We start from the raw sequence: 139,887 nt of genomic DNA on the forward strand, positions 1-139,887 counted from the left end.
CAGTGCAGTCATTGGTTAAAAAACAGAACTCAACTCTATTTCGCAAAGGTAGTAAAGTAAATTATTCCAAAATGGATAATCTCACAGTGCAGAAACAGTAGAAAATATCTTGAATCACACCCTCTGCTCACAGTTTTCACCATCTTCCAACATTACTGCACATGCATGTTTTAGCACTTTTATCCATTTTTGGCCAACCAGAATTAAGCTGGAATTTTTCTAAATAGCTGCTGATTGCAAGTGCACCCACTTTTCCATACGGGCTGTAGCTGAGTACTGAGAAATTCAGGCCTTTATAATCACTAGCTTTTTCTGAAAGTGTCTCCCATGAGGTATCTATCCAGTGCACTGGGCTTTGTCTTTAGAGTTCTCACAACAGGGAGGGAGCAAGAGCACCATTTTTCTCCTGATGTCAATATCTGTAATGAGCATTGCAGCTGGTTTTAAACTAAACAAGGGTAAGTTTAGAACGTAGCATTCTGCGGCTGGGGAGATCTGGATCCTCTTTGCACCACTATAAAAGAAGCAAATATGATGTATCACCATTTAGTAGGGTAGGGCCCTAAATGGTAGGCAGCAACTAGAGTGGTAAAGAGCAGAGCTTGTTCACACAGAAAGAGCAAAAGCCCCTGTTGAAACCCAGCAGTCCTGCCCTTTGAAGGGTGGGCTGGCCGGGCACTCTCCTCTGGCAGCCAGAGGGATGCTTCCAGCCAGACGCCGCCTTCAGGGCAACGCTTCCCAGCAAATCACAGGGCTCTGGGAGAATCTCTTTGCTCATCAAATGCCTGGGGTTTTCTGCATGGTTTCCCCAAAAGATACCAGTTGTAATTTTAGTGGGTCCCCAGTTCAACTTACCTCATTTAACAATAACGGTAAGTTTAAAAAAACTTTTAACATAATCGTGGACATGAATTTAGTGGTGCACAAATTAGAAATTACCCCGCATGAGAGCTGATTTGATGGCCTCTGGGACCAACGCAAATTTTTGCAGCAATCCAGCGACGAGGACAGATATCTGGGAGACTTTGGTTCAAGCCAAAAAATTCTACATCTGCTAAATGTTACTCACAAGGTGCCAAATATTGTGCTGGTATTATGAGGGCTGGATCATTATGCACGGCACAGGAAGGGTCCACTCTTTCGAGGTTAGTGTTTGACCACTAACATGGTCCAACATGATGGCAATAGAGAAGTAGACTACACAAGAGCATTTGCACCAAGTGACTGGCATGGTTGTTGGTGCAGAGACCACTGACTGATATGAAATGAAATGAAATGAAATGAAATGAAATGAAATGAAATGATATGAAATGATAAAATAAAATAAAATAAAATAAAATAAAATAAAATAAAATAAAATAAAACAATGGCATAGTATAGCATAAAGCCACGTTACACAAATAATGAAATCCCTCGCGTGTTGCGAGGGTTTCCCATCCGGCAGGAAACCATTTCTCCAACAGGAGGAGCTCTTTGCTTTGGTGAGACGATGTCAAAGGAGTGGCCACAGTTTTACTCCAAACCCCCCTCCTCCTCCTTCCCCTCCCGCCCCTGTTTTATACGAGAGCGGCAGCTTAATTGATTTGATAACAAAATAAACAGCAGCCGAGGGCTGCCCGCGGGAGACGGCAGAGGAAGGTGATGGATGCCCGCCGCACGGCTCTCCCCGGCCGCCGCTCTCCGGACCCGGCGGGGAGCGAGATGCGAGCTGTCCCTGCGCATCCCGGTACCCCCGTCCGGCACTCCGCAGGGGCGCAGCTTGCTCCGGGCTCCGCGCGGTTCGCAGCTCTCCCGGCGAGCCGTGGCTGCGCGCAGCCGGGAGCAAGGCTTTCCCTGCCGTTCCCCGAAGGAGCAGCGGGGGGGTGCCGTGCAAAGGGGATGGCAGACGCGGCATCAAGTCCTGCCCTGGGGGCTTCTGAGCGGAGCGAAGGGTCAGCGCCTGGGCTTTCTCCCGGCGCCAGTGCGGGTGATGTTTTATTGTGCTGGATCCCCTCGCTGCGCCGAAACTTCGGGGGTGGGGGGGACGGCCCGTACGTCTGATTAGTCTGGGGGTGGATGTCCGGCCTGGGTTTGTAGGGTAACTCTTGTCTTCAGGACAGACGCTGCCGTCGCCTTAAACGTCCCAAACTCACTACGGAGAGAAGCTGCCTCCTACTCGCGGGTCGCCCCGCTAAGTCATCCTTCTAACCGCGGGCAATGTAGGGGCTCGCCGCCGGCCTGGCATCTCCCACCTCACTTCCCACCCGTGCAAAAACCCCCCGCAGCCGCCCCAAGCGATAGTGGCTGACATGGCAGCACAAATTAACCTGCTGTCCGTAAAGACGCTTCACTATAATTCTGGGAACGAGCGGGCCGAGAGCCCGCGCAAAGGTTGCCACGGAGGGAAACCGCCGTGAGGGCTGAGCTTGCCCGCAGGGTATGTTTGTGACGGGGCGGGGGGGGAAGTGGTTCCCGAGCAGCCGCAGCAGCAGAAGGAAAAGCTGCCGAAATAGCTGCGCTAAGCGGCGCTCGGCCACAGCCGTGCCCTCCCCAGGGGGCTGCCCGCGACCCTCGTCTCCCGCGGGCTGCGCTCGCCCACCCGGGAATATCCCCACATTGACCCTCGGGTCCCGTCCCTGCCTCAGGGGAGTCACTGCGCCTCCACACCCTCCGGTGTCCCTTGGGCAGCTGCAGAGGAGCTCGGAGCCCAGCGATCTCGGGCGGGGGCTGCGGGATCCCCCGCAGCTGCCCACGCGTGTGCGGGCGGCCGGGCGCGGAAGCAGAGGGCAGGGCAGTGGGCAAGGGTTCCATCTGCTCGCGCCTTCCGGGATTAGCGCAGCCACGAGCAGCAGCAGCATGGAGTTTCCAGCGCCTTGTCCGCAGTTTCAGCTTGTTTTTCTTCCTAATTATTTTTTAAAGACTCGATGACTTCTCTGTGTGGGTTGTGCCTTTTTTTTTTTTTTTTTTTTTTTTTTGGGGTGATTTTTTTCTGGTTGGTTGGTTGTTGGGTTTTTTCCCTCTGGTTTTGTCTGCTCTGCGCTGCATTGGGGATTTTGAGCTGTAGAACCCGAAACCGGGAACCGTGACTAATTTAGGGGTGTATTTCTTCAGTGCATTCATTTTAAGACAGTAAACCTTAAAAGATGGAGTGGAGAGGCTGTGAAAGGGAGAGAGAGGCGGAACGCACTGCTGTGGCTCTGCGTGAAGTTTGATACACCCTGACACGTACAGGGCGGTCGGTGTGCGGGGCTGGGGCTCGAGGGGTGGACAGGCAGCCAGTAACGAGCAGATTGCCGTATGATTTAGAGCGATGATGAGGTTTATCATTGAACACTGATGAATTCAGGGAACATGAGAGCTGCAATTGACATTCCTAAAAACAATTAAATCGGTGGGGAGTACTGCTGGAAAATCGATACGGCCCAATGTAATACGGTTTGACTATAAACAGATTCCTCCCGTAGTAATAAACCATGAAGTGAGTGTGAAGCACCGCGATTCCCTGGCTAAAAAGAGGTCTTCTCCCTTCAGCATCTTAAAACACATCCCCCCTCGCCCTCGGCAATGCTCCCCGGCTCCCGCGGTGCGTCCTGGTGAGCCGGGGCGACGGTACCAAATATCTTTGTGAAATTCTCCAGCAGCACACGTTCATAACCCCGAGGGGAGGTCAGGAGAGGTATTTAAATAGCTTCCCGAATAAGTAGCGAGCGCCTTTGGTCTTGGACGAAAATAAACTGGGAGTTAAGCTTTAAATATCCAGGCTTGATTTAAGAGCAAGATGCACTCGGCTGAGTGCGCTCTCGGGCCGGCCCTCCGAGAGGAGGCCAGAGAAAGGATAGGGGAAAGGGAACTGTGAGGGAAGGGAGGGAAAAGGGGAAGAATGAGGAATGGAAGGGAAAGAAGGCCCCCGGGCCCCGCTCGGGCTGTGCCGCCCCCGCTGCTCGCCGCTGAGCGCGGAGGCGACGTTTCCTGCGTCCCCTCGGTCGGAGTTGGGGGGGTGTGGGGGACCTCGCCGCCGCCACGGCCCCGCACCGCGTGGAGGCTTCCAACAGAGGGCGAGGGAAGCCCGGCTGGGCTCCGAGTCCGCGCGGGGACCGGGATCGACACGGTGGCCCAGGGACAGCTCGGCTTCCCGGGACCCCCCCCCCCCCCACGCCGCTGGCGGCTCCCACTAGATAAAGGCTGAGGGGAGGAAAAGGGGAAACCGGCGCCAGGCAAACCCCGGGGGCGTTTGCGGAGCTGGCTTTTATTTCGGCTTTGGCTGGCGAGCGGAGCGCTCGGGGCCGCCGAGCCCCGCTGTGCCCGCGGCTTGGCACGGGCAGGCAGCGCCGGCTGCCAGCGCCGCGCCGCCCTCCGCGGGCTGCGACCGTGCGGTTTGCAAAGCAGCGGCTGCACGCCGGGGGCCCCCGCCCGCGGGCGGGAGCCGGGCGGCGGCCAAGCCCCGCCGGGGACGCCTGGCAGGGCCCGGGGGCAGCCGCCGTGCGCCGGGCGGGGGCGGAAAGCGCCCGCTTCCCGCGGGACCGCCGCTCTCCGCCAGCTGCGAGGGAAACAGGATCCCGCTGCCGTGCGCTGCACGGGAGCCTGTTCCTGGCAGCCGCCGGCTTCCCGGTGCCTCCAAGGAAGAGGATACAATATTGAATATTGTTTGCGCGGCCGGGACAAAATATCCAGGGCTGACGGGGATGGGGGAGGGGGGAGGTTCGTCCGCCCATGATGAATAATCCGGGCCGGCCTCCCGGCTGTGGCGGCCAAATCGCTCTTGAATCTGCCAAGAGATCAGCCGCTACCTCTGCCCGCTCCTCGGGCGCCGTTGGCCTTTCCCCGGCTGGCTCTGGCAGCACGCACATCGCAGCCGCCGAGCGCACGGCGCTGCCTCCGCCGGGGCCACCCGCCCGGGGCCCGGGCCGCAGGCTCAGCATCAGCCTGGGACGGGGAACGGGGATATAAAAGCGTGGCGGCGAAGTTTGGAGAGAAGTGGGGGTTTCCCCGGGCTGGGGATGCCCGGCGGCAGGTGGAGGCTGCGCCGCCGCCCCGCTCAGCCCGGGGCTGGGGCCACTGAGGGGAGCGGAGCCCCGAGCTGCGCGGCGCGGGACCTGCTGACCCTTCCTCCCCCCGCCCGCCCGGCCGTCTGGTGGGAACAAACACAAGCTGTTCCGGACCGAGGCCGCGCAGCTGGCCCGGCGGTGGCGGCGGAGCTCTGCCAAAGAGGCCGCAGGGAAGGTCCTCGGGTTTCCCGCAAGCGCACACATGCTGCCGCCCGGGCGCGGCGCTGGGACCGCTCCCAGCGGTCGTGAGCGGCGGGGGCCTCGTGTGTGTGTGCGGGGGTGGGGAGGCGGGGGGGGCTTGTGCGGATGGTGACGTGCCCGGAGAGCAGCCGGGGACGACGGGCGGCTCCGTGTGTGTGGAAGTCTGAGGCAGCGAGTGCCTGCGAGACGATGTGCGTGGGGAGCGGGAGCGTGCTGCGAGGGAGGCGGTGCGCGTGTGCCTGCGTGGGAAACCCTGCGCTTGTGCGATCGCGTGTGCGGGTCAGCATGAGTGTGTGTGGCTGTGTGACACAGCCCGGGTGTGAGAAAGGGAACCGTGAGAGGTCCTCGGCGTGTGTCCCAGCTGAGAGAAGCAGCTAATGTGTGAGAGCTGCCGTGCTTCCCCGGAGGATGCAGTGCCCGTGCGAGAGGGCCATCGAGTGTGCGTGGGAATAAATGTGCGTGTGACACGGAACGTGAGTGTGACACGGAACGTGTGCGTGACACGGCACAATCGAGAAGCGGCAGTGTGTGTGCCACACGGAGCGTATGCGTGACAAGGTGTACGAGAGGCGGCGTGCCCGTGTGACTCAGCGTGCGACCGTGTGAGTGCACGCGTGGGCGAGAGCTGCCGAGCCGCGCAGGGGGCGGACGCGCGGCGGGGCCGAGGAAGCTGGGCAGAAACTGTGCCCCGCTGCCGCGCTGGCGCCCTGCCCGGGCGGCCCCCACTGCCGGGACCGCCCTCGGAGGCTGTTTGCCACCGGCGGTCCCGTCCCTTCGCCGGACTGAGCCCCCGGGCCCATCCGCCTCCGCGCAGCGCGGCCAGCGCCCGCCGGAGGAGGGAGCTCCCGGGGCAGGCGAGAGCCGTGGCTGGGCGGGCAGCGGGCCATGGAGGAGGGACCCCACGCCCTTCCCCTCCCGCTCAGCGCCGAGGGCCGTTCTGCCCGTCCCCACCTTGTTTATGTGCGGCAGGAACTGGGATTTTCCATCTGCCTGCTCCGCTGGTCGTGACCTCCGCGCAGAGCTCGCAGGCACCGGCTCTCGTGAGCGGGGCCGGAATGCAGGGGCAGCGGGAGCTGCTGCCGCCTCCCCGGAGCAGGACGCTAATCCTCACACGGGCTCCCGGTGTGAAAAGGGGACGATGTCAACAGCGGGGGGAAGGGATGGAACTGGCGGTGGGAGGCCCTGGAGACCTGCCCTTCCCGGGGAACCCTGCCAGTCCTGTCCTGCCTCTGCACGTCCAACCACTTCGGCACAAGTTTGCGTTTTCCTGCCTCGGCCCGATCCCTCCTGCCAGGGACAACATAGGCCCTTAGAGGGGTTTTGGGGGGAGGGAATCCCCAGCTTACTTACACCACAGGAAGCAGGCAACCCCGCTGTGGCTGTTGAAGCGCTGCCGGGAGCAAGGCCCTCAGTTCGGCGCGAGAATCTGCTCCTGCTCCTCTGGATCCCGGAAACACGAGCAGCTGCATGGGAAAGATGCTGCGCTGGTACGGGCGCCTGTTCCCACTTGCGGCTGTGTGACTCTAGCCCGAAAGGGTTGGCGGGAGGGTGGGACACCGACACGGGTCCTGCTTGCTCTGGCAGGGGGGTAGAGGGAACGCCGAGGAGCCGCGCAGCCCCGGCCATGTCCGGTTCTCGGATCCGCTCGTCCTCGCCCGCTCCCGGACACGGGCTAGCGAGCGCTGCCTGGCCGCTGGGCTCACCCCCGGAGGGGCGGGGGGTGCCGGCGGGCTCTGCATGGAGGCGGCAGGAAAGCAGCGCTGCGAGGGAGCAATGGCTCTCCTCCTCCTGCGCTATAGAGCAGAGGCTGGCTCTGTCTGAGCAGCCAGCAGTGATAAGAGCTGATTTACAGGTAGGGGTGAAACGTGCTCTGAAAATCTCGTGACACTTTCCTCCGGTGGATTCAAATAATATATAAAGACCGTGAGGTGGCGATCTCCCGGGTAGCTCCTAGGATGCGTGGCGTTGTTGTTAACACATGTTTCAATTTTGGATTGAGACTGTCAATTACCCGCTGAGCTGCGACTCTTAGCCTCAGGCGGGCTGGGAAGAGGGGACGGGTGTATTTATTAACCTCTCAAGCCTGGCGAAGATGCGCTTCCAGCCTCTCTCTCGGCCTTTCTCGCACCTTCCCTCTGACTCTGCAGGTGCCACCCGGGTTGCCCTGGCGGCTTCCGCTGCCCTTGTCAGCCGTACTTTGCCTCCTCCGGCCCCTTCAGAGGCTCTCAGTCCTCACATCGGCACAGCTCCGCGATGAGCCCCACAGCTGCGGGAAGAGGAGGCGGCTCGCCCCGGCCGAGCTGGAGGTGGCTGTCTTGGCCAAAACGACCCCGGATGGAGCAGGGAAATGCACGGGCAGCGTTTCCGCTTGCTTCCCAAATACACTTTCTTTCTCGGTCGGAAAAACAGTCCAGCTCTCCTTGGCATAGCCGATTTGGTTTAGGGTTTTTTTCCCGGAGCGGAAGAGACCCCTATCTCCCCGGGGGCATAAGCAAACAGCTCCGAGAGCCCGCTCCAAAGGCTGAAGCGGAAGGGCTGACAACATTTCCTCTGGTAGCAGAGATCTGCAGGCAGATCGCTCGGGAAGCGCATCGCCCCCTCCCGCGGCGTGCCCTCGCCGCATCGCACGGTGCCTGCTAAGCACTCTGCGCCGTTTGCAGAGGAGACTTCTTTCTGGAAGAGCCCGCCCGCTGCCCCGGACCCTGCCTCGCACCTCCTCGGGGACGCCCCGCTAGAGCAGCCCGGGGAGGCCCCCAGCACCGCGGTTTGCCCTATTTGCGTCTCCACCGTTCCCCTGCAGTCCCCTGAAAACAAGCCACCCTAAGTCGCTCAGCGCAGCGCCTCTGCCGCTTGCCTTTCCTTTCCCTTTCCTTCTCCCTCCCCGCCCTGACCTCCCAAACTTCTCTGGTCGGGGCCGAGTCGAGCCCGGCGACCCCCGCAGGGCCCCGTACGCCTCTCAGTGCTGGGAGCCGCGAGTGCGTCTCTCCGCACCAAGCCTCCGTGACGAGAAAGGCATCGTAGGCAGCCTATAAATAATTTCCATTATGTTCAGCTGACAGCGCGAGGCGATTAATTTTAATAGCTGTATATTTGCCTGTTTCTCCTAATGCTCTGTAATGAGATGAGAAGCCATCCAACCCCAGATGGCTCCAGCCGCCTCGTTATTTATTTATTTTGTGTGTGCGTGTGTGCAAAAGAGGGGCGAAGGGGAGGGGGGGTGGCTGTTCCTGCGGGACCGGCAGGCCCCCCCCGGAGCTGCCCCTGTCCCCGCCGCTCCCGGTATCGCCCCCGGTACTGCCCGCGGGCCGTAGGAGCCATCATGACACTGCACATTCAGCCGCCGGGGCTCGGCCACTCGTGCGCGGGGCCGAGGCAGGCAGGACTGGGGGCGGCCACCGGCTGGGTGTTTCGGGAATATTTATTTATTCTCTCCGGTCGCGCAGAGAGTGACTGCGGGAGCGCTGGGGGCCGATCGGTGCGGGAGTAAATGCAGCGGATCGATGTCGTTCGGGGTGAGGGGCGGGCGAAGGGGACCACGGATCAAAGCCCATCCTATTAACCTAAATTTCGGTTCTGCGTGGCCTGCGGTCCGGGGGCCGGCGGGAGGGGAGCGCTTTGTGGGAGCCGGGAAAGAGAACACGCCGCCCGCCGCCGGCACCAGCCAGCGACGTGGTGGTGGTGGTGTGTGTGTGGCGGTGTGACAAAGCCTCGCCGCGCTGAGCAAGCTGTCCCTCAGCCCAGGCGGCGGGCGGGGGAAGGGGAGGGTGAAGGGAGGTTTCGACATGTAGGAACGGCGGAGCGAGTCCCAGATTTGGGGACTCCAAAGCGGGGGAGGGGGAGAAGGGGGCATTCTCTGGTAGGACGAGGCTGTTTAACCAGGTGGAACAGCACCGAGGCGAGCACCTGTGTCTTTTTCTAAAAGGCGTGTACTGATAATTACGAGAGTTAATTGCATTGCTTTGAAGGTCATTTGAAGTTACGGGGCTGTGTTTTCTTTTCAGGCTAGCAGACAATGCCCGTGCACTGTTTTAAATGTAAATCAGAGGGTATCCGCATAAACCTGTATTGTAGGATCGAGGCGTAATGGATTCACTCCGGCTGTGCCTGAGCTCGCCACAATACAGCTGAGCAGCCGAGCTGGGAGCGCGCCGGGGTTTCTCTGCGGAAACGCAGTTGCCGAAGAACATGAAAAGCATTAAATCGTGACGGGAAGGGGGCGGCGGCGGCGGGGGGAATGCGTTTACGCTCGGGGGGGGGGGAATCTCGGGACCGAAAGATGCGTTGCTGCGGCGCAGCCACCCGTCGCTAGCAGCCAGGAAGTTTCTCACCCCGAGGAGACATGGGGCTGGCGTGTCACGCACCGTGGTACCGGCGGGGACGGCCTTGGCATCGCTCCTCCCGCGGGCGTGGAGAGGCATCGTCCCTTGTTCGCTGCCATGCCCCAGCTCGGGCTCGGCCATTCCCAAAGGCTGCTCGCTCCTGCGGACGGCCGGGGAAGAAGGGCTGGTCTCCCCCAGGCTCGGAGGACCTTGTTCTTGCCGCCCCCTCCCCACTGTGGGGCAAGTTCCGGCCCGGCCCGATCCAGAGGAATGTGGCATAAGGGGGACCAGCCCTTAGCCCATCCCCACTGCCTCTGAGCCTTCATTAATCGCACCGCCCGGGGCCGCGGCGTACCGCCGAGCTGGCCTGCCATGCGATTAGCCCGACGCCCCGGGGTACGGCTCTTCCCGGCGGCGCTGACAGCCCGGCCCCCGTTGCCCCCGCTCCGGCACCTGCGAACAGCCCCGCCGGCGGCGAGGACGTGCGGAGGAGTCCGCAGAGAGCCTTTCTTCTCTCCCCCTTTCCCCACTAATAACAGGGCACCGCTCGCAAGACGGTCGCGCCGCACGGAACAAACGTTCATTGATTTCCATCCCCGGGCTGCGGAGGAACGTGGGGCGCCTGGGGAACGGGCAGCCGTGCCGTGCCGCGCTCCCCGCCCCGCAACAGCGGGGGCGAGGGGGCACGAACCGGGGAGGCACCCGATCGCAATCCCAGAGGGGAGGGTGTGCGCACATCCGCGGGGCCGCCTGTAAGGGAAGACGTTCCTCTCCCCAAGGATGTGCCAGCGGTTCGGGGCTGCCTCCCGGACGAGCAGAGGAGCCGCGAGGCGAGCGGCGGCCGCGGGAGATGCGGTCTGTCCCTTCCCGCGATGCCGGGCCACCCTCATGCAGATCGCGCCGTGTCACCTCCCTGATGGCAACCACCACCCGCCTCTCCAGAAAAGTCGTCAGCCCGGTACCGCCGCTTCCCCCGTTGTCCACGGCAACCGGCGTATCTGATTGAACCTCGTTGTAGGCAGTGACACCCGCGTAATGGATCATCCTGTCAGTGCTTTTTTATCACAGGCATTTATTTTGGTCACGGCTGGTGATAACTTTGGTGTTTATCCCTTGTGTCGTTACGGGCCCTGCCGCGATCTCCCTTCCGCCCTCCCTGCCCGGAGGGAGTGCTGGGTGGACAGGCTAGTCCGGGACGGCGGCTCCCCCCGCCCGTCCGGGGACCGCTGCGAGGGGCGCCCCGATAACCCCCACTCCCGCCCTGGGCTCCCGTGGCCCCGGCTGGGGACAGATCGATCGGTTTGGTTTGGTTTGGTTAAGCGCCCTCCCCTGATCGCCCCGGCCTCCCCGGGGCCGGGTTATCTTGGGTCATGCTGGCGCGGAGCGCCGGGTGCGGTAGGAGGCTCCGGCGGAGCCCTGGTGCAGGAGGGAGCCAGGGGAAGAAGAAAGTGCCGTTCGCAGTTCTCCATCAATCCAGACACTTCAAAAGTAAATAAAGCAGCGCAGGGAAGGGCCTCCAGGGAGGGGAGAGAAGAGGCCTCTGACAGCCGATTGTCCAGGGCGGAGCCAGGGCTATTTCCAGCCCGGGAATAACAACACTTGGACTGCGGTGGCTCCGACCCGCGTGTCCAGGAAAGACCGGATCGGGGTGTTTGTTTTGCTTTTAATTATTATTTTGACGGCAGGCTGACGCAGCGCAGGCAAACAATAACCCCAAGCTGTCCGAGAGGGGCACCGGGGAGCAGCGCCGCCCCAGCCCGGGGGGAAAGAGCCCAGCGAGGGGGCGGGCGCGGGGCCAGGTTTGCTGCCTCCCGCGGAGGTCGGGGCCGGAGCCACGGGGCCTGGAGGAACCCGCTGGGGCTGAGGCGGCTGGCCGGGGGCGGCCCCGCGGCCCCGCAGGGAGGCAGCGCGGCGGGCAGGGAGGGCCGGTGAGAAGCAGGACCGGGGGCCCCGGCGCGCTTGCGGGCGGGGGTGTGGGGGGAGGCCGCCGCTCTTATCTGGGTCACTGGGGTTAGAGGGAGCAGCTGATAGAAACAGAGGAGCTGAGCTCCCGCTGCTGCAGAGATAGAGCCGCGATATGGGCCAGGCAGGCACCGAGCTGGAGGAAGGGCGGGAGGGAGGGAAAGAGGGAGGAGGAGGCGGCGGCTCGTTCCGGCTCCCGAGCCGAGCCCAGGTGCGCTGTGGTTTCCCTGCGCTTAGCGCTGTGCTCGGCGGCGCCCCTTCCCTCGCTCCCCATCCCCCGTCCTCCTCCCCGTCTCCCTCCAACGTTTAACCCTTTCCCACCTCCGCGGGGCTGGAGGCTGAGGCGTGCGTTGGCCCGGCCGCGTCCCCTGCGGTTCCCCACTCCCTCCGTGGCAGAGACTGATCACGGTAGGGGAGAAACGGGGGGGGGGGGGGGGGGGCGGGGGGGTTGGCCTTGTGCTGCCGAGCACCGCCCTCCCGGGACCCGGCTTTGTACACACACACTCACGCACACACACACCCAGCTGCGCTGAGCCGAGCCAGCCCCGGGGCCAGCCCCCGCCTGCCGCCGCCGCTGCCCGTGCGGCCGATCTCGGTTACAGCCAGCTGCCCAGCGGGGTTGGCTGCTGCAGCCGCCGCCTTCCTCCTCCTCCCCGGTCCCCGCCGCCCTTTTCCTTCCTGCTCGGGTTGAGCTGCCCCGGAGCTCCCCTGGCTCGCCGGCGGCGGCCAGTCCCCGCTCCCGGGCCGCTGCCAGCGGGGAGGCGGATGCGGAGCGACCGGGGAGGGGAAGGGCTCTCGGAGCGCCCCCATCGCGCGCCCAGCCCTTTAATCAATTTCACCCTATTAATTATTAATTTTACGCCAGTCAAGCTTGCCCAGGAGGAGCGAGGAGGGGGAGGGGAGGCTGATGTCAGTCGGAGGCGGCGGCGGGGCCGAGTGCCAGGCTCCCTGCTCAGCCCCGGCCCAGCAACTTTCGGCTCCGCTGGCTTGGGCAGCTCCGTTCGCCGAGAACCGGGGGAGGCGGCGATTCCCATTCCGGTGAATGATGTGGTCCCCCCCTCGCACACACTTCCACACACGCTCTCCCTCTCTCTTTTCCGCTCCCTCCCCTTCTCTCCCCGCCCGCCCCCCGTGTAGACACATCCATACAAGGGCCCATTGCATCGTAGCGATGATGGATCGTGCCTAGCGGGGGTGATTTGGTGTTGATCGCATATTATCACGGGCAGGTTGGACTGGTTGCTGATGGACGGCTTTCTAGCAAGCCGCTCCTTCCGACGCTCGGGGAAGCAGCTCGATCGAAAAAGCAGCTTGCTTTTAACTCCTTCTCTCACCAGAACGCGTAGGGCAAAGCTTAGCATCTGTCACAACAGCTCTCCGGATAGCACTTTTCCCTCCTCCCACTCCATTTTCGCCGCGGCAGCCCCGCCGCCGCCTGGTTCTCCCCGGCACCGGGCGAGCACCGGGCAGGATTGGGGGGGCTGGCGACGAGGGCTACCCCGACTCTTCCGCGGGCGAGCTGCCTGCCGGGCGGCGCAGTGCCCTGGCGGAGAGAGATGTACGTGAGGGTACCCACACCCGCCCGGGGAGAGCCCCCGGCCCACCGCCCGGACTCGGTCCCCGCCTGGAGAGAGCTGCTCTCTCTCCCTCGCCTCCTTCTCGCCTATTTTTTATGTAAGTTCCTGCAGATACAAAGGCGGTTTCGTAATGCCTCCCGTCTGCGAGGACCGGGGACCTTGGCTAACCTTTCGAAAAACTGATTGCAAGTGCCTGGTAGCGGCCCGCACTGACCGCACACGGCACCAGGGGAGGGTCAGCGTGTCGGTGGCAAGCACCGAGGTAGCCATGGATCCGCTGCGAAAGGCCTGCTCGCAGCCTGCCTCCCCAGAAACGCTTCGTGCGAGCGCTTATTCTCTGGCGAGAGAGGAGGGCGGTGGAGAGGAGGCTTAACCCTTTCGCTCCGCGCCGCCAGCCGCCTCCCAGCCGCCCGCCCGCTCCGAGCCGCGCCGTGCCGGCCAGCCTGAGGCTCGGGGCACCTCCGCCGGGGCCAGGTCGGGCGCTGCCCGGGGATAAACTACTGCCACTTCTCCTCGTGATGGTGCAGGACAGGGAGCCACGAACTGTATTTTTATTTGTTTATTATTTATTTTAATTTCATTTTTCTTTATTTATTTTAATTTTCTTTTCTTTCTCCTTCTTTTTTTTTTTTTTTTTTTTTTTTTTTTTTTAACACAGGACTCGAAAGCGATGGTGCAGCGAGCTGCCTCCTTATCTCGCTCTTCGCTGCTAGTTTAACTCCTTCCGCCAGGCCCAGCACAGGTTTCTCGGGCCGGGGATTGTTTTCTGTTTGGAAACCGGAGAAGGGGGAGGCTATCGGCAGGAAAGCAATAGCTCGCTCTCTCTGGAGAGCTGCTCTCCAACAGGCAGCGCCTTGAAATCTATTTAAAGAGAGGGAAAGGCGGGGGGGGGGGGGGAAGAACAAAGGGGGAGGAGGAGGAGGAGGAGGGGGCCGAACCAGAGCCAGCCAGAAAGGGAGAAAGCGATGGATCAGCCGGTTTGCAGCGTACATCAAGCTATCACATCTGTATATGCTCCGATCGATGAAAAGGATGGATAATATTTGTCAGCTGCAGACCTTTTTCTTCTCACTTCCCAAGGAAAGGACGGGGGCTGGGGAAAGAGAGGTAATAGGGACTTTCAAGGCCAGAGGCACTTCCTGGTACAGCCAAATAGAAAAGAAAGGCTAGGGATTATTATTAATTATTTTTATTATTCTGCAGCCGTCAAAAGGACGATCAAGGGACCGTGCAGCCCTCTCTGTCCGCTTCTTCACGCTCTCACTCCTTTCTCCCCGCCTTTTTCTTTCTTTTTTTTTTTTTTTTTTAACTCTTGCTCCTTGCAGGGCTCCAAAGATTAACCCTTTGCTTGAGGCTTGAGGTGGGTGAGGCACAAAAGCAGATCGTGAAAGCCTTGGACTGGAAAAAAAACCCCAAACCCCTACACAAGCCCAGAGAGAAGTCAGTAAAATGCACTGTTACACACAGAGCGACGTGGTTTGGCTTTAGGGAAGACAAGAGGGGAGAAAGCGTGAGAGAGACGTAGCCTCTCTCTCTCCACCGCCCCCCGATTCTGCCAGCCCCTCGCCTGGTGCCTGCAGTTGCACTCTGAGTAAATAGTTCCCACACATGGTCCGCATTTTGCACAGCAGCAGCGTGTTTCCTCTCGGTCTCTCATTGCTGCTCTCCGAGCAAAGGAAATAAAAGAGAGAGAGAGAGGTTTAGAGGAAGTTAAAAATCAGACGAGCTGAGAAAAGACTCTGTGTTACACACATCCTGAATGAAAGCGAAAGCCCAGCATTTCTGCCCTCTGAGCGCCAAGCTCTCACCTCCTTAGTAATGTCACTAGCATATATGTTGGACATACCTCAGTAATTACTTACACCCGGCGAGATGGGCGCTCACAATAGCCGGGCTGGCTGCGGAGCCCTCCAGAAGAGGCCGGCTGCCCGCTCGCCTCCTGCTCGCTGCCGGCGCGGCTGCCGGGCCGCAGCTGCACGCAGGAAGCGCCCCGGGGGAGCCGGGCTCCTTCCTCACCACCGGGGGATTCCTCTTCCCTGGAGATGGGGGTGCCCGGCAGCTAAGCCGTGTGTGCAGAAATGGCGATGTCTACGCCCGCTCGGCGTTTACTTTCCCAGGGCATCAAGCATCCCTGGAGGGGCGGCGGGACGGGTGGAGTGGGGATGTGCTGGGTGGGCTCCTGGGAAGGTCACCACCGTTCCCTGCACTGGGGTCCACCCCGGGCCCGCGAACCGCTGCTGTCCCCGTGCTTGGGGAGCTGGAAGACAGGATGCCGGAACGGTGTGTGCTGCTTGGAAACCATTATCCGGCGTCCTCCTTTTCTTCTCCCTCCAGGCCCCGGCTCCGTCCCCGCCCGCCCCTGAGCCGGGATCAGCCAGATGATCCTCCGGCCGTCGGCTGAGTGGCAGCCGCTTCGTGGGTAGCATTAGGGCTTGGCCACTCCGCGCTCCCGTGACCCCGCCGTGTCTCTCTCCCTCCATCGCAGCCTCTCCGAAGCCCAGTGCCCCATCAGCTCTCGCTGTGTGATATTTAAAAGAAGGGTTGCATTCTCCCCAATAGAAGCCCACTCGTTTCCTTGTTGCCAGGAACAAAGCGTACATTCAGAGGGGTGGCTGTTGACGGCTCCCTCTGTATAGCACTGGAAAGCGGGTGGCCTTTGGTTACTGGCAAGGAAAATTCTAATCAGGGTGCTTGTAAGCGGGGCTTTATAGAAGCTTAGTTACAAAAGGCTTACACCAGAGTAATGCAATAACTATAATAACAGCCAGGGAGCCCTAAAGAGGGTGGAATGTGCTTGTGTCTGGATGATTTTCCCCGCTCGCACAGAGAGGGACTGTTTACCGCGAGTGCCATTAAGTATCGCTGGAAACTCACCAACCGCAGACTTATTTCAATATACTTTATTGTTGTATCTGCTCTAAAAGCAACTTGCTTCGGACGACTTCTAGATCGTCCTAGAGGAGAAGGGGAGAGAGGCCACCCTCGGGTATTGGAGGAGGCTCGGAGAACAGGGGTAGTGCCAAGGGTGAGGGAGCTGCGAGCCGGGGCGGCCGGAGCGCGTTCCGGCGGGCAGCGCCGCCGGACAAAGCGGCGAGGCGAAAAGGCCCCCTGCACCCGGCGGCACTAAGCCGTCGGGCTCCTGCCCCCCGGAGCTGGGTACGCAGCAACGACCCCTCCGCGGCCCTCCTCGGCTGTCTCGGCCAGTAAGGGCGTGGGGACCCCGAGGGACAGCGGGGGAACGAGGGGAGGAACCGAGCATCGCCCTCCCGCCACTCCGGCCAGCGCCCCGGGGCGCCCCTGGCAGCGGTGACCCCGCTGTTCCGGCTCAGCCGCTCCGGCTTGACGAGGCTAATGGGATCAGCCGCTGCCCTCCGCCACCGCTGCCGCGTGTTGATTTTTCCAACCTCTCCGCCCTGCCCCGATGCCCGCCGTCCCCCAGCCAGACCCAGCTACTGCTTGGCTGCCGGCGAGGGGCCGCGGCTCCGGAGGGCAGGAAATGGCTTGGCCGGGGAGCCGGGGCGGTCACCCCGCCCCGCCGCGATCCCGGCGTACGGCGGCGGCCGGCGCGGGCTGCGCCGGGAGCCGCCCCGGAGACCGCGGCGGCCCCGGGCGGGACGCACGAAGCGGGCAGAGCTCCACCGCCACCCCCACTACCAGCCTCCCTCGGCACCCCCGAACAGACTTTGCAGCCCTTTATTTTAGCGGAACAACAGAGCGCGGCGAGCAAACTGCTGCTCCGCACAGGGCAAGAAAAATGGGTTTTTAATAGGCAAGGTCGGCGTGCTTGGCAGCCGGCCACCGCGGCCGGGGAAATAAACAAACAGAGGAGCTGCAACTTCAGGACGGAGCAGAAGTTGCGCTCCCGGCGAGATGAGCCCGCGGCACGGTCCGCGGGGCGAACGTGCAGCCGCGTACGGAGCGGCCGCGGAGAGCATCTCCGGCCCCCTGACCCCTCACCTCGCCTCGGGGGCGCGCCGGCTTCCCGCGGCCCCGGGACAGGAGCGGGGCCGGGGCAAGCAACCCCCCTGCGCTGCCGGGCGCGGTGCCGGCGGGCTGGCAGCGGGCGGAGGGCAGATGGCCACCCTTGTTTATCGCGTTCCGGCGGTGCTGCACGCCCAACCGCTGCTGTGCGGCACGGCCGGCCCCGGGGAGGCAGGAAGGGAGAGGTGGAGGGAGCGGGAGCGGAGCCTCCCGATCGCGAAGCGGCAAGACGGCGTCTGCCGGAGGGTTTGCAGCCATGCCCGGGGGTTCCCGCTCCGCCGCCGGGGCTCGGCCGTGTCGGCCCCTCTGGCCGCACCGCGGGGGCGCCGCGCTCCCGCTCTCGCGGCGCGTTCCGGGCTCGGTGCCGAGCACTCTCGGCTGCCGCGCATCAGCCTCCCCGCTGCCTCCCGCAGCCGCCTCGCTCACTCCCGGATGTGCAGGCGGCAGGGCAGAGCTGATCCCGCAGCCTCCCCAGTGGCACTGCCCCCCCGGCCTTTACGTCTTGCTCGAGGAACCAGCCCGGAAAGGGCTGAGGGGGGGGGGGGGATCCGCTCCTCCGATCGCCCTTCACAAGCGTCTCTGCAGCGTCGGCCGCCGCAGGCCCACACGGGAGGAGAGGCGGCCCCCGCCTGAGCAGGGTTTGTGCAGCCCCTCTGCTCATGGGTGTCTCGGAGGGGACATCACTTTAGCATCCAGTTCCTAACAGGGCCAGAAAAGCACCAACCCTCCCGGGCTGAGGAAGGGACTCTGCATGCCCTCAGCAGAGGAGGACGAAAGGAGCCTGTGTCAGGAGAGCCGGGAGCAAAGTCCAAGCCTAGGGAAGCTGGACGAGAGCTCGAGAAGAGGCCGGCAACACTCGCCCCGGCGGTCACAGACCTTTCTTTCCCGGCGCAGCTGTGGCAGGAGAGGACTTCTTGCTGCTGCCATGGTTCCGGCATGATTCCGGAGCACGGCCCGAGCTGGGGCCCCGGTACGCCGGGACGAAGCACCGGGAGCGAGACGCGCCCCTCGAGTTTCCACGGAGCCGCGGCCTGGGCTCCCAACCATCATCTCTCGGACACATCGCGGCAGAGGGGAGAATCCCCCCCGGTCCCGTCAACCCACGCCACTCCCCGCAGCTGGAGACAACGGGGGCTGCGACCGGGACGGGCGCCGAGCAGGGCAGCGGCCGCTGTCAGCGGCGCTCCCTCTCCTCACCGCCCGGACAGCTGCCAGCTTTTTGGCAGATCGCTCTGCAGTCGGCTCCCAAGGACTCCTGCAAGGGCTGAGACGGGTCACGGGGAATAGCTGAATAGTGCGATAGGCCGGCTAAAGCACGGCAGAGTAGAGCCAGGGAGAGCTGGGACCGGCCAGGGCGGAGAAAAGGGAGAGGTGCAAAGAGCCCGGGGGGGCGGCAGGCAAAGCCACCAGCCTGCAAAACGCTGAGTTGGCAGCATGCCGAGAAGCTGGGGAGCACTGCAGTCCCGACAGCCTGGGAAGGGGCCATGAAGAAGCAGCCAGAATGGGGCAAAGACTTTCTTACAGACCTGGTGTGACCCATCGTTTAAAAAATCTGGCTTCCCCTTCTAGTGCCAGGGTGTACCTGCAGGGTAGTCTCTGCCTTTCTGTCTCTCGTCCCATTATTCCACTACAGTCGAATCCTTCTGTTGTGACCTACAGCAGCGCTCTGATTTATTTTTAATGCGTTCCGATTCCTGTTCCGTTGTCAAGAGATGCATTGAGATTCATTTTCCATTCCCTGCTTTTCATACTTCTGTTCTGCTGGAGGGACCCGCCAATAGAGTTTAATTCGATTTGATATGATTTAATGAACACCTTTATCTTTTGTTTTTAGCAGAAGGATAAATAATACAACTGCATTCAGCTTTTGCTAAATCAGACATGTTTCCCACCGAAATCCTATCTGGTGACACACACTCACTGTAACATTTCATTAACAACCCCCTTGATTTATTGATTTTTAATATTTGTATTAAATGTTGTGTAAAATTGAACTCAGGCGTTAGAAGAGATTGTGCAAGTCACAAGACATGACTCCTACTTAATTGTTATTTTTTTTCGGTCCTGGAACAACAGTTGGAAAGAGGCCAGCAGGAGGGAAAAAAATTAAAAATAAATTCTCCAGGGGGAAGGCGAGGGGAATAAAGGGCAGTGCCCGGGAGAGTGCGGGGGAGATGGAGAGAAAGTGCAGCCCTGAGGGAGAGAGGGAGGGAGGGCAGCAGGGCCTGGCCGACGCTCCGCCGAGCCCCCCAGCCTCCACAGGCCCCTCGGGGACCGCTCCCGCCTGCCCCAGCGCCCCGGGCCGGGGCGGCCACCCGGCTTCCCACTGCTTCCCCTGCTCTCCCGGCTCGCTCGCTCCGTGTCGCCTCCCTCCCTCCTGCTCCATATGGTTTCTCCCCTCCTCCTCCTCCTCCTCCTCCTTCTCCTCTTCTCCCCCCTCCATGTTGTCTCCGTGACTCTCCCCACTCGATGCTACTTCTCCGTTCCCCTGGGGAGCGTTTCCCCGCCGCGGCGTGGAGAGGCCCCGCAGAGCGGCCCGGCTCGGCCCGGCCCGGCCATAATGTCTGAGGGGCTCAGTGGGGCCAGCATGCAGAGTGGAGGGGCAAGCGGGAACAGCAGGGGAAGACTGTGGGTCAGGAGAGGGCCGTGAGGAGGGGTGACAGCCAAAACTCCCGGCCAAAGTATCTCCCGGCTGTGCGGTACAAGAGCTTGAAGAAGTTCATCTCCCCCACACTCCCCCTCTTCTTGTTTTCTTTTTCTCTCCTTCCCTTCTTCCCCCCCCCCCCCCCCAGCCCCCGCCCCGTGGCCGCCACCAGGAATACGAGGCATTCAGAGATCAACATAATTCACCTGCATCAAAAAAAAACTCGCGAGCTATAAACTAGCGGCTGATCCTCTGCTTAGACTAGTGTTTAGCCGTTCATGCATCATGAGTGTCAAATAAATGCCTGATTGAGGCCCTCAGCGGAGGAATTAGCTTTCCTTGTGCTGGAAATGCATAATAGAGAAAGTGCTGAGGCATCCTCCCCGGAGTTAGCTCGGGCTCCGTTCCCTGCTCTCCTCATCTCGGGAGTTTTCCCTGCCTTATTCCGACTCTGTCCCCCTCCCCACCCTCCACCCCCCCCCCCTTATCAGCATGCCCAGCTGGCCAGGGGCGAGGGAAGTTCTCCGGCGTGTCCCGGACCGAAGGGGGCCGGCTGAGGGCGAAAGGAGCAGCCGAGCATCGCTCCCGTTGCCCGGGTCCCCGGCGCTGCCCCGCGGGCGCTGCGCGGGCACCGCGGGGAGCGCTGCCTCGTCCGCCCGAGGGCGGAGACGTAGGCGGAGGGAGCGGGGAGCGGCGGGGGGACCCCTCTCAGCGAGCTCCTTGTCGCTTGGCCGCCCTTCCGCGCCGGGGGCCTCATCCTGCCGGCGGGTACGACCCAGCCCCGACGTTTGCTGGCGAAGGGGGTGGGGGGAAGGCTGGTGCAGCGCTCGGCTCCGCCGCCCCGGCCGCCCTCCGCAGCTCCGCGCTGGGCTCGCTGCCCGAACGGGTCCGAAGTCCCTCCGGGCAGGGGACGCCGGCGGAGCTGGGCAGGCGGCCGAGGCACACAGGGGTTAACCGCGCCGCGGCCGGGAGGAGCAGTTAAAGTGCACGGGCTGCAGATGCTTTTCAGGCCTCGATGTCTACCGTTTTAAATTAAAAAAATGCACCCGGCCCGACCATGCACCAGTGACCTGCAATTTCCCCTTCTTTTCAAACTGAAATATGGCCAAACTATCTTCAAGTTAACTTAGGGGCTGGGGACGGGGGCGGGGGAGGTGGGGAGGGGGGGGGGAAGGAGGAAATCGCTCTGGGTTGAGATCTCTGTGTCAAGTTTCATCCCCTCCTGACATGTCTGGCTCCGTGCCAAAGTCCTGAAAATGGAAAATTGGGGAAGGGCGGGCTGTGGGGGGTGGGTGGAGGAGCGGGGGGGGGGGGGGGGGGAGCGGGCCAGAGCTCTCGGCGGAGCGGCAGTAGCGAGAGGCTCTGGCCAAGAGGGATGCATGAACGAGCCCGTGTGAGCGGAGCGCGGCGGCATCTTCCGCCATCCATTCCGCCGCCCAAGCGCGTGGAAAGCCGCCGGCCGCTGCCATTGTTACCGGCGGGCGATGCGGGGACCGGAGCCGCCGCTCCGGCGAGAGATAAATAGCCCCTGACAGCGCCTCTTCGCACCCACAACTCGGCAGATTGGATTCGGTGGACGGCCGCAGGTCTGTGTCGCTCCCTTTCGCGGGAGTTCCTTTAAATCACTGCTCCACTCCCCCCTCACCTCTCCCGGGGGATGTTCCCGACCGTCCCCCACACAGCAGCCCTGCCGCCCTCCCCTGCCCGCTCCCCCTCCCGCAGTCGGCTGCGGCCCCGCTGCCACGGCTCGGCACGGCTCGGCGCCCCCTGCCCGGCGCGGAGCTCCGCCGGGGGAGGGGGAAAACTCTCTGGTGAAATACTTTCGGCACGCTGCGACTTTGCCAGGAGGGGCCTTAGCGTCGGATCTTTTGTCTTGGGGCCTTCGGCTTCGTGCCCCGGAGCGGCTGGCGGCTCTCCCGGGAAGAGCCTCTGGGCAAAGTGCCGGGGAGTCCCGGGTTGCCGCCGCGGGCAGCAGCGCCCCGGCCCCCCCGCTGCCAGCGCCCGGCCGGCACTTCTGCAGGCTCGCTCGCCTCTCGCTTCCCCTTTACCGCCGCAGGAACCGAGGGGCTGAGGCTGGGACCTGCCCTCCGGAGCCCCGTCCTTCCCGCGACGCCCATGGGTGGTGAGCGTGACAGTGCCCCATGGGGAGCTGGGGGGGCGGGTGTCCCTCGCCAGCCGCGGTGCCCCCCTCCACCGCCCATCCCGAAAAGAGGAGCAGGGGACAACTCTGGTAGCCACGGCGCTACTTTCGAGCTACTCCCCGCCCCTGTGCCCAGTGGCCGGGTGCGTGCGCTCCGGAGCCCCCGGCACCGCTCGGGGCTGCCGTCCCCGGGGACACCGGGGAGTGCCACATCATTCGCGGGCGCCTGCAAGCGGCTTGGCGTGAGGCGAGCCCGCACTTTATTTTTTTCCATCATCACTTTCCTCGCCCCCTGCCCCAGCCGGAGCCGGTGTGCGTGTGTGCAAGGCGAGGTTATCGCCAGCTCGAGTCATTATTTCCAGGCCGGCTGCCGCGGGAGTCTCTCCCAGGTGGAGCCGGTGCGGGCGGCCGGTACCCGGGGAGACAAAGGCGGGAGCTCGGGGTGCGACCGAAGCCCTGCTGCGCCGACAAGTGCGGGCTCGGCCGGTCCCGGTGCGGCCCCCCCGCCAGTGCCGGGGCTCTGCCGGGACCGCGGGGTGCTGCCGCCGCCCCGGGGAGCCCGGGCTAGGTTTTCCGAGTTACATTGGTTACATTTCCGAGTTATATTTTCAGTTATACGGAATCTACTTTTAGGCGATTGTTTTCCCTTTCCACTTGTTTGTCTCCTGCTAGCCTCGTAAACTGCCTCATGATTTATTACCTAGGCTAAGTGCTTAATTTGTGAATATGAAACAGATTAAAAGGAGATCGCCGTATTTTAGCAGGCAGGCCAGAGCAAAGCCCGGCAGCTGTTTCGAGTTTGTAGGCATCTCCAACCTCGTGTAAGCAGCCCAGTCTGCAAGTGATCAAGGGGGTATCCCCGGGCTCTCTCCGAGAGGCCCACCGCCGCTGGCTCCCCGTGCGTGCTGCTGGAGCGGAGACCGCCACGGGATGGCCGCTGTGGGCTTTTTGGGGGGGTACAAACACACGACTGATGCCGTCCGTCAAAGCGACACCCGTGGCTCTGGGATTCAGGACCGGCTGCGTCCCCGCCACAGCCGGGCTCTGCCGGCGGAGGGCCCAGCAGGCACGCAGGGGGTTAACGACGACTCTGCCCTCTCCTTCAAAGGACTCACTCGAGATAGAGTAAATACGGTCGGGGCGGGGGGGATGTGTGTGTGTGCCGCTCGGGCCACATGATGCAAAAGTAAGACAAGCACACTCCAGAGAACAAAGGCTTCCTACCCTCTTCCTCCCCCTCCCCCCCCCCCCCCAAATCTGTCTTAATTCTGCAAGTAAACTTGAGCAGCTATAAAACAAAGGCGAACGATGAAAGTTATAGCCAAGGGACAATCAAAATAAATACCTTTGATGCAGTCCAAGCACGCACTTGGTATTTTCTGGAGTTCCCTGCTACCCCCAGGAAGCCAGGGCATCGCAGGCTCTTCCCAGGACAGAGGTGACGTGCACGGCCGGGGTTTTGGCTCGGGCTGATATAGGCCCCGTTCCTCAGCCCGGAAAGCACTGCCCGAGGCCAGCATCACCTCGTAGCCCTGGGCGAGGCAAGCAGGGCCGGACCGGGCCGTGCCGCCGGGGCTGAGGCCGGGGACGGCAGCAGCGGGACAGGGCTTCTCCGGGTGTCCGCCGGGGCTAAGCTAGCCCGGAGGACTGCGGGGCCGAGAGACGTCCCGGTGAGACGTGCCCGGGTCCCCGTGGAGGATGTGCAGCACGGCGGGGGGCTGGGAGCGGTGTCTGAGCTGTGCCCCTGCCCCCCGGGAGCCCGACGGGAGACAGCCAGGGTGGTTTGCCCCCCGACCCGGTAATGGCCTCAGCCCCAGGTCATGCAAGTGACACCTCCCAGCCCGCGCCCCCCTGCTCCCGACTGCCTTACTCTTGCAGAGCCGACCAGCTGCTTTCATGCTTGTCACCAGCACCCTGGAGTAATTCCCATTCCCAGTGTCCCATAGAGCTCTGCCTTCTCCCTCTGCTCCCCTCCACCCCCTTGGCCTTTGGAGGAAGTTTTAACGCATCAGGGACGGCAGAGAAAGCGAAGGGGCACAGCAGCAAGCCAGCTGCCTGTGCAGCCCTGCAAACAGTGAGGCCTGACAAGCACAAGGTACTGCTGCTGAGCCCAAAAGTCAGAGAGGCAAAACTCTATAACCCGCCCTGTACCTCTGAGTGCCGCTTAAGAAGCAGGAGCAAGAGCACCGTGCCACTCCTGCTGCAGAGCAGGCTGCCTAGGAGATAAAGGATTCACGTGCCCTTCTTGCACCAGAGCAATTGCTCTGGTCCTCCAGATGTGGCTGGTGTGGGCGCAGTGGAAGGTGCAGGAAGTGGGGATGGACTCTGGGCAGACCATGGGGACGAGGTGTGGTGTGGCACATACCTGGGCAGGCTGAGCCCTGGTCTGCCTGGGAGCAGGAGAGCAAAGATGATACACATGGCATTCAGAAAGATCCCTCTGCGTGTGTGTGTGTGTGGGGGGGATGTCAGAGTAACTCTTGTCTGGGGAAAACTGAATATAAACTGTGATTGGGTAGCAGTCCTGTAGGCACATATGAATGAGGGCTTGGGGATACCCCCTCCCATGGCAAGGAAGCACCTGAAAGAAGAGTGCAAGAATGAGACAACAGCAGATATATGTGTGTCAATACAACTCTTTCAGGTTTGCTTGAGACAAGGTCCTTCTTCCGTATTTGGGGCAAGGTTTGTGGCAAACCAACACTACAACTCATTTCCCAGGGGCCTGATGGGGTTTGGGTGTTGTTGATTGGTCCCTGCCTTGTGAGGGGAGAGATACTGCATAGGGATATAATACCACCACTGTTCCTAGCCCCGAGCCTTGTTGTTCACTGTCTGAAGGCAGGAGTGAAACTTTTGAGCAACCTGAAGAGCAGTAGGCAAAAGTGGCCCCAGGGTCTCCACACCTCCCTGTAGGTTCTGCACGGAGCTGCACTCTAAGTAGGTACACCCAGCATTTCAGAAAGGATAGGAACACACAGGATTGTGTCGTGATGATACATCAGTTTTCAAGCAGTATGCATTAATGAGAAGCTGGAAAACCAGACAGTAGCAATGAAAAAGGAAAACAATCCTTTCCAACTTGTTGGCTTGGCTTTTGCAGTCATCCCTACCTCAGGGAGGGCCGTGGTCACAGTGTTAAGCCTCGGTTATGCAGCTGAAATTCACCATGCTAAAAGTCACCTGGTCCCTTGAGTGCTCTTGTAAAGCACTCCAAGGTCCCATAGAAAATAGTTTGTGTGTACTTGAAACTATGTGGATTTACTTCCAACAGAGCATTATGCCAGGTTCAACCTGATCCTGTCTGGCTTTCACTGAATTAATGCCTGGATGGATCTAAGTCCCAGTGTCTCAGACCAAGGTGGTTCAGATAGCCTTCCACTGCTCTCCCCTTGCTGCCCCAAAGGCATTTTAAAATCTCCTTGGAAGCGGTGTTACATGGTGATGGCTAAACCTCAGAAAAAATGCAGTGGAGAACATTACTAAAGCAGAATGGGCAAACCCCAGTGGCTTGGAGCAGTTGGCTGGGACACCAAAAGGTATGAGAGCATCTTCTGTTTGGAACACAGGCGCACCCTAGGCCCCTCTTCTAACCCCAGCCCTTTGCTGCCTGTCTTAATTCTGCAAGAAGTAGCAGGGTGCAGGCACCCAGTCCCTTCCAGCCTGCAGGCCCTCCTGCAGCCAGGCTTACACCTTTGATGTTCTCCCAGTTACAGTTTGTCAAGTCCTGCCTCTCTTTTTCACTGCTTCCTAACATCTCACCACCCTCAGAACACTTCTGAGAAGGGGAAAAACGATTTCAAAAGTCCTGTCACTGAGAATTCTTAAAGACCTCTACATGACCACCTAAATGATGCCTTCATATTCTTAGAAACTCCGTTTATGCTGCCTGTCTTGTTTCTTTGGGGTAGACTCTGCCTTGCATTGTCTAATGTACTGTTCCTATAATCAGAATACAAAACAGTAAGGAGAAGTTTTGGAATAGGGTAAGGCTCAGGACACACAGAGATAAATAGGGGGATTGATATATTCTAAATTTCAGTGCTATTTTATCTTTCCAGGTTCACAAATGTTGTGTCATGTGCCAGCAGCTTTAGAGTGCTGGACACTCTGAAAACAGATTGCTACTGCCTGCCCCAAAAATGAAAGAAAAACTGTAAATTCTACAGAGGCAGATGACCATGAGTGCAATGCTGGTGGTACAGGGAGGCAGGTGAGCTCCTGGATTTATGGGCTCCTTTGCTATGTCTCACCAAGGCCACCACTCCCAAAGTCTGTGTCCTGTGCTTAGAAGGGAACAGTGTGTGTTTGTGTGTGTGTGTTCATGTGAATGTAATTGTGTTTCCACATAATGTGGATTATCTTTCTTTTGGCAGCAAATCTGTTCAGGGGTTTAGATAAAAAGATAAATCCTGCAGCCGTTCCCTCCCTGGGAAAGGGCATGTCTTCTGTCACTTTCTCTGCTCCTTTTTCTGAGCGGTCCCCAAACACACTTTTTCCTAGCTCAGCATCTGATATCACCTTGAGAGCCTGCTCACTGTCAGTGTGACACACTCCCACAAGGGGAACAGGGGGAAAACACATGGAATAAGGCACAGAAGGTGAGGTGTTGCTTGGATGAATGAGAAGAGAAAGGAGCTAGGGGGTAGGGTGTAGAAGTACCCCCCAACAACATTGCCCTATATGGTGCTTTTGTGAGGGTTACACTTCCACAGCTTCCCAGGAAACTCTCCTGGCAGGGAGATCAGGTGTGCCATAGGTGCAGGACATCTAATGGGCTCCCTTCTTTGGAAGCCTGGTAGAGCTGCTTGGCTTGGTGTGAAGGCAACCTTGTCAGGAGAGAGAGCTCCATTGATTTAAATGCAAAATTACCCTCCTGCAGTTCTAATTTCCCAGGCGAGGGCCGTGCACGCTCTGAAAACATGAAAAGTTGTTGATGTATTGGTTCAATTAATTTTTAAAATAAGTTTGAATGCCATTTGTTTCAAATTTGATAGGAAAGTGCTGTAGATTTTTGCAAGCAAAGAGTGAGGTGAGCGTGGATGGGGTGTGCATTTTACATGGCCTTGAACACAGGGCTTAAACGATGCATTCATTTAGTACCAGACCTCCTCACAGGGATGAGTGAAGCCCGTGGTGAAAGAAAAAGACCTGAACATCTGTATTTGCTAAGTGGCACTGGCAGCAGTCAGCCAGCCAGCTCACAGAGAAGGGCAGACGTGCAGGTGTGAGACCCAGCTGAGACTGTTGGGTCCCTGGTCCTTTTAAAAGGAAATAATAGCTTGTGGGGGAACCCTTTCTGGTGGCCTTGGCTCCTGTGACCCCCCTCTGATGTATGATATTTAAACAAGGAAATGTCAATATTGGTTTTCCACATAGAGCCTCGTTCTGCTCTCTATGAAAACCACTGAGAAACCCCTTAGAGGGTTGGAGGGGAGCAGACCCCAAAAGAGTCATTCAGACCCAAATACTGTTGGCTGCATCAGCCTGGAAAGAAGCAAGTGCAGGTTGTCACGAGTGGCTGGGCGACGTGTGCTTGCAGGTAAATTAGACAGAAGAGAAGCAATCCCATCCCGCAGTATGCGGTGCCTCAAAGCTGCAGGTCTGGTGGTTTGAATGATTATTGCTTTTTAAAATTATAAATTGCATTTTCGTACAGTGAGTGCTGTACAAAAGATAATGTGCTGCTTACTAGAATTAAGTGCAACTCAAGGGTGTTTTGTTATAACAAAGGTGACTTCTCTGTACTCGCTTTTTTATGCTCGGGTCTAATGGAGAATTTGATTTGAACCCAATGGCTATCTAGCAGTGGTTTTGGAAAGGAGTAATGCCCATTGTATGAGAGGATATCCATAAACTGGGCCATCAGATGTGTCTTCTGATATATGTGTCCTCTGAGGTAGGAAAGTGTAAGTCATAGGAAGAGAGGGCAAGTGTGTCTGACTCATAGTAAAACGAGGGCACATGGAAAGTATAAACGAAGGGAGGGCTGCTACTAGTAGGACATGAAGGCTGTGCTGTGTGTCATGGGAAAAATAATTTAAGATCATGGATAATTTATGCTTAATGGGGCAGTTATGGTGCAACTGCATGGCGCAGAACTTGAGATGGGGCATAAGCAAAAAAGAAACGTAACCCTTGACCCTGTGCCATCCCTGTCTTAGTGTTGGTTTATGCAGGCTGGGCCTTGTCAGGTGTTGCAGTAGCAGCTTCAAGGTCCTCTAATGTAATGTGAGCTCCATCACATTAAGTTCATCACATACTAAGTTCATCTTAGCACAAAAAGTGCAGTTACACAGGCTTTATGCTCTGCCACCACATCCCCAGAGGCAGTGGCAGAAGAAGCAGCATGCAAGTCCCTTAAGCAGTTCTGTGCAAATGGAGAATCATTCCTATACGGGGACCAGCTTTCCCAGGCAGGCCATAGCTACTTTCCCACTGGGAGGTGACCACAGTGCAGGCCCACTATGCTCACCAGTCTCCAGCATGTGCCATGACCTCTGTTAGGGCACAGATCTCAGCAGGGACAGCCTGGGAAACTGAGCAAGCTGGAAGATGCCGTGTGCCAGTCTGATTGTCTTTGGTAGGAAAAGCAGCTTTGGTCTGATGCAAGACCATGACCAACAGGAATCTCTAACTGGGACCAAGAAAAAAGACCTATAATTTGGGAGGAAAATAAGTAGAGGAGTGTTGTTCAGGTGTGACTCCTGCTAGGAAGCACAGAGATCATGTATGAGCTGAGGCTCAGCCATTTCCTAGAATGAGTCTGACCTATATGATTTTCTGCTTTTGAGGATATTTCTCTTTTTATGAAAAGAGATTGTTGGGTCAGATTGTTTCATCCTTGCTGTACAAAGCCCAGCACAATGCAGTCCCAGCTACTGTTGAGGCTTTTGGGAGCCTGTCTTACCCAAATAATCCAGGGCATTTTGGCTTCAACTCAGGCCACCTCTCATGCGGAACGGAGTCCAGGCTTGTAGCACACAGTGCAACGTCACTCACAGCCCTACCATGCTTAATGTCTGTCTTTTAGAGCAGAGGTTCACGGGAAGGTGGATGGGCAATGGGCTGAGGTGTGAAAGCAGACCCTTTCACGTGGTTGAAAAAGCCCTCATGGAATCTCTCTGTGAGCTATCTGGGGAGGAATGTCTCAAAACCAAGCCCCACCACTGGGATACTGAAAGGATTGAACTACTCTGAGTCTTGGAGCAGCTTAATGAGGGCTTTGGTACAGCAAGAGAGGAACAGGGAGAAGAGGGAATGGTGTAGTGAAGCTCTGTCTATGCTTCTCTGTTGCTGTACATCCAGGGCTAGTGCCATCGTGAGAATATGCAGCAGTTGCTCCTTAAAGACAAAAGAAAAAAATATGAAGCCCTACTGAAGGGTAGGGCTGGTGGAGCACTGAAAAAACCCCTGCTAGAAAAACTAAGCTAGTTCTGGATTTTGGTCAAGCGATGCTCAGCACTGTGATTTTGATGAAGAACACGAGTCTGCATGAAGAGAGGTGACTTTCTAAATGGAGTTTTAATAAAGTCAGTATTGCTAAGGCTATCTACAAAAGTTACCTGCATAGGGTTTTAAACAAGTAAACTTAATGATGCCATTAGTGCTTCCGACATGAATGAGGCTGTTGCTGCAACACTGTGTCCAGCTCTGTTGTGGTGTTTGCACGTTAAAAGTGCATTGGCAAATTAATATGGGATCAGAAAAGAGCTAGAAGAGTGATTCAAGGTCTGGGAATAACATCTTATTGCTAAAGACTAAAGAAATCCCATATATTAATTTATCCAAGAGGAGGCTATGACTTGGTTTGATCATAGTCTTTAAGTGCCCTAAGTGTCTCTATGGGGAGATTTCTGATAGTCAAGATCTCTTTAATATGGCAGACAAAGGCATAATGAGATCCTATGTTGGAAAATGAGGCTCTATGAATTCCAAGCAGAAATAGGTGCTGTAAAAAAAAAAAAAAAAAAACAGTGAGGGGACATAACCACTGGAACAACTGAGGCAAGCAGTGGTTTTTCCTGTTACTTAAAAGTCTTCAGAGCAAGATTGGATGCCAGGTTAAAAGCTCAGGCAGAATTTATGGGTCTGATACAAGAATGTCTGGCTGAAATTCACTGGCCCATGATATGTGGCAGGTCAGACCAGCTGATCATAACAGTCCGTTCTTGGTTTAAAAAATCTATGAATTAGGTATTTCAAGTCCCCTGAGCCCTGGTATTACTGGAGGTCTCAAAGGAATGCATTATAAGCTGTCATCATTTAATTGTTAAGCAAGCAGGGGCATTGCCTTTTTCTTTTTTTTATTAATAAACTTATTTTCCAAGAGCTTGTTAGACACCAGAGTTAAGCAGCTGTTAGGAAACACGACAACATTTTAGAAACAGTTCAAATAATTCTCCTTCTCCCATTCGCTCAGCTTTGTTTTGCAGCAGCACAATTTCATTCATGCCACATCTACCAGTGCTTCTCTAGATGAAATAGCAAATTCCAGCAAAATGGAAAACGCAACCTCCATACTTAGGGTGGGCTCCTTACACCGTGTCCTCTTTCATGTGCATCCCTTAGTCTCAGAGATACATTGCAGGCTTTCTCTCAGCACCATGCATGAGCAGAGCAGGGAAGTCCATCCGTCTTCTGGTGCAGGCCCCTCAGATAGGTAGGAATCCATTGTCTGTCACGGGAGTGTTTGGCCTACAGAGCTCCTGGTTTGTCTGAGTAAATGGCAGAGAATGAGGAAAAAATATTAAGGAGAGACCTGGTATTCCTGAAATTATGCAAGCTATTAACCTCTTTGAGGCTTCATAAAATGGCCTCCAGCAAATGGTCAGAATGTTTTTCTTACAGAGGAGTAGTTTTCAAGACAGCATAAACTTTCTTAATATGCCTTTAAAGGAAAAAGAAAAAAATAAAAAGAGAGAAGAGAGAAAATAAGATAACAGAAAATCCCAGCCATGGCTCTTGGGAGTCTTGAAAATCATATCCACGGTTGCGTAGACATTCTAAACCTCTGATACATTCAGTGCCTCGTTAGCCTCAGTTATCAAAACTGAAACAAGAGGTGGTAAGGAGCGCAGCAGAAGATGGAGTTTAAAGTCGCTCGAGGACTGCGCTCCCGTCGATGGGAGTCCTCAGCCGCCTCCCTCCGCCCGCGCCCCTAACCCCGCGGCGTTTGATACGCAGGCGGTGAGTCAGAGGGACGAGGCTCCGCGGCTCGGCCGGGGCGGGGGCCGCCGCCGCTGCCTCCCGGGGCGCGGGCGGGGAGGTCGGCGGGGAGCCGAGCAGCGGGGGGAAAGGTGAACCCGGAGCCGAGCGGGGCACAAACCCATTAGTCGCACATAACTTGGGAAGACGCTTGGCCTCGCCATGACAACCGGCGGCCCGGGCTGCTCCCACGTCCCGCCGCCTCCCCCGGGAGCCCCTTTCCGTCCTCTTTCCCGGCGCTTGGGGAATGCGGGGCTGGAGAGACGAGCCCGGTGCGGGTAACAAAAGGGAATGAAAGGAGCTCTGTAGCTCACTTTACACGTCCGAGAGGCATTTTCATGCCCTGTAATGAGAAGGGATCACTCCGAGGAAGTTCAGATCAAAGGGGAGAGCATCCTGGGCATTTGCATAATTGCCGGATTTCGGAACACGGGCTGCAACCTGGGCACCTCACCGGGGGCTGCTCCTCGCTCGCCCAGGGGCTCCGGGGAGAGGGGAGGTTGCAGACCGTGCTCCCTCTCGGGGAGAGAAGAGAGGCCTGCCCCGGGCACGAGATACGGAGGTGGCCGGGCCCCGAGCAGGGTGGGTGCTGGGGCACGGCTGCGGTGCCCGACGGCAGGAAACCCTCGGGGGCTCCGAAGGGGTGCGAACGCCCCGGTGCGCGGCCAAGCGGAGCCCGGGTCCCCGGGGGCTGCTGCCATTGTGGAGGTGGTGCCGCTGGGGATCGGCTCCCTGCTCCCACCCGGCGACATCTGCGGCGCCGAGCCAGCACGCTGCCTCCCCGGCGGCTGGCGGGTGGCTCCCGGCCCGGCGGCTCGCACTGCCACCAGCGAGCGGGGATAAAGGGATTAAACGGCACGCTCGTTCCGCCGGGCGGGGGGGGCACTTGGCCGGCTCCAGCCTCCCGCTCCCCCCGAAGGCCTCCCCCGCCGCCTGCACCCCCGGCCCCGCGGCGCTGCCCCCGGCCGGCCCCGGCAGCGGGGAGGCACCGGGCGCGCCCGCGGTGGCTCATTGTTCCCGTAACCAACCGGGGCTGCCGCCGGCGCCCGCGGTGCTCGGGGCGACGGGGTTCGCCGCTACTGCTACCGGGAAGGGGATGCCCGGGGACACCCTTTTCAGCCATTTTAAAACAGCAAAGCTGGCGTCTCGCCGCGGGTGCCCCGTTCCCCCCTCCTCTCTTCGGAGCCTATTCTACGCCCGGACGATCCTGACGGAGATGCGCGGGTTCCCCCCCGCCCTGAAGCCGGCACCACCCGCACACGCCCCGCACCTGCGGTCCCCGGGCGAAACTCCACCCTGCGGGGACACCGCGCTCTTCCTGAGCCCTGTCCTGGGGATGTGGCCAGTCCTGGCCCCTGCTCCCGCCCCCGTGCAGCCAGCTCCCGTTCCAGCCCCAAACCGGGATGCAGCCGGACGCTTCCCCAGCTCTGGCTTGGGCTGCTGCCAGCCTCAGGCCGGGGTGCAACCTCCCCACGGGAGTCGCGGCTTCTCCCTGCACGGCTGGGCCCGGGCGGGCTGGCCGGGCGCCAGGGAGGTGAGGTTAGCCTCGGAGCTGGCTGGCGGATGGCATGTTATTATGAAAAGCGAAAAGCGAGCGGGGAAGGCAAATAGGAGCATGGCACCGTATAGGCTCACCACGTGACCGAAATGTGTTTATCTCGCCCCGGAGAAGCCGGGCGGCCTGCGGAGGCCAACCCTGCCTTCATGGCACAGGCACAACTCCCGTGGCCGCGGACGGTTCTGGGCCCTGCGAGAGACCACTTCTGTTTGCTTTTGCTGTCGCTTCGGCTCTTATCATTTGCCTTGTCATTCATCATCAACCTCTCCCGGGCTCCCTCCCCCTTGCTCCCCCCTGCCGCCTCCCCCAGGGTCAGTCGGGAAAAGACTGAGAATCCATCTGAGGAGTGAGACGCGGGAAGAAGGGTTGGATGGTGATGTGGCTGGGTGGAGGGCGGAGGGGGGGGTGTGTGTGTAAAAGCAGCTGCATGCAGAACAAAGGTGCTGGAGGGTGGCTTTTGGTGCTGGAGCAGAACCTCGTAAATGGGAGATTTCCGTTCACAAGACTCTGCTTGCACAGTTTCTGTCCTGCCCTTGAACTGACAAGTGAATATCTGCATTGCAACCAGAAAGTAAATCACACCGAGCCTGGCTCGGGGAGGGCGCGCACGACGCCTCAGTCTGTTGCTAAGTGCGAAAAAGTGGAAGATTTCAGCTTCCCAGTGCAGCCCCGCTTCTCCGATACACTATTTACTTTGGGAGCCCAGCGAAACGCGCTCAGTGTTTATTATGGAGAGTGCCGGGGCAAGCTCGCATTTGCGTGATTAGGAGCAAGCGGAGGAGCGGCCGTGGCGCGGAATATCAAAGCGAGACCGCCTTGGCAGGGCTCCCAGGCAGGGCTTTACTGGCACCCGCGGGATTCCGCGGGGCAGGGCGAGCGCGGCCCGGGCGGCGGCGGCTGCCGCTCCCCGCTCGCCGCCGCCGGGGCACGGGGGGAGCCGCCGGCCCTTCGCGGGAGGCCAAAAGCAAATATCGTTCCTGCCGTGGGCTCCGCGCTAACGAGGCGCAGCGGCCGGGCCGGGCCGGGCCGGGCCGGGCCGGGCTCTGCCCGCCGCCTCGGCGCTTCCCAGCCCCAGCCGGGCGGTAATCTCATTAGTGCCGTCGCGTTTGGGGAGTAAAGCGCCCAGCGTCCTCGCCCGGCCTCGGGAGAGCAGACAAAGGTCTGCGAAGCAAGGCCCTGCGGCCGTGCCACGCCGGCCGGCCCTGTTAATGTTCAATCGGGAGCCGGAGAGCCGTGCCTCTCCGTGTCGGGGGGGCCCCGACCCCCGCCCGCCGCTGCCGGGCAGCCCGCGACGAGGCCGGTCCAGCGTAGCACGCCTCGCCGCCTTGCCCCGGCGGGATATTTTCTCCCTGGAAGTTATGCTAAAATAACATTTGTGTGCACGTTAATGATTTATTTATGTGGCTAATAACGCTCACATTCTCGCTGATATTTGTCTAGGCGAAAGACCAGCTGCGAAATGCCCCGCAGCTGTAGCCAGAGCTAGAACAGAGTGCCTTGGAACCAGAAATCAATGCTCCTGAAATGAACAAGTGGACAACTTATTAGGCTCAGTCACTCCACACGCCGTCCCCTGATAACGAATAGATGAAGTAGACGCCGGAGAAGGGACATGCCTGGAAAGGCCACACATGCCTGCTCCTTCCCGGAGTGGCTGGGCAACACTGCGGGGCACAGCCGGCCGCATGGACATCCCCGGGCAGGGCAGAGGGCTGTGACACGGCACTTGCGGGTTGCCCAGGGTTAGATGGCGATAAATACAGCAAACTCCCGGGAGAACGGCTCCCGGGGTCACTGATAAAGGTGTCCGGTTTCCCTGCTGCTCCAGAGAGCACAACCGACAGGTTCAGCGAGATCACGTAGTCGTGGCTTCTCTGCCTAGAAACAGTCACGCTAATTTTGCATTTTTACCTTCCACGGGAAGGAAAAATACCTGTCGTCCCGCAATGCAAATCCTTACGCAAATAGATCTGCGGGTGCACAGGGAGCTGCTGGCAGCCTGACCTGCCAGCCGAGAGTCGCTGGCCTCGAGTTTAGAGGTGCCGGCCAGCAGCGGCACGCCCCGAGAGCACATAGGATCTTGACGACTCCCTATTAGCCCCTCGGAACTTGCTGCTGCCTCAAAAAAGTCCGAGAAAGAGCCTGCGGTTAATCTCCGAGGCCTTCATACATCTCTGGCGAGCAGCGCCCCAGCGCTAAGTGCAATTAACATAACAGACACTAAAATAGGAGAGCGGCGCTGAATTTAATTTGCAGGCTTAGGGAAAAAAAAAAAAGAAAAAAAACCCTTAGCACTTAGGAGCGGTCTGGTGATGAACGCAAGAAGTGATGTGGAAGGCGGCGGAGTAGCCCTCCTGCCTCGGAGCGGGGCCGCGGCCAGTTCCGTGGACCCTCTCCGGGAGCCGGGACCACCTTGGTGCGCGCAGGTTTCTAGACAGGTAAACTCCTCCGACGGAGATGCCTCCCGCTGCATCGCTTCAGCGCGGCTCGCCCCCACGGCGAGCGCTCCTGTGGCGACCAGGGCAACCGCAGCGCGACCAGGTCGCCGGCGCGGGCAGGCACCTCCCTGAGCCTCCCAGCTGCCCGCCCCGACACGCACACACCTAGATCCGGCTCACCTTCCTGCCCCCGCTGCCCCTGGGGAGAGGGAGGACATGGATGGGGGGCAGAAGCGACGGGGTAACCCCCTCCCCGCTTTTCCCTCCCGCCCTCCCCCCCGCCTCCTGCAAACTGCCGCTGAAGTTCACAAAAGAGCGAGACATAAAGAGATCGAGGTTTCCGAGAAAAGGGAGAGGCGAAAATAGCGAGGTAAAGAAAAAAGGAAAAAAAATTGGTCTCAACAGAGGGACCCACCGACCGGCTGGGAAGCTGGTGGTATCCGGCCGGGGGAGAGGGGGGGAAGGAAGGAGCAAAGAGGGCTTTAAAAAACTGGAAGGCAAAAGCTGTTGGGGAGGAAGTGTAAACCGAGAGGGAGGCTGGGGGAGGGGAGAGAGCGCCATCTTTTCATGTCACAGTCACAGAGACAGCGCTGGGCTCGGCCACAGTGTCTCGGTTTCTTTTTAACAGCGGAAAACGTGCGATTAGCAGGCAGACGGGCGGAGACTACCAGCCCTGCGCGCACACACTAGCCCGCAGCTCTGTCTCCGCGCCGTGTAATCCCAGCGCTCAGCCCTTCTGCACCCCCTCATTAAAAACCCGGAGATTTCCTCCTCCTCCTCCGCTCTCCGAGGAAAACAACGCCTGCCACCGCCTGAACCCTGGCAGCGCCGCCCGCCCGGCACCGTCCGCCCGGAGGCCGCCCAGGGGCCCCGGGCTCTCCGGCGCCCTGTACGCTGAGCTGCGCGGTCCCCGTCACTCGGCCCCTGCTTCCTCTCGGGAGGCTGATTCTGGCCGGCCCCCCCTCCCTTCAGTCTCAAAGGGCCGCCCCCGAGGGGACGCACAGCGGGGGGAGGGTGTGGAAAGCTAGCTACAACCCCCCGTACCCCCCGTCTCCCGTCCCCAGGGGCTGCTGCTCCCCCGCTGCCAGGGCGGCTGCTCGTTTCCCCTCCGCGCCCTCCCTTTATCCATCCCGAGGGTGAGGGTGGGGTGCGCCGAGCTGGAGCTCCCCACACTGGGGCCGGCGGCGGGGAGCAGCGCCGAGATCGCCCGGGAGCCGGCGATCCCGCGGTGGAGCCGGGCACCGCCGCCCACGGCCCCATGAACAGCGCTTTATTCCGCAGCGCTCAAACCCCTCATTGTGTTTGGCAGAATCACCTGCCTCCTCCGGAGCCGAGCGATTAATTTAATGCGATACAGAGTGCGCTCCCTCCCGGCCCCTCCTCAGCGGGGAGATCTCCGCCGGGCGCTCCGCGCCGCGGAGGAGGGGCACGGCACAGCACGGCGGGGCACGGCACGGCAAAGCGGGCTGGCATCCTCCGAGCGCCGGCTCTCCCGGCGGCGCCCGGGGAAACGTTCCCCGCCCGGTAGCGATGGAGCGGCAGCTCCGATCGGAGTCGCACACAAGCAGCCGCCGCGCAGACCTGCTCGGTGCCCGGGGGGGCTGCGAGGCGGGCGGGGGCCGAGCCATGCCTGGCCAGGGGATTTGATGGGTCGTTGGCTGCGCCTGGGGAAAGGCGGGCGGGGGGGGGGGGGCGCGGTTGGCTGAGCCTAGCGATAGGGGATTTGAGAGGGAAGGGGAGAGGGGGGCTGAGCTCGGTGGAGGGGGTGCTGACTGCTGGGGACGACGGCTGTTATTATTGTTATTACTGTTATTGTTATTTTTAGGGGGCGGCGGTGGTGGGAGCGAGGGGGGGTGGGGCGGTCCGCGCTCGGCGGGGGGCGACGTGGTAGGGGGGCCGCCGGCTGCGCCCGCGGACGGGGCATGAGGTGAGGGCGGTGGGAGAAGCGTCTCCTCTGTTTCTAATAAAGGAAACGACTTTTATTGAACGATAAATGCAGGGGAACGAAAGTCGTGTGGGTGCGCCTGGTGGGGGCGATTGATTTGGCAGGGGAGGGGTGGCGGCTGCCCGTGCCAGCGCGGGCTGTTTGGGGCGGGAGGGGCCGGCTGGCCTCGGCTGCTCCTGCCCGGGAGGGATCACGGGGAGGGGGCGTTGGCCGCCCCGGTGGAAGGGGATGAGGGCTGCCCCTAGTTCGTGGGGGGGCTGAAGCGGGGGAGTGCGGGATGCTCGCGGTGGGGGGTCCGGCGGGAGGGGGACGTAGGCCATGGGGTGGTGCGGCCTGCCCCTCTCGGGCAGGGGGGGCTGAGGGGGAGGTGTCGGCTGCGCCTTGCCAGTTGGGATTTGATAGGGGCGGTAGGAGACACGTCTCCTGTTTCTAATAAAGGAATCGGCTTTTATTGAAGGATAAATGCAGAGAACCAAAGTCGTGTGGGCTGCAGCCGCCGAGCTTCGTTAGCTGCCGATGTGACTGTGAAGATAAAACGCTCCACAATAACTCGAGCGCGAACAGCGCCGAGGATGGGGACGTGCATTCCCCGATGGCCTTGGCCCCCGGCCCCCTCAGCCCCGGCCCCCTCGGCCCCGGCCCAGCGGCGGAAGGTGCCCGGGGAGCCTCAGACCGTGTTAACGGCTCGGCCTTGGGACTTCGCCAAGTTTCTCTGACTTAGGGGAACTCTGGGGATGAGTAATCGCGCCAGGCTAGGGTTTGGGAGGGAGTTTTTTTTTTCGCTCTCTCGCTCGCTCTCTTCTTTTTTCCCCTTGTCATCAGCTGCTGACCCACTCACTTCGAGAGCACGGCACCGACGGGTTTCTGAGAAGGGCGGCAGGAGGAGACGGGGGTGCGGCGAGCCAGGGAAGCCCCCCCACCGTCTTGGCTCCCCGCCGAGCCACCCCGGCTCCGCTCCGGCCCTGAGCACGTTGGGGCAGCGCAGGGTCGCTGCTATCACGTTTCCTGTGCGGTGCCCTCGATGTGTCTTTGCCGGGGGACAAGGGGACGTACACACCCCCACTCCACACACACTCCGCTGCCTCGCGTGGAGGCCCGTGTGGAGGTTTCCCAGGGCAGCGAGGACACGGCGCTGCCGCGCCTTGCCCTCGGGAAGGTGTCGGGAAGCCTTTTCTACTCGACATCTCGTTTTATCGCAGGTGGCGACGGCTCAAGGACGGGAGGGGGAAACTCCGGGCCCAGGGGGAGGCCCCCGGGGACTGGGAAGCAGCGTGGAACCCCGGCCGTGGCCGTGGCAGGCGCGCCGTGCCGGGCCGGAACAGCGCCCGCATCCTGCCCGCGGGCCTCGGGGCGGGCGCGGCGGTGCCTTCCCGGTGCCGCAGAGGGCAGGGCCACCGCCGTGTGCACCGGCGCCCTGCCCGCACACGGCCTCCGCCTGTGCCTGCCGGGCAGCGGGGAGCGGGGGCGGCTCAGAGGCTCAGAATCAGAACCGACTCGACGCCGAGCACGGCCGCCCACAGCGGATCCTGCAGCTTGGCTGGGGACAGGCCGGGCTGGAGGAGTGTCGCCGTCGGGGGTGCTGCAGCGAAACGAACTGGGAAAGGCAGCCTGGCTCTCGCTTTGCCTCACCCGCCGCAGCTTGTGGGGCCGGCGCGGGGCTTTCCCTACCGCAGGGCTCTGCCCACTCTACGGCCAGCGAGGGGCCGGGTCCCCCGCCTGCGACGGGGACGGCGAGCGGGTACGGCCAGGGAGCGGCGGGGAGCCGCTAATCTCGGCGCCTGACAGGTTTCGGTCCTCTGATTACCTGCGTGATTTGGCTTCCGAGAGGCGCTCTATGAAGCGGCTGCTGCCCTTGTTTGGGTGCCGTGATGGCGGGGGGGGGGGGGGGGGGGGCGGGGGAACGACGATGTAGAGAGATGAAGTGAGGACGGGGTTTTAAATGGCACTTCTGAACGGAAAATACTTTTATTTTCCCTCGGATTTTTGAAGCTGCTTTCGAAATGAACATTTTCTGCGATAAGAGGTGACCGATCAGAATCGCTGGGGGGAGGTTGTAAGCAGACGTTTTGCCCCAGCTTACTGTTATCTTATCTTTCACACTTGCAGGGCGAAAAAGTGGCTTATCTTTATACCCACCCCCCTCTCGCCTTAATTGCTAAAAACACTGTGAAGTGTCAAGTACAGGACTAAAGAATCTCTCCGCGTGTCTGCCATACGCGTGAAGGGGCTGGGGGGGGGGTCGGTCCGATTTGAAAAATTAGGGGCTTTTCTCTGGAAAGGTACACACGTGTACGCACCGAGAGCCCCTCCCTGCCCTCGCTCTGCTGCTGCTTTGATGTTGCAGGCTCTCATTTCATATGTATGCACCCCGACGAGCCACCCGCCGCTGCCGGGCTTCCAGCCGGGGCGCAAATCCCGCTCGGCACGCCGGCGAGCCCGGGGGCCGCGCCGCGGGGCGCGGGCGCGGAGGGCGGCGAAGGCCTTCGCTGTCACCTCTGGGGCGGACTGAATAACCCCAGTGTTTATGAACCCGGGCTCGGAATTGGTATTCAGCGCCGAGCCACCGTCTCCTCGCTTTCTCTCCCCACCCCCTTCGAAACAAAACACAACACAAAAACAAAACCAGAAGGAGGACGGAGGTGATTCATCGACTGTATCCAATTATTAACATACAAGCTGTAGACTGCACAAACACACCTTCAAACCATGGCGGTTCCCCCGGCCGCCGTATTATGTTTAAACTCGGGAGCATGGTGGCTTCTGTTCCTCCGCCAAGCCACAGCTCGCTGCTGCTCCTCCCCAGGCCGCCGAGGGACGAGGACGGGCCGCAGTCCGCGCCCCCCGGGGCTCAGGGACCCCACCGGGAAAAGGGGTTGTAGCCTCCAGCTCCCGCGCATCGCCTTCAAGGGCGAAGGCTCAGTCTCGCCCCCGTCGCTTTCCGCCGGGCCGGGGTTTTGTCTGGCTCCCGCTCCTGTTCGCCCCCTGAGCCCTCCACGCCGCCCTCCCGCCGAGCCCCACCGCTGCCCCCCGCTGGGCTGGGGGGAGGCGAGGAGAGCGACAACCTCGCCGGCGCTATTTTTACTCCTCTCCAGACTTGTGCGGCGCACGCCCCCTCCCCTGCAGGGCCTTGCCTAGCGGCTGCATCTCTCCGCTCGCAGGAGCCGCCGGGGCTGCCCGCCTTTCACCTCCGCCTGCCCCGCCGGCCCCACCGCCGGCCCGGCCCGGCCCCTGCGCCCGGGGCAGCGCCCGCAGCAGCCCGAAGGGACAGGGCGGGGGCGGGGGACACACACACACACACGGGCGCGCCGCAAGCAGACAAAATGGCCGTGGTATGCAAGTGGGAGAGGTGGAGGGGGCAGCTCGCAGCCAGCCTGCCCTCCTCTTACAGCTGGGCTGCCGCCCTCCTTCCCCTGACCGGGGCCCGGGCCGTGCATCGAGCCCCCGTGGGCTCGGCGCTGCGCCCTCCGCTCCGAGCTCTGTCCGGGCCCGGCGAGCGCTTCCCCCGGGCGCGGCAGGCAGGCCGAGCTCCCCGGCTGGGGGCAGGCCGACAGTGCGAGTGTTTGTCTGCCTGTCCCTCGCGGGCTGTCCGGTCCGGGCGGCGAGCGGGGCCGGAGGGCCGCGGGCATCTCTGCTGTTCCGTGGAGCGGGGAAGGGGTGCGGAGCGAAGCAAACGCAACCAGAGCGATTTGTCATTCGCCTTTGTAAGAAAGATAGCGGCGCTTAGTCCGTGAACCGAGCGCGTTTCGGGCTCTTCTGGGGAGAGGGGGAGAAAATTATGGATCTCCTGTCAACAGAGTAGCCCTGAACTACGAAATAAAATTGTAGTACTTCTGCTATGCAAAACCCCTTTGATTGCACGGGGAGTTTGCATGGCGGTGTAACAATATGCTGACGCCGTGTCAGGTCTGAAAGCGCTGCAGACCCTGTATAACGCCAATTGAGGCTTGTCTTGTTTTGTTATTCAGATTTCTACACTTCCATTAAAAATAGCCTTACAATAACCAATGATAAAGGTCTGATTTAAGACACACTCAAGCAGGGCAATTCAGAGCTTAGGACAGTGATCTGTTATTTATAGGCTTTCCCTAGCACTCATCACCAGGCTGTCTGAGCACCTCGCTCGCATTAATTCATTTTACCTTCGCAGCACCCATCTCCCCTCTGTCTCATTTCCCGTGCCCGAAGGACCTGCGTGCTCTGGTTGCCGTTTGGTGATCAGGGGAGCGGGCCGTGGATGGCGGCCAGGGCCCGGCCTTGCCACTCCTGCGGTTTAACCCCCAACTTTCTGAGGTGCGTGGGTCGGGGGCGCGGGGAAGCTTCCAATTAGAGGCGGCGCTGGAGGTAAATGAGAGCCGGCATAAAGCCATCCCACTTGGAAGCCTCCTGCGAGAAGCCTATTCTGCCATTAACAATGGATTTGTCTTTACGAGGAGGTTAAGTACTTAGCATTATCGGAGCAGCCGTTTTTGCGAGCGCATCCTCGCCGGGCTCCTCGGCGGCCGCAACAGCAGCGACAGCGCGGAGCCCTCCCCTCCCCTCCCGGGGAGAGAGCAGTGTGCAGCGGCCTGACCCGGGGGTCAGCTCCCTCCGGGGCGTGTGGGAGGGGGGGAGGCCGCCCGGTAATCCGCAAGGCAAGAGCATGCTTTGAATTTTCCGGGGTTAGCTCGGCGGTGCCCGCCGGACCCGCGCTGGGGAAGGCGGCGGGGCGCGCAGCCGGCCGGGGCAGGCCGCGGGAGGAGCGAACTGAAGCCCCAATGTCTTCGCCGGGAGTCGCCAGCCTCCCGCTGCAAAGCTCGGGGACCCAGGGAACAAAAAAGGCACAGAGGCGAACAAGCGCGGGTCTGTTCCTCCCCGCCACGAAGGAAGCTGCGTTCACAAAGAAAGTTTACGGTTAAAAATAAAAGCGGAGCAAGTTTACCCCGAGATAACTTTAAGTCATTAGTGAAAAACAAAAAAAACAACCACCCCTGCCCCAAGCACTCAGCCCCACGCTCTAGGCACACACTTGTGATCCGGACTTCGCAGCCCGGGGGAAGGGAAGCGGGCGACTTTTGTGATGCAAGTGCGGGCCGCTGGCACCGCAGATCCAGACCTGTGGGAAGAGACAAAGCCCAGATCAATGAAGCCGGGAACCCGCGGCTGCGGCCACCTCGCCAGGAAGCTCGCTAGTTCTGCTTTCATATCGAAAGAAGCAATTTTAATGAGGTTTTCCTAGGAAAGGGGGAAAAAAAAAATCCAACAGAGGCCTCCCCTCCAGCTGTGTGCCTGTAACTCACGTGTGTTCAGTCTAATAACTTTTAATGTCTAGCCCTAAAACATCTTTATAAAAAATAGCTTTACAGCGTAATAGGCCAGGTGTCCTTCTGCTTGTTATTGGAGATTAAAAAAACGTGTGGGAGCCTTTTCAGATGCGTGGCCTGCCGCGCCAGGATCAAACCCGGCCGCTACGCAGGGCCGTGCTCCCCGTCGGCCAGCACGGTGGGACCGCAGCCCGTTCCCCGTACTCGGCGGCTCCCGGGGCTCCCCTGCGAGGAAGCTGAAGCGGTGCGGCTGCCGTTTCGGGTTTCAGATGGTGGATATTTCACTTCTGCTTTGAGACGGGCGAGTTTTTTAAGAGACGTAGTGAAACTCCAAAGCCTGTGATGGCAGTTTCATGAAATGCCAACCCTCTGGCCGTGACCCGGGTGCATGTGTGTATGTGTGGGATGTGTGTGTGCTTTTCTCTGGACTCTGTGTCCTTTTCCCGAGCAGTGGGCGACCCCCACTTTTTTTTCCCCCAGACGTAGTGTAGCTTTTCGATTACAAGCTTCTAGACTGGGGGGGGGAGGGAGAGGAGCTTTAGTAGGGACAACTTTGGGGAACTCTTATTTTCCCATCTTCAGAGATAAGCAGCGGCGGCGCAGAGCAGGCAAGGCAGCCCCGGGCGTCGTGCTCTGGCGTTGAATTCCCATCGCCCTGCTTGCTGCTCCGGCGCCCTCAGTGAGGGAAGATTTTGCAGCTCGTAGCGTCTCCGCAGCCTTTTCGCGCAGGGTCCTGAACGAGGCGATTAAAAATCCCCCCCGGGGCAAACTGTCCGCGTTAATCGCCTGGCGTTTGGCTGGCAGTCGCTCCCACACGGAGCGGCGGCGAGAAGGGCTCGATGCGGCGCCGGCGGCGCTGAGGTGGCAGAACTCCCGCTTCCCCGGGAAGGCGCCGGGAGGTGCGGGGGAGCAGCGGGCCGTGAGCCCGCCTGCCCCTGAGGCCGGGGCCGCCCCGGGAGCTTCCACGCCGCGGGCTCTGCAGGACCAAACCTGGGAGTATCAGCAGGGATGGGCGTTATGAACGTAAAATTTACGAGTCGAGCTCGCTGAGCTAAAAGTTGCCTTGCCAAAGTAAATAGATGCAGCCGATAACTACCAACCCGGAGATTAAAGGGCTCCACGATCCGGGCAGAAATCTTAAAGCAGCCGTGGAAATGCCAGCGAGGGAAACGGCGCTTCAGTCGTTCACCCCACCCCGGGTTGCCACAGTGCTCACACCGGGTAAAAAGCGCGTTAAGGGCTGCCAAAGCCGGATCAGGCGAAAACGCGCTTTAATAAGGTCCCCCTCGGCCCCCCCGCCCCCCGCAATGCAGACGTTGACAAACGAGTGGCTTTTTTTTCCCATCCCGATTCAGAGCTCGGAGAAGCGGACCGGGGGGAAGCGCGGAAATCAGCGCGGCCGAGCCGCGGACCACGCGAAGTTGGGGGCGGCGGGTGGGACCAGAGAGGGGCCCCGGGGTCGAGGGGCGACACCCCCCCCCTCCGCGAGTGTAGGAGGCTGCGGCCGAAAGGGTCCGCGCGTAGTGTGACCCCTGCGGAGGGTTACGACGGCTGCGAGCCCTCGGCAGGTCCTGAGGGAGCGGGGATGCCTTTGCGCGACGGGGGGAACCCGGAGCCGGCGGGTGTGACTGGGGGCGCGGGCTGCATTGCCAGGGGGTATCCCGGGCGCCGCGGGGAGCACGGGGGGAGCGGGGCGGGGGAGCCGGGGGCGCCCGGCGGAGGGGCCGGGGGCGAGCGGGGTGGCGGGGGGTGGCAGCGCGGCGCGACCCGCCGCGGAGGCTCGCAGCGATGTCTGGCAGCGCCGCCGCCGCCGGGGTTTTGACAGCTTGGCGGAGCGGAGTGAACGGAGCTTTATGGTAATTGCGGTTCTCCACTGGCCTTCTGGGTAGCGAGAGAGGGGAGTATCGGCGGGGCGGGGGGGGCGGCTTTCCCCTCCTGCCGGCCGGGGAGCGCGGAGTCCCCCCCCGGGGCGCCGCAGCTTGGCATCGACCTGTGCCAGCCGGGCGAGGGGCTGGCGGCGCGGCGAGGGGGGGCAAATCAATTAGTCAGGGCAAGGGGGGGAGCGGGCGAGCGGCCGGGCGAGCCCTGCCTGAGCAGGGAAACGCAGCCAGGGGAGGGGGAAACTTGCTGAGGGAAAAAGCGGTGGCGGCGCTGCTGCCGCTGCTGCTGCTGGCGGCGGCTCCCTCGGTGCAGCGCCTGCCCGGGGGGAGGGGAAGGGAGGGGAGGCGACGGCTGGAGGAGGAGGAGGAGGAGGAGGGAGAGAGGGAGGGGGGATGCGAGGGGAGCGCAGCGTGCAGCAGACGGAGCCCGGTCTCCCAGCGGCAAGGTGAGGAAGAGCGGCTTTCCCGGCGGACTAAAGAGGGGAGGGGGGGGAGAGGAAGAAAAAGAGAGAGAGAGAGAGAGGAGGAGAAGAGGAGGAGGAGGAGAATTAAATCCCCAGCCACACACACACAAAGCCGCGGCGGCCAGGGCACGGGAGACGGCGGCGCGGGCGAGATGTGGGGAGCGCCGCGCTCGCCAGCGCAGGAACTTCGCCCGGAGCAAGCCAGCAACATGGCGCTGCCAAACCAGAGCCGGCAGCCGGAATGAGCATCGCGGGCTGCCGCTCCCACTCCCGCTGCTGATCCCAGCCGAGCCGAGGAGCAGAGCCCTTCCCGCGGGCACCTGCCCCGTCGGCGCAGAGGGTGGCCACGCTCCTGCCCCCCGCGCCCCGCAGCTCCCTGGTCTTTCCGCGCCCCTTCCCCGACCCGCCCGCGCTGGGGCAAGCCGCGACACACGCACCCACGGAGAGGGGGAGAGGGATCGTGAAACTTTTCTCGCCTCTTCCTCCCACCCCCGACGGGGCTGCCCTTCCAGGGAGAGCAGCAGGGCCAGGCGACGGTGTGGGGACCCGCGTCTCGGACCGCGCACGCCACAGCCCCGCGGCGCGGCAGGAAGGTCAGTGTTCCGCTCCGCGAACAGCTCCCGTGCGGAAGCGCCGCCGCCGCCGCCGAGTCCCGCGGTGACGGGGCGGTCGCGGGGCTCCCCTCGGCCGGCCGCGGGGAAGGCAGAGCGGCGGCGCGGCAGAAAGTTACGGCGCGGGGCAGCGGGGCTCGGGCGGGAGTGGCGGGCGAGCGGCGGCGGGGGCAGGAGGGTCTAGCGGAGCGCCTCCGGGGCTGCGGTGTCGGAGGGGAAGTTTGGAGGCAGTTGGTTGTGAAGATGCCTGTTTGGGGCAGTGGAGGCGGGGGGAAGCACCCGGTCGCGTTGTCGGCTCCGGTGCGCCCGTGTGGGGAGTGGTGGCGGTGTTCCCGTCGTCTCGCACTTTGTGATTGGGAAGGCTCCGGAGCAGCGGCATTACGGGGGCTCCCGTGGGACGGGGCGAGCAAGGAGCGGCGCTGCCGGCTCGCGGAGCGGGGAGAGCTCCCGGGCCGGGCTCCGCGCTCCCCGCCGACAGCAGCGCGCAGTCCGGCGGCGGCGGGCAGGTGAGCGGCGGGGAAATCCCGTTGCCGGCTGCCTTCTTCCCGCCGGGAGAGCCCGCTGCTGGCTGCCTTGTCCCCGCCAGGAGAACCTGAGGCGCTGCTCCCCCCTGTCCCTCCGCCCCGGCGGGGCGGGCGCCGCGGCGCACGTGGGACAGGGCGGCCCGGGGCTTTCCCGTGCGCGGAGCTGTGCTGGCGTGAGGTCCGGCGTGACACGGAAGTTTTGTCAGCCCGAAAATGTAGTTTGGAGTTGGGTGAGCGAGCCGGAGGGAGGCTCGGGGCTTGCCATCAAAGGGCCGGCCGGAGGGGGACGGCCAGGCGGGGAGGCAGCGGAGGCTGCTTTGTGAAGCCAGGGCCAAGTGGGGCGGCTCTGCGCAGCATATGAGGCATGCATTTGATGTTCGCGGAGCGAGTCCGGGGGCGAGGGCTGCGGAGCGTTCACGTTCCTCTTTCTTTCTCGATGTGTGTATGTTGGGTTTTTTTGTTTTTTTTTTTCCCCTCCTCCTTCCTCCCTCCCTCCCTCTCGTTTCCGCGATGTCTGTCGGATCCCGGGTTTGGTGATCGCAGAGGGGGCGAGGGGAAGGCGAAGAGCACCTCCCCCATCTACCCCGACAAGAAAAAAAGAGCCCCGACCATAGTGAGCAGTGTAAAACTGACAGAGTGTGGGGACTGACTTTAATGGTATCGCCTCGGAGCTCCTCGCAGCATTAATTCCCACTAATGAATCTTTTCCAGAAACTCCGTTCATTGCTTTCATCTGCTCTTTAGAGCCCGCAGCTTTTGTATTCGTGTTTGCATTAAAAAAGCGGGGGGGGGGGGGGGGGGGGGGCGGGGGGAGCCCAACCCGCACCACGTAGCCAAGCCCGGATTTTCCAAAGGTTTCTATTAACTTTTTTTTTCCCCGCCCCCTCCCCGTGGCCCTACCGCGGGGGGCGGCCGGGAAGAGCAATGCCCCGCCAGAGCCGCTTGGGAACAAAGCTGGGGGCGAGAGCAGGCGGGCGGTGCGGGGTCTGGGTCCCCCGGGCAGCGCCCGCACCCCCCGCCAGTGGCTCCGCCGCTCCCGGGTCACCGCCGCCCGCGCTCCTCCCGCAGCTCCGTGCGCGCCGCTGCCCGCCGAGCCCGGCGTTCCGCTTCCTCCGGCCGCCGCTCTCGCCGACTTTCGTCCCCGAGATGCTGGGGCTTGCCTGTCTGTCTGGAGCCCGGTGCTGTCGCCCTTGCGACACACCGATTCATTTCCTTTCGGTTCTGCTGTTGGAGCCGCTGGGTGGTTTTTTTTTTCCCTTTTTTTTTTTTTCTTCCCGAGAGGTAGCCAGCGCAGCGCTCACCCTAATTGCTTTTAGGAGGATTAGGAGCAAATTCCTCCCCTAGCTCCCCCCCACCCGCCCGCCGCCTCTTCTCTCCCCGCCCCCCCCGCCGGGTTGCCTTCGCGCGCCGGGGTTGCAGTTTATCCCTGGTGCAGTTCTTTGAATTGCTGTCACAAATAGGTGACTCAGAGTTAATTAGGAAGTATGCACCGGATCAATGGGCTGCACAGCTCATTAGTTATTCCCCAGCCTTTTGCAGCGTTGGACCTCCGGCTCCTCGCCCCGTATACCTCTTTAATACGCAACCTGGAGGGCTGGCAGGGACCAGGGAGCACTTCAGGTGAGGGGAGCTGGGTGCGAAGGGGCGTGATGAATACGGACATTGAAGCTTCCAGCTTGGGAGGTTGTATATGGACGAGTGACCGGGATTCCTATTGCTCCCCCAGTCCCTCCCGCCCCCGCTATCAAACCTGCCGTCACGCACGGGCGTGGTGGGCCCTTGCCCACCCCGAGATCGGAGGGACGAGCCGGGAATGTTACAAAAAACAAACAAGACACACACACACAAAAAAAAAGTGTGTGTGTTTATTGGAGCGTACGTTGAGAGAGCAGACAAAATCTCATTTGTCAGGCATGAAGGTGGGCTGTGTGGAAGGCTATAAATATACCGGGGAGGATTGTATCGCGGTCACTTTTCTGTTCTTCGCCATTTCTAAGGTGAGTGGTGGAGGCTGAGGGACCGGGCAGGGGCTTCTCCTGGTATTGTTTGTCCATCTGTGATAGATCGGTCTAGACAGCCGCTCAGGCTCCCTGCGAGCTCAGGAACCAGAGTCTGAAAGGGAGAGTGGGGGAGACGGAGAGGAAAAGGTCACCGCGATATTTTTTCTTCCCCCCCCTCCTCTTTTCTTCCTTCCTTTCTTTCTTGCCTTTTTTTTTTTTTTTCTTTTTTGTGGTGATGGTTGTTAACCCTTCACGCCAGAGGGGATCGGGGCTGGCTATCCCGGCCTGGAACGATGTGGTAGCACAGCAGCGATCGCAGGGATGATGTCGGAGCGGGGGGGGACGGGGTAGCGCGCCTTCGGGCCCGGGCGCTGCCCCGTCCATCTAATGGCTTTATAAGAGATGTTTCCCACAACAGGAAAAGAGTTCACGAGACGAGTGCCAGATGATTTCGTTCCCAGGAGTTTCCTCTCTGGAAACTCCGAGGAGCGCTTGGAGCCGGGGTCGGGCAGCCACAGGGCGCCCTCGGGCTCGGGGGCGTCCCCGGGGCTCCCCGCCCCTCGCGGCCCTGCCGTGTCCCCCTTCTTCCCGCGGGCCGCAGTGGAAATCCCGAGATGGAGGTTCCCGGGCCCGCGGGGGGAGCGAGTTTCCGTGGCCGCCTTCGGGTTCCGTCAACTTCTACCCCGGCAGCTCGGCGCCCTTCTCCCCACGGGGCCGCGTGTGTGCTCACAGCGTGGGGCAGCCCTCGGCTCGTGTCCGTGCAGGCAGGAGCCGGGCGTACCTGCCTCGGGGTGTTTGGAAGCCCACGGTAGCAAACACACCTCGGTAGCAAACACACCTCGTGGAAGGCAAGGGCAGCAGGAGAGCGGGGTCTGTGTTGCAGCTCGGGTGGGCCGGGGGTTGTTGGCAGCTCCTCCGTGCGTGTGCGCTTCCTTTTGTGCTTGAGACGTCCTCGGTGGATGAGATGAGATGCGATCCTGGCGTGCAAGCCTGGGCGGTACAGATTAAAAGCAGTTAAGGCTTTAGAGCGATAGATAAAAGCTGGTTTTGTTGGATTCGCCTGCAGCGCAGACCATTCCCATCCCTCTTTGTCTGAGCCCTGGTTCCGGGCGCTATAGCCTTATTGGAAATGCTCCCGAGCAGTCCACGCAGCCAGGGCAGCAGGCAGCTCAGCGCTTATTTACACGTCACATCTAAATACATCTCTAATTAGATAGAAGCAACGCCGGAAATGGCAGATTTGTTGCATATCTAATAGAGACCAGCGCAAACAGACTCAGCAGGGTTTCCCTCTCTTCTCCCCCCCCCCAAAAAAAAACCCACCATCAAGACCAAGCCACTAATCTGAGAGCGAGCAGAAATGACTTCTCCCATTTGAGTGCATTATGAACCACATTGGCAAATGTCTCTAATATTTAAAGCAATACTGTGATGTGTGAGCTGAATGCCCAAATATGGACTGGGTCTTGAAACAATACTGGTGCCTTGGCTTTATTCCTGTGTTGGTGGACAATCCAGGCTCCGTGTCACACACTCTATCTGCCTTTACCAGAATGTGCCAAGAGCTGCAGCTTCTCAGGCAGGTTCAAAATTGTCATCCCTCTTCCCTCCTCTTCCTCCACCCCATGATAATTCACTTTTTTTGAAGACTGGTGAGGAAGCCAAGGTCCCCTAACAGTGACTGAACTGCAGGGGCTCCTGTACAGTCCATGCAAGCAAACTTTCTGGATCTGTGCAGCTGTGAGACTGCACAAAGTTGTTAACGTTTTCATGTCTCTGTTTGCAGAGAAAATGGACCCAGGTCACCACAGCCCAAAATACTGAGTGCTGCACATACCAAAGTAGTTTTGGCAATCTGTGGCTGTCGTTTACAAGGTCTCTCAACTTTGACCGATGAGTGGCCCCTGCAAAGACAGGCAAAAGGCCGGCTGCAGTTCAGGTCGTAGCTAAGCAGCCACGTTGCTCTCAGACTAAATATGGCTTGGAGTAAATCGGTGCTTAATGTGGAGGACAAGCGATCTCCAGTTTCTGCATGTCTCGACAGAGGTCTGTGCTCTTGCTGGGACCCTGCAGCATAGTTGGGTTGCACAGGTGATGTGCGATGTGCTGTCTTTCCCCCGAACACTGCAATACATCACATTTTAGTGTGGGCTTAGAGCAGCATGAAGCCGAGTTTAGTACTTCCTCCTTAGGCTGGTGTTGCTTTAGAAATAACTGATGGCCAGAGCAGGCCTGCTCCCCTCTTTCTTGGTTTTGCAAGAACCTGAGTAGTGGCACGGAGAGCCGGGCTTACCCTTTTTAACTACGCCTAGCAGCGCTCGCTGGCTGCATCGCGTGTGCGTGCCGGAGGGAACGCGGAGGCCCGGGCTGCAGGCAGGGGGAGTTCCCCTGGCCGTGAGCAGATCCCGTTAATCCTCTGGCCTTTCAGGGAACCGGCTTACAGCAGCCGCTGCTCCGGAGCGACCTTTCCCTCCGACCTGACCTGCTCAGGTCCCCGGGCTGCGGCGGGCAGGGAGGTCTCTGCCAGGAGAGTGCATCCTTCGTCGGGTTTCTCCGGAGCAGGCAGCCAGCGCTCCTTTGAATGGCCGAGCAGATGAGGTGGGGACGGAAAGGAGGAGGCCAAGAACTCCTTGCAAATGTGGCTTTAGGAAAGTTCTGCTGCTTTCCAGCAGGGAATTCATTTTTCCTTGTTTGCTGGACAGCAGTTCTTGGCTGAGTGGAGATGTTTTTCCCCTCCTCTCTTCCACTGCTGGAAAAGTTAGTGAGTGAGAGCACGCCTCCGTACCTGCTCGCCTGTGTTCCAAAACTGTTGTCTGAATTATTTGGGACTCCTCCTTCACTCTTTGCACCCCAAACCTACCTCATGAGCTGACAGATTTGGTGCTGTGTGATTAGACATGCAAGGAAGTCCGCTTGGAAAAGATCCTGACAGCATGAAATATAATTTGTGATCTGAAAGACAGTTTCCAGTATAATCTCATTATGCACCACAGACTCCCGGTGTTATTTTGTAGAAGGCGGACAATGATCAATTTACATTGACCTAGGGCTGGGCGAGCTTTTAGATGGTAATTGCCATATTGATTTGCATGCAAAAAGAAGACCTGCTAAAATTAAAGACCGGAAGCTAAATTAAACTAAATTTATTGTCTAGGTGCAAACTAAAAGACTTGTTAAAGTCTAGGGTAGACTTGGAAAGCTATGAAATTGAGAGAAACATGATTCTCATCCCTATCACTCCGTAAAATGAATCTACACGATGGGACAAGGGGCTGCAAAGCGCCCATTGTGAGTGGAGGCACACAAGCCGGGGCTGTTCCGTGTAAGCCCTGACTCCCCAAACAATCAGAGAATAAAATATCTCCTCTGTCCAATGAAAATCTCCGTCTGAATGTTGGGATTGTCGTGCTAAGGAAAACAAAGCTTTATTTGGATAAGACAATTAAAGTGGAAAGCGCAGAATCCACCAGCCACGCTGGGAACAGCTCGTATAAAGAGCTGAGTGTGTTCAGTAGAGCACAGGGGAAAGGGGAGGCTCGGGGCTGTGCTCCACGGCCGAGCCTGCATCAGGAAAGCCTGTCATTGTGCTTCCTGTGCCTTCTCCTTGGCCAGGAGGGCGAGAGTGCTCCCAGCCTTGGTGCTCTCTTTCCTGTGGCTTCTGCTGCCCTTGGAGCAATCTCCCATATCCAGGAGCAATCTCCCATATCCAGGAGCTGCACCAGCTCAGTGCTGTGGTGGGGTCTTTCCCCATGCACCTCTAGACAGCCCACGGTGGGTTGCACTCTGCCAGCCAGCTCATTCTTTCTCAGAGCGTGGTTTGCTTTTCATTTTCAGCTGGAGTAGCTTGTGGTTGTACCCCAGTACCTCACCTGGGGACCTTGTATGCCTTTCAAGTATTTGTATATTACAAAACGTTTGGGCCTGTACCCTCAGTTATAAAAGTCAGAATTCCACCTTCACTGGGAGTATTGGAGTAGATGGCACTAGGCATAGTTGATAGAGAAGTACGCCTGTACTTGCACAGAGAGCAAACTCCATGCTTGGGGCAGCCCTATGGGTGTCCTTCTGCCTGTGTGGACAGGTGCCATGGGGCTGCCTGTCCCTCACCCACTGCTGTGTTTCCTCTGTGTTCCCCAGGGGTGGGGTGGCATTGCATCTGGGAGTCTCCTGGAGGGGTTGAGAGAGCTCTGCGGGGCTTGTTTAGTCGTGGTTTGAGTAAGGCATTTGTGTATGGTGACAGGTAGGGACAGAGAAGTGAAATCAAAGCTGGGGGGATGTATTCTCAGCTCTCCTTGAAATTCACAAAGAACTTGTTAATGGCACAAGAAGGGGTGGGCTGAGCTCTTCTTTCTAAGTGTAAATTCCCTCCCTGAGCCAAACTTTCTCCATGTGAAAGCTCCCAGCTATGGAGAGATCCTACAGGGATCTCTGATCCTCGGGCAATCCCCTTTGCTCCCACGCCCCGGTGTGCTGGGTTGTGCTTTAAGCTTCTCCAGCTTGCCCACAGCAGTAGGAGGCTGAGCTGGGTGTTGGGGAAAGCCCTTCCCACAGGCTGCAGTCCCCCAGGTTCACCTTGCTCTGGCCTGGTTGTGCTCCCTGTGCAGTGTTTTCCTTTCCTCCCGTTTCAGTAGTCAAGCACAAAGTGGATTAGCAAAGCCCGGTACGGAATTAAGCAGCCCGGTGTGAAGTTATGCGGAGCTCTGCCTGAAGGACTGGCCTGCCTTCCGCTGCAGACCTCCTGTGCTGTGCTGTGCTATGCTTTGCCATGCCAGGGCAGCCCAGGACCAGTGGGCAGGGGTGGATGCTTCCCGGGGTCTCCACGCCTCGCTGGAGAGAAATACCTCTGGCTAAACTTGGGAGCAGCAGGGGAAGCCGGAACAGTACTTGCAAGCAGGAAGTGATCTCCCAGGGTAAACGTTTTAATGGGAGTGTAACCTGGCATTGCACAAAACCCCAACCGAGGGTGGCTGCTGCCAGCTGGGGAGGATGCAGAGCTCAGGGAGATGCGTGGGAGGCTGTGCCGTGCAGTGCCAGGGGCACCCACAGCGGAGCCCTGTGTGCAGAGCTGGAGGCGGCTGTGGCGCGGCCTGCCCTGAGCAGGTGGCTGAAGGTTGTCTTATTTTAGCTACAGAAATATCTCTCTAGATCCATTACTGCGAGATCTCGTTTGCAATAAACTATATTGGCTCCCCTCTTTATACAAATTGCTGGTATGAAAGAAAACCCAGCCTATATGCATGGAGGCAGGCATGAGCTAGTGAGATCAGGTTTCCTACTGAGCTCCCAGAGGAGAAGTCAGCATTTGATTGAAGCTACACTTGGTTCTTGGTTCCCAGGGGACAGCAGCCCTGAAACACGAGAGCCCTCCCTCCTTTTTTCCCCCCTTCTCTCTCTTCTTCCTCTAAAAGCCTTTGTGCTGAAAGAGCCTCAGTAGGCACGAATCGCCTGTCTCTCACAAGACTGTGTTGCAGCCTTTGCTGACATTGTTCTGTTAGCAGTGGTTTTTACCAGGCCAGCAGATTTCTAGCTACGTATAGGCAATGAATAGTCGATGATACTGACCTGCGAATATGTACTGGCATCTTTGGGCGGGGAATCTGATTCGGAAGTCGATTGGAGACTTACCACATGAGCGTGAAGCACCTTACCTGCCTGGGTAGTGCTGCCCTTTGGCAGGAGTTAGGCCAAGATGGAGACATGCTTCCAATAAAATCAGCTGGTTTTCCTTACTGGTGCCGGCTCCCAAAGTGCATAGAGGTACATAGAGAGTGTTATTCCAGCTCCTGTGGCCTCGTAAAGAGTTTGTGCGGGACACAGATTTCAGAGAAAGTTGCCGTGTCTTGGTTTTCTCTTAAGAGATACACAGTTTGGGTAATGCTAGGAGTCAGACAGGGCAAGGAAAGGTTTCCTCGAACAGATTTATTTTCCCCATGCTTCTGTAAAGTAAATTCCACGTCTCCTCCAACTTTGCTGCTGATGTAAAAATAAGTAAGGGCAGGGAAGGAGGTACGAGGATTTACGCTCAAATTCCAGCTGTGCCCAAAAAAACGCCCTCTGAGAGCGTGCAGCGCACTCCTTTGCTGCCAGGTGGTTGTATCATGAACGAAGCTGGACTCGTGCTTTAGGTTATTGGCATTTTTCTTTTCTCAGTTTTTCTTTCTCCTTCCGATGGAAAGGAGAAGGTGGAAGCCGTGTCGCCCGGCTGAGCGGAGGGGCCGGGGCCGCCGCGGGTTGCGGGATCACCGCCGCGGGCAGGGGTGGCGGAGGGGCCCCTCGGCGGGAGGTTCGCTGCGACAGCAGGTCGGACGCTGCCGGCGGCGGCCCGGTGCGAGGCGGCCGGGCAGGAATCGGGGGAAGCCCGGCTTTCCCGGGGAAGGGCTGCTCGGGGGCGCGCCGCGCCGCGGGGGCGAGCTCGCCGTGTGGCGCGGGGCGCTGCGCAGCTGCAGGCGCGGCTTTCCCCGCTACAGCGGGGTTCCCCCTCGCCTTTCCCAAAAGCCAGACCGAGAGCGGAGCTCAACTTGTGATTGTGCAGGCGTTTCGTCGGGCGTGAGTGCTGACTGGAAACCCCTCTGTGCTGTGGGGGAGAGCCCCGCGGCGCTCGGCACCCCGCCGGCATCGGGTTGGCGGAGCAGCACCCCTCAGCCCCGGGCCGGCCCGCAGAACCCCCCGGGGCAGCGCGGCTCCGCCTGGCCAACCTCCGGGAACAAGCACGTTTCTGGCCCCGGGGCGGGGGAGGTGGGTAGAGGGTGTTCCTTGTTTTGAGTAAACCAGCTGCAGTAGTTGATGGTAAAGCAATGAAGGCAGACACAATGCTGCTGTTGTTGGTTTGATCTCTAACTGGGGATTGTTAGTCTGGATTTAACTCTGTGGCAAGGGAGGCGGGGGTTGGGGGGGGGAGGGAGAAAGGCGAAGGCTGTTTACAGCCAGTGCAAATAATGTGACAGCTGTTGGAGCGCGAAAAGCCCGCGCCTCGCCGGCACTCGCACACAAAAGCTCTCGCTGCGGCCGGAGTGGCCCCGGGGCCGCCCCGCCGCTCCCGGAGGCACCGCCCGGCGCTGCGGGGCCCGGCGGGGCGCCCCGGGGCCCGGCGGCATCCCGAGCGGCGGCAGCGGGGCGCCCAGCCGCGCTTCCCTGCCGCCCGCCGCGACGCTTAAGCAAACGCCGCTGGCCCGGGAGAAGCGTTCCTCCCCCTCCCCCCCGGCCCCTCTTTCCGCCTCCGCTTGATTTACAAGCGCAGCGAGGCAGCTGGAGGAGCGGCCGGCTCCGTGCCCGGCCCCGGCGCTGGGAAATCCCTCCCGGCGGCAGGTTTGCGCCGGCCCCGGTGACTTTGCAGGAGCGGCGGGCGAGGCGTCCCGGCAGCCCCGCGGCAGGAGAGGGCAGCCCGGCTCCGAGCCTCGGCTGGCCTGGGGCACGGCACGGCACGGTGGCTGGCAGCGCGTTTCCCTCACAAACACGTGTTGGCAGAGAAGTTGTTATCGCTTGAGATGGCAGCTTACGACCCCCGATAACCTGGACGTGCAGGGACCTCTGGAGTAGGTCTTCAGTGAAAAACTTGTGCATAAATTTCCCGAGTGGCTATTTTCTGCTCAAAGCCTTTGCATCTAAGTACCTCGGTTTGCCTTCTGAGCGTAGGATATAAAATGCTGTCTGTTCTTGAAGTTTGCTCCAATACCAAGAGTGATCTCCTGGCCCTTTCAGAAGAGCCTCTGGAAAGTCGAGGGAACTTGGAGAACTGGGTTCTGGCCTATATTTGTACCTGACATAATTTCACTACCCACAAGAACCTCTGTGTGTTACATAGTAAGTGTCCTCCACATACTACTGTCTTTTTGACAAGGCGGCTCTGGGGTGGAAAGCAGGTAAGGGGAGATGTTTATTCCTGCCTCACCCCCCTTTTAGTCGTTTTGGTCGATGGGTTGTCTTTATCTATTTCTCTCCAGTCAATCTATTACGTTTTTTTCTCTTTTGGCCTTGACTGTCCCCTTAGTCCTTTATGGATTACACTGTGCTATTAGTGGCAGAACTACACCAGTAGTCATTCAACAATTTTAGCATCAATTCCTATAAACTGGTATTTTATATGACATGTGCCATTTTTCTGCAAGAATACTGCTTGCGAAACTAGTTTCGCCTTGGAGCAAAGGCGGAAAGATAAACAAGCCTGCATAGCCAAAACACTTGCATAGCCAAAACACTGGCAATTGCTGCCTCCTTCCAAATCTTTTAAAGTCACGGAGCAATATTTTCAGGATTATGCTGCTGCCTCTGAGGAGGGAATGTCGGCGGCGTTAAAAAAAAAAAAAAGAAGCTAATGCAAATTAGAGAAAAATAATTTTCTTTCAGCGATATGCAATGTATTAGTCACTTGTTATCATGCTTAGAGGCAGACCTCATTTGCGCGTCTGCCAACTCGTTCACATCTGCTCAGAGCTGTTCAGGGCATTTTAACCTTGGCGGTGTCGTGTCGTAGTCCCACGGATCAAGAACGAGTAATTAAAGCTCTAAGCAGCAGCAAAAAATTCATAGCCGCCCATCTGCATCGCAGTTGATTCGCTGCTTTGTTTCGGTGCGGAGGGCCGGGATGGGAAGGCAGGGCCGGTGGCGGCCTCCACGCTGCCTCCTCTCCGCCGGGGCACCGCTGCTACCGGCAACTTTATGTCCTTTTTATGTCCTTTTTCTTCCTCTTTCCCCCCCCCCTTTTTTTATCTTTATATTTTTTCGAGTGTTGTTGGGTTTCCTTTTTTTTTGCCCCTGGTGTTCTCCGCACGCTGAGTCGGGCGGTGTTTGGCGCTGGCTCTGCCCACCCTGGACAGGCGTTTCCTCTAAAGGTCTGGAGATGGTGGTGGATGCGAGGTCGGGACACGTTGCGGAGACGTTTAGTCGAGGTGCTCGTAATGCAGCTTTCGTAACTGAGGGCTCGCCAGCGCTTTCCAGAAGTGCTCGGGAAAGCGTTTCCCATTAAGGAGAAACGTTAGCGCCATAAACCCGACATAAACTTCGGGGCGAGGCTAATTTTTATGCATTGTTCAGCAGAAACCGAGCTGTTTATTTGTTTGTTGTTGGGAGGAGGAGGAGGGAATTTATAAACAAAAAAAAAAAAAGGAACCCGCCCCCCCAACTTGCCAAGCACTTTTTCTTGCATGCGGTCGCCGAAGGTCCCCGTGCCCCGGCCCTGGCCCTCGCGTGGCTGTGCAGACAAAGCCCTGCGGGGAGCGAGAGGCTTCCAGGCCGGCTGCGCTAGGTAAAACGAGAGACGGAGGCACCTAAGTTTAATATTTGCCTGTTGTGCGCGGCCATTTGCTGCATGAGGCGCGGAGCCGCCGTCCCCCGGCGGGGCTGCGAGGCTGGCGCTGGGGGAGGGAGGGGGTGCTGGGGGAGCGGATGGAGCCGCTCCCTTATCCTTCAGCCCCGCGAAGCTGTTGCTCCGTAAATGAGGGAACCACAGGCCCTGTCAGCCGTAGTTATGCAAAATGAAGTCGTCCGTGATCAATATCTCCCAACGTCCCCGACGGATGCGTGGGGGGGCCGCCCCCGCCCAGCGTGCCGCGGCGGCTCCGCGCCGGGGAGCGGTGTGCGGGGTGGCCGGAGGGAAACCAAGGGCGTACGTCCTATTAATCACTCCACCCCCCTGGGGTGCGGCGGGGGCTGGGGGAAGGAAACGGGGGCCGTGCTCCGGTATTTCTGCAAGGATAACGTTGCGGAAGTGAGCGCAGGCCTTCGCCCAACTCTCGCATGAGCGCTGGGACTTCTGTATTCAGTGTGGGGGGGCTCTCCCCCACCCTGCCTCATAAGTTTCCCGAGCTATTGGGGGCAGGGGAGGACTCGCCGGAGCCCGGCTAATGGCGAGCCCGTGGCGCTGCGCTCTCCCAGCCTCCCGCGGACGAACAATGGGGGACGAGCGGGGGGAAGGGGCCGGCTTGGTGGTATTTTTTTGTTTTTTTCCCTTCTTCCCCCCCCCCCTTTTTTTTTTCTTTCTATCCCCCTCTAGGGAAGCAAAAGCCATATGGAATAAAGGCAACAATGAAGGGCTCCCGGGATGCCGAGTGCGCGGCGGGTTAATGGGCTGGGGGGGACGCAGGCCTGCGCTTTTCCTTCCCCGCGCCGGGAATGCGGCCTTAAATTACCTGAAATGCACATTTCTGCCTGGCCCGCGGTGCGTGGGTGTGTGTGCTTGCGTGTGTGTGTCCCTCTCCCACTGCTGCCGCTGCTCCGCCTGCGCAGCGCGGGCTCGGTCGCTGCCTGTTGTCTCTGGCAGCGGCAGCGGAAACCTCGCTCCCGTGCGCGCGCGCGCGTCTGTGTGTGTTTAAAATGGCGCGGACGGCCTGGGTAGGGAGATGCCACGGCGGATGGGCGACGGGACGGAGCCCGGGCTCTGTCCGGGGGGACCCGTCTGCGCGGGGGCCCGCGGGTTCCTGCGGCTGAGCCCGTTTGTGGCTCCCTCCTCCCGCCACCGCCTCCTCCAGTAGCCTTGTTTCCCGGCACGGCCGGAGCGGCGGCAGGAATCCCCCGGCCCCCCCGGAGCGCGTATCCCGCCCGCCCGCCCGCCCGCCACCGCGGCGTGCGCCTGGGGGACAGAGGCATCGGGGGGAGAGGGGGCCCCGGGGGCGGGCGCCGTAGCGGTGGTGCGGGGCTGCCAGTGCGGCGGACGAGGTCGGTGTTTCCCGCGAATCTCTGGGAAATCCTTCATGCGGTGATGCCTCAAAGTTGGGTACCAGCCACCTCAGCTCCCCCCGCTGTGTGTGTGGGAGCCTTCGCAGCCTCTCTGTCGCACCCCCACGATGTGGTTTAACCGGAGGGAGAGGGAGGGAATGTGAGCCCCCCCGCCATGCGAATGTCCCGTAACCTTCAGGTATGGGCATCGCGGTGTGCGGAGGCAGCCTTGGCCCCCCTGAGGCAGCCTTGACCCCGAGGAGCGTGTGCCTGGGGGTCCGGGTCTTCCCCCGAGGCTACGCGGCAGGCAGTGCCGTGTGGGCTCTAGGGAGAGGCAGCCAGGGTTATTTGAAGGATCGCCAGCCATTTTAACTTTCCCTCATTGGCCTCCTCCCCCGCCCCCTTCCCCAGTTCCTAGGCTTATCATTAATTGAAAACTTTTTTTTCCTCCCCCTTTTTGGCTGCCGCCGGCAGCTGAGAGCGATGCAATGATTCGCCTCGCAGCATATGGGAAGGGGAACGCGCCGCTGCCGCCACGGCGCAGCGCCTGTCTGTGCAGGGTCCAAGGCGTGACAGGCGGTGCGGGGGGGCGCGGGGGCCGCCGCTCCCTCGGGCCCCCTGTGCCGGAGGGGCCGCCCCCGCCAGAGCCCCGCTGCACCGGGGGTGTCTCCGTGGGGCCGGAGCCGGGCGCAGAGCGGCGGGCAGCCCGGGGCGGCGGTGCCCGGGCAGGGGAGGATGCCCCGCTGGCACTGCTGCGGGCGTTGGCGCTGCCTCGGCGGCCCCGGGTGCCCCCGGTCGGCTCCTCCGCGCCGTGTTTACACGGCAGAAAGTCCCGGTCGCTGTTCGACACGTGACGGTGTGGGAGCTGCGGGAGGGGGGAACACGGGGGGACACGGGAACGATGAGGGGGTGGCTGCGGCAAGAGCCTTAAAATAGTCGCCGACCCCCTTGTGCTGCCTGCACGCTGCCTAAACCGAGATGCACTACTGTCGTGCATGACTCAATATGTATTTTAAATCGGTTTAGCGATCTCGCTGGCGCATTGTGCTTAGCTTTATGGTTAAATGAAATGCCACACGTCCCGGGTAAAGGTCAAACTTCTTCTCTAATCCGCGGATCCGTGCGGCGGCTACTTAGTCTGCAGCTTCCTCCTCTGGTTTACAAAACGTGTCACTAGCGGTGATGTCGTGTGGAGATTGCAAAAAATAACCCACAGTATATCTTATTTTTTATATATATATATATACATACATATATATATAAAAAGCGCAGCCAACCCTGTTCTTTAAACACTTGTCTAATATTAGATCGCTGGCTGCTGCCAGAGCTTTATACGGCGCATTGTAAACGGTGCAGCAATACGGTGTCTCTGAAGTCTCCTTTCTAGCCGTGGCACAGATCGTTGTTTCTGTAAGTCGTAAATATGTAAGTCGGAGGTACAAGATAAACGAGGTACCTAAACACATTCATAAGCATCAGCCCGTATTTAAGCTTATAAATACCGTGCGAACGCTGCCCTTTAAATCAAGCTCCAGATGAACGGGGCTGAGGGCTAATCGAAGTAGATCGCTACGAGTCCCCGACTGCTTTTCACTTCTTTCTCAGGGATTTTCACAAATCTAGAAATGATCCTTCCAGTGGCCTGGAACCGGGCGGCGACGGGGCGGGGGGGGGGGAGTGGGGGTGTGGGTGTGTGAGATGTGGGGGAGGGATCAGAAGCCGGTAATTTATCGCATCGCTTTTAATATCCGAAAGGCCGGGTTGTTCGCCGAAGCTCCCGGCGCTCCCTTGGTGCCATCGGCTCTCGCAGAGGTTTTTTTTATACCCTGCGTAGCCCTCCCCGCCGGCTGCCGCTGCGCTGCCGCTGCTGCTGCCGGCTCCGTGGCTTGTGCAGTGGAAACTGGCGGGCTGCCAGGCGGAGCTCGGAGGTGGAAAAGAGTAAAGGCGCCAAAAGGGAACTCGTGCGCCGCTGCAATTCTCCTCCCGACCCGCTTCCTGGCTCGCTGCAGCCACCGGCCCCGCCGGGTTTCCTCCAACCCACCTCCCCCCCCCGCCCCTCGCTGCGACTTTCACCTCGCAAACTCGCCGCCGGGCACCCCGGGGTCATGGGGGTGGAGGGGGGGGAGGGGGGGAAGAGGAGGCTGCCCTGTCCCGGTTGGCGATGCCATCCCCACCTTTTTCCCCCGGAGGCACGGAGAAGTGGAGTCTTCCTCCTCCTCCTTTCTCCCCCTCCCCGCGGGCATCGGGTTTTTCTCGTTTCCACGCCAGGAGCGTGTTAACAAAACTTTGCTGCTGCTGGCGTCAATGGCTGCCAAAAGTCTGTTGACGTTGCGAGGGAGACCCAAACGTTTCCCTTTTTAATCAGCTGCCCGAGCGGTGCGGTGTGTGCCTGTGCCTGCCTCTGCGGCGCGGGGCCGGCGGGGCGCGGGCAGCGCGGGAGGTGAGTGGGTGTTCCCGGCGCGGCTCGGCTCGGCACGCCGAGGCCCCGCTCGGCACCACGCCGGGAGGCAGGTTAGTGCTTGCAGGCGCTTTTCACAACTGGTTTCACACGGCGGCATCGCTGCGGAACCGCGTGTGCGTTGCGCGTCTCACTCTCTCCCCCCCCCCCCCTCCCCGCGCCTCCCTCCCTCTCTTCCTCCCTCCCTCCCTCCTCCGTGCATCACCGTCTATATTTAGCCGCAAATGGCTTTATCGGCCAGACACCTCCCGGAGGAAATGCCGTGCGCGCTCCGGCTGCCGAGCCCCGCTCCGTGCCCCGCCGCGCAGCGCAGCGGGGGCGGCCGGGGGGGCTGCGGCGCCCTGGGGCGCGCTGACGGTGGCCCGGTGGGTGACAGGAGGAGGGAGGGAGAGACGTGTCCTCGGTTTCCTCCGTGCGCTGGGGCGCTCAGCCCGCCGTCGGGGTTGCATAACGGGACCGGCTGCGCCCACCCCCGCGGAAGCTGGGTATAAATAGGTGCAGTGCCCCCCACGCCCCCGCCACTGTCCCTCCCGTCCCCGCAGCGCACAGCGCTTGTGGCACTGCCGGCGTTTGGCCGAGCCTCTGGAGTCCCCTGCGAGCCGGCATCCCCGACAGGCAGCTGCTTGTGGGGAGAGAGAGAGGAGGGGGAGGGACAGGGTGTGCGAAGAGTTAAAAGTCTGCTGCTTGTTGCAATGAAATTATGGCTGGCAGTGGCGCCGCTGCTCGTTCAGCAGACCTCCACTTCTAAACAGTTCACAAGAAGTTCATCAGGGCGGCGATGATTATAACCGCACACGCGCGCGGACCCGGGGCGCGCAGCGACAAGGGGTGGCTCTGGGGCGGGGGCTGGCAGCCGTCGGGGGCGCGGGCTCTGACCTGCCCAGTGGCCCCGGGACGTCCCACCACCTCGCTGCAATCGGGCGGGTTTTGCCCTTGCTCGGGTGGTGGTGGCTGTGGGACATGGGGCCTCCTGATTACTGCTTTGACTGGGGAAGCTCTCGCTCCCCTCACGCAACTTCAGCATTTCGCTATCTACACGTGTCAGGGGATTGATGGGCTCTAGTTCAGGCACCTCGTCTTATCTTAATGATACATTTCCACCGTGGAAACCGGGCGGGCACAGGCAGCCCCTCTGAGGAGCCATGGCCCCAAAGGAAAGCGGGACACAGGGAGCGGGGCCGTGTGCTGTCGAGGCCCTTCTCCGAGCTGATGTCTGTCCCCTACAGATGAGGCAGCGCACGGGGTGGCTACTAACCTTACGTAAAACCCTAAATCACTCTCTCCATGCTGCTGCTGCCTCTATTGAAAACATTACGAGCGGCGCATCTGGAAACTTGTAAATCTGTCCAGAAAACGTCTTTCCAGTGAAATAACTCCTTTTGAATGATAGCGCGGTAACTAACCTCCGCGGATTTTTGTTTCCTCGCGGCGATTTGTGCGGACTTCATTAGGAAAAGCTAACCGTTGTGGAGAAAGGAGGGTCAACATGCCGTTTCATTAATATACATTTGTTCCAGACGTGGAGTTTTGCACAAAAGGCCTCTCTGAGGGGAGAAAAAAGTGTTGGGGAACAAGGCTTTCCTGCCGTTTCAGTTCTTAAACCTCTCTGAACGTGTGTGAAGTATTGTGTTAAAGGCCCAATCTGGGCTTCTTCCCCATTAAATGCCAAAGTGATCATTTGCATATTTTGTAGCCTGACAAAGGAAATGAGTTTGCTGGGGAAGCATGGATGCTTTGGGAGACGTTAGGCATTAAACTCCCAGTGGTCAATCGCCCGTTACTGGCTTGTGTGTGTGTAAAAGGAGTATCATGCCTCCTGCTTAAAGGCTTCTATTTTTGTGAGAGAGGAAGAGCTGAGGGATATCCTGTGCATTAAAGGCTCCCCCTACTTATTAACCCAGCATTTAGCAGCAGGATGCAGGCTGAAGCTCAGTCAAAAGAAACGACTCAACCTCCGAAGAGCAATTAAAATCTTGCACTGGAATAAATCATGCGCCGCGATAATCCTGTTAATAAAACGCAGCTTGTCCTGACACTTCGCTCATGCAGCAAACTAGAATTTAATGCGAGCGGAGGTGGCGTTAGGCAAGGTAGAGGGGAGGAAAAGCCTTTCCCTCTCTGCCGCTGGACACGAAAATGTGGTTACCTTTCACCTGCCTCTCCGGCTGCACACGGCGCCGGTCCTCTTGGACTGCTAATACTTCTCCAGTGAGCCTGCTAATGATTTCTTTCCCTGGAGTGAGCAGGCATCATTGAATTACTGAAAGCACTCGCAGCAGCAGCAGCAGCAGCAGCAGTAGCAGCAGCAGCAGCAGCAGCTCCGATGCAGAAGCCACCAGGGCTCCGTGCTTAATCAAATCAAGGGGTGGGGAGCTCGCCAACCCACTTACTATTTTTAACCCCTTTCTCCAAGTTAGTCATGTGCAGACGCTAAAAGGAGGGTTTTTATTTAGATGCCTTCTGTAGCAGTGTCTCTTCAGTTTTAAGTCCTCGTGTAAAAGCCTTATCAGCAATCAGCGTAGCTAATACCCGCGGTATGTGGTTGTTCTTGCCATGCTCTCCTGCTCCTGTGTGTTCCTAGTGCAGGACTTCTGTGAGCGCCTGTGGGTTGTTTGAATGTTCCCGCAGGCTCATGGGGTCTCCCTCCTTGGTTCAGTCTATGTGAGATGATGATTTGGGGGCTGGTTTGTACTTGGCCGGCTGAGAAATTTCTTGTGGAAATGAAATGCTGTGGAGAAACTTTTATTTGTCGATAGTCTGGAATGATTCTTAATTTTCTGGATGTGCGCTGGGGAAAAGATCCATCTCCTCTGACCTATAAATGCCCTCAATTTGCTCCTTTATTGCCGGGTATCTCCCTTAGCGGTTAACGTAGGCAGCTCACTCCCCGCACCAATCCTGCATTCATTATTAATCACCCGGAGGGAGGCTGGCTGCTCCGCTGTGATGTTTGCACTTCCTCCTAGACAAATCTGCTCAACTTTTTTTTTTTCTTCCTTTTTTCTTTTTCCTTCTTTTTTTTTTTTTAATAGAATATAAAACCGTGAAGAAGAGCGTTGATTTTTAAGAAGACGTCATGCTTTCTGCAACTCCCCTGTATGGCAACGTTCATAGCTGGATGAGCAATGAAAGGGTCCGCATGTGTGGAATTAATGAAGACAGGTAAATATTTAAGCTTCTGGCAAGTTAAACCACACTGTAATTCTGCAGAGCGAGGTCTTGGAGTTTGCTCGCTTCCCTAACACTGGAGCAGAAAGCTGCCACCTTGCATCGAGATCAGCCCAGCTTGGAGGGAGGGCAAAGGGAGAGAGTCAAGATGTGCCTGAGAGCAGTAGAGCAGATGCTGATTTACTACTGGACAGGCAACCTGGGTCAGTGAAGTAGGGATGCCCCCAAAGCAGCCTTTGAATGTGCTTTTACACTTAACTTATTGTTTTGCATTTATGAAGGGGAATTAAACCAAATAGTGCACGTGTTCTTGTCGTGACTCTGCAGCAGAGGGGCTTGTGCCTGCAACTTGGTGTTCCCTTCCTTTGGACCAACAGTTTGTCATGTGAGATAGGATCAGTAGTGCCTGTCTTCCACAAGTGAATTTCTCCTCCTCCCCACCTTTTTTCCTGCTGAATATAATTCAATTGATGATCAAAATTACAGTCTTCAATGGGGTGACACAGGCACTGGCAGGTGTCCCCTTACCTTAAATCCCAGCATTTAAAAAAGCAAAATGATGCTGGACAGAAGCTGCAGATACGCCTCCAGTTCTCTGTGCCAGTTTTGTGTGGTTTTAGTGCTTTTCTGTCTTCTCATTCCCTGTTCTCACTGTTGTGTGAAAAGCCTCCAAAAAGCTGCTGGAAGTTTTTGGTCTTTGCAGGGAATACTATTTGCAAACATAAGCGGAAAGAAAACAACCAAGCATCTCACTTTCTCATCGAGCTTTCTCACCCTCCCTCCCCACTTTCCTCCCAGTTGTTTAGGGATAATAACTGTATGTGCTACTTGCAGGGAAGGTGCATCTTTTAAAAACAATTGGGTTAAAATCGCATTTCTGCTTTATGGTGCTGATGTGCCTTTAAGCACTTTGATTGAAAGGAGTTCTTTTGGGTAATGCTGAAACTTTCCTTCTGCTGCATGTCAGCGATTTTTATCCCTGGGATTTGGAATTTGGCACTAAGGTATATTCTTTATTGGTGATTTCTGTGATAACAAGTCCCAGTGCTGCAACACTGGTATGGCACAGATGTGCAGCTCTCTCTTCAGCATGGAAGAGCTGATGTTCATATGATATTAGCGTGTGTGTTTTGATTTTATCCTCAGCAGTGTTTATGGATGGTATATGAACAGAGTGTGTTTAAAATGGGATATTCTCACCCTGGAAAAAGGAAAGGGCAAGGAGCAAAAGAGAAGACCTTGACAAAACCTGCTTGCTTTGGAGGAGGCTGCTCTGAGATGTGCTTGGTGTGTTCTCGTTGTCAAACCCCTTTATGCTTATTTTCAAACAGTCCTTGCTTTTCAAAGTAGTCGCCATGTATGGGTACGGAGAAGGATAAATATGTTATCTCATGGGACTTCTCTTGGGGAATCAGAATACGGAGGCGATATGATACCGTACTGATCCAAGATGCGCAGGATGTTTTCAAATAGTAAGCTTCTGTTTTTCAATAGGAAAATTCCCGTTAATGATGGTGATGCACCGAAAAGCAGACTGGAGTTGAGGGAGGAAAATCACCTGAATCACAGTGTGGTAAGAAGTTAAAAGCTTCGTGCTGCAGATGAATCTGTGCCTGTCCTCCCCACCGCGACTCCTGCCCTTGGCTGTTATTATGCGATCCATTTGGAGAAACGATTAAAACACCTTCCTGTTGCAGTCCTAGTGGGCTTGGGCACATGCACGTTGTTTCTGTGAAACAGTGAAGCTGGGGCTTTGTTTATTTATCTCGTTAATCTCTTGATGCTTTGTGATGTGTATTGTTGTATGACGTCAGATTCTTAATTTTGCTGTTATGAATAATGCCATGCGGAATACCAGCATGTGTAACAAAAATAGTTCATGTAAGCATTAAGAACATCAAGGTTCCAGCAAAGTTGGTGAGGTTTTTCCTTTCTTTGAATCTCTACATGGGGAGCAGCAGGTGGGAAAGAAATTCGATGGCAGACTGTTCTTCATGCTGCATTCTCAGATGTCTTGCCCCATGAACCGTGTGGTGGTGGCGAGCCCCAGAGCAGAGCTGCAGTGGAGGGAGAGGTCCTGGAGGAGGAGGAGGAGGATGAGGAGGAGAGGCCCTCCATCCTTCTCTTTCTGGTCTCCATGCCACAACCCACATCCTCTTGCTCTGGCAGGGCTGGGGCTGAAGAGCCAGTGGTTGCACAGGAGCGGTGCCACTGAGCATCGTCTCTGGGCCACTCCTGGCTGCTTGGGTCCTCACACCTTTGTTCCTGACCGTTTGAGTTTTGGATTTGGAGAGATTGGTGTTGATGTTTGTGGTGTTATACATATTGCTCCGCAGGTTCCTGTTCTCCCATTTTCCAGTGTAATCAGCCTCTGTACGTTTTCACAACAAACAGCATGTTTGCATTGTTACTGTTTCTCTTCCAAAATGCTGATCTATCTGTAGCTTGAATGGTAGTCATGTTAGTGAGATGTGAAAGTAACATGCTTCTTGTTCTGTAAAGGTGGATGCGACTACAGCACATCGCATTGACAGTCTTGCAGCTCTGAGTATGGACAGGTCTGGACTCATGCGAGAAGGACTCAGAGTCCCCAGCAGCATTGTCTATTCCAGCTTGTGCGGACTTGGCTCGGAAAAATCACGGGATGCTACGGGTTCGATAGCCAGCCTGGGATTTACTCCTGAAAGAAATCCAGAGATACAGTTTAAGTCTAATCCCCCCGAAGCGGTGGAAAGCGCAGCTGTCTCTGGAAAAGCCCCGAACGGCTTCAGCGCTATATACAAAACGCCACCTGGAATACAAAAAAACTCTGTCCCAACAGGGGAGACACTGGGTTTGGACCGAGCTGCAGGTGACAGGCAGAGTCCCCTTGGTGTCAATGGTGCTAGTTACCTAAGGCTCCCCTGGGTAAACCCCTACATGGAGGGCGCAACGCCCACCATATACCCTTTCCTTGACTCACCAAATAAGTATTCGTTGAACATGTACAAGGCATTGCTACCTCAGCAGTCCACCTACAGCTTACCGCAGCACCTGGCTTACTCGCCCGTATGTACAAACGGTGAACGTTTTTTATACCTGCCTCCCTCCCACTACGTTGCCCCTCACATCCCTTCGTCGCTGGCATCACCCATGAGGCTCTCGACTGCTTCAGCTTCACCAGCAATCCCACCTTTGGTGCACTGTCCGGATAAGAGCTTATCGTGGAAGATGGGGGTGAGCCCAGGCAACCCTGTCGACACGCATGCCTACCCCCACATCCAGAGCAGCAAGCAGCCCCGGGTCCCCACCGCCAAGCCAGCCCCTGCCAACTTGCCTGCGGATCCCGCACTCCTGCTGCCGCACTCGCCCCGGCCGTCCCCTCGCCTCCCCCTGCCCACCCAGGTCGGGGATGCCTATGCCGATTTCCACAAACATTTCCCCAGGATCACCACCTCTCCCTCCTCTGCTGTTACGCTCCCAAAGCCCTATGTGAACATCAGCAGTGAATTTCCACCTGCTCGCCTCTCCAACGGGAAGCTTCCCAAAGGCAGTGATGCTGGGGAGGCACCCCTGCCATCTGCCCCCCATACACGGAAGGCTGGCCATGACCGGAAAGACAGCAGGTCTCCCCCACTCCTGGAAAAGCAGACCCCGACCAAAGACGTCACCGACAAACCGCTGGACTTGTCGGCAAAAGTGGTTGATGCAGAAACTGCTGGCAAGTCAGACCATGGTAAGAAAATTATGCCAACGGTGCTGGTGCATGGAAGGGCAGGAGGGGGGACGCACTTGCCAGGCAGTGACATCGTTCAGAAAGAAACCATTTCTCCCGGAAACAGCTGCCCCATCTACAGGCCTGAAATTATCAGCACGGCACCATCCTCCTGGATCGTTCCTGGTCCCAGCCCCAGTGAGGAGGCTGGGAAGAATGTCCAACTGAAAAACAAGGCACTGGACTGGGTTATGCCACAGCCGCGGAGTTCCTCCTGCCCCAGGATGGGTGGCACGGAGGCAGTGGTCGGCAGTGTTTCGGGGACGGTGTCAGCGGGGGGGCGGCCGGCATCAGCGTCACCAGCTCCCAATGCCAACGTGGATTGCGCCAAGACGGCCCGGAGCTCTGCGGAGAGCACCGCCTCGGTTATACAGCACGTCGGGCAGCCCGTCGCCACTCCTGCGAAACACAGCACTAAGGTGGCCAAATCCTGTGGTCAGGAAGCCAACTTCAAGGCAACCGAGACTGCCCTGGCCTCCAGCCCCATCTTCCTGCCACCCAACGAGGCGTTTCGCTCCCCACCTCTGCCCTACCCCAGGAGCTACCTCCCATATCCAGTGCCGGAGGGGATTGCCATCAGCCCTCTCACCCTCCATGGGAAAGGACACGTCTACCCACACCCTGTCTTGCTGCCCAATGGCAGCCTCTACCCCACCCACCTGGCTCCCAAACCTGGCCTACCTTACAGCCTGCCAGCTGGAAGGGGGGAGTTCATGACCTACCAGGATGCGCTGGGAGTGGGGATGGTGCACCCCATGCTGTTGCAGCATTCTGCTTTGGAGATCAACAAGGAGGAGAAGACAGAACGGAGGTCACGGTCTCACGAGAGAGTCCGCTATGAGGACCCGGCTCTGCGGGGCCGGTTGCCAGAGCTCCTGGAGAGTGGTGGGAAGATGCATTTCGAAATGCCCGGTGACAAGAGCGTGAAATTGCACCAGAGCTCTGGCCATAGCAAAAACTCTGCAAAAAGCGACAAACACCTCTTCCCGGATCTTCTGCGAGACGAGCAAGAGGCTAAGAGTGAAGCAAACGCAGCGAAAGCCAGCTTTGCTACAGAAAGCAGTAATCAGACTAATGACCCTACAAAGCACAAGGTAGAGCAGGCGTCGCAGCACAGAGATTTTATTGTAATGAGAGAGGAGTTTGGAAGAAATAATGATGTTCACGAAACCTATAATTTCAAGCAAGCCCAGAGTTCATCAGTGTTCGGCTTAAGGAAAGAAGATTTATCTGTGAGCCAGCCTAAAGAGAGAGTGGCGGTCCAGCCTTCGCCTGTTTTCTTGGAAAGCGTGCACGAGAGCGATGCTCCAGCTCTGGCTTTTGGCAAGGTGCAGGAGGACGCAAAGCCGTTCTGCATGGGAACTGCTCCGCCAAGCATTGATGCCAACCAGACCTATACCAAAGATGGAGCCGACGACGCGGAGTCTGCCGATGGCAAAATACTGAAACCCAAGCCGTCGAAGTTGGCCAAGAGGATCGCAAACTCTGCTGGTTATGTAGGTGACCGATTCAAGTGTGTGACGACTGAACTCTACGCTGACTCCAGCCAGCTCAGCCGGGAGCAGCGGGCGTTGCAGGTGAGTCCGCGCGGTCCAACGACCGCCGCGCTTTTTGTCGTTATTTCTCTGTTGCAAGTCACAGTTGAGTTTTTAAAGTTGAGAGAAGCGACACAAGTGGGGAGACCAGAAATTCATTTTGTTGGGTCGTACTCGCCAGAAATGGTTTTAAATAGCAAAGTAAGTTTGTTAATGAGAGCGAGGCGATGTAAAGAATAGCATGTGTGGCTTATAGGTATGTATGGGCTAGTGAGCTTTAAAGGGCTTTTACTAAGATCTGATACAAATGTTAATGCACGTCAATGCAATGTTTGTGCAGTTTCGAGGGGAGTCGGACAGGCATGCATGTTACCTTGGCGCTGGCTGTAATTTCTCGGCTGGCCTGTAGTGCCAGCTAGCACAGCATACCCAGAAGTTGTGATTAGCATGCCAAATGTGCTGTTGGATGGCAAGGAGTTGCAGCCATGCATTAGCGGGTCTCAGGCAACGTTGGTGCCAAGCGAGCGCGTAGGGAAGAGTAGGAGCGGTATTGAGGTTGATGCTAAGGGATGATAGACAGATGCTGTGTAGGAATATTCTTAGGGTGTTTTACTTATAATGAAGGGATGAGTTAAGCCAAATTGTTTTGCATTGTTAAGAAAAGAATTGGTTTATGCTTATAAAAATGGATGAAATTATCTAAATGATCCATTGAGTGCCCATTTTAATTACATAGATGGAAGGATTACAAGAGGACAGTATTTTATGTCTACCTGCTGCTTACTGTGAGGTCAGTTCTTCAAATTTTTATTACTAGACTCTTACATAAACCTTTGAGTTAAATTTCATTTCCAAATACACAAAGGGAAGTTTGTGGGCCATGGTCGTCTTTTATTCATTGTATGGTTTTGTGTTGTTGTTTTTATTTTATTTTACTTTATTTCTTTTTGTTTTTGTCTCTTTTTACCTCCAAAATGGATTGTTTTTGTTTTATATATAATATACATTTTTATATAATCTTTTATATATATATATACTTATATATGAAAGAATTGTGTGGCTATTTGCTTATAAGATGCTAGAACACTGTTTTACAAGTCAGGTGTGTTAAACTCCTACCCTTAACTATCTATCTGAAACCTTGGTTTTGAGTCAATTTTTTCTTTGGAAATGCTTTCATATAAGGTAAGGTAAATGAAGTAGTTTTTATTGCAAGACTTTTTTTCATATCAATTCTCTTTCTAGCGTGCAATGATGCGCTTCTCAGAGTTGGAGATGAAAGAGAGAGAAGGCCAAACAGCTACCAAAGACTCAGAGGTCTGCAGATTCAGCCAGGCAGACTGGGAAAACTTGAAAGGAAACAGTGAAAAGAAGCCAAAGTCTGTTGCTCTGGAAGATGCCATTGCTGACCAAAATGACAATGACAGATGTAAGCGAATTTAGATGGCTTTCTGAAGCGTGTATGTGTCTCTGTGCCATGGCAGCTTGCAGCAAAGCAAGCAAATCTTCGTGTTCTCACCGTGTTGCTGGTGAAAGTCACTGACCTCATCCTCTGCAGGTGCTGAGTTGCCATGGCTGGTGCCCTCTGTGCTTGTTTTGGGGTTTGCAAGTTTCTGGTTGCCATTGTACCTGCTTTTCAGGAGATAAGTTAACTGCCTGTCACCGAGTTCCTGCCTTAGAGAGATCCTCCTTTTAACTGATGGGGTGCTGCATCAGCCAGTGAAAGCAAAAGTCCAAGGTTATATTTTAAATATGGAAGGGAGATGGGGGAAGAGAGGAAAGCAAGGAGGAGTTCAGCTTCCTGAAGTTGCAGTAGCACTGAGATATGCCAGTATTGCAGTCTTCAGGCAAAGCAGGGATGGAGGACAGAAGAGTGATGGGAAGTGGGGAAGGATGTGATCTGCCAGGCTGGCTTATCCATAAAGGCTGCCAGTAACGACTCCAAATGATAAGAAGCTACTTTGCCAGGGTGACTTCTGCTGCAGTGGCTGGGGAGGTATGTGAGGCACAGGTTCTTGCAGGCAGAGTCTGTGAAATTCCCTGTGGGGCTGTCAGTTCCCTCTAGGCTGTGGCCATGGTGTCAGAGGACTGTGGAAAATGCAACATCTTAAAACTAAGATGAACTTCAAAATAAACAAATGGTATTAGGGGATTTTTTACTGTATGCGAGAAAAGATCACTTCTTTTTTGTTTGTGCCCTTGCTAAACATATGGCTTCTGTCAGTTTCTACAGGTTTTTTTTGTTTTACCTATGTATTTATGGAATGGATCAGTTCCTTCTGTTGCTACTTTGTTTTGAACAACTCAGAAAAAAAAAATCTGTGCTGAAAGCATTGCAAAACAAGAGGAAACGCACTGCAGGCTGCTCCTTGTGTGTGTGTGTGTGTGTTTGTGCACTGTGTAACTCAGTGGTTAAGTGTGCTCTTCTGTAGGCGGAGATTCATGGGTAGGGCTAGTAGAAAATTTCGTTCAGGCAATTTAATAACTTTGAATTATTATTCTGGTCTTTGGTTAATGCTTTTGGCAGAGAGCACGCTGGTCAATCGTACTTGCTCAGTTACTCACCTAAATCAAGTTACTGTGGTATTGCTATTGCTGAAATAACAGCCTCAACAAAAATCGGCCTGGCAAAACAGCAAGGGAAGGTTTTAATTGTGGAAGTGGAGAGGGTACCAGGGTGGGGAGAGGCAGGCTGAGGCTCTGGAAGCTGGACAGCCTTTTCCTTTTCCAAGCTCTATTGAGGTAGCTGCAGGGAGGAAGGCACAGCTGCCTTTCCAGTCCCCGTGTTAAAGCTGAGAGCTGGGCAGGCTGCCGCCCTTGCTGTCCCCATTGCAGCCTTCCTTGCTCCTCAGAGGACTTGGGATGCCCTGGTGATGTCCTCTGTTAAATTCCACCTTGGTTGTGCTGGAAAGCTAGAAGAGCAGCGGCAGCAGCAGTCCTGCAGCTTGTTCTGGCTGCAGAGAGGGCTCAGCAAAGAGGAGGATGATGGGCTGTGGAGCTGAGGGAGGGGCCCAGGGGATTAACAGAGGGAGGGGAAGGCAGGCTTGCTCAGGGACATGGGGCTGCTTGTGGAGGGATGGCGGGGGGCTGTGGAGAGGATGAGTGTTAGAGCATAATTGTATGCTGAAACCCCTCCCCCCATCCTTGCAAAAGGCTGATGATACGGTTTGTCTGTAAACTCACCATTTAGTGAGATCTCCGACACTTGAATCTGCTGGCTAAAATGTGTTTGAGACTGTTAAGTAACTGCTGGAAGCAGGGAAAGTATGTTCAGTCTTATGCTAGTTCATTCCTTTCCCTTGCTAATTAGGTCTGACTTAACAGGCTATTTCAGACTTTGGCCAAATGTCTAAACTCCTAAAAGCACGGGTGTGTTCTGCTGAGGAAGCTCCTTTTTTTGTATGCCCTTCTGGGCAGCTGCAAGTACTTACCAGTACAGATTCAGGTCTCAGTAAAAGTTTTTTATCGAGGTGGTTCACCTCCTGCCCCTTGGGATAGCAGCTGATAAATCAGGAAGCCGAGTTTCACGCCTCTTGAATGCCTCCACTGTGGTGGCTTGGGCTCTCTGTTGGGGCTTAAGCCACCGGCAGCCTTAATGCATCTCTCACTGGGTGACTGGCAAAGGGGTGATGAGCTCTGCCTTCTCTTCCCCTTTGGTGAGAGCCAGGGCTGCTTATCTTTTGCCTTCCCTTTGCCTTCAATTTCTGACCACACTGTTGGTGCTTTTGGCTTTAAAGCTCCTGAACGGGAACGAGCTGATGGTTTGCAGCCTCGTCTGTTTCCTTTCTGCCTCCTGCAAGCGATCTTGCTGCTTGAAAAGTTGTTTCCCCGTTTCATGTTTCTCTGGCGCTAGCTGAAAGTGAAACAGCCGTGCCTTTACCTGTGTGAGGAGGGAATTTAGGAGTGAAACCGGTGAGCTGTTCTGCCGCGACTGCCAGCACTTCACCTGCCTGATGTCGGCGGGGAAGAAGGAAACTGCATCCAAAACTGTGATCGTGGCATGGAGCCAACTCCCAGGGCTCCCCCGCTGCTGCCTCGGCACGGTGGCAGCCGTGCTTGGCATGGAGCACCAGAGCTGATCGGGGCCCTGGCAGCTGCCTGCCCCCTTGGCTCCTCTAAACCTACCAGTGCAACAAAGGGCTAAATAGCACGGGCAGGTGATGCTTACAGAGGCATCTGATGGGATGGAAACTGCTCTTTTTTTTAGCTTGTCCTAGGACTTGCTGATTTTCCTAGCTGTATTGCATGTGTATAGACTTTTTTGGAAGCAGACGAAGGCATAATGTCTGGTTCCTTAAGTTTTCTTCTGACTTGGCAGTGCACGGCTTTGTTGTACTGGGAGTCTCCTTAAGCTTCATCAAGCCTTCTGGAGAAGGGTAAAAGAGGTGGGCTTTTGTTTTGTTTAGCTTTTTGTTTTGCCTTTTTTTTTTTTTAAAGGCCCAATTTAAGGCAGGTAGCCATGTTAGCTAATTAATGAGCAATTAAGGCCGAGCAGTAAAGTAGAAGTGCTTCAGTTCTCTCCCATCTCGTTTAGGTTTTGCTGGGCATCTGAGACCGGGCATCTGAGAGCAGCCGCAAAGCTGCTTTGTTGCCAAGGTGACTTGTAAATGTTGCTGAGGCAATGCTGCTCCAGTGCATTTTCATAGCACAAACATGATAAATTATGGGATGCATATGTCATGAGTCATAGGATTGTTCAGAGATCAAGTGATTTAAGCTATTGGAATGGACACACGCATCAATACGGGCATGTGATGATCGCATGTTGGTTCGTAACAAAGCTCTTCCAGAGGTTTTGAAAATCATGCTTGAGTGTGAAAGATTGAATAAATTCTACAAGCTGTGAATTTCTTGGTTGGGGAGCATGACTTTACCTGTTTATTTAGTTGTTTAGGATGGAAGACACTGCCTGTTTAAACCTTAGCTGGGCACAATTACCCCAATATATTAAAAGCCTGCTCTTAAGGCATGAGGTCATGAGGAAGAAGTTAAAGCAGTTTGTAGGTGTGAAGGTAAATGGTGTAATGTGCCAAAACACATTGTACAATTGATCTTAGCGTTGTAGCGAGGTGCTGGTGTCTCTTTGCATGGTGATCCCCTGCTTTTCTTGTTTCTTGCTGAGCTGTGAGTACACTGGAACAAATGAAAGATGGAGGCAGTAAACATGTCCTTTGCCCTGGTCAGTTATTACCTTCCTGCCACAGGACATAGTGCAAAAAGAAAAAGGGAAAAAGAGTGGTGGTTGCTTGTTTGTGCAGTGTGGTAGGCTTGGGCAGAATGAAACAAATTCAGAAAGCTCCCAAGCAGAGAGAGGTACATGGAGGGAAAAGTGAAATCAGCTGGGTTCCTTCTGCCCCATGGGATACTCAGAATTGAATTCTGAGGATGTCTTATGGAATTTCTTACTGTTGTTGTGATCTCCGTGCTGAATACTGGGTTTTAGCATTTGGATAGTCATTACCGTTCTTGGATGAATAAAAGGTGCCTTGCATAAGTGAGCGCAATGAGAGGTTGCTGCAGGGAAGAGGAAAGGCAGTTTTTAGCTGCCATGTTATTTGAACAAAAGAATCTGCAGCTTAAACACTAAGATGTGTTTCCTTTTTTGCATCGCATGGGAGGGCCTGGTCTCAAGCAGTTGACAGCAACAGGAAGATGGAAAAATGAAAGAAAGGTTTTTTTGGGTAGCGTGTTTGTGTGTGCGCGTAACTTTCTCGTGAGATTGTAGCCCATGCACAAAGCCAGAAAGCCCTGAGATTGTAGCCCATGTCTAAGCCCGTCCTTCAGACAGAAACCAGATGTGAAGAAGCATTTTCTTAATTCTTCCTTGTTTCTAGATTGGTAGGACAGTGAGAAATGGTTTGAATTGTTGGTGTTGGTTGTCACAGCTGGTGTGAGACTGGCAAATACTGGAGGCTTGAGGAAGGAACACATTTAAGAGTTTAATCTCCTTACTCATAGAGGTGTGTTGCTATGAGAACTCAGCATTTATCCTGTGTTTTTGGCTACCTTGCCACTGTTTGAATAATGATGATATAAAAACTCCCAAGTATTTTGTTGTTGTTTTCTTCTTCAGGCAGAGAAAAGGATGTTGTAGATACATGGCACGGGAGGGGGGTGGTGGGAACAAAAGCAGATAAATTCTCCTCATCCTTGTTGGGCACGCATGTTATGCTTATGTTGCTGTGCTTCTTGTTGACATTTATATCTTAATTTGGGGAGACATGGCGTCTGATCCCGGTTGCTTGCAAAACAGTTTGAGGACAGAGTGGAATCCGGTGGTAAAATATTAATAGAGCCTGCGTTCCGTGAGGCAGCTGCAGCTGTGCCAGGGGGAAAAGCCTCTGGGCTTGCGACGTGTCCGTGCAGGCTGCGAGGAGAGCCTGACAGCCTGTGGGCTGTGCCGTGTCCCCAGCAGCGGCTGACCTTTGTTCTTTCGCACTGAAAGCCCAGCTGTGGGAGAGGCGGGAGCGCCGGAGCAGAGAGGCGAGGACGCGTCCCGCGCGGCACCCTGGCTGCGCCGGGGCTGCGCTCCCGCGTCGATGCGGGATGGTTACACAACCGGGATTAGTGCGCGGAGATGCCGCTTCCCTAATGGTCTTAGCTGCAGCGAGCGGGACGGATTTCAGAGCCGCGTGTGCAGCGGGCGGTCCTTGAGAGGGATTTCTGGCTCGGCAGCTGCGGAGATGCAGCTCTGGTCCCCTGAGGGTCCCTCTCGAGCGGAGGCCAAGGTGTCACGGAGCTGCTGGCAGCGAGGGCTTTTTGGATGAACCGCAGTTAGGTGTGTGCTGTTCTTCCCAGCATGTGGAGCCCCGGAGGAACGCTGACAGTGACAAGCTGTTAGCAAGGTCTCTCCCCTCTTTATTTTTCAGCACAGTCTGAGCGAGCGGCGCTCGGCATCCCCGTGCCAAGTCCTCTTGCAGATAGAGAAGGAATTAATCTGCAGCAGGTCGCTTTCGGTGGTGGCAGGCTGGAATTAGCTTGCTGTTTCCTGCAAGCCATAAAGATTAAGACCGTCACCCCCCCCGCCCCCCCGCCACCTCCCTACACCCTGCTACTTCCTCTGACCCTGCAAGAGCTTCTCTGGGAATTGGTCAGGATGTGCCTGTCTTTTCTCAGGCCAGACAGTGTTAGGAGCAGGAAAGCTATCCCAGTGTAGCGACTCTCAGCATGAACCATGGCCTGTAGCTGTTCGTGCTGCTGGAGATGAGAAGGCTCTAAGACAGCAGGAGCGTGGCTGAGAGTGCCCTTACCTGATCTCTTCAGGGAAACTGACCACAGAAGTATAATGTTTCCTTATGAAAGGAGGAAAATAGCAGATTGCATTAAAAATGTAAAATGAAATCTGATAGACGCATTTATTTCTATAGTGATACTTAAAACGTGACTGGTCCAGCTGCTTTTATGCTGTGTGAAACAGGACTGCTGGTGCTTTTGGTGTGGTTATAGGGTACAGCTGTGGGGCGGTGTCCTCATGCCAGATGTGTGAGTACAGGGTGCTGCCAGATCCGTTCTGATCTGGGGGGACGCTGCGATTTAGAGGCACGTCATAGTAAGCTGAGATACCTGTTCTCTGGAACATTTCAGCGTTGTTGGCTGGAAGAAGTGTGACAAAGTGCATTTTAAAGTCTGGGAGGGAGCATGTGTTGGCCAGACGGCCTTGTGGAGAGGAGCATCGCCAAACAGCGGAGCAGCCCAAGCGTCCCGCTCGCCTGCAGAAAATCAGCTTTTGTTTTGATTTTTCTTGGCCCATATCTTGTGCTGTTTTATAAGCAGCCCTGCAGGCAGCTTCCCAAGCAGCGTAAAAATTATGCTAGGGTGTCTTCTGGTGCCCACAAACATCTCCAGAGCCCTTGGTGCTACTTGGAGCCATTTCCAGGTTGTGGTGAAGAGAAATCTCACCAGGGAAGTTTCCCCTTCCCACTGCCCCCAGCCTTCCATTACTGACAACAGCTATTTCAAGGAAGGTCGAGAAACCAGGAGGGGTTGGCAGAGCTGTGGGATGGTGCAGTCAAGATAAGGTGAGATAGAGTTGGGCTGCATCCAGGTGCTGCCAGTGGTGGGTCTTGGAGGGGACAGGAGGGGAGATGGGAGAGGGGAACAGTGTCAGCCCTGATAAGGGGGAAGAGCAGAAGCTGAAGGCCAGGCTGGACAGGGCAAGAGACTGAGTAAAAGAGAGAGAGGATCCATGGGAGGGAAGGGCAACAGAGCTGTCAGGAGTCCAGGTAGGAAACCAGCAGATGTGTCTGCAGGAAGGGAAGTGGGAGAAGGAGGAAGGGCAAGAAGGAGGAAGAGGAAAAGGGGCAGAGAGCTGTGGGAAAGTAGGATGGAACATAGAGTTTGCCAAACAGTGGCAGAGATGTGGAGTATTGGTTGACCAGGAGGGCTAAAACATGTGGGAAGCCCAAGTTGTTTGTGACAATTGTAAATGGGAGCTGATTATCTGTGTTGCAGTCTGCACTGCATCTCTGCCTAACCTTGCCTTTGCTAGTTTGGTTGAACCCAAGAAAACAACGTTTTTCAAGATGGTGATTAAGTGTAATTTTAAATCAAGCATCCATTTAAAATTGCATAGGCTGTCTCTGAATTTGGGCAAACAGTATTGGAGGGAAGCTGGAGTTAGTGCAGGCGAGGCAGCATGGGTGTTTTTGTGGCTAATTTGTCAGACTAGTTTCTAGTAAGCTTTTCAGAGCTCACCCTCTTGCTATTGCTGGAAATACTCCTTGAAAAAAAGTGAGGTCTGTTTTAAAAGGAGGTGACAGAGATCATGTGAGGTACAGTGACTGGTTGGTTACTTGAAGTGAGGAAGCCTTTTTATAACCTTGGATTCAAGTAGTGCTTTTTTGCAAAATATCACAGCTATTCTTAGTGGCATTTCTGTGTCCGTGTGTGCGTGTTCTGTATCCCATTTATATCTCCTGAAGAAGGGATGAATGCTTTTAAGTCAGACTCTGCAATTCGATGGGAGAAGTTAGTGAAAGATTAGGAGTTAAGGGAGGACTAATACTTGGTTGTCATCAGAAGGTATTTTTGAACTGGGTTGTTACTTGCCACAGTTTAGGGAGGTGAGGTTGCTTTTTGAAAAGGGTTTGTGCTTTCAGTATCTAAAGATGTTTCTTTATTTAAAAAAGCATATTGTGATGTTTCTATGGATACAAGCATTGTGAATGTTGTGCTTCTTAAATTAATGTAAAAACAACACAAAGTAATGTGCTTTTGGGGGTTTTGTGCTTAACTGTTGAGAAAACTGCTGGCCAGAGGAGACTTGTTCCCAAGTACAGTTTTGTGTTTATTTGCATGCCTCGTGAGCTGTAAGTCATGATGGAGATGACATTGAAGAGATCAGAGAGCAAAGCCATCTCACAGTGAATTGTGTTGTATTTATTAGGTCTTGTGGTGTTTGTTTGTTTTTTATTTTTAGGTAACTTTACTAGTACTGAAAACAACCGAGGTCACTTTCTGGAAACTCCAGAGGAAAAAGATCTCTCAAATGAGAAATGTTATTTAGAGAGGCATTCTGTATATGAAAAGGCAGAAGACCAGCCAACAGAAGATATTGGCCAACATTCATGTCCACGTCTGGACAGGAAACGTAAACACTCTGGTGAGAGAGTGCAAAATGATGGCAGCCAAAATGAAAGCTTTGTGGATGAACTGCAGGACGAAGTTATATCAAAAGCAAAAAAGAAGAAGAACTCCAAAGGTAAGACAGCATTTTGCTTTGGTCTCTCTCAAGGAATGTCTTGTGAAGGGAACGTCGCTTTGGCTTAATGTGTTTCCATTTTTGAACTTGCTAGTTACTAATGTGAGCACTGTCATTTCACTTTAAATTATATATATGTATATATATGTATGTATATATATGTGTATATATATATGTATATATAAAAAAACTTGGTATGTAAGGATAAAGCACTAGTCATTGGACACTGTAGCCACAGCAGTGCAAGTTACTGTAGTGCATGTAACCCTTAATGAGCGAACCTTTAAAATGCATAGTGTGGTGCTAAAGCTGAGACTATATGCCCCGAAAGTGAAATGTAGCTTTTGTTTTAAGTTGAGGGGGCTTTTTGATTAATTTTTAGTTATTTTTCCATTAGATGACTGGCCTGAGAGGGAAATGACAAACAATTCCTCTAACCACTTAGAAGAGCCCAATTGTAATGAGGTGACCAACCTGAAGGTGTGCATTGAATTAACAGGGCTCCATCCCAAAAAGCAGCGTCACCTGCAGCATCTTAGGGAACTATGGGAGCAGCAGGTGTCACCAGAGAGATCCCCGTCCGGCAAGTTGGGCCGGCAAAGCAGGAAAGATTTAGCTGAGGCTGTTCAGCCAGAGGCCACTGCAAAGGTCAAAGACTTCACAGAAGAAAGGCACACCAAGAAAAGGTCAGAGGCCAAAAGCAATAGAAGTTGGTCTGAAGAGTCCCTCAAAACAAGTGACAATGAACAAGGTATGCAGAGACTACTAGGGAAACCAGCTGGCTTTAGCATTTACAGTGACGCATGCTGCCACCGATGTTAAGGAATTGTCGAGAGCTTTTTTTCTTTCTTTTTTAAAAAAATTATATATATTTCTGTAGATGTCCATTTGTATAAGGACTGAAACCTCTTTAAGAATGGCACTGTAGCTGATATTTGTCAGACAAGAAAATGTGTTTGTGTATGTGTGTGTAACTATGTGTTTGTGTGTGTGTGTGTGTGTGTGTGTGTTTTGGCTTTAAATATTTTCATAGGTGATGTGAAGATGAAGTTTATGGCTCTAGAGGAGAGCGGGGTGGGGGTCATAAAACGTGGGCATGCCTTTGGGTGAGAGAGGGAGCAAACAGGCTGCTAGTTGGTGTAAGGGTGTTTAACCACACATAGGACTTGAGGGGCTGTGAACTTCTGAAACGGTCAGCACAGCTATAGCAACTCTTGATCTCGGGAACCCAACACCTCCAGCACCCTCAGCTCTGCTAGCTTTCCCTGCCTTTCCCAGGACATATGCTCAAGAGCAAAGCTCATCCTCCTCCTGAGAAGGATGCTTTGCTGGTTTGTCCTGAGCATGTCCTGTAAACCCCTATCACCCTACTTCCCGGCCCCTTGACAGAGATCTTCCAGCAGCTCTCTCCTAAGGGATTGCTTCCTCGAAGTGTATCAGGCATTTCCTTGACTTGTTTCTGGTTTCTTCTTTCCCCCTCACTCCACTTCCTCCTTTCCCCATCCTCCCTCCCATTTCTGTCAATTACCTACCCCGGGGGAGAACCTGTGGATCTCTGCCAAAAAAAATCTGCCAGATTTTCATTGGGATGGACAGGTCACTCTCCTGTCTTCACTGTCCTCAGACCCTGGGCACATTTTCTTTGATGCTTTTCTCCTTCCCTGCAACATTTTGCTCTGTAGCTTGGCTGAAGAACTGATGGGGAATGGAATCACAGAGTCCACAGGGCCCTTTTCTTTTCTTTCTCTTCTCCTGTTCTTACCTCTTCAAGCCCTCTGCTTTTTTTTGAGGAAAGACTATTTCTGGGAGTGAGAGCTCCATGTATGGCATTTGGGCTCCTTCCTCCTTCACAAGCCTGGGAGCTTCATTGACTGGAAGATGTTCACATTCCAGCTGGCCTAACCTGTACTTCAGCTGAGATCCCCTTTAAAGAGAGAAGCATGAGGAGAGTGGATCCTCTTGTCCCGTGCCATGGAGAGGACCGAGTCCAGATCATCCTGTGCCAGTGAGGACTTTCCTTGGTAGTGTCTGTGAAACAGTCACAGGCAAAAATATCAGCTTCCCTTCGGTCCTAAAGCTCCTCATCTATCCTTCTCCTTGGTAGGACTATCTGAGGCAGAAACCCCCAAACTTTGATGCTTATTGATGGGGAAGGTTCTCCAAAAGGATTTGTGGAGCAGGAGATCAAAACTTGGTTTAAAAGGAGCTTTGACTCTTATTTCCTTGCTTTATGTGCTGCCTTGGCGGGCATGGTGTCAGCTCAAACACCCCTGCCCCTCACCTTTGTACTTTCAGAGAGGGATACCTTGTAGAGATTAAACAAGGGTCACTGACAAGAAGCTGTACTGTGTAAGGATGCTCTCACTTTCCCCTGGAATGCCTCCTGTGGCAGTGACAGGCTTATGGCCTTGGGAAAGAAAAAGAGGTGGCTCCCAGTTTATGCACCATTCCCAAAGGCATTTAGGTTCAGTTGCTGCCCTATGGCTATGAAAAAACTCTTAGGTTCGGAAGCTGCTATAAAACCATAAACTTGACTAAATTGCACCTCGCTATTCATTGTTCAAAGACACTGGATATCATCCAGATAATTTTGCTGGTACTTCTCCAGCCCTGTTGAAGTGTAAACTTTTTTATCTCCTTGTTCTTAGTTGACTGGGATGAGGACATTTGTATGACAGAGCATCCTCTGCATGACAGTCTCATAGGGATGGAGACTTCCAGCTTGTCTGTCTTGCTCAGGACCAGTCCTCAAACTTTTCTTAAGCAAGCAGAGACTGTCAGTGTGAGAATATACACCATCACTTGCAGCTTTTTTTTTTTTTTAATTTAATTTGGGGCTGGGAACAGCTGTTCTCTGTGCTCAAGCACTGCCTGCAGTTGTGGTAGTCTCTGCTGCTGGGCAGCTGGTTATATCCTGAGGAACAGGCTGTAACAGGACATGAGGGTTGCCTCTGTGCCTCTGAAGCCTTAGTCTAACATTAGCAGGATGATTTTCCACCCCTGCCTGCAAATCTCTGGGAATGTGGATGTTTCTGACTTCTGGGCTTGTCCCCCCAGTTGTGTTTATCCAAAGCAGTGTGGGCAGCGGGTCAAGGCAGGTGATTCTGTCTCTCTGCTCTGCTCCTGTGAGATCCCACCTGCAGTGCTGTGTCCAGTTTTTGGGTCCCCAACGTGGGAAGGATGTGGACCTGCTCTGGAGCAAGTCCAGGGGAGGACACGAAGATAATCGGGGCTGGATTACCTCTGCTATGAACACAGGCTGACAGGGTTGGGATTGTTCAGCCTGGAGAAGAGAAGGCTCTGGGGAGACCATAGGGCACCTTCCAGTACCTAAAGAGGGCTGTAAGAGAGCTGGAGAGGGACTTTTGACAAGGGCATCTAGTGATAGGACAAGTGCTAACGGATTTAAGCTGACAGAGAGTAGGTTTAGATTAGGTTATTAGGAAGGAATTCGTGACTGTGAGAGTGGTGAGGCACTGGAACAGGCTGCACAGGGAAACTGGCTGCCTCATCTCTCATCTCTGGAAGTGTTTAGGGCCGGGTTGGATGGGGCTCTGAGCAACCTGGTCTAGTGGAAGGTGTCCCTGTTAGAACTGGATGATCTTTAAGGGACAATCTCCCTTCCAGCCCAAACCATTTTGTGGTTCTGTGATCCTGTTGCAAAGTGACATTGCCGTGCTGGGTCTCTGGGGTGCAGCAGGTCCATGATGAACATGGGGGTACTGCAGCCTCAGGGCATCACAGTGCTTGCCCAGCCCCATGACCAAGGCAGAAGCCATGGTCTCTGTGGGGGTCCCAGCTGGGCAATAACCCTGTGCTGCTGGCGGTGCAGTGCCAGCTCTGCTGATGCTCCCCCGGGGAGCCACAGCCGCTCACCCGGTGCGGGGAGAAAGCTCGAACAGCGCGGAAACAAAAGCCCTGAGGAGAGGAGCCAGGAGGATCTCTCCCACTGGGAAGCCTGTGCCAGCCCCTCGGAGCTGCCTGGGGCTGCAGGCAGCGTGGTGGCCCCGGGCTTGGCAGGCAGGAGGAGGCAGCTGCTGGGGTGGGAGCTGAACAAGCGAGCATTCAGGTGACGCGGCAGCAGCTGCTTTTCCGCACGGACCTCTCAGCAGCCCGCTCCTGCGGGAAGGGAGACAGGTCCTGCTCTGAGTCAGACTTGCCACAACCCACATCAGTCAGAGGCCTGAGTTTTTTGGGGGTTTTAGTTTGGGTTTTCTTTTTTTCCGTGGATATTTAGGTATATTCGTCCTCACTCTTGTTTTTCTTCTACCTTCACGTGGTTAGAAAGACGGGGTGGGATTTCAGGATTAACCACTTGCTGCTTTTCTGCCCGTGTTGTCTTGCATTTCCCAGGCTGATGCTTGGCTTTTTCTGTACAGTGCTGGCCTCTTGCAGTGTTACTGATCCTGAAGCTCCTGGGCATAGCATAGCTACTCTCCATCTCCTAGCTCCAGTGCATGTTTAGCCTGGTGCCTGCTGTCACCACTGTGGAGGGTCAAAGTGAAGCAGAATTGATGATGAGTTTGCAGGCAGGAGTACACAGGTTTTGTGGTGATTAAACTTCTGCTTTCAATGCCTCGGCATCTCTGCATGGGAAAGTCTGCAGTTCTTTGAGATAAGCTTCCTGTGTTTTTTTTCCCCTCCATCCTTTCAGTATTCCTGTCCTTCGCCAGACCTGTGAGTTTTTCATTCTATTGTAGTTCTTCTGCATGCAGCAGTTGGTTCTTTTTGCACTCACCAGAGCTCCTCACTGCTGCATTGCATCTTTTCCGTGGTTTTTTCTTTTTAGTAAGTGATTAAGTAGGTAATGATGGTACTTCTGTATTGGAATTGTGCTTTTCACGTTACTCAATTAGGTTAGTTGGGAACATGAGAATTAAACACTCCTTAATTTGTGCTGTCTACCGAGTTGGAAAGACAGCCGTGCATCTATAGGCTCAGCCTATGACTAGGTGCCTTCCTTCAGTGTTGCAAAGCCTGAAAAACTTATATGATTTTTGCTGAACAATCTGCACATCATGTGTCCCATAAATTCCCTGACATCTGCTTGGCAAGCCGTGGTATGCATCTTTTTCTAGAAAGTGGCTCAGAAGAACTGAGGGATTTCTGTTTTCATCCTTAATCTAGAAAGCCTTCTGTGAGTTGCTTTCACAGATCTATTTAAAGGAAGACTAAAGTGTGAAACTGCCCACCAGGAGGATTCTAGATTTTATTTTCTTTTTTACTGACTAGTTTCAGACCAAATCTCTTTAAGTAAGGGCATCTCTCCTCTGAGCACCTGCTTATTTGCTCCTGCCATCTCTTGTGTTCTGAAAGTAGCATCACATAAGAGACTTCTTGGAGCAAGGGAGCCTCTTCCAAGTTCTCAGGGCTTTTTCCACACCTTCCCTTGGTGGTGTGGTACTGTTTGGCTGAAGTGTCCCTTCCTTTCCAGCAACCTTTAATTTTTCTGCAGAGGAGTTGGTTCTGAGGTCACCTCAATTCTCTTCCCAAGGGAAATTCAGACTATAAAAAGTCAAGTTTCCTGTCCTTGTTTTGTTGTAAGCCTGCTTGCACTCTGAAAAAAAACCCAAAACTAACCATGCTTTTTGCATGTGGCCCAGATTGTGGGATCCAGCTTGCTGGAGCTAACCCCCAGAGAAAACCCAGCCCTACCAGTATCCTGCCACAGGCAGCAGAGCACTGGCCTTACTGTCCCAATGTCCCAGAAAGACTCACTTCTGGATGGATTTCTGGGGGGAAAAAAACATCTGGTTGCTTTTCTTGCAAAATCCATGTGCTTTCTGATAGAGAGCTTGCACAGGGCTTCTTAAGGATGGCTCCTTGAGTAGTCTTTCTTCTCTTGGATTGTTTTTGAAGTCAGAATGCTGCCAAGGAGATGTTCCCTGTCTTACGGCCATCCTGGGGCTAAGCTCAGTGTTCTCACCTGTGCTGTCCCATTAAAATCTGATCCATGCTCCCACCTCTCTTCCTGTTCCCTCTTCCCTTGCCATCCTTGTGTCTGCCCTTAAACCCCACTGAGACGAGCCGGGCTGGGCCCAGGCTGCTGGAGGAGTTGGTTCCCTTTCAGATCAGGCAGTCCAGTCCCAGGTAAGGAGGCGAGTTTTTCCCCCAGTGGGGCGGTGCTGCAGCGGTTCCACTCCGCCCGTGGTGGCCGGGCTGTGGCACTGCCAAGCTGGCCTGGCATGCATCCCTACGGCCCTGGCGCTGCCCGGCACCTGCGCGGGGCATTTCATTCAGGGATTTTTATTAGAGCCCGATAACTGTTAGCGTAGCGTCAACGGGCGAGATGCTATTTACAGTTTGGATGTGGAACGCTTAAAATATTAATGATTTGAAAATGTAATTGTAGATCTCTTAAGCAGTCGAGGAGCTTGTGCTAAGTGCTAGCAATGCATTTTCCTTTTAACGCACCATGCGATGTGTAATGCCTTTCCTTCCCATTTAGGCTTGCCCGTATTCCCGGTGTCTCCGCACATGAAGAGCCTTTCATCCACCAATGCAAACAGCAAAAGGCAGGCTCAGCCAAGCTGTACTCCAGCCTCGAGGTTGGCTGCCAAACAGCAGAAAATTAAAGAAAGCCGGAAGACAGATGGGCTGTACACAGACGAAGAGGAGGATTTCCAACATGCATCTCTGCTGCCGAAATACAGCGAGTGTGAGAAGCCATCAGGGAAACGTCAGTGTAAAACAAAACACTTGGCACTGCAGGAGAGGAGAAGGAGGTCATCTCTGACAGGGGATGACACCACAGATATCGAAAATGCTGAAGATAAGGTATCTTTATTTAGACTTAATTGTCCACCGGCCTCTGAGAAGGCAGAGCCAGCTTGCTTAAAACTAACGCGCTGTCGTGCATGCAGGGTAGCGGGCATTGCGTTCAGATTCGTCTGTGGATGCTGTGCACATTTTGTGTTTGCTTTTCTTAACCTTAGTTGTTGCAGGGGTGAAGCATCTTGTGTTTAAAAGCTGTAGCAGGTCTTTCTTAAAAAATCAAATCTGAGTAGAAAAGTGTAATTCCTTGCTGACAAAACACAGTCCCATCACTGTACCGTGCAAACAGAGATTAAAAAACCCCCCACCATAATGGTTTTGACAGGTAACGGTGACGAGGAAAGTCAGGAAGCGACCGGAGCCGACTTCAGACTGCGACTCCTCGCCAGCCAAGCCGTACGAGCAGAAGCCGTACGAGCGCCTGCCACAGACGCCCTCGCTGCTCCCCGCCCCGCAGCCCGCGCAGCTGCCCATCGCCAGCCCCCCGCAGGACACCACCCCGAGCCGGCCGATGCCGCCCGAAGCGCGGCGCCTGATCGTCAACAAGAACGCGGGGGAGACGCTGCTGCAGCGGGCGGCACGCCTGGGCTATGAGGTAAGGCTCCCTCGGCGCCCTGCGGGATGATGGGCTTTTTTAATATTTCAAAAGTTAAAATCCTTTTCCTGGTTTTATAGATGGAAATTCTGTGAAGTAGCAGCTTTCAGTTGGGTCGTTGAAACTTGTAGCGCCCGTTGGCCTGCTGCTTTCCCTTCCCTGGCGTGTGGGGTTTGGAGGCAGGTTGCTGTGGGAATGACGCCCCACCGCTGCTGGGTCAGCTGGCGGGGATGCAGGGTGAGCAGCATCCCGTGGGAATGAGCAAAGGGTGAAGTTTTATTGGTAACCCTCACTTCCCTTTAAATATAAACCATCTGCAAACAGAACAAATGTCTTTTATTTTTTTTTTTCCCCCCAAGTAATCTTTATGGTGATCTTTAATGAGCTGTATGTTTTCTGCTTTTGTTGTTCGTGAAGAGCGTGTAGTTTAGGAGAAGGGTTTTATTTTTTGTTCTCTCCAAGGAGTATCTGGTATGTGACACAGGATGTAGCGCTTGGAGTGTCCTCTTGCATGATCAGACGCATCATAGGAGCACTCTGCATGCTTTATACTCAGCGTCTGGAGCTGCTTGGTATAGCTGGAACAATGTTGTCTAATGAAAGGGACCCCCTGTTGCTACAAAAATCAGAAACCGATGAATCCTTTAGCTCTGCCGTTTTGAAGCACGCTTTTATTGGGGAAATATGGGCATGTAGGTATGAGCACCATTGTTGCTCGATTTCAGATCTGGTGCAGAGGTGTTTCATTGCAGAGAGCGACTGCTGCCCTTGGCATGGCTGCTGGGTTTGCCGTGCTGGTGAGAGGGCTGCTTGGACCATGGAGCTGGGCTTGAGCCCCACGTGGGAAGGTGGCATCAGCCCAGGTCCAGGTGGGGCCTGCCCAGCCTTGGGGATTTGCTGAAACCTTGAAACGCCCTTTGTATAGCTGGAGAGAGCTTTGTGTGGAGCAAGGCCTTGTCCAGCTCTGGAAGGCAGGGTTTATTGGAAAGGTCTCGTTTACCTTAGACAAAAGCTTCTTCTAACTCAGGGCACTTGAGCTCTAGCTGGGAGAAGTGGTTGTTACAACACTGCTGTGGGATTCTCCATAGTTTAAATGGTTTTATTTTCTGTGGGTTCAAAATATAAATGTGTTGTAGGATGTGCTCCAAACTGTCAGTGTGTATTTTCTTCCTGCATGGGCTCTGTCAGGGTGAGGCTGTTGGGCACTTGGCTTTCTGTGCCTGGCACCTCTGCTCAATGGGAGCAGTTCCCGAACTTAACGATGGGCTGACATCTTGTTCAAGCAGGGACCCAGGGCTCTCCATTTGCTTTGATAGCAGGAGCTCTCTGCTGCATTGCCTGGTTGCAGGAAGGTGGGGATACCCAGGCTCACCAAGGTGTAGGTAACATTGTGTGCCACCACGCCTTTCCAGTATCAGCTGGTTGAGGATTTTGATTTTCTGACTTGAATTCACCCAAAAGTTCAAGCGAACACCATGCTTTTAATAGGCTTAAATATTCAGCCCATTTGATTTGATTGTTTGGGTGGTGTTGACTGTGCAGAGTCAGTTCTGTTGCTGGAGGAGTGTGGGGCAGGGAAAGAGCCCAGTCCATGCACCCAAACTGCTGCCAGAATCTGATGTTGTCCATGTCTTTCAAGGCTCAGAGTGGGGGTGGCTGTGCCACCCTGTTGGAGCTGTTTGGCCCATGGTGAGCTGTGATAGTTTAATCATCCATGGAAGCTCCGTAGCTGAGGGGTTTTTCTTGCTAGTGACGAGACTACTGCAGTTAGTAGAAAGCTGAATTTCTTCTGTCTGCAGAAAGAGAGAGAATGTCCAAGAAGTCAGTAATTCCTCTATTAAAAAAAGAAAAAAACCTGCATGAGTTGAGGTAATATGCTGGTCAGTGACCTGTGGCAAGTACACAGGTCAGTTTTCTGCCACCCCTGTTAGCAGGGCAGCAACCTCTGGGGGCACATGGGAGCTTCCCTTGGCTGCTCTGATGGCAGCCTGGCAGCCCTTCGCCAGCTGGGTGGCAGGAGAGGCAGACGAGTTTGCATCATCAGGGCCACAGCTCCCAGAGGGAGCCGAGTGCTGATTCAGGACTCGGAGCTGGAAGTGGCTGGCACCGCAGGGCACCACTGAGCCCTGGCAGGAATGCTGTATTGCCCTGAGACCGGATGAGCTCGTGCCTGCCCTTGGCAGCCTGCCTGCCTTTGCAGCAGGGATGCCCTGAGGCTGTGCAGAGATCCCACTCCAAAGCCTTCAGCACGCAGAGGTGCAGGCAGGCTGTGTGTATCATTCCGGGACCTGTGGGGAGCCCAAATGCTGTGAGGCCACGAGGTTCTGTCCTTCTCTCAGTCCCACAGTGCAGATGTGCATCGTAGGAAGCAGGACACAAGCAGGACACAAGCAGATATAATTCGGTGTGTCAAGCTGACGCAAGTGTGAAATGCCGAAGGACAAGCATGGCTTGTGTCTGGTCAGATAAATTGCAGGGCTGCAGCCACCAAGGCTACTTAAAGACAGTGCAGCAAATGGTCTTTGGCCCTGGAAATCCCTGATGAGGCTGGTGGGAAGCTTTGCCTTTTCCTTCCTAGGTTTCTGCGCCGGGCCATGCTTCAGCAGGATGTTACCAACCCATCCCAGGGTATGGGCACTCTTGAATCCGTTCTGTTTCCCCCATTTAAAACAAATGACTTGAGATAATGGTAGTCTTAAAACTGTAATTTACTTTTTGTGAAGTGGGAATTACAGGGAGCGTAGAGTCTTTTTGGGAAAAAAAATTACGAAAGACTTGTGTAATGAATTTGCCATGAGAGGAAACACTGGCTGTCTTTGTGCCTCGTGTTGCTTTTTGGTGTGTTTCTGGATGTGCTGGTTTTGGCTGGGGTAGGGTTAATTTTCTTCCCAGTGGCTGGTATGGGGCAGTGTTTTGGATTTGTGCTGAAGACAGTGATGATAATATAGGGATGTTTTTGTTATTGCTGAGCAGGGCTTACACAGAGCCAAGGCCTTTCCTGCTTGTCCTAGTGCCACACTGGTGTGGCACGTACACATGGTGTGCATGGGAGGCTGGGAGGAGACACAGCCAGGACAGGTGACCCAAACTGGCCAAAGGGATATTCCAGACCACGTGACATCCTGGATCAGTGTATAAAGTTGGGGGAGGAAAGAGGGGACGTTTGGAGTGATGGTGTTTGTCTGCCCAAGTCACTGATACACGTGATGGAGCCCTGCTCTCCTGGAGGTGGCCAAACACCTGCCCAGCCATGGGAAGCAGTGAATGAATTGCTTGTTTTGCTTTGCTTGTCTGCAGGGCTTTTGCTTTCCCTATTAAACTGTCTTTATCTCAACCCTTGAGTTTTCCACCTTTGGCCCTTGTGATTCTCTGATTCTCCCCCTGGTCCTGCTGGTGGGGGAGTGAATGAGTGGCTACCTGGGGCTTGGCTACTGGCTGGGGTGAAACCAGTGGATAGTGGACTTGGGAAGTTCATCAGTTTGGTGTTAAATCCTTCCGGGGAAGGCAGTGAGATTAGTGGAGTCTGTGGTGTGTGGTAGGGCGTTTAAACACATGTGAAGGCAGAGCTTATCCAGGCACGGGGAGTTCCCAGTGTCACTGCCACAGGAGCAGGAGCTCCAGAGCATCATCCTACCCTTGCACAGCTCCCCTAGCGTTCCTGCATCCTGCCCAGGAACGGGCAATGCTTCAGGGGTTTGTTGTGGTGCTGGGGGAAGTGTTCAGGCTCAGCATATAATGCCTCACCCAAGGGCATTTCCAGGTTGGATGTGGGGGGAATAGTGCTTCTTGGAGCATGGGGGATGCAGACCTCTTCCCCTGGTAAAGGAGTACCTAAGAAGGGCAGCTCCTTGCATATGAGGATGGATCATGCATATGTGCACATTTTGGCGTTGCTGTTTGCAGTTTGGCTAAGAAACTGCAAGCAGCAAGAGGTGGAGGTGTCTGGTTATGTTCTGGTTTGACTCTTTGGATGAACTGTGAGTGATTTTCAGATTGCTGGTTTAAATAGAGCACCTGAACAGACATTAAAGTGCCCTGTGGCAACTCTCACAGCCTTCCCCGAACCTTAGTGAGAAATGCTTGTGAAACCAAAAGTGTGTTTGTGGCACCACATGTTCCTGTATTCAGCAGTGATGGCTAATTTTTTTGTAAATTGAATAAATCATGTTAAAAAAAGTTAATGAGGCATTTAATTAATTAACAATGTAGAGTTTTATGGTCTTTATGGTTACATTTTGTGGTTAATGACATTCTTCTTATAGCCTCTTAACACAGAATTGCCCGACAAAATTAGCTTTTTTGTCCAGTAGTAGGTATTCCACCCTAGGATGAGCCTTTCCTTTCTACAAAAATAGATGAAACATCTTTTATTTTGAGTTGCAAAATCTATTTTAAATGGTGACTGCATGCTAAAAGTGGAGCTGAATACAGCAGCTGCTTCTGCTACCTATATCCATCTGCTAATTTGCCTGGCAGGGTGGTCTGGTTTTGAAGGAAAATTCATACCTCCGGAGTATAATTTGCACAGCCCTTTCTTATGGGCTTGAGCATGTGCAGGGTAAAGAGCATCCGTTCTGGACTGATTTCTGGCCTTTGGGCTGATTAGTAGGAGCATTCAGAGCCCCTGTCTGGTGAGAGGTGGGACTGTGGGGGTCCCGGGTTAAACCGGGGGGTGCATCAGGGGTAGGTGGGTGCATCCCTGGTGGCAGGTGGAGGGGGTGCTCTGGAGCCTGGGACAGGCAGCTCATTAGCTCCCAGCTCTAGCCTGGTTAGTGAGGGCCTGCTAAAAGAGCAGCTTCATGCTGTATCCTGGATACCGGCTCTCGAGTCAGGTGTACCCAGAGCACAGATTATTGCGGGCTTTCCGGTTTATTTTGAAACGGGAAGAACAAATGCATTGCGCCCGACAATTCCGTTTTATTCTCTTGTTTTGGCTAAACAAGCACTCGCCCCCTCCGTGCTGTATCTGGCTTTGCAAGGATGTCACTCAAATGCAAAATGAATGGTTTACCACTAATCTGGGAACGTGGGGGCTGTTTTATGCATTCATCATCTCTTAGAAATGTGTTTTGTTGGTTTTTTTTTTTGTTTGTTTTGCTTGCTTCTGCATCTGACACAAGTCGAGGAAGACTCGCACCATCCTAAATTTTTGGTTGAGTGATGGAGCAGTCATTGTTCCAAGGCTGCATGGCAGCGCAGAGCTGAGTCTGGCCCAGGCTCTGGAGCGTGGTGTATTTGACTGCAAGATGAATTGTGTTAAATTCACATGGCTTCCTGCGGCGCCGGGCTCGTTATTGGAACCTGGCGCCTGGCTTTAGTTCTGCATGCAGAAAACCGGGGTGGGTGAAAATGGGATTTCCCTGATCTCGATAGAGCCGGGCTGGTTTTTGTTTGCTGATAGCAAACCATCCTTTGTGTGTCTTAAATGTTTCGGGTCATGCACTTTTTAAAATCAAACTGATGTCGGCTGTGCTGCTGTGACACTCGCAGAATTTTCTGCTAAAAATGCAGATTTAAGAGTAACAACCTTCCCTCTAGCTTTATGTGTGGAAGTTTTCAGAAGTGGATCATCATGAGTTTTGTCTGTGAAATTTTCACATTCTCCCCCTGTGACAGTTCCTGATGTTGAGGGTTACAGGGTTCTGTGGGTCATGGAGCACTCGATGTCACTTTGCCCAAATTAGCCTGCCTGGGAAGGTCGTGGTCTGCTGTCTCCTGAACAGACAGGACTGTCAACAGTTCCCTTTTATTTTCCTCGACTGGCCCATCTCGTAGAGGGAAACTTTGCATATCATACGGATTTTGTGTTTTTGCCCCCTTCCCCCCCCCCTTTTTCCTTCGAGCAGAGAAATCTGCGCCATTTACACAGCAAGAAATAACTCGATGTTCATCTGTCTTCCCTCCTGTTTCCAGGAAGTGGTTCTGTATTGTTTGGAAAACAAGGCGTGTGATGTGAATCATCGTGACAACGCGGGTTACTGTGCCCTGCACGAGGCCTGTGCCAGGGGCTGGCTGAGCATCGTGCGGCACCTCCTCGAGTACGGCGCGGATGTGAACTGCAGTGCTCAGGATGGAACCAGGTTAGCAGCACCCCTGGCCCACCCGCGGGTCATCACTACCTCCCTTCCCTCTGTGCCTCTCCTTTATCCTCCCCTTGTCCCCCCATCCCACCCTCTGACGCTCAAAGCAGGTAGCGCTGCCTTACTGCTGCTCCTTGGGCAGGGGTGTGCAGGACTCGCTGGCCTCCTCTGCTCTCCGGTTAATAAAGCAGTGGGGACACGCTTCTGTTGTGACTCGGGTTCAGGGTAATTTCTTTTTTCTTCTGGGAATTTTAATAAGTTGTGCTTTGGTTGTTTTTTGTTAGTTAGTGGAATTGCCAGCTGCAGGGCAGGAAGGAGTGATACTTGAGCTGCAGTCCTGCTCATGTGCCCTCCAGGTCCTTTGAGTTGTGCCAAAAGAGTGGAGTTTGCCTTGTTAGCAGGGTTACTTTTGAGAGCACTTCAGGCTTTTGTGGCGATCGGGTGTGCGAGCCCTGTATATGCTGTATAAAAATGTTGTTTGCTGAACTGTTAAACTATCTGCTCCTTTGATATTTTGGATTTACTTTTTCTCTTTTCTTTTTTTAATCCCGAATTAGCCTTTTTTTTTTTTTCAGTTTCCTTCACAGATTAGTAGGGGTGCTTAGTTCCTGTGCTGTCAGAATAGATAGTGAGCTTTTCTTTTTTTTGCTTTGTGGAGAAAAAAATGCTGCTCCGGATCTTTTTTTAAGCTTCTTGTGTATCTCCTAAAGCACCTCTTTGACCACCTCTGCGAGGCTGACCTTGGGGTAACTTGTCCTGAGCATATGCAGAGCATTAGTCTATGCATTTTGGGGACAGGTCGCTTTGTATTCTGCCAATCTCCTGCAGCTTGTTATCTTAAATGGTTTATCGCCTTCCCTATCACCATCCAAATAGCCAGGGAGGTAAAATTAGCGTAACTAAGAGCCTGCTTCTTTTGTTTTTAAGCTCTTTATTTATTAACTTGGGAAGGGAGGAGTCAGGAAAACAAAAAGAGGGCTGGTTAGGATGGTCCATTAAAAGTTCATGATGGTCCATTGTTACCGGCCCATCACCAGCTCATTACAGCCCAAAGGAAAGCTTTTTGGAGAAACATTAAAACCCTGACTGGATTGTCAGATTCCTCCTCTGTCGCCCACTTCTTTGTAAGAGTTCTGAGCTCTCCAGGCTGCCAAACAGCCTCGCATTTTCTGCTGCCTTCAGCTTTAATACGTGACCTGTGCCAACAGCAGCGAGTTGCCGTAAAAAGAATCCTAAATTATTTTTGTCTCACTTGCTGGAATAACCTATATAGAAAATTATCCCCGGGAAGTGTCTGATCGGTCTTAATCACCTGCCAGTTCAGAGTCCACCTTTGATTTCTAGTCACAGACGGAGCTGATTTTCAAGAAAGAAACTTGGCCAGTGTATCCTGAAAAGTTGTTTTGGGGAAAATGGATTTTAGAAATGAACATAATGATGATCTGATCATAGATGATAATGTCAGAACTCAGCGTGCTGTTGCCTCTCTTTTCTGAGGGCAGACTTACTTTTCATTTGGAAAGCTGCCCAACAGACAGCAAGAATCCAAAACACAACTGATATACGGAGGAAAGATGGTCTGAGTTGGGCAGGAGAGAGCAGAAGCTTCTGTAAGGAACTTTGGGTCTGTGTAATGCACTGCCTTTTGGCGGAACCAGACTTCTCTGTTTCTGTAGAGTAAAACAGGACATTCATAAGACAAGTCCCATTTCTCTCTTGAAAGTTTTTCTCCTTTAACTTTTAGGAGGAAAGATGTGTCAGTCTTCCTCAGCTGTGTTGATTTTAAAATTAAATTCCTGAACATGTTCAACGCTTAGAAATACAATAAAGTCTTTAAAAGAACAAAAAAACCCCAAAACAAAACCCAAAAACCCACCAAATGCACCATAAAGACTTGTCCTCCTCCCCTGCTCTTTTAATGACTCTTAATATGCTTTTTATTTTCCTCTCTGCCACCTCACCTATCCAGAGGTACTTTTGGTCGTGCTGTGGGAGCTCTCAGGCTGCAGACAGTGACAGTGGTTGTGTGTAGTTCTGTTCAGTTAATGTCAAGCAGTGCACAGGGGTGATGTAACTGTGATGCAACTGCGTGTGCTGTGTTAGTGCAGCTGTGGCAGTGAGGGGTCACCTGAAGCTCTGGGCGCTCTTATTTGCTGCCTCTGCCGTCAGCTTTTTTGGAGGACACTGATAAGTTGTGGCTGGTGAGGATATGTATGGCTTTGGTCTGTACAGGATGTCCACGTGAATGTGAAGGATGCAGGGAAGTTCTGTGCATCTCTCAGTCCTGTCTGAAGTGCTGCGGGTGCTCTGATCAGGGTGCTGGCTTTGCATGTGTGTGTGTTTTGGGATGAGGCAGGCGTTCAGCCTCTGGTTCCTGATAGTATCAGGAATCTCGGTGAAGTCAGAATCAAACAAAGCACCAGACTGTGGTGTAGGGGCAAGGAGGTGACAGCATTTGGGAATGGTGCAGCCCTTCTCTTCACCGCAGCTCGGCACAGGATGTCCCTCTCTGCCCTATTCACAGCACATCTGGCCAGGCTAAATGTGGTAGGTCTTGGATGTTTTTCCCCTTAAACTCTGTGCTGATAGACCGCATGCAGTGCCTGCAGACCCTGCATACACAAGCACTCTGCTGCTCAATTAGTGCCTAATCAAAGATTATTGTAGAACCCGGAGATCTTTAAGACCTGTCTCCGAGGTGCTGCAGTCACTGAGGGCTCTTAATCGTCTTACCTATAAATAATAATAGACCGTGCTTAAGAGGTGAGAGCTTCCCTTCCCTGACAGGACCCCAGAAAGTGCAGTAGCTCGACAAGGGGTGTTGGAACTGACACGAGCAAGGCTGTTTGCCGCATCTGTTTGGCCTCATCTCGCTGTTCCTCTCCTCTTACCTCTGCAGCATGCCCTAGCTGAACCCGTGCCACTATAGAAACAAAGCCACATGCCAGAAATACAGGCGTCCCCTGCCTATTAGCGAGGGCTTCACGTTGCTTCAGAGTTCGCTCGCTAGATTCTCTCTCCGCAGCCAGTTTTGCTGTATCCTTCCCGCTGGCAGCTGATGAGCTCAGCCTTTTTTATTTTTTTCCCTGCGAGGACCATGCCAAGATGGCTCTCTTCCTGTGTCCTTTCAGCTGGTCTTGGCAGAGCCATACCTTCCAGCAGCTAATTGCGTTAAAGAAGAGTCAGCCTGCGTAGCTGCCCTCCTGCAACTCGTGCCTTGCCTCTTCCGTGGGGCAGCCTTGCGTAACGGAGCGGGTGGAAACAAAAACACAACGCCAAAATATGGCATTGCTCGGCGAGTTACAGGACCTCTTACTGCAGTGAGGAGAATTCTGGTGGTGCCTGGAAGGCTGAGAGCAAACCTTGACTGGTCTAAATAGTTTATAATTTTGGTGGTGGAATGATAAACCCCCAGTGAAATGTTTTCCTAACTCTAGTGGTGGTAAAAATAGTAGGAAGAATTCGACAGTACACAAGAGAGGGTTGAGATGTGTGTCTTTCGTAGGATATTGCAGCTCTTGAATGTCCCCAGATCCTTCTGGGGCCTTTTGAAGGGTTTGTTTTAGAAACGAGCTGTGCTACGTTAACTGCACCATTAGGGATAGAGAGTGTTTATTTCCACGAAGCTCGGGGCGGAAGAGATTGTATGGGCAAAGCAGCCCAGGAGAGGACTCCCAGGGATCTTTTTTTTCCCCACTTCTGAAAAAGTTGCCTATTCCAGTAGTTGCTTTTGCATCCTACAAAGAGGATGGTTAAACTCTGCCAAGACTGAAGAATACTCCCTCCTCTGCTGGCCTTGCTGGGAGAAGCAAACGAATAGCTGTGCCTTTGCATGGTCCCGCTCTTGAGCTTGCCAAGAAGCTGTTCTAGCCAGTAAAAGAGTCTGTCAGTGCTCTGTTTTGGCCTTTTCTCCCTTAACTTATCTATGGGGAATCTCCTTTTCCCCCCCCTCCCTGCCAGTGTTTTCTTTCCTTCCTTCTATTTATTGTTCTTCCTTCTTCCGTACTGCTTTACACGCCTTTCCTTCCCCATGCCTCTATAAATTCCCCTCTCTGCCCGGGCAGCCTCCCTGTGTACTCTTAGATGACGAATCTGGGTCTGCCTTCCCTGCTGCCTCTGTCTGCAGCACCACGTTGGGCTTGGTGACCTGTAAAAAGGGAGAAGGAGGTTCCATCACAGGGTTACAGCCCATGTGCTGCAATTTTTCCTTCCTGGGGAATGCCCAGGCACCCTTTAATAAACTCGTCTGAGTGTCGTTAAATCAATTGAAACACTGGGCGGTGATTTAGATGCTGTTTTTAATAAGTTAAGGGATCATCTTGAATTCATTACTGCTTCAAAAGCCACTTAGGTAAGTCAGTTTAAAATAAAACCCAAATGCAAACAAGAAAACCCGCAAACCAGTAATCCCACAACACTCCTCAACCCCCTCCCAGAACCAGAAAATAGTAATTCTGAAATAAAATTTAAAAAGAGTTCAAAATTAAAGACTCCAGTAAAGCGAGGGAGTGGGGGAGAAAGAGCATTCCCAGCACTTGGCAACAGCCGTAACTCTCGTCTGCTCCCGGCGCCTGTTGCCAGACTTTCAGCCAGGGATGCTTCGTGCCCAGTGGAGGACAGGAGGTTTTTCAGGAGGCTGACCTTTGCTGCTGTAGCTGCTCAGAGTGCCGTGACCCAGCAGCTCAGGCCTCAGATGCTTGCTGACAGCAAGGAACACCCGATACTTCTGCATCCTCTGTGTCGGCACCTCTGTTATTTGTTGCCTCCTGCTTGGTGTCACCTGGGATGTGACACTGTGATACAGCACTGACCAGATCCTGGATGTGATGCTTCCCCTGTGGGGAAGCACTGAGTCAGTAGGTGGAGGTGGGAAGGTGAGACTTGCAGAGCATCCCGGGAATGCTGGCTCCTCCAGCACTGTCTGTCTCAAAGGCATCGGTTTCAGTGTTATGTTAGAGACATTCCCTCAGAAACTGAGAAAGGGATATCCTGACCCTTTGCAATTGATCCTCATGGACCTCTCTGGTCTTAAAATGTGAAGGTGGCTTTCCGAAGAGTGATGTGTTGGGATTTGAAGGCGTCCATGTGTTGTGCTCTCTGCTGCCAAGGGTCTGAGGGTTGGCACAAGCTGGACTGGAGGACTGTGCTCAGCAGCTCGAGGATCACCTGCTTCTTCACTCTGTTGGTGGCGTGGGGTGTATAGGAGACAGGCAGCATGGGATAAGCCCTCTTTCCATTGGGAACAAGCCACCAGGTCCCCAAGTGCACCTCCTCATGTCAGTCTCTTGTTCACATGTCAAAACCAGTATGACATGCAGCTTTCCAGCAAGGTGGGGGCAAGCAAGAACCCTTCACGTGTAGCCTGTGTTAGTCACCCTAAGTCACACACAGCCTACTGGAAAGTACTTGGAGTAAATACATCTGGAACATCTTTTAGAGACTTACCAGAGTCCCCCTCCTCCCCTTCCTACCAGCAGTGCTGTGTGATAGATGGGAAAACAGTGGTGTGCTGTTCTCTTCTGACTGCTTGGATCCTCCCCTCCTCTGTCCTGAGCTCACGTGGATGCCAGGTCACGCCAAGGCAGTGGTGACATAGAGGGGACATTGCCATGTGAGGCAGGAGTGGTGGGATGTGACCTCTTGGCAGGAGAGAGTTGAAGCCCCTGTTGTCAGCAGCGCGTTGCTTGGCAGATGGGGAGATGGAGCGGAGAGGTTTGCTTGGCTGTGCTTCCAGATGACTTCCCCTTTTAACGTCATTGTGAAAGCTTTTCAGGAAGGCTGTGTGTGATCCCAGTTAAAGTCCTTCCTTGCCTTTAAATACAAGCTCCCTGAGAGCTTGAAAGCCTTGTTGGGGGGTAGCAGTATTGACAGCCCAAAGGAGGAGTGTTGAGCTGAGTTGGATTGCCATGATCCCCGTCCACACATTGGACTCTGCTTTTAGTTCCCTGCTCTTGCTGTCTAAGGAAAAGATGGGACTTTAACACATCTTCATTAGTCTGAAGGGTAATGCGTTCTACTTCCAGACAACTCCCCGTTACGTATAATCAATTTTAAAGGCAAAAGTTAATGCGATTTATAATTAGTGATAAGGAATTCTAAACCTGGAATTGCAGGGCTGTGTATTAATGAATAATCCTTCTGAAGGCTCACAAAATCTATGTCTGAGCTTGTATAGATTGCTCATGCCGCATAAAATGCGTTAATTTCTGGGTGGACTACGCTTAAAATAACATGTTTTTCTGTTCTCTGATTAGAAGGGTTGAATTGTGCTGCAAATATATTCACAAGTATTGTTTAAAGAGGATGTTCTGCACGGAACTTTAATTCCTAGCAAATTTTCATAACTTATTTCTGTGTGTGTAATTTAGGAGCTTTGGGTAACTGATTTCCGTGCTTGCCCAGAGGCAGGCTGAATGAGCCTTACTCCACAACACACTGTTAAATTGGCAGAGATTTGGAACGGTAGAGTGACTTGCAGCAAAATGATGTTTGTGAGGCTTCACACAAACTCCTGCTTTCTGTTACAGCGGTGTAATTATTTTACTGTCCTTCGAAAATGTGTACAGCAAGGAGTAGACGTAACAGAAATACCTGCCCTGAGCAATCTGACTGAAGACAAGAGGGGAGGGGATGATGTGCAAGTAAAACCGACAATAAGATGATTGGCAGCTGTATTAATAGTGTTACTTTCTATAAATAACTTTGATCTACAGTCAGAAGTTTCTTGTCAAAAACATTTGCATAATACTGTTGAGTCAAAATGTAACACCGTGATTTTTCTTTTGCTTCACACCAGACCAATCCACGACGCGGTCGAAAACGACCACTTGGAAATTGTCCGCCTGTTACTGTCCTATGGTGCTGATCCAACACTTGCAACCTACTCTGGGAGGACCATTGTGAAAATGACCCACAGTGAACTCATGGAGACCTTCCTCACAGGTCTGTGCCCACATTGCATGGGGCTTTCTGGTCCTGGCAGATGGGGGCTTGTTCCCTGTCCCACAAAGTCCCTCCCTCCTGGCAGGGGTGACTTCATGCCAAGGAGCCATGGGGTGGGCTGCAGTAGCTCCCTCTGTGCCTGCAAAAACCCAGAGGCTGCAGCTGGGAAGCACAGCCATGCTTGGGGGCTCCTTCTAATTGAAACTCTTAATAAGTCATAAGGATTATTCCACTGTCAGATTTGATAGGTGGGTAGGAGGTCAGTGGGCTGTTTCGGTGCCTTCAGTTTTCTGCTTGAAATGTGAAAACAAGAACCTTGCCAATTCAAATAGCTGTTTGTTAAACATACTCATGTTTTCCCATGGTCTTGCTTTTTATCTTAGACTATTTTTGGTTTTGCCAGTTCTGCCTTGTTTTATATCTGAAATACTGTAAAACTACATTAAAGGCTCTTGTCTTTAAACATGTCCATGTTGTAACATGGTTTTAGGGTTTTTTTTCTCTTAGTTTTGGATGAAGACACTTGCATTCCCTAATAACTTACCTCTGAGCATTCACAGTCCATGAGTTTAAGTACTCACCTGTTTACCTGTTTAAAGGGTGCATATAGAACGCACATAAGTGTATCAAGACTCCAGTCTGATACAAAGTCCAGCATCTTTGACTTCCTAGCATCCTGAATCCCAGTATCTTTTCACCAATTCAGCTTGTAAATCTCCCAAATTATATCTGTAGAAGAGAGCTACACCTTCTGAACATATCTGTGTGGAAAAACCTTGTTCATCCGTTTATTTGGGGGCCACAGTTTCACCCTCAAGTTGGTGTCCAGAGTAAAATGTGAAGGCCAAAAAAATGTGGTACATCCATCTTCACAAAAATGAGATGCTGCTCTCAGTTTCTGAAGCTGAAGGCTTGGATCTGTCCCCGTTAGACCTTTGATGTGGTGCGTCATTATTTGATGTGGGGGGATGGCGTGTATATGCTGTTGTTTGTAGCATGTGTGCCAGGAATATGGTGAAGGATTTTTTGATGGAAGGTATGGAGGACGTGTATTGAGGCTCTGTGACGCACGGTCTGCTAAACTTGCCAGCTTTTTGTTCTCATCAGTATGTTTTTGTTGTTGTTTTTTCCTCTCCAGAGTATTTAACTGACCTGCAAGGTCGAAGTGTTGATGACCCTGGTTTGTACTGGGATTTCTATGGCAGCTCTGTGTGCGGTGAGCAAATGTTGCCCTTTATTTCTTTGTATGCAGAGACTTTAAAAACATGGGGCACGTGGGGGTGGAGGGGGCTGTTCTGTTGTGGTGGAGGAAGCTAGGAAGGAAGCAAACTGATTTTGTTTACAGATCACGTTACTGGGGAAAAAAGCAAGACCTGCAACAGTCTTTTCATTGCTGACTTAGCACCTTTATTCAATTTTATTTAGATCCAAAAGATGAATCTGGATTTGATGTCTTGGCAAATCCTCCTGGCCCAGGTGATGAAGATGAAGATGGCTTCAGTGATGTGTTTGAATTTGAATTTTTGGATGAGCCTCCCTTACCGTGTTACAACATTCAAGTGTGTCTCTCTCAGGGGTAAGAACAAATAGAGGTTTTGGGGTAAAAACACATGGGATGTCCTGCTTGGGTTGGTGGCAGTTTGTGATGGTGGGGAAAAGCACAAGACATGCATTTTTAACATAAATGAAAGATCAGTATTTTAGCTGCTGGGGTTTTTTGGAAATAAACTAATAGGAGGTGAGAGGGGAAAAGTCTGGTTTGTCAGGGCCGAGTTTTTACTGCCATATTCCGAAGCAGGACAAGTGACGTTTGAACACAAATCCCTTTCCTCATCCCAGACAGGCATCTTGTTTATAACTTCCCAAAATAGAAGTGCTTCTAGCACTTAAATTTGGATACCATGTTTGTAAGGTGTTAATTGTATTTTGTGGGCTTTCCTGTTCTGCTGCTGAGTGGACACGCTTTTGTGGATGAAAAAATGACACCATTGCTGCTTTTCTAGACTTTGTTGCAAAACTGGTTTAAAGCTCTGAATTGGAATAAACAAATAAGCTTCTTAGGGAAGATTCTATGATACTTAATAATAAGCAAAGACCTGGAAAGTTGTATTATCTATTATATTTAAGATATAAATTAGATTTGTATACAGCTGTTGTTCACCATTTGCACCGATTTTGACGACAGCTAGTTTTAAATATTGATCATGCAGGAGTGTGGGTTTTAGCATGATTTTGTTACTTATGTGATGAATATAACTTAAGTTCTCTGAAGTAGACAACTGCAAAGATTGAATTTAAAAACTGTGTTGTTTATCTGACAAAAAATCACTGTTGACTTATTTAATATTGGCATCTCTGGAAGTCAGAGGTGCTGAATTTTGTGGTTATAAGTCATCTACTAATTTGCAGATTGAAAGTTGGGCTCAGCTGGGCTAACCTTCAGCTGTATGAGTTGGGGTGGCTACTGGCCCACATGGGCACTGAGGAGCCCAGGTTTTATAGGTTCCAGTGCCCCTGTGTGCCTGGATCCCTCCTTCCTCAAAGCTGCAGGCAGCAGTACTCTGAATAAATACATACACACCTGCTCATGTGTTGCATTTGACCCCTGGGCAGCAGCCTTGATTTCAGAGGGGTCGTTTGTGGGATTGGGGAGGGTTTGACACAGAGTGGTGTGGGGAAGAGTCAAGAATCCTGTGACTTAGTGTCAGTTATTGGAGCAGTCCTGTGACTTAGTGTCAGTTATTGGAGCAATCCTGTGACTTAATGTCAGTTATTGGAGCCCCTTTCTCCTTTGCTTCCGCAGACCACGGAACTGGCTTCTGCTCTCGGACGTGGTGAAGAGGCTAAAAATGTCATCTCGCATCTTCCGCTGCAACTTCCCCAACCTGGAAGTCGTCACCATCACGGAGGCAGAGTTTTACAAACAGACTTCCCTCAGCCAGTTGTTCTCTTGTGCTACGGACCTTGAAGCCTTTAACCCAGAGAGCAAAGAGCTGTTGGACTTGGTAGAGTTCACAAGCGAGCTCAAGACTCTGCTCGGCTCCGAGCTTCACTGGTTGCATCCGCACGAGGACCCTCCCTTCGACATCCTCTGGTGAACCTTCAGGCCATTTAATGTACAGTGCTCTATACAGTTACTTCTTTATGTATATGTGTTCAAATGAAATTGTTTCTGTAAAGAAAGGACACTATTAAATATGAAAATATCTTTCCTTTATATAAGAGATCTGAATTCCAGTTGGATGGATTTTGGAAGAATTTTTTTTTAAATTCAATCAGTTTTTACAAAATTGTTATATAATGTTTCTTTAAATGCACACAGGCTTTGGGATAAGTTTGTTATTACTCGGAACACATTTTTTTTTTAAAGAACACACCCACACACATTGACTTTGTTTCATACAAAGCACTGATTACACAGAACATACTTTTTCTAGGTGATGTGATCAAAGTCGTGTGGCTTGTTTGGGAGATAGAATTCGGTAAGGCACTTGGTGATATTATTTTCATTTTTTTTGTTTACAGAATTACCTGCTTTGGCCAGGTAAGCACTATTGAATATAATTCAATAGTTTGTAATATAAATTAAACCATATCCATACGCATCAACTAATTGTAAGAACTTTTATATCCTAATTTAAAAGCTGTGAAATTTAGTTTTCACACATCAAACCGGATTGTTTATATATGTTTAAACATTTTATGCTCTTTATTTAAAGAAGACTTTGAACTATTTTTTCTGTACCTTGTAAAATATTGAAAAACTAACATATGTTGAAGTTGCTTGAAACTGTACATAAACTAAATTTTCTGAATTGTGTGTTCATGTTTGAGATCTGTGTTTTAACTTTGTAAGTAAATCTTCTGCCTTTGTATTTATATTTTACAAAAATTTTCTTAAAGGCAATAAAACTGTTGAGAAATGAAGAGGCTAAAGTGACTCCCATTAACTCCATGCCTGGTTGTGACATGAGCTTCATCTCATTAGTGTTTATGAAAGGAGGGAGTAGTAGTTTCTGAAGTGGGGCAGGGCTGGTAGAGGTGCAGGCAAAGCAGCTGATGAAATCTGGGCCAATACAATCTGTATTGGCTTTCTAAATTCAATGTTGCAAGAAAACATCAGGCAGGCTTTTTTGGTGGGACAGAGGTTTAAAAATGGTGTTCACAATACCTTCTGCACCACCTTTTTGCTAAAGAATTGTGAATAGGTTCGGTCATTCTCCCTCCTTTGACATCCTTATAACTTCCATTGGCTAATTCTCTTTTCAATGAAGCCTGCAGAGTGGAGGAAAACAGTAGCAGGGGAAATGCTTTAGTTTTAACGTGGAGCATTAAAGCTATGAGCACATTTTGGGGGGATCTAAAGGGACAGTGTCCAGAATGTCACTTTTGCATAGCTTGGGAACTTGCACCTAAGAGGCTGGGCTCTCTGGGCTTGGGCAGACCCTCTCTGCCTTCCCCTTGTGGAAGGAAGTTCTTGCTGTGAACTCAAACTCCTGAGTTTTAATTTGGGGCTGTTGTTAAGAGTAGTAGTATGTCCTATGATAGTCAATTGCTTCTGAGGTGTTTAAATCACACTGCTCTTCTGATGAGGGCCAGGACCCCACCCAGAGGGTCTTGAGCAGAGCGCCTGGTCAGTCTGGGAAGAAGTTTCTCCATTGTCCTGAAGGCTGAAGGTAAGGGGGAACGATGTCTCATTTCTGAGGGTGCCCTGGAAGACTCAGAGCTGCTGCCTCTCGCGGTGCGTTGCTGGTGAGTCTCCTGCCAGACGTTTGTACTGTGTGGCTTTACAGTGGGGCTGTTCCTGTGGGCAAGGTGATTTTGTAGCTGAGCCAAGAGGTGAGAGAAGGGTCCAAAAGCTGCCTGCTGCTGGAAGCTGAAGTCCCATTTCTGCCCAGGACAGGGAGTTTTTAGTCCTAATACATCTGCCGACATCTTTTTTCCAGATTTTGGGTAAGGAGGATGATAGTCTCTCCTGCACAGCTTTTATGTGCATGCTGGATTTCCTTTTAAAACCGTCTCCAGCTTTGCAAGGAACTGAAACACAGGCACCTCTACTCTATAGTGCCAGCTGCTTTCATCCCCTGGTTTTCCCAGCAAAAAGAGGTGGGCCAGAAAATTTAAGGCAAGGGAGAACATTAAAAGCAGTTGTTACAGACATCTTTATCTGATCAGCTGTGTAATGCTTGGATGGCTTAAGCTCGGTATAAATCAGCTTTGTGCCACTTCCCGGGGTGTGTGGCAGACACCTCACTTCTCGCCGAGCCCCTCGGGCAAACAAAAGATTGACACGGCTTCCTTTTCTGGCCAGCTCCTCCTCAAAGAATCCTGAGCATGTGCTTCCCGAGCATCTCTGCTTAGTCAGCTTTCCCCCGCCTCCACCGGGTACAGTTGGGCCTTCTCCACGCTGGCTCCTGCCTGGTGCTCAAATACAGTAACAGCCTTATGCTGCTGTAATGCGAGTGTGTGTGCCTGCCCTGGGCGTCTGTGCTCTAAAAATAGGGCCATGGCAGGGAACACCTGATCCCAGCGCTGTCCCTTGGCATAACCTAACCATTTTATACTCTGGGATGTACTTTTTTAAAGGGACTTCGCTGTGCGAGGGTGCTCGAGGGAGCGCAGAGGGTTCAGTGGAGCAGGAGGGGACACGAGGCTGGCTTGGCTGCCCCTGTGCTGGGTGGTTTGAGAGAGGCTGGATGCAGGTGTAGCTTTGCAGGAGGCGAGCCGAGGGGAGAGTTACCTTGGGAAGAGCAGAGATGGCAGCGTGCCAGCAGGGAGTGAACTTTGTGACAGTCTGAGCGTGGGCAGGGCAGTGAAACACTGGCCAGCGCTGGGACTGTCTGGATCCTGCAGGGCTGGAACTGGGCGAGCTCCAGCCAGCGTGGGGGCTGTGTTCAGGGGTTCAGTTTCTGATCTCACACTGCTCTCCTTTAAAGCACTTTCCTGTGCATCCTCCTTGGGCCAAAGATGCTTGCTTCATACTGCTGGCTTTGCTCCAGGTTAATAAAAAACCAAGGAAATGGAAACGCAGCCTTTGGGGATGGTAAAACCCTGCTGAGCCTGTTTCTTGCCTTCTGCAAGGTGAGAGCATGGTGTTGATGCTGTTGGGGACAAAGCCAAGGTGTTTCCTTGAATTTCCCCTGCTTATCACTTGGATTTGCTTGGCTGGAACTCTGTGCTGCCCTGTGGAGGTGTTGGACAACCACTGGTGCAATAGGGAAAAACCCTATTTCCAGCTAAAGCCGGCAGATGAGCCTTGCTTACAAGAGGTTCCTTTGTGAAATTTTTACTTGTTGCTGGCTGGGAAATCCCAGGGAATACCCAGTTCCAGGCTGGCTGCCTGGTGGGGAGGCTAAGGGGAAGTCACAGCACAGGCAGTGCTGGGAGGATTCCCCTGAGATAAGCGATGCTGCTGAGGACCAAAATACTGAACCCCTCTTTCTCCTTCCCTGCCTTACCCAGGAGTTCTGCAGCGTGGGGTCAACCATGGGAGTTTCCTGTTTGGGTCATTTCTCCCTCCAGTCACTCTTTTCATTTCTTCTGCTTTGCTGTGGTGGCCAAGCTGGAGTCTTGTGCCAAGGACACTGATGCAGTGAGTGGCAAGCAAGGGTCAGAGGAAGAGTAGATGTGGTGCTTAGGCACATGGCTTAGTTGTGGGCTTGTCAGTGCTGGGTTAACCTTTGGACTTGATGATCTTGGAGGTCTTTTCCAACCTTAAAGATTCTATGATTTTAGTTAGCAGGAGCAGAATGGAAATTATTTTAAAAACTGCTCCCAGGGGCCAAGCTCACTCCATGAATCAAAAGAGTTTGAAGCTGACTCCTCCCTTCATTTCTGTGCTAAATAATGAAACTATAGATGAGACCCATCATTTGAGCATTAATGATTGGGGTGGTAAGTACAGGCAGCTGCCATTCCCAGGCTCTGTGGGGCTGCTGGTAAACATTCAGCATCATCAGTTTGCACAGGGAAAAGGCACACATTATTACTTCAAACTTGCACAGATCCAAGTTAACTGGAAAAATAGCATTTTGTCTGCTTCAAATTGTTTGCAGAACATATTTTCATTTCAGTGTGAGACCAGCGGTGGTAGGAGAGGGCTTGGCACCACCACACAAGGTGGGAGAATTGAATGCCATAATTGTGAAGACACAGATCTTTTCTCAGTGTGCTCATTCACCATGGCATTTCTGCTAGAAGGAGGAGCAGGAGAAGGTAACAGGCATCCAACAAGTTTCACTTGGAGTGATGTCAAGGACAAAAATCTCCAAAGAGATCTGAAGAAGATGAAGCTCTAAGCACCCCACCATGATGCCCACCTGCATCAGTCTTGCTAGTTCTGCGCTCCACCCATTAAAGTGGTTTGCATGGGTTCCCCTGCTTGCATAGTGAAGAGAGTATTTTCCTGCAAGTTAAGTGATGGATCCTGAGGAGCAGCAGTGCCTTCTGCCCTTGGGGTGAAGAGAGCCATTGCTTGTTTCTGGTTTGCCAGTCTTGAAGAAAACCCCGTCCATGCCATGTGCACATTTTCCTCCAGCAGACTGACGTGACTGTAGACGGTTGCTCTCTTGAGCCAGGTATGAACCACAAATCTGTCACTAAATAGATTTTCCTTTTGTTGTCACATTAATTTGCAACTCATTAATAGTGACAGCAGTGAGGTACTGCACTGATGCAGATTTGCATATTCATGGATAACTTATTATTAAACAAATAAGATTTCCCTAGCTTAGGAAGCGCCCAGAGTAATGCCACATTGTGCATTATAACAGCCTGAATGTTTTATTTTCTTTTTAATATGTTAATACATGCAAGGGGCGCTCTTTTTTTAAGTAAATGTGCATCTATAAAATAACGTGTAATTTAAAATATCACAATTGTTTAAATAGTAATCCATTAACAAACCTGCCAATAATTGAGCACAAATACCTATTTAATGTACAAATCAATTAATCAATTCTAAATGCTGGCTTTGTTGCCTGATGACCGTAACACAGGCAGTACCAGCAAGGCACAGCCAAGTCACTGTGCTGGCGAGGTGAGCCAGAGGTGGAGAGCTGATCCCATGTTTTATGGCTCGTTACAGTCAAATTGGTTGGTTTTCACAGTCACTTTTGTTTCTTCTCCCCAGAGGAGTGGTGGGAGAGAAAGTGAAGACTGGGCTTGCTGTGGTACCCACTGTCACCCTCTTGTCTTACTGGGCATGGCTGAGGAAAATATGGTCATCTTGGCTCTGCAGGGAGCTCCCTGCTCCCCCTTTTCTCTGCCAGCAGGCAGAGACACCAGCTTTGGCTCAGCCCTGGCCAGGAGGAGGGCAGAGCGCAGCCCCCAGCATGGTGGGTGGGCAGTGGGCAGCAAACTCCCCTGGCACTGTGGATTTCTTCCCCTGTGCTGAAGGAACCGTAGTGAAAAGCCCTTGGAGTTCAACAGGCACCCAAAATCTGCAGGTGGGAGGATGGGAGGTGTGGAGAGCGGGGCTGTCCTCAGGCAAGTGTTTTAGTTCACTTGCTGGTAACAGCCAAGGTCCTTTGCCCGTGAAGTAGCACAGCTTTTTCCTACTGGGTATTCAAGACTATCCAGTATGCATAGCAACTCCCTCTTCAGATCCCTACTATCACATCCATGTTTTTCATTCCTTTCTGGCTCTTCTAAAAATTTGTAGGGTAGTGGGAATAACTGCATGTGAGGAAACCAGCTGATTATTGCAGTTCCCCTCAGTCTTGAAGTGAGGTTTTTTCCTGACCTGACTTTCCAGAGTCCACTGATGGTGTTGCCTAACCACATAATGCGGTTCTTACCCCATCCTGCAGTTGCCTTGTGAGTCACAAGCCCCCCCCTTTGAACCACCAGCCCGTGCTCCCAGCCTCCCCAGGCTCCGGAGCTCCTGTTTCTGGCTAATGGCAAAGTGTGTATGGCCCTGAAGAGACACAGATAAAACCAAGGACGCTGAAATGCAACCAGAAGTCACCCCAAAGACTGTATCCCTGCAGGTGCAGAGCAGGCTGAGGCTGTTTTTAAAACCTGTGTACAGCAAGCTCACAGAGCCCTTCTCCAACAGGGGATAATTTAATTTTCTGATGTGGGATCTGCTTTCATCTTCATCTCCTGGCTTGGGTCTTCCCTTGGCACAATGAGGAGTGCCAGTGGGACTGCAGCCCAATTTCCACTGCTCTGTGGCTGCAGGCTTTTCCACTCACTGAGGATGTAGAGGGTTAGGCAACACATGTGTCAGACGCTCATGATGTCAGAGACAGTGTTTAGTATTTGTAGCTGTCGAAATTTCAAGGAAAAGGCTACCTAATGAAAACCCCTTTCCAATATGCCATAAAACTCCTGTTTAAGTAAAACCTCTGTGAAGACAAGTCCTGACAGGCCTCCTGAAATGAAAAGGGCAGATTATTTAACAGCTGATCAACACTAATAACCCTTGGCAAATACAGTATGCAAATTCAGGGCTGGAGCCAGCATGAGCCGAAGGGACTCTTCTGTGACAGCCTGGCCTGGCTGCTCTCAAACTGCTGCTGGTAACCACAGAGCCCAGCACGGGGAGTGGGGAGACCTGGGCTGCCACTGCCACGTGTTATCTCAGTGGTCTGTGGGTGCTTGTTGAGGAGAAGTTCCTCCACCACCACAGGAATCTAATGGGCATTTGGTGTCTGACCACTCAGTGGGGCTGGGCTTGGGCTCCCTTGCTGAGGTGCTGGAACTGATGGCATAAAGCACCAAGGGAACTGAAACAAATAGTTTGGAGCTGGGTATCTTGTCTCCCCACTTCAGGACATCTTAGAGTAAATATCGCTTTTAAGTATCTTCGTGACCTGCTGGTCTACAGCAACGTAATTCTTCTTTCTGAATTGGGCCAACCCATGGGCAGTTAAGCAAGGGATGGAGTTGGGTTTCCAGGGTGAGTTCATCCTTCTGTCCCCTAGCTCCATGTCACAAGGGTGGCTTTGTAGCTGCCTGGCTGCCCTGCACAAGTCAGCTTCCCCAGCCCAGGGACGGTACCTGTGCTACCCAGTGGCTGCTGTGAGCACCTGGGGATTTGAGGCACCTCCCTGGAGGGCCCGCTCAGCACACGGCAGTGCTTGGGAACGTCCCCACTGGGGCTGGTTGCACTCCCTAAACCAGCAGAAGCCCCTCAGGGTGGGTGAGAACAGGGAGGGATGGTAAAGGGTGGGAGATCACCCATCCCCCTGCAAGGGGAGGAGGCAGTGCTGCCTGGGTCTGGGAGCAGGGCGAGGGGTCAGGCACAGGCAGGGAAATGTTGCCCTTTTGGTGGCAGTGTGGCGTTACCTTGGCTCAGAAAGTTGGGTAAGCCCGTGCCTCCGAAACCTGGATGCTCTGCCCATCCACCAGCTGGTGCTCCCAACACAGCCCCTAACAGCCTGGTGACCAAACCTGGCTGGTCCCCAAGGGGTTACCTCTCCTGAAATGGCTGCCATGCCCAAAGAGACGGAGTGCCTTTGAGTACCGCTGTTTTCAAAGGCTCAGGAGTGAGCTTGATTAGCAAAATCAACAAAGAGATGCAAATACGCTGCAGCAAAAAGGTGCTTTGTAAGTCTGGGAGTCGGGGCCCTGGGAAGCGGGAAGCAGCCGCTCTGTGCGCTGGGAAACGCTGGAGAAGGGAGAGTGTGTTATTCCCGAGAAAGCAGCGGCTCAGACCAGCGCATGGCTCTGTGGACACAAAGCAGCATCTCCGTCTTCAAGGTTATTTAATAGTAAACAAGAGCAGTCAGGAGCGAAGGAACCACCGCCGCCCAGGCACTCCCAGGCTGTTTTGAGAGCACAGCAGGAGATGTGGCACAGGCGATGCAGGCTGGGGGAATCCAGAAAGCCCTTCCCAGGCTCATTTCTCCAGCTGCAGATCACCTCAAAAACGCAGCCTCACGCTCAGCCCACGTTTGACTTGCCAGGGCTTCAAACACCCCACCAAGTTTCTAACAACATTAAAGCCTTTCCTGCTCAGTGTTTGCTTTCACTTCACCTGCAGTAACTCTTGGTGCTCCGTAGGGCCCTTTGCTTTGGAGGTAGAACAAGGTGAGTCAGCCCCATCCCTCACCCAGCCAGCGCTGGGGGAGAAGGAGGAGGATGAGGATGAAGATGTGGGGGAGGAGGATTGGCAGAGCGGATCTGCTCAGCAGCTTGTGCTGAATCACAGCAAAACAGCCCCAAGGACAGTCCCTCTTTGGCTGCCAGCGGCTCCCAAGTGCACAGGAATGTAGTATCCCAGGCAGTCTGTTTGTGAAGGCGTGAGGCAGTTTTAAAAATACACAACAGAGACTTCTGCAGGGCTTGGTCCTTTGTTAAGTAAATTTATTTGACAGGTTTATTTCTTTATCAGGTATTTGTCTAACCCCGTGACACTGAGAGAACTGATTTCCTGGTACTAATGTTAAAATGTAAACTCCCAGAGGTGTGGACTGTCACAACCAGTGTCCAAAATATCCTCACCCCGATTTCTTGTTGAGTGTCTTGGTGTGACAGCAGGAGACCCTAGCGATGCTGGATAATCTGTGCTATGATCACACCAGGACAGCAGGAAAAGAGCCCCAGTGAGAGGACAGGAGACAGGCTTCTGGCCAGCCCTGGCTGAGTGGCTGGTGGATTCAGGGGTTAAAAACAAACCTTTTGCAAGTGGTGCCTCCATCCAACAGGATGGAGAGATTAGAAACACCTAAAGCGCCTGAAGGTTTGCAGCACCACTGACTGATCAAATAAAAATATGTGAATCATAAATCAATGTAATTTAAAGCAGACTTATTTAGAAATTGAGATTGGGCACTAAGGGACTTACTCAAATCACTCTGGCTTGCCATTAGCCACCCCCTGAAACTCTGTGTGCTCTCTTGGGGTAGCTGAGGTGGGGATGCAGACGTGCTGCCGCTGGTTTAAATCAGACCTGGGCAGGGAGCTGGGACAGAGCGGCTGGGGAGGGACCCAGGGTGAAGGAGGGACTCAGCTGCCTGCTCACCCCGGCTGCTGCCTGGCCCTGCTGGCCACCGCCAGATGACGACCAGACGGCAGGAGCAGGCTGTGCCGTGTGGCTGCAAGATGACATTGAGGTCTCAACGCAGCCCAGCGTGTCAGGGACCACAGTCAGTCCCAGCAGAGACAGACACTCTGGTGAGTGTCTTCCCTCGCTCACTTGGCTTAACAGGCAGCTTTGCCTGTGCTTCTGCCATCATTTGCCACCTCCCCTCCTCAGCATGCAGCAGTCCTGAGCATCTGAGGAGGGACATGCTGCAGTTGTGCACAGTCTGTGGTTGTGTGTGTGCATGTAAAGGGGGTGTTGGCTGCTTGTTCCCAGCCCCAGCTGTGCAGGAGATCCTCTTACCTGACCTAGAGCAGGAGCCAGGAGGGAGAAGGTTGACTCTCGGCTCCCTCTTCCCATCGGGCTTGCAGTCACCCTGCAAACACATTAGTTTTCCTAAAAAGGCACCCAAGTGCTTGAACAGCAATACCACCGTGGCATTTATTAATTTTTTAGCATAGCTCTCCCCCGACCTCCACTGTGATTTGCATACCTGTTAATCCTCTCCCTGCTGCAATAATTCTGTGAAGGATAGGGAAATTATATCTGAGCAATAACTCCTTGACTCAGAAGTTGTGGAACCCTGTGTGCCATCCCGATCAGAGCAGAGACTTCCAGTGAGTGGAAGCAGGAGGTTTAACCTCCTAAGAGCTGCATGTCACCTACAAGACCCGAGGAAAGCCATCCATTCGAGTATGTGGAACCCAGCCCTACCATTCCCAGATGGTTCTGCCTCCAGGAAAGCTCTTGCTCTTGGCAATATTTTGCCTTCACAAAATTACTGTTCCCTACTGGCAGTGTCCCCTCCCTGAAGCAAAGTTTCTTCCCATGGGAGAGGGGAGGAAAGCCCTGTGCCCTGGAGGTTTCATTGCTTCTTCCAGCCCTCCCTGGGGAGCTGGGAGCACCACCAGCTTCCTGCACATGCTGGGACTGAGCATCCCACGGCAGGACTGTGCTGCGAGGCAAGCTCTGACCCCAGCACTTTGGATGGCTTCTGGGGAGGTCTGTGACAGTTTTAACCAGCAAGAAGCTGCAGACCCTAGTAGCTTCATTAATCACTTTTCTTATTGCTGTCTTTATCCTCTTCCCCCCAGCTTTTTATTTCATTTGGATTTGTGGGTGCCTAACACCTCTTCCAGTAAAAATACTAAAGATGAGTCAGGTCCAGGTTCAGGTCCAGGGAACAAATTCTTCCAGAAATCCCTGGAAAAGCTGAGCTGGTTTTTCTTGTCATTCCACTTCCTCTGTGACCAGGAGGGGACAGGGCAAGTAGGCAGCGGAGGAAGGACAGCAGGGTGATGAGTAGGTGGTGGAGAGCTCTAGGGAGCTCACTGCCCTTATTTGGAGTCAGCAGCGTGGGTGGACAACAGAGGGAAACACAGGAGAAGAGCAGGAAACTAAGTTTGAGGAGGAAACTTTCATCACGGGATGGTAAGTCCCCAAACAGCAAGCACCTCTCTGTGAGGAAGCGACCAAAACCCCAGTCTGCTGCAACTTTGTTAAAACTGTGCTATGCTCTGGCTCTGCTAGAAAAAGAAATAATTCTTAAGGTCTGAAAGATGCATCTTTGAGGGCTCTGGCATCCTTGTGTGCTGTATGTGCCCCCTATGTGTACAGCTGTACAGACTCGGTGTGCAGCAGTGAGGGAGGTGAGAGAAGAGAGGTCTCTGTCCCGGGACCATGGGAAACAGCCCCTGATGCTTTCTGCCGAGCACAGGCAGGGAGGATCAGAGGCATCAGGACAGCAAACCCAGCATGTGAGCTAGGGTGAAGAAAGGCTTCACCACTGTCCTGTAGGGCCAACAGGGAGTCTCCCTTGGCTCTCTAGGGACAGACACTGAGCTCAGAGGCTCATGCCAAAGGCAGGGAGCTGGGAGGGTGGGCAGGGCACATATGGAGCAGCAGACTAAAGCAAGCAGGCTGGGTGCCCATGCTCACACCATGCACAGCCTGGAAGCAGCTGAGGCAGTGGTTCACCAGGCACCCCAGCCCTGCCGGCAGCGTTTGCTCCATCAGGCACTGACAGCGAGCTCTGGGAGGTTCCTCTTTCTGAGCTATATTAAGGCACACACAACGGCTCGAGAGTGGGGTGAGAGGACAGCAAGGAGTTGTGAAAGAGCAGCACGCTGGAGCCTGTGAGTAACTGAGGCCTTTTGGCAGTGTTTCAGAAAATGGGGTGGTCCAGTTAGGGAGTTCAGGAAATTGTCTGAGTTAGATTAAACATTTTCTAAAACCTTCTGGGTGCTTGAGAGCTGACTTGAAAGTTGGCAAAGTTAAATAAAACAAAAGTTAACACATTCCCCTCAAATTATTTTGTTACAGGTCTAGTATAAAATCAGACTATTTTTCATTACTTTCAACATCCCCTTCCATCTGAAGGCAGGAGTATCTGCACAGTAAAATGCTGGGATGCTTGCACAGCCATGCAGGGGGCCACATGTGACACATTAGAGCTTTAGAACACATTCCAAAAGCCATAAAACATGTAACCTTTAGGCTGAAAACCGGGTTTCTCTCTAGTTGAAGACTGGGTGTAAAAGAGTCTCTGTGGGTCTGAGGCGCAGTGGAGCCTTCCTTCAGCACCAAGCCCCTGGGGTGCCCAGCAGCAGAGAGCCTGCTCTGGACATGCTGCTTGTTCTCCAGTAGCTGCACTTTGTCCCTCAGGAGACAAGACTGCCACGGTTTGGGCAAGAGAAGCATCACCTCTCACATCAGCCCTGCACAACAGCAACCATAGAAGCAACAGTGGGGTTTCTCTCTGGAGAGGATGGGAAATGCATGGTGCCTGAGCAAAACAAGAGCTCCTCTGCCCTCATGCCCTCTGAGAAGACTGAACTTCAAGCTGTGTGTCTCCCCTTCCCTTCAGAGAGCAAGTGGTGTTCGAGCTGCCTGAGGTGAAGGATTTCCACTGCTCATGCAGGCTCTGTGCAGCCAGGAGCTGCAGAGCAAGCCCACACCCTGCCCCTATCCACCTCCCTGGTGGAAACAGAGCCCCTGATTCAAAAACCCCACCAGCTTGGGAAACTACTTGCTCCTGTCTCTTGGGAAAAGTTTCTACTTGTGGAATCGGAAGTGGTATCAGGCACAGAGCAGATGTTGGCGGCTTCCTCGCTCCATGGAAATAAGGAAGTAGGAAGCCCATTTAGACAAACAGTTCCACATAAATCTTAGCCTGATGTTTCTTGCCTGTACGATCTCTGCAAAGGGTAAATTGAACTCTGCTTCATTGATGAAGCCCAGTGCTATTAGTTATATCTGTCTTTACTGCAGAGCTGCTTTAGGTGAGAAAAGAAAAGCAGTATGGCCCCAGGAGAGAGAAAGAAATCAGAACATAAATGCAGGTATCAAAGCAGAAAAATGCAGAGAGTGGTATTAGCCCAGGGTATGTTAGAGAAGAAAACAAACTCTTATCACAGCAAGAGCAGAGGAAGCCATCCCACTGAAGGGAGGAGACAAGGAGGACAGCCGACATCCTGCGGAGAGGGAATCTAAGGTCTGGGGGAGGGAGAGCACAACCCCAAAGGCATGGCATCGGGAAGGGATGCGGCTCTTAAAGACACAGCTTCCCTGAACGCCTCTGCTGACGGGCAGCCAGGGCGAGGCAGCCAACGAGCAGTTCCCAGGCAGTCGGGGAGGCTCAGGGCAGCGGTGTGAGTGCCCGCATTTCCAAATTATGTGGTTTACAGGCTCCTTGCCATCCACAAAGTCCCAGGAGAAAGTGAGAGCCTAAACACCCACCTGGAATCCGGTCAGATGAAAATGAATTATTAAAAGAAGCGAAGATTTATTGCCTTTAAAAATTCATTAACAGGACAAGGAGAACAACTTTCTGCAGGAGCAAGGTTGGGAGGCAGCAGCGAGAAACAGAGTTTTGCCTTTGAAGGTGACCATCTCCAGGGAGGAGCTGGTGGCTGGTCTCTGACCAAGGGGTGAGAAAGGGGTCAAAAGCACCCACCTAGTGCCCAGTCCTTTTTGGCAGATGTTGAATATCCAGAGGACGATGCAGGGGGACCAAGCAGAAACAGTAAGGACACTTCCCCTTTCAGTGTACGAACCTCACACTTAAGTGATGGGCACCTTGGCTAAACCCTCTGAGAGCCACAGAAGCCTGTTTGCTCTGCTTTTGGAAGAGGCAGTCACCAATCTGCCCTTGGGCACTGGATTTCCAAGATATCACTTTTTTTATAGCCAGGAATCAAGAAGTGATTCCTGCTCTGACCTCTAGCAGAGGATGAGTGACGCTGCGGAGATGAGAAAAGGAGGAATGATCCAGGGGAGGATTCCCAGCAGTGAGTCAGAGGGGAAAGAGACTGAGGTGGAACTGGTAAAAATAGTTCAGGCAACAGGGACAAGTCCTAAAAGAAAAGAGTCTTTGTCCAAAGAGGATAAAATAAAATCAGAAAGGGCTGGAGCAGCACCACAGAGATAGAGTCGAAACTGAAAACCAGGAAGAAAAGGCAGGAGGGAAACACAGAGAGGTTCCTCTCAATCCTTGTGGTCCTATTTTAACACCATTGTAACATTTTGTAACATTGCAACACAAAAATTAAGATTTTTAACACCAGGTCTTATTGGAGGGCTTGCTATTTCTAGCCATCTGCCAGGGCTGTCTGCACTGACAGGTGGGGGTGAAGACACTTTCCCTCATGGCTTCAGCTTCCAATTGTGTTCTTTATGTCCAAAGGGTTGTACTTGAGGCAGAACAGCTAAAGGAAGACCCTGTTTGTCCACTTCTGGTTTTAGTCACACCCTGGTAAGTATTTCCTGGTGAGTCTACCTCATGTACCTCATGGAGCTGGTAAGGAGTAAAAATTCCTCCTGGCACTCCTACCCACTGAAATGCCACTTGACAGAAACTACTCCACCAGTTTGGATTCCATCCCTCAGTGCCCAAACCTATGGAAATGAATGTAGTCATTTGTCTTGTCACTTCCCTTCTTCTCCAGGGGTTCTGTCACACAAGCAAATTACAATTACAATGAAAGGGACCAAACCTAGCACGCTCTTGGACTTCCCACAGGTCCCTCCCTGCTCTTCACCTGCTGTCCATCTCTGGCCATCCACTTCTGTGGGCCCTGCTCTGCCTACCTCATGGACTTTCTTTTGAGCTTTTATTTTTCCTGCCTGTGGTTGAACGTCCTTTCACGCACATAAGATTTAATTTGTGTACGTAACAGTGACGTCGGCCTCACCAATGTTCTCTATGCAACAGAAGCAATTTGCTCATGTTGATTTACTTTTTAGATCTCCTTACATAAGATGTGAGCTCTTGCTCATTTCTATTGAAACACACAACGACTACTACAGCTCAGAGCTGTGACCCAGTCCAGAGGAAGACGTCTTGAAGCTCTGACAAAAGTGCAAGGGAAGTCCTCCTCTGATCCCTGAGGTGTGGTAACTTTTATGTATGGATGGCCTTTTTTAACCACACTAAGACACTTATTTGCAGAGGACCTGGCCTGATGATAGAGGCTCCGTATTTGCAAACAAACAAACCTGTCAAGATAAAAACGAAGTTCTGCTTTAAAGTGTGTTTTGCTGGAAACAATACCGAACCCAAGTCCAGCCATTATATTCAAAAGACAAGCAAACTCTCTCCCCAAATCCCATATCTTGGAAAGTCCATTATCTCAGCAACAGAGACTATCAGGGACCAAGCTTTTTGCCAGAGCTGTCCTCTTAGAGCTAAGTCACATGGTGTCTGCATCAGGCTGTTTTGTAGGTGGGGGAATACCACTGTTCTGTACTGGCAAAGGCTTCTACGTGGAATGCAGATGTAGCAGCAAAGCTGGCTGGATAAAACTACAAAAACAGCCCTGCCAAGGAGCAAAGCAAGTGGCTTCAGCAGCCCCCAAGCTAACTGTGCCTGGTTAGCTTGATGTGAGTGTGCCTGCATGAGGCAGGATCATAAGTGGCATGGCTGTGGTGGCAGACACACCTGGTACACAGCCACCTACATTACCAGAGCTCTCCTGTGTTATATTCTTCCTTGCCACGGTGTGTACAAATACCTACCCATAAAGTAAGATAAAATAACAAACTCTGTGGTGACTCCTGCACACCTGATGTGAGAAGAGAAAATGGGATTTTGCTGCATTAAAAAAAAATAGGACAAGATGCTAACTCATCGATATTTTTATTATGCTAGTTAACCTACCTCAAACAGGTACACAACAAGGCCAAGCAATTGTGGAGTGTGTTTGAGCTGAGAAAGAAAAAGGGGAAAAAAAGGAAAAAGTTCTCTAAAGGAAAGTTCAGATACATTTCAAAGCTCTACAGCTCTAAAAACACCAAAGGAGTTTTATCAAACTTCCCAGCAAAACTTTCCTCTGAGAGGAAATAGGGCAAGTGAGATTTCAAAGAGAGACATCTGAGATGATGACTGAAAAAACCTCCAACCCTGAGCCTCCTGAATGTGCATTTGTCCTGAGCTGTACGTAGCATGGCTACTGTCAGGCTGTAATTAAGACAAGAATATGCACTAAGCTCATTGACTAAAGTTCTGGATTAATCTTGGCTATAGTTGAGACCTTAGAGTCACCTGAAGGAGCTGAGTTATCACAAAGCACTGATTCACCCACCCTTAAAAAGAGTGCAGCCTTTAAAAAAAAATTATTATTTAATTTATCTTCTAATTAACAGCAGGTAGTGAATAGGAAAGTGTTTATCCTCCCCCCCACCTCAGCTCACTACCCTGCTGTGTTATGACAGATGGAATGTTAATTAACGTGACCTGGCATAGAATATTTAATTCAAGACAGAGTATCATGGAAACATCTGACTGCCTCAGGGCTGGTCACCTACCAGGTACACCCTGGAAAACCCTTCTGTGCACTGTCCCATGGGCACCCATGGCTTTTAGCTGAGCTAACACAAAGAAAGGTGAAAGACTGTGCCCACATTGGGTTTCTGAGGGCTCTGGAGGGGCTGGAGCTGTATGCTGAGAGGAAGGGGTTCCTCAGGAAGGAGAGGTTTGTGAAGCTGCCTCAGGACAATCAATCCCCAGGTGACCTTTCCATTCAACAGCCAGGCACCTCTGCAGTGGGAATGCTGTGTCCCTGCCCCATGACCGGTGTGCTTGGCCTCCTCTCCCTCCTTGCAAGCGCAGCACTCCTCCTCCTTCACCAGGTGTTTCACTAACCCCGCTCACTCCCCAGTGTGCCCAGTACACCCAGTGTGCCCAGCCACAGCCAGCCTGGAGCCAGAGGTCAGGACTCCAGCTGGCCTCACCAGCTGCCAGGGGACATGACCCGAGCACTGCCCTGCCCATGCAGAGCGTCCCTCCCAGACAGGCTGTCCCCCAGCACATGCCTGAGGTCTCCTCCGACAGAAGCTGCAGGGAGTATTTAAAGAGAAACCACATGGAGCATGACTTTACAAATCCTCAGACTAAAGCCAACACATCCATGTGGTTGCAGAGTAATGCAACAAACAAACAAACAAACAGTCAGTGGAGGCTTTTTAAAGGTCTGTGTTGCTATAGAAGGACTTGAGAGGGGATATGACTGAAAACTTGACATGAAGAAAAGCACCTGACTCCACTATTCTCAGTCAGTCGGCTCCAGCCCAGTGAAGGCAAGGAGGAGGCAAGTGCTGAATTAACAGGTTATCATGTTATTTTTGTAGTAATTGGTATGAGGTTATAAACATGAGTAATAGAAGAAACTTGTTGCCTAGGCCTGATTTGGGCACCAGGACAGCAGCTGCTTGGAGACTGAGGGGTGCTGAGCCCCTCTGTGTCCTCAACATTTGAGCTCAGTGGGAGCTGTGTGCACACAACACCCTGGAAGCCACACAGTTTTTACACCAGTGTCAAAATGTGAGTGCCTCAAAGTGAGATGCTGAGTCTGAGCAACTCGGCTGTGATTTTCAAATTGAGGGTGTTCCTTTAAAACAGTGCTGTTCCCTTGCAAATACAGGAAGGTCCTGATATGGCGAAGAATCCTTGCCAAGCCGCCCCCAGCCCTGTAAGTGAAAGATTGAACTTTCTGTTATCTTTGAAAATACTAATTTAACAGAGGAGTTGCCAGATGCTATCTCTTCAGAGATTTGGGACAGTGATTTCTAATAACTTTAACAAATATCAGCAGTATCGTGCACGCGCGCACATGCAAACACGTCTCGAAATGTAGGAATCAAAAAGCTTCTCTAGCTGCAAAAAACTACATATTGTTATTGCCAGGAGCAGCCTTCCTGACCATGGATATCTAAAAGACAGAGTGGTCTTTGGGTACTATTTAGTTCCAAAGGGGCTATAAAAGGCAGATGGTCTCATTAGAAACAATTTATGCATATATATTTCTAGGAGTTGTACACTGCCAGAATAGGTTTAGCTCTTTCACCATACCGAGGAAAATATCACCACTTGCAAATGTTTCCAGTTTGCAAAATAATGACCTATCCAAAGTAGCTAAGCAACTAATTACTCAAATACTAGAAGGTTATATGCCAATATTATCACATTGTTGGTCTCCTGGGCAAACAACTTCACATTCCTCAAACTGCCATACAGTGTCATTAGATTGTGCAGGAGAGTCCTTTCTGAATAGTACAGCAACAGCAGCCCCAATGCCCCTGTGCTTATGCCATCATTTCAACTATTATTTCCAATCTCCAAGTCAAATCACTTATTAATTAGAGAGGCAACTCTAGCAAACCCAATTACCTGCAGGCAGTTTCTTCCCAGATGTGAAGCCCTTCTTGGAGATGGACCCTGATGACAGTTGCTGGGGAGTGTTTGTGATTTTTCTCTCCAACATATCAATTTTCCACTCAGCTCTGGCAATACTTTTCCTGGCCCCTGCCTGTGACGTGTCTGCTGGATGCATTCCCCCCTCAAGCTCCAGATCCTGGAGAGCTCAACCCATACAGCCTCAGGATGTGTAGAGACAGCCATGCACAGGCATGTGTGCTTCTAAGGCCTGTACTCAATGTCTTTGAATGTTTCTTGGGGGTAGAGCAGGCAGAGCACAAAGAAAGCAATGATGAATGGTGCAGAGAAGTGGGGTTGGCTCAGGAAATTGCAAAAGACAGCAGTTCGAAGACTAGGTTTCTGGATTCACTTAAAACAAATAAATACTTTTGATGATGGATTTTTCACCAAAAAGGCAGAGAGAAGATCTGTTTTGGAAGGGGAGGTGAGACAGTCCATGTACACAAGTGTTGGAAGATTGGATGTGGTGCTTATAGCCCAGCCTGTGGTGTGTCTCATGTCACATGTAGGGTGGCAAATATTGGGTCTGTCCTTTGGAATAGCTGAGGAACTAATAAATGCTTGGGACTGTATAAAAGGGGTTGCATATGGGATATGAGGAAGCAGAATGGGGATTAGGAAGATGTACCTGTTTTCTTAGATACCCTTCTCCTCATGTTGTACCTTCAGGATGGCTGAGTTCCAGTTCAGACACTCCCTTGGGAGACAGTCACTGGCACTAATTATGCCCATACAAAACAGAAGTGTGCTTGAGACATGAAACTATAGAAAAATCTGTGTCAGCATGAGCAGTTGCAAATCATGGTCTAGTTTCCTGAAAATAGCCTTGCCTTTGTCAGGCACTTGCGTGGAACCCATCCCCGCAGCATCCCACAGCCTCAGTTTGTAGAGTAGCTCTGCACCACCCCAAAACTGTAACAAAACATTTTGCCATCACTTTCTCTTCCAAACTCATTCCCAGTCACCTTCTGCTTACCCTGCTGCTGTGGGCCAGCAGATTCCCTTGTAAAGAAGCTGGGATTACCCAGCTGACGCCATGTGCCTTCATTCTTCTCACCTTGCCCTGAGAGACAGGGTGATGCTATTTTGCAGTCTGTGAACTCAAGCACAGAGGCTAGTGGCCATATTCGAGGATATTTACACCTCAGTGTCACATGGAAAATCTGCAGCAAGCAGAGACTCAAATCCATATCTCCTAAATCCAAGGTTAGTAGATTAATCATTTCCTTCCAGCCATCTGTCCAACAGCAAAGTATTGCTGAATTTGTATTGGATTTCTCCAGGAGGAATTAACCACTGACACACTTCTACCTTACAGGTGATACAAAACCACGAAAAATAAGGGAAAAAAAAAGAAGAGAGTAATTACATCATAAATATGTATAGCTTAAACCCTTGGCTTAACCTGAGCTCTCCAGGACTGATCCTCGGTTTGCTGCAAGTTATATTTGCTAATAGAAAACAAAACCTATGGCACCATTGAAAATAAGTAATTAACTTAGAAAAAAGTTACTTTCACCAAACAATAAAGGAAAATACAGGAAAAAAGGGATATAAGTTGAAGCTCGATCTCCCATGTGTTAATGAATCAGCCCACCAGATTTCTGTGAGCTGTACAGCACCACTGAGCAGGGCAGCATGGAGCACCCAGTGTATCTTTATGTCCTGGTTCATGCTCCCACCCATGTGAGGTGATCCCCATAGCAACCTGCTGCCACGGCAATACAGAGCCTCGAAAGGTCAGCCGGGAAAACAACAACAGTATTTCACAAAATCTCTAAAACAAATACTATTTTATTTCAGTGACATGGAAATTAAACACACTCTAAATTCTACCAGACCAAGGATGTTCAGGCCTGCTTTCTAAGTGTGGCAGGGAAAGCTCCCCAGCCTTTCTGTACTGCGGGGAATCCACCTGACAGATACAACCCGCAAGTGAAATTTCTGATAAAAAAAAGAAATGGGCAGAGCATAACTGAGTCCTTCTTGCTGCAGTCTATCTTTTACAGCCCATCAGACCTGGTAATACAATCATGCAGAAGACCTTCACCCACAGTTCTGCAAAGCAGATGCTACTTATCCACAGGAAGGCCAGCAAAAATGCAACCTGCAACCATACCGATCCTTCCTTACACTGAGCACATGAAGGGAGAGAAAAAAATCCTTACTTAAAATTGGGAAACCATCTAAGTAGCGTTTATTCCAACAGCTATAAACCAGTGCCATTTACAGAAAGTTCATACCTCTTTTATCAGTTGTGCCAAGGGGCCTTTTTGGCTATTAATGGACCATCAGTCACCTCAGCTCAGATATCTGAATGACTGGGAGGGGCAGGTGTGGGCACCAGCAGGTGGGGAACACAAACTTCCAACCTTTCATTCACAGAAGAAACCTCTCCTGGCATCTTTGACCCACGACCAGCCATTTGTATTCCCACAGAACTGCCCTCTCCTTCAGAACTGTCCTCTGCTGCTGTGACTGGTTGGGGTAGGGAAAGCCAGGAATGAAGAGCTACGGGAAGACCAGCACAGCATCTCTTGGTGTCTCCTACCCCAGGTAGCAAACCAGATGTAAGCACCTAAGGGGAGAGTTTCTGAAAGCCAGTGTGTTTAGCTCTGGGAAAGTGAATGCTCTGTAGGGAGAGATCATGGTTCCTGATGCCCTAGAGATGGAAAGATTCACACACCTATCTATTTTACACTGGAGGGTTATCTCCAGAAAGGTGTCCTTTCCTTATTCTTTCTGCTCCTGTCAGATCTGTCTCTGTTAAATCAACATTACCGACTTAGGACATGAGATAAAGCCAGAGGCAGGGGCAGCCAAATCAGGTTAGGACAGTGCAAAATTAGGACTCATCTAGAAAAAAAAAAGGACTATGAAGAAAAAGAAAGGAAACCCTGTGCATTGCATTGCTTTGAGCTTGAGCACAGGGTATTCCAGGTGAGGATTCTTTGCCTTTTATTCAGCCTTTGTATTCTACCTGGGTGTGCAGGGGCTGTGAAAGCTCCAAACCCAGAATCTGAGCACTCCCCTGGTTAGGACATCATAGCAGGACACCGTAGCCCAAGTTGCTCTTCTTTTCTTCTCCTCCACCCCCAGGCCCACGAGTAGTCTGGGACTGAGGAGTTTCTGCAAGGTGCCTGGGGATGAAAACCCCATTTATATTGGAGGAACTGACTTTTATCAGAGGGCTGCACAATTCCTTACTGTGGCCTGCTATCAGAAGGACACATATCCCTCTTTGTCCCCCCCTTCACTTCAACTCTGTGCCCTTTACTGCCATTCCCAAAGTCAGAGAAGAGAATTTTGGCCCAAGCCTTTACAGAAGATAAAGTCTAAATGTCAGGTGTCTCCCTAGGCAAGCAGCAAACATTCCTTTCACCACAGAGCACTAGAGGATGAAAAATTAAATCCAAAAGAAAGCATGAACCATCCATATATCACTCCCTACGTTTCACAGTACTTACCTCTTACCAGTGCAACAATCATCCTGTGTTCAACCCGAGAAACAGTCAAAACACTAAAACATTTAAAATGCCATAAACCAGGTCAAGGGAAGCAACCTTGATCACAGCAGGTTACTTTTAAGGAAGTGACCCGACCTTGTGACAATGGAAAGGGCATAAAAATGGGGTGAAATCTCACCAAAGGCACTACCTATGTCCAGAAACTGGTGATGGAAGCCAGGGAAAACCAAGGCAGAGCTGATTATGTCACCAGTATGACAGAGAGAAAAAACCTGTTGTTTGGTTTTTTTTCCTGGTGTCCAAAGTGCAGGAAGGCATAAAGCAGCCCACTGCAGTGTTAAACACGAGAAGAGATTTTGAAAGTAAAATCATGGGGTATGGCAGAGGGAGACAACAGAACAGCTCTGTCTAATGCCATCATCTCTATTATTTACAGGTTGTTGTGTCTTCTCACTTAGGATATATTCTGTTTGGTGCAAGGGTCAGTCCATGATCTATTTTCATACACCATCAGACACAGCAGCACAAAAATAGAAATAAATATTACAATTTAAAAAAATAATCTGTTTAATATAAGTGGACAAATGAGTAAGCTGAATAAAGCCCTAAGCAGTCCCAGTCCTCATTCCCAGCAGACTCCATCTACTTCTAATGATGAACTAAGGGATCTGTTCCTTGGTTTGGCAACCACAATGTAACTTGCCTTGCCAGCAGACCACTGTTACTTGGATAACATGAAAATCCATATGGGATGTGTGGATATATTTGTGTTGCTTGAATTGCACAGAGAGTTTGGGAAGCTGCTCCTGTGGAAGCATAGGGGTTATATTTGGGATGCTTGTAGAAGAATGCTCTGTCTGTAAAGTGTGCAGGTATAGAGCGAGGTGGGGAGTGCTTGGGAGAGATGCAGCACAGCCCTGGAGCCAGCACTTGTGTGTTTGCACATGCAGAGCCAGACTAGCACAGAGATATATGTGATTCAGAACATTTGCTTCTGCCATAGGGTTTGTCCATTATAGCAGTGTTGGAGAACTGCCTGGATGATAAATGTCAGTGGGGCACAGGCAAGTGGTGAGTACAGATGAAGACCTTGTGACGTTGTGGGTAACGGAGCTGGCGTCTGACTGAGGTGGATGCAGTTGCAAATGTGGTAACAGCATTTCCTAAAAGGCAGCACACTGGCTCGTGACTGGGCTTTAAGGTCTCCCTCCACTGATGGTCTGATCACACCGCCTTGCTGCCTTTCCACTCAGTCTCCAGCCTGTAAAAGATCAATGATTTGTACCTCTGTAGTTCTGGATCTACAGGTGTGTGCACGCTTCAGGTGTCAGTGGTTGCATTTGGGAGCGAAGGGGTCTGTCTGTGCAGGGTGTGGAGAAGTCTGGTATGCACAGGAGGCCGAAAGAGAGGGAGCAGAGGGAAGCCTCTGCATGGTGTGAGGGGCTGTCTCTGGCAGCGTGTAGCTGAAGGGCATGTCTTGTCTGTATTCTGGCAAGGCTTGCAGAGGCTGGCCCTCATGTAAAGGGTTGTCTGAGCCCTCTCTGCAAAGGAAGGAGGGCAGATGGGAGGTTGCCGAGGGGCTGTGGATGAGGGGAAAATTGTGTTTGGCTGCTGGGCCATATGGGCAGGTGGGTTGTGCCTGACTGTGTGTGTGGGTGTCAGCAGCAGGGCAGGCACTTGGGAAGTGCTGACTCTGGAGGTGATGGTGGGGGCTGGCTGGAGAGGGGCTGTGCAGAAGTAGGGGCTCTGGGGAGCAGAAGGTCGTGGGGGACTGTGTGAGCCTCAGAAGAGCAGCACTGCCAGGGTGAGCAGTGCCACAGGCACGGAACTGGGGGCAGGGCAGTGTGGGCAGGGCGTGGGCAGCCTGGGCAGGGTGGGCAGTGGGGCAGCGTGGGCAGGGTGGGCAGTGGGGCAGCGTGGCACAGGCAGGCCAGGCAGGGTGTGGGCTGCAGAGGCAGGGTGCAGGCAGGTCCCACGGCCGTGCTCAGGCAGCAGAGGTGGCAGCAGGAGGTCGGGCAGCGAGCCTGCCGCCCGAGCCTGCCGCCCGCCCTGGCTCTGCAGGCACCCGGAGCTGCGTGGGCAGGGTCGGGCCGCCCGCAGGGACACTGCCCTGCCCCGGGAGCTGCTGTGCGGCTCAGCCCTGTTTGGAGAGGCGCCCTGCCAAGGAAGGGTGGCCGTGCTGTGTGCCACGCATCACTGTAATACTTGGCAGTGCTCTAATTGCCACCTTTGGAGGCTGTGTCCCATCTCTGGCAGGAGTGTCGGAGACTTGGCAAGCCAAGGAGAGTACTCGCTGTCATGCAGCTTAGCAATACAGCCCTCACCTCTTTCATGTTGTGTGCATTAATCCTCATAGGCATTCCCATCAAGAGCTGTTCCCCTCTCATAAAGGGGAACTGGGAGCTTGAAAAGATTGAATGATCTGTTCAAACTATTGGGCAGAGCTGAGAAAGGAACCTAAATCTTCGAGGGCCTCCTGCTGTGCTTTAACCATAAAAGGAATCCATCCTTTCCTGGTATGCTTGTGCAATGCATTGTTTTAAAATGGTGTCCTTACGAGGTTGTACAGATGTTGCTGGGGGTTGCATTAGACCTCTAGAGCAATCTCTGATGGGGAAGATGTGGAGAAAAGACAGAATGCAACTTGGGTCTCCGAGTCTCGATGTGTTTGCAGAAGCATGGAGTGGAATCATATAAATGCTCCAAATGCTAGACTCATTTCCTCTAGGAGTAAACTAAGGCATAGAGAAGCCCAGTTTGGCTTTAAATCATATCTGTAAATCTGTGCCAGAAATTGAAGCAAAGCCTACTGATGCTGATGTTCAGCTGATATCAGAAGCCCACCTCCTTCCCCAAGTAGTTTAGTCTCAGGAAAGAGCCAAAGTCCCTTTATTTGCCACACAGGAACATCCCCCAACTGCTACACACTGTCCCTCACCATCCACAAGCTCTCTAGAAGGTTCCACTTGGAAAGTGGTGTCAGTAGAAAGATACTTTGACTGGTTTTTATGTCTTTCTCTACTGACTTTCCCTCTTTAAATGGATATTAACTCACCATGAACAAAATTTTATGTTCCCATCCACCAAAAGGAAGAGAAAGGAGGGATGAAGAAAACTAGAGAAAAATGAATGCCTATATAATAAAACAAAGAAAAAGGGACTGGGTGGGGGTGAAGACATCCATCCTATAAGAATAAGAAGTTAGCTCCATGGGGGTGCCAAGCAGATGACTTGGATCAGCACTGCCATTCTCTGAAATAGTTGAAGGGTCTTTAAGCTGCCCAGTGGTGCAGTCATTGTGAGCTGCTGGAGATAGGAGTAGCAAGAGACTAGATGGGGGCTTCCATCAAGATTTCTTCTGCTGGTGTTGTGGACAGCCTCCATTTGACTTAGAGAAGGACAGGGATGAGATCCTGCAACTGTTTACACTTGAGGTGTGAATATTCCTCCTCTCTCCTTAGGAGTGCTCCTTATTCCCCTGAGGAGCACTGACTTTCCCTAGAAACTTGTTCAGCTCTGGTGGAAAAGGATGATCCTGAATTTGTCCTTATCATGATCAGCCTTTCCATCCATCTGTGAACCTCAGTCCAGTTCCCAGCAGGACAATTCCCTTGGGCTGCTGGAGCTTGGCTTTCTCAAAGCAGCGGCTCTTGCAGACTGGTGGCTCTGTGGCCATGATAAACTGCAGCCCAGCCAGGAAGAACAAACTGAGCCTGAAGCCTTCCTTGCTGCTCTGCCTTCCTTGACCCTGCATAGTGAGCCATGCTTCCCACTGCCCCTGCCTGCGTAGGGAATCTGAGACCAGGGGCTGGCTTGAAAGCCCCCTTGGCCTGAACTGCTCCAAGAGCCATTTTTGTTCTTACATGCAATGCTAAAGCAGTGGCACCAGGTTTGTAAAGACTCTTTCTACAGCTGACATTTTTGACCTGTAGTTCCCAAGGCAGAGAAAGTGATTATAGCCTTTCTCTTGCCGTTTCCATCCATTCTGGTAGAATTATTTCTATGTAATGGTACTGGAGCCCTATGGAGACCCTCCTGCTCAGATGGTGTTTGTGACTTCTGTCAGACAACACCCAGACAAGAGAATGGAAAGACAAGAGATTAAAACATGATTTGGTGTGTTAAGTTTTGTGGAAAAGTGGGAAGACCAGCTCCAAACCCGATGTTATTTGCAGTCTGTTTTGGTTTTGACTTCAAGGCCTGTTTGAAATCCTCCCTCAGAAAGATGCATCTTTCAAGGAACTCCAGTGTCTTGAATAAGCTGAAAAAAATGGTATTCCCCATTCCACATTCCATGCTCTATCAGTAAAGTCTGTGGGTACAGAACAGTAACCAGAGAGGTTTTTCTTTGGGGTAGAGGATGCACAAAGCACACAAGATCAGAAAGCTCTCTTAATGTTGATTTCGAAGTCTGCCTCTGTGGTAAATTAAAAGAGAACTGCCACCCAAAGAAAAGCAGATAAAGAAGCCCACATTTGTCTAGTGTGTTGGTCTTTACAACTCAAGAGTTCAACACTAATGAGTTATGGGTTGGCCCATGAAAACATAATGTGTAAATTAGGAATTTAATGATGTGTAAGATTAAAAGCTGTGCGGGGTTGCATTTATTTAAGGCTGCCATCTTGTGTTCAAAGAGGAATTACTTTATCAGACAATGTCCCTTTCACTAGGTTTAAATTGATTCCGTTATGCATGTTATGTGGGGTACTCAAGTGCCCGAGACTGCCAGCTGACAATATTTCCCACTAAATGCCCTTTCTGTAGCTCACTTTGCAACTTCATAATACCAAACATACTGTGCAGGCCATAATGACTTCATCCTAATTTCCAGAAATAAATAAGTGCAGATATCCCTCCCTACATCCCTACCCATACATTTAGCTGCAGGAAAGCTCAGATTAAAGACAAGAGAGGTAAAAATGGAAGTCCTGCATGTCTATTTGACTGACTGTCCTGATGCTTCACTGCCAAGTCTTCTACGCCCACTCAAAACCTCTTTCCTTTCAAAAAAAACACCCCAACCCCAAACCATACTAAGCAATGAGGGGGACCCCTTAATGTCCATTTTCATTGCAATGTGTGTCGTTAACTTCTAGCTACTTGCATGGCAGTGTTTTGCAAAGCAGGATTCCTAGTTCTCAAGTCATGCCCTGCCAATGTTGTTAACCAACAAGGGGCTCTTTTAGGAGCTTGACGCTGAGCCAATCATGCATGTTAGAGCTTCCTGGGATGGCAAGAGGACTCTTGGTGGGAAGGGCTCAGCCTGTTTTGTACACTCTGATCTGCACAGTTTTAAATTTCATAACTCCTTCCTGATGCAGCAAAGAAAAAGAAAGGTGGTTGAGTGTTCTGCAGAAGCTTGATGGAGAAAAGTCTGGTCTGATTCAGTTCATGTACGTACCAAATTTTTAAGGTTAGGCTCAAATCAGCTGAGGCATTCAGGCTTATAGTTAGGTAAGCTGAGAGGCCCATGTTTCCCAATTAGCTACTTCCTGAGCATGTGGGCAAGTTCCACCCACCATCCATTGGTTAGAATAATCTTTCAAGAGATGGGAAACCTGTTTTCAAAGCCTCACCCTGAGTAATTTGGGCAGATCTAGGTGTTTCTCCTGGCCATCAAGATCAGGACTGTATAGACTGATACTAGAGCTAAGATGATTGCTAATTCTGTGGCATTTCCCTGAGCTGTGGCTGAGCAAGGTGTCAGTCACTGCTCCAGGGAAAAGTGAAGTGAAACAGTGGCATGAGGATTGGCTGCACCCATTGAGATTCAAGCCTGGGCCAAGTGGATTTTTAAGAGACGTGTCCCCCTGCCAATGTCCTGAACCCATGGATATTGAGGAAAATATGACAGATGGTTAATGGCAAGGCAGTGGAGTAGTGAATCTTTAGGGAGGATAAGCTTCTGCTGCAAGTCTGAAGTTGGGAAGTTGATGCCCTACAAGACACGTGGTTGAAGTCTTACTCCTTTCATTAGCATTTCCTGTTGAGATAGATGAGGCTTTACATTTAACATTTGAGCTACTGTGAATGCACAATACTGTGTTTTTAAAGTTGGGTTCAGATAGGACAAGTTTGTTTATATCTTTGTTTTCAGCTGACCAGATACGGATGATCCCAGCCTGAAACTATCCCTGTGTTTGTGTGCCATGTTTGTGTGATTTATTCCTCACTGCTTATTTACTAGAGCCATTTTTCAATAGCTGAATGGTATAGATTTTCATACTTTACTTTGTCTTCTTTAATTGGAGTAGAGACCATGCCTTACTCTATGTTTAGGCAGTGTTTATCATTGAGTTGCTCAGAGTCCCAGGGGCAAATTCAACAGAAATATTAGCAAGAAAGATATCTGTAAACATGGACATAGTTAATATTTCTGTTTTCAGCCTTGTTTCCTAGGGACACAAAAGTTACACAAACACACTGTTTATCTGCTAGTCCCCAACTATGAGCTTTTGAGCTCCACTGGTCAGCATGGAATCAAATTTGGCAGAGGGCCAGGGCAATGGCAGTACTTGGGGAAGAAAGATGCCAGTAAGTACTTCCACCAAAGAAAAGCTGGAGAGAAGATGCTACCCCATGTTCTCAGGCATCTGACAGCTCCCCCATCCAAATCTACATATTTTTGGTTGAGTCACAGCATGTGCTGTCTCTTGCAAGCTGAAAGGCTGGAAAAGTGGTGTGAGGGCATATGGAAGCATGGTAGAAACCACACAGGGCAGGAGGAAGGCACTGCAGAGATGAAAAGAAGACTGGGTTTGGGTGTTTAAGAAGCATGGATGAGACCTGAAGCTAGAACAGCCTGGAGACTATGGGCTGGGGAAGGATTTGGGACATTACTGTGGAAATTTCATGGTGAGAGAAAGTTTCAAGTGTCACAGACAGGACATTTTGAGGTCTACAACTGAAATTTGCAAGGTTTTATTGGTTCTGCATACAGAGCAAACCACATGTGACTGACGTACTTAGTTTTTAGTCAAGTGTTGAGAGAATTTTTTGGAAAGGCTTGCTTTTCCGTCTGCAATCTAGCAACTGTTTTATGGAAGTTCTTATGAGGGAGAGAGAGCTGCTCCAGAAAGCTCACAGTAATATTTGTTTATTACCTGCACTATGGGAGTCTGAGCCTCCAATGCAGCAGGCGCCATGCAAATATGCTACTGTTACAGTAAAGGCAGGAACACTGCTGGAGGAGGCAGGGAGGCAACATTTTCCCTTGAGTACTTTATACAAAATAAGGATTTGGTGGTAAAGCAAACACATTTAAATGATGCCCCCAGGGAAAAACTTGATTTTGGCCAAGAGAAGCTGGCTCCAGTACCTGCTATATACAAAAACCAGAGTCAACCAAAACATTCTTCTGGGCTTTCTTCTGCCAGCTCCTGAGGTACCCAGAGGAAATTCGATGCGTACTGAAAACCAGGTTACTACAGAGGTTGTTCGCTTGCAAGAATAGCCTGAAAGCCTGTTCTGAAGCTGAACGCCAAAATGCCTTGGCAGTTCAGTCACTGACTGGCAATCCTCCTCAGCCAATGCATGTGCCTGCTGCTCTGCTGCCTATTTTTAACAGGATGCAACTATTTATCATGTTTCTGGCTGCGATTTTTATGGTTGAGGCTCCTGCCATCCATCAGCTCCAGACGATTTATGTGGGATAAGGGTTTCTCCCAGGATCGCTTCGAGCTCTCCAGACTAACAAACTGGCACATGACTTTGCCATCGGATCTGGGGACAAACTTGAACGTTGCAGTGCAGTCCAAAGCCTCCATCTGGTCCAGCCACTGGTGTGTGTCCCACAGCCCCTCTGCTGCTCCTGATGGCACTGGCATCGGCAGGCAGTGTGCCGTGCCGATGGGAATGTCTTACCTGCTGCCTCGGCTCATCAGCATCACAGCTGATGGAGGAGCTAGGGCTAGGAGCTAGGAGCAGGCCCATGTTTCCTTTGTGCCTCCATCCCTTTGATGCTGCATCTCTAACATTTTATTTTAATTTTTAAAAAGGTTTGGGTCAGAGGTGAGAGAAACAGAAACATCCTGGTTGCTGTTTCCAGCTCCCGTTTCCTGTCCCTCACTGAGAGTTTTCCATTGACTTCAGTGGGGCTACGATTTTCATCCCCTTTGCTTTTAAAACTTTGCCATGAATTTAACAGGCTTTGAGATCCATGGGTTGTGCAGGGGTTGGGGTATTCTGTTTATTATTTTCCTCCAATTTCTTTTCAACAGATATAATATTGCTACTGTTAGAAACGTAGGGAAGAAGCAAAATCAAATAATGTTGTCTCTGCCATGACAGACTAAAATAAAGCTTTTAGCAAGCATGAGCAAGAGAACCTTATCTCTTATGCATTATGAGACCAGATTCCAATACCTTTACATCTGTTCTTTAGGCCACAAAATAACCTGCCCTGCTCATGGTGTAAAATATACGGAGCACATGAAAATATGAAAATCTGGTTTATATCCACCAGCAAAAATAAAAATGTATATTTATTTTCAGTAGGACTCCTCCCCCCCCCCACAAATGGTATGATGATGGAAAATACCATAAATTTCTCAGCTGCTTTCACAAGTCAAGCACAAACCCCTTTTATTTTACTTCATTATTCTTGCAGACTCTCACCACAACACTCCAAATACAACAGAAACTGCTGCTGACAAGGCCTCCTTTGGTGTTATACACTGTAGCAAACTCATCCCTGCCCCTGTCCTGCTGTCTACACATCGTTTTCATGTATGGATATTAATTTATGTGTTCAGTAGAATACAAACGCTCCCCTGTCCCTATAAGTTATAGAAGCAATCATCCAAGGAAGCATCAGAAACTCTAAAGTCAATTCTGGTGTCATAATTTCATACTTTAACCTGAGATGCCAAATCACGGCACGCTTTATAGATGAGAAGCGGGTGTGTGAAAGCACTCCCTTTTCAGAATTGCAGACTTTATTTCTCTATAAAACATATTTATGCTGGGAAATAATAAGTGGCTAACATGGCAGTGAAAAGGGGGATCTGTGTCCCTGGGATAGCTTTGGGAGCTTGCTCCGGTTCTGGGGAAAGGGAGCACTTGGAGTGCTCTTGGGCAGGGGCTGCTCCTTCTTGCTCTGCATCCTGTGCACGTAGCACAGCGAGACTCCCAGGATCAGCCACGGTCTCTGATACAGATGCATTAATAAATAAACAACAGCAACAGCAGTAATAACGTTGAGTAACCCTCTTAGCCTACCCTATAATGTTATGAGCAAGCTCAGGAGGGAGGGTTCATCTGAGCCTTCTCAGTCACATAAATCAGCCAGCCAGGCAGGAGGTTTCTGATGCATGCAAAACCCCCATCCATTAAGTCCTTTGGGTTCCTGATTTTGCAGCTGCTGTCCCTTGGCTAAACCTGACCGTTTCTTGGGCTGCTTCATCCTCTCTTCTCAGCTAATTTTACACTGCACACTTTTGCACCTTGACTTATGATACCTTTCAGCATTTTCCTCCCTAAGGTAACACAAAAATCCTCTAGAAAGGAAGTCATAGAGCAGTAAATACTATCTGGGATAACATTTCAGTAAGAAGAACTCTTTTATGGACCACCTAAAACTATGCCTAATGCAACAATGGTCAACCCCTTCCCATATTTGATTTGTGCATCTGGGAATGCAATTTTTTGTAGTGAGAAGGAAATGACTTCTGGGCTTTTTCTGTTTCTTTCCTCTTCTCTTTCCTCCACACTGAGCTCCCAAAGATGATCAGCTCATCATGCTTTGTCTCCAGGTATTTCTGGAGTTACTCCAGCCACTGGCCACAGCTGGGGGCTCCTGAGAGTTGTCAGTGTCTCATCTTGCTCCTGGTATAGATTACACCCTACCCAAGGCACATCTGAGTCCTGCCAGTCGAGGGTGCTTGGGACTGACTCAGATTCCCAAATTCAGACCAGGATCCTATTAAAACTGTGCTCTGGCTGGAAACCATGCAGCACCTTCTCCCAGCATGCACAGCTTTTGCTTATTACAGGATTTGCTACAATGCTCCTGAGTACCAAGTCATTTTGGATGATAACATATTACCCCACTTACAGAACCTGGTTTAATTACCCAGTGTGTGTGTGGGGAAAGCAGGGGATGGGACACAGAAGCAGAATCTTTCATGTAAGGCAAATTCCCATGCAACCAGCTAATAGAAGAACATTGAGGATGTTAAGTAGATTAGACACATCAATAGAATCTACATAAGCGATGCCAAATTTAGTAACAGCAAAGGGGAAAACATTTTTATTTTAAGTCAGACTCTGCTAGAGTGGTGGCACCAGGTCTATTCAGGGTTATGTACTGTGTTCCTTTGTAGCACACAAAATATTAAGTGCCGAGGAAGAGTTAACTAAAGTAAATGGGGTTGAAATTTCTGCAAAAAGAATGATGTACTGTACCTATGCATTTTATAGCACGAGGTAAGTAGTTTAATGTCTCAGCCAATATCAAACACTTCATTTGCAAATCTTAGTGTGCTGGGCTCCCTGGTGATTTGTGTAATAAAATGGGATGGTTAAAGGGCATGTCCTTGCATTGACTATTCCTTCTAAATTTGAAGGGCCCAGCCGTTACGTAAATATTTACTATAATTAACTGCTGGAGTTCACTAGTTCCTAGTTTGCAAGAGTTGTCTGAAGTTACTGTTATCCAGGGGCAGGGAGATGCTATCTCTAAATAGTCACTTTTACCTTACCATGTCAGAGCGTGGCGGAAGGAGAGATTTGCCTTTGTCCTTCTTGTCACACTTGACCACGGTCATAACCACCCTGTTTTAGTATCCACCTGCTGTCAGTACCTCACTGTAGGCAGTCTAATTGGTTTGTGGATTATCCATAAGAGGTAGGAAGTAGGAAATGCCCTTGTGCATAACAGCCTGAGCTGGACTCTGTCCCCGTGCTGTGAGGACACAGCTATCTGCTTCCAGACCAAAAGGGACCTAGACCCCATGTATCCCCAGAGGGTTCAGTCTGTACTACTAATCCCTGCAAACCCATCATGGTTTTGTAGGCAGGGCTATTGGGGTGTCTCTGCATTGGATCCACGAACCCACAAATTTGGGCTGGATGACAGAGGTACTGCATAAAGCCAGTTCAAACCCAGATAGGTGAAATAGCTTCATCTCAGTACGGGCACAGCTGTGCCCAGGTTGTTTCCCAAAGAGTCACTTGGATACCTCTGCTTCATGCTCTGCAGAGCTCTGCAGCACTTCACCTCGCTGAGGGGCTGTGCTATATCGAGCCACAGTGCCAGCAAAGGCCAGCACTGGGCTGATGGGGCAGCCTGGAGCCCAGAGCGCAGCTCGCGGGCACCTGGGAGCTCGTGCTAACCCAGGTCTGGCAGAAGTAGCCCCAAGCCAGAGCTAATGAGCTCTGCTGGATCTGACCAATTCTTTGAGGACCGTCTCAGCTGTCTTCGTGTCATGCAGACTAACATATTCGGAGGATTCTCATTACTTATGTTTCTTCATTGCCTGGGGTGCTCCAGCCCCTCTGACTATACTGCTCTGTAAAAAAAAGAAAGAAATCAATCTTGAGCTTACAGGTGGAAACAGGAGAGGCAGGGAAGGCCAAAGGGTAGCAGATGTTGCATGTGGTGCCACGCTTCTCTTTGCACTGCATGCCAAAACATTCTGGCTGTGCTTTTTATTCCCTCATTCTCCCTTGAAATCTCGTTTGACGCATTTGGCTGCTACGCTGCACTGGTATATATGTGTGGGCTTCTGGAGCTGTCTCGGAATCTATGCCCGGGAGGAGGAAGGAGTCTTTAAAAATTAATACTGCGAGGCGGCTTTAGTGGCAACGTTGGCAGCGCAAACGGAGTCGCTAGCAGGGAGAGCCCGGGATCTGCAGCAGGGAGCAGGACCCGTGGCTCTGTGCCAGCAGAGGTGACACAATCTCGCACCCGCTGAGAGGAAAACTGCCTGCAAGCAACATTGGTGTTTGACCCTTCTGTGAAGCTGTGAGGGTGAAGGCTCTGAAAATAACCACTAAAATGTCCCTTGCCTGCCCCCCATGATAGAGGCCCTCTCTGTGTCTCATCTGCTGTGAGATCAAACACTCAACAGCCTTTCCTGGAGTGCTTTTGCTCCTCAGTGTGTGCCACAGTGCCTGGGAACACAGGCTGGGGCAGACTACACGGTCTTTTTCCTAGTGCAGTATCATCTAGCTTTAGTAGTCTGAAGGATTTAAATCTTGGCCCTCTCTCTACATCACGTCCAAACCTTCCCTCTGTGTCTGGACACCAAGCTTAGAGCAGCAGTTTGGCCCTGCAGCTGCAGCTGCGGCTGTGGGCCATGTCTGTGCTGTGCTAACACTTGCTCTTGCTTTGGCCAGCCCTGTTTATTTTTTTCCAGCTGCAGGTGCCCTTTAGCTTAGTGGATGGGGTCAATGCTGCGAGCAGGGCTGGCTGGGAAGGCAGGAGGAACGTGACCACTGTTTTTTCCATTTCCTATTCTTTTTTTTTTTTTAATCTCAGGCTTTATTAAAGCTTCTAGCATTTCATCTCAAATACATCTAGAACACCTTTAGCAGTCCTGGCATGCAGCTAAAGCACAGGGACATTGAATTGTCTGTCTAAAGGATTTTGGCTGCTGTGACCCCTGCATGTCTGATGACTAGGCTGCGGAGGGAAACGCGGTTTTATGACATTAAATATTAACAGCTGGATATTAATAATGAAGGCTGACAGCTCCTTTCCCAGTTCTTGAGGTTGTTTCTCCCCCAGCTGCAAGTCCAGCAGGATTTGTGTTTTTTCACTGCTTGAGCACTATGGTCAGGGCCCCCGATCCCAAAGGGTCAGGGGAGGTAAGAACAATAACACGGAGGTGTCAGTGCTGTGCACAGGAGTCGTCGCTGCCTGGCTGGGCCCGGCCCTGCACGGGCTCTGGCTGCCTCTGGTTAGCCTCGTCACGCCATGCTGATTGGAAAGCAATTTACCATTAAAGGCAGAGAAAATGTAGGAGGTTAATAATAAAACAGGAGGGGGAAAAGTGGCATTGGGAGACGTAGCAGCAGATCCTTCGTGCATTGCTTGAAGCCAGAGGAGATTAAGCTCTTCCAACAAGTTTGTGCTTTATTGCTGTCTGGCCTGTGCAAATAATGCAGGCAAAATTTTCATACCAAGCCCTCCAAAATTACATTTTTCTCTCTTTGTTCCTCCTTTCCATTTCTTGTTGTCAGCTGTAGCTTCTCCCCAGCCTAGGACAGCTGAAATGCTGCTTCAGTGTGCAGCTCTATCAGTCTCGTTCCTAAGATAATTTACAGGAGACATTAATGCACAGGGCAGATGATTCCCTCCCACCAGCAGCACCACCACAGCTGAGGAAAGTCATGTCTGTAGCTCAGATCAGGTGGCTGGAGGATAGAGGAACACAAGTCCTTTCTTGAACTCGTGACCCACAGGCCCTGCCCTGCAATGTGCTAAATGTTGCTGAAAAGTCACCTCAGAGGAATCTGAACAGGGCTTTATTTGAATAAAGAAATATGTCACAGAGCACACAATGGTTGCTAATAAATCACAGGCTGGTTTTATTTTGCTAGTGCAACTCTGCCTTATTTTTTTCTGTATTGGACTTTTCTCCAAATTACATTTTCCCAGTTGTGCACTTTTGTTCTTTTTACTATGTGACAAATGGAGGTGCTGTTTATTATTTATTCTGTGGCTTTAATGTTGTGCAAGCTAGATCAATTCAGTTTTTGATAAATAAGTCTGCTTTTTGCAGAAATTACCTAGCTGGATCAGTACTCTTTTGTTCTTTCTCTGCAAAGGCTGACCTCTAACCCTGTCTACTCTACGGTGAAACTCCATTTATCCAGACCACTTTTAAACTCTGTCTTGGTCAAATCTAGACCACGTCCTCTACTCCGACCCCTGTATCAAATACCAACCTAGTACCCTTTTATGGAAATAATTCCTAATGTTCCCCATGCCCACAGTTAAACAGAGTGAGATGTTTCTTTGGATTGACAGTTTTACTTGGAGTAAAACTCAGTTTTCTTCTGACTAAAAGTAACTTACAGAATATTGCGAAAAATACGTGCAGGGAGAGCAGGACAGAAGGTTTGGGCTGCATGAGGTACACCTGGGCCATCGTGTGAGGTGCTGGGAATGAAGAGAGACCTTAGAAGAAGGCAAGGATGCTTTCAGCTTCTTAACTCTTCTGTGTGGTAAGGTCTGCCTTCAGTTTTATACTTTCTCACATCTGAACACAACTGTGCTTCCTGTGTTCTTTGGCAGAACATTAGACATGGATTTTGGGTCAGTCAGAAAGCAAAAGGCATTTTGGTAGTTTACCTGTTGTCTGTATTTGAATTACTGTGCTTATAGTAATGCTGAGTCCAATGAGTATAAAATCAGAAGTCCAGTTTCTCCCTGGGTCATGACATAAAAAATCTTGGTGAGGAAGAGGGTGTCTGTCTAGTTTTTGAAACCTTAAGGTTCACAAAATCAGGAATCTCTATGAGACAGACAAGAAGACACAAAGAAGTGTATCTGGAAAAGAGACCAAGGGGACATTCTTGTATACCCAAATCTTGGAACAAAGGCTTTAAAGAGCATTGGGTATCACAAGGTCTTTGGTAAAATTACAAGACTTAGCAACACAAGGGTTAAAATTGATCCTAATTTGCTCTTGCCTGCACCTAAAGCCAAGATTTATTCAGTCATAGGGATTTTTTGGTGGTGATCATGTTCAAACACAGTTACATGCTGTAGTAAGACTCATCCTATGGACTTTGTTCTTCTGTATTTTCCAACCATGTACCTGTACCCTATCTGGAAGAGGTATAGGCTGTAATGAAATAAACACTGGCCTCACCAGTTCTCTCTAAAAAGAAGGGCCTGACAGGGATGAATATACTGGGGAGGAAGAGCTTTTGGAGTTCTGATGCAGATTGTGCCTCTCCACTTAGCTCGAGGGATTCTCTCCCCACCCACCTCTTTCCTTAAACAGCAAGAGGCTGTGTTCCTTGCTGGCAGGAGCAGTCTAGAGCGTGTTCCCTGGAGGCAGAAGTGGCAGAAGAAGCAGGATGGGGAGCGTGGGTGAGGATGATACCCAGCCCTGGTGAGACTTTCATTGGAGAACTCAGCCACAGTAGTAGAAACCCTGTGAGGGAGGGGATGATAGGGTCCTAGGGGACTCATAGCAGTCCCTGGGGGAGGACAGGAGGAAGAGGACAAATAGTCTGATCCTTCCCTACCTAGGACAGCAGTGATTTTATGGGAAAACCCCTGAGACTGTGCTGCTCTTGGTCAAGAAGATTGGCAGGGAGGACAGGTGCTGGAGCAAAAGCAGTTTTAAATAAATGGAGATGGAATGTTTCTGTAGGGAAAGCACCCTGGGTCAAATCAGTGTGAAGCCAGGGAAACCCAAGGGCCTGCAAAACAGAGGGTGACAGAAGTTTCTTGCAACCCTGTATCTCCAAAACCTGCCTCTGCTCGGATTCCAGATGAGCAATGGCAGCTCCAGGAACTGTGTTAGAGGGTGTTTCCCTATGATCAGAGGCAGGATTGGTCTGCAGGGAAGAGGTGGTCTCCTTCATTACAGCCTGACACATTTCACTTGCCTGTGTGCAGTGGGTGCAAACATTTTGATGCCCAGGGGCTGAAAGAGTGCAGGCACCATGTTATAAAGGGAAAGGGATATAGGGATCATGCATCAAGAGATGGCTGTTCTGGATTTCTGTTCCAGTGGCTGGAGGTTAGGGATGAGAGGCAAGGGGAAGCTAGACATGTTTAATTGCCTGTAACTAATCAGGCATGTACACTCATCCTTCCCCTCCTTGTTCCTCTGAAAAAGTGCCCCCTCAGACTCTCTCCTGATTCCTCTGGAGCCAGCCATGAGGCAGCTCATACAGACATGGACACTGAAGTGCAGAGCACCCCTGGCCTCATGCTCAGTCCCTGCAGTCAGGCTGGATCATTAGGACTGGCACCATCAAGATGGTCATCCTTTCTGTGCCCTCTCAGCAAAATGAACAGCAGATTTGACAAACCCTAGGAATCATTAGGAGAAGGACCTAGGTCTATTTATCATAAAATCATGTAGTACTGCTGTGGCATAGTGCTTTACTGAGACCCTGAGGTGGGAAAAGGATGTAGGATGAAGGGATGTTTGTTCGCAGCAGGAGCTTAAAATGATGTGCAGTGAGTTCCTTCACACATAATATTGGTCTTGAGCATCTTGGCACCTGGATTTCAGTGGAAATAATTAACTTTGACAAACTAGAAATTCTAAATCA

At 53.0% G+C, this 139,887-nt stretch overlaps 2 protein-coding genes across 7 annotated transcripts; one reads left to right on the forward strand and one right to left on the reverse strand.

Moving 5' to 3' along the window:
• Positions 1-4,225: 4,225 nt before the first annotated feature.
• Positions 4,226-12,316, reverse strand: LOC138107209 (spidroin-2-like). The gene is made up of 9 exons (XM_069008489.1): positions 12,019-12,316; positions 11,828-11,905; positions 11,280-11,549; positions 9,900-10,145; positions 9,595-9,777; positions 5,790-6,325; positions 5,139-5,464; positions 4,767-4,902; positions 4,226-4,516 (listed from the first exon to the last, which is right to left on the reverse strand). The coding sequence occupies exons 1-9, from the start codon at positions 12,314-12,316 to the stop codon at positions 4,226-4,228; spliced, it is 2,364 nt and encodes a 787-aa protein (XP_068864590.1).
• Positions 12,317-44,565: 32,249 nt separating this feature from the next.
• Positions 44,566-103,358, forward strand: BCOR (BCL6 corepressor). 6 transcript variants are annotated; one of them, XM_069028070.1, is made up of 15 exons: positions 44,566-44,622; positions 63,916-64,045; positions 65,546-65,624; positions 66,554-69,382; positions 70,077-70,130; positions 70,586-70,769; positions 78,759-79,040; positions 79,438-79,791; positions 85,489-85,817; positions 86,140-86,409; positions 92,323-92,489; positions 99,286-99,431; positions 100,570-100,647; positions 100,857-101,007; positions 102,235-103,358. In XM_069028070.1, the coding sequence occupies exons 2-15, from the start codon at positions 63,960-63,962 to the stop codon at positions 102,527-102,529; spliced, it is 5,304 nt and encodes a 1,767-aa protein (XP_068884171.1). In that variant the 5' UTR covers positions 44,566-44,622; positions 63,916-63,959; the 3' UTR covers positions 102,530-103,358. The 6 variants fall into 6 exon arrangements, with proteins under 6 accessions (XP_068884171.1, XP_068884094.1, XP_068884314.1 ...); XM_069027993.1 differs by lacking the exon at positions 44,566-44,622 and adding an exon at positions 44,640-45,233; XM_069028213.1 differs by lacking the exon at positions 44,566-44,622 and adding an exon at positions 44,640-45,233 and having other exon boundaries at positions 79,540-79,791.
• The last annotated feature ends 36,529 nt before the right edge of the window (positions 103,359-139,887 follow it).

The sequence above is a fragment of the Aphelocoma coerulescens genome, chromosome 1 (assembly GCF_041296385.1).
Source record: "Aphelocoma coerulescens isolate FSJ_1873_10779 chromosome 1, UR_Acoe_1.0, whole genome shotgun sequence".
NCBI classification, from domain to species: Eukaryota; Metazoa; Chordata; class Aves; order Passeriformes; family Corvidae; genus Aphelocoma; species Aphelocoma coerulescens.

Bases quoted from the DNA above. Each gene is read 5' to 3' on its own strand.
- LOC138107209 (XM_069008489.1), bottom strand. From the start codon at position 12,316: ATGGGGGCGCTCCGAGAGCCCTTCCCCTCCCCGGTCGCTCCGCATCCG. The intron at 11,550-11,827 runs GTGGGAAAGGGT...CTCTAACCCCAG, and splicing joins CAGCCTCCAGCCCCGCGGAG to TGACCCAGATAAGAGCGGCG. The intron at 10,146-11,279 runs GTGCCCCTCTCG...GTTCCTCCGCAG, and splicing joins TGGGGCGGCGCTGCTCCCCG to CCCGGGGATGGAAATCAATG.
- BCOR (XM_069028070.1), top strand. From the start codon at position 63,960: ATGCTTTCTGCAACTCCCCTGTATGGCAACGTTCATAGCTGGATGAGC. The intron at 70,131-70,585 runs GTCAGTTCTTCA...TTCTCTTTCTAG, and splicing joins TACCTGCTGCTTACTGTGAG to CGTGCAATGATGCGCTTCTC. The intron at 92,490-99,285 runs GTTAGCAGCACC...GCTTCACACCAG, and splicing joins AGTGCTCAGGATGGAACCAG to ACCAATCCACGACGCGGTCG.